The sequence below is a fragment of the Pongo pygmaeus genome, chromosome 20, assembly GCF_028885625.2.
Source record: "Pongo pygmaeus isolate AG05252 chromosome 20, NHGRI_mPonPyg2-v2.0_pri, whole genome shotgun sequence".
NCBI lineage: Eukaryota > Metazoa > Chordata > Mammalia > Primates > Hominidae > Pongo > Pongo pygmaeus.
Window position 1 is genome coordinate 36,642,904 of NC_072393.2, and position 144,179 is coordinate 36,787,082.

Here is a 144,179-nt window from a genome sequence, read left to right on the forward strand (position 1 = left end):
TATAATTTTAGGTTAAAAGACAAGGTACAAATTTACATTTACAGTATGATTAGAGCTATATCACACACACACACACGCGCACACACACGTGCACACACACACACCCCAAATTAAAACCAAAGTCCTAATAGCAAAATCAAGAAGTTTGCCAAAATTTAACAATGGCTTAGGTTGATAATTGGCCATGTAGATATTTTTTCTTTCTATTTCTATTTTCTACATACCTTCTGTCTTGTATATGGAAACACAAATATTAGAAGTGAATCTTATTCCACAAACCCAAGTGTGCAAGAAATGTCAAAATATTTTTATTAAATCAAGATAAATCTGACTTGAATTACCATCTAGCAGGGCTGTCAGCAGATTTTAGCCCATCTATTTTGTCTCTTCTGTCCCTTTTTTAAAAAATTAATTTTTTTAATTAAATTTTTTAATTTCCATAGGTTATTGGGGAACAGGTGGTGTTTGGTTACATTAGTTAAGTTGTTTAGTGGTGATTTGTGAGATTTTTGTGCGCCCATCTCCAGAGCAGTATACACTGCCCCCAATTTGTAGTCTTTTATCCCTCCCCATTCCCACCCTTTCCCCGTGAGTCCCCAAAGTCCATTGTGTCATTTTTATGCCTTTGCATCCTCATAGCTTAGCTCCCACTTATAAGTGAGAACATACGATGTTTGGTTTTCCATTCCTGAGTTACTTCACTTAGAATAATAGTCTCCAGTCTCATCCAGGTCACTGTGAATGCAATTAATTCATTCCTTTTTATGGCTGAGTAGTATTCCATTGTGTGTGTGTGTGTGTGTGTGTGTATATATATTCTTATATATATTCTTTTATATATATACATATACGAATTCATAGTTGTATATATGATATATACATATATGTATATGTACAATATATATGAATATATATACTATATATTGTATATATATTCAATACTATATATACAGAATACATTTTATATATATTCAATACAACAGATATACAATACAATAGATATACAATACAATATACAACATACAATGAATATATATACAATAAAAATATATATGTATATATACATACACTATATATATGTGTATATATTCCATCATATATATATACACATGTATATATATATTCCATCATATATATACGTGTGTATGTATATATTCCAGCATATATATACATGTATATATATATATTCCACCATGTATATATATATATACACACACACACACACCCCCCTCAGTTTCTTTATCCACTCATTGATTGATGGTCATTTGGTCTGGTTCCATGTTTTTGCAATCGTGAGTTGAACACTCTAAAATCCCAAAGGTTGAGCCAATAGTCACTAAACAGGAGCTCATAGTCTTCAGCTGATCCTGATCCCAGCCCCCAGGCCTCATCCAAACTCTCCAATCCATGAGGAATGACATTCTTCCAATCCTGACCTGCCACAGGCACGGGAGCTTTCCCAAGACTCAGAGCCCAGGTACAGGTTCAGCCTGTTTGTGCCACACTGACATTCTGCTCTGAGACCTCAGCCCCCTGTGGTCCTGATTCTGGGCTGCAAAGCCCCAACCACCACCCATTCCCATACATCATCACACCACTGCTTCTAACCTTCCTCACCCTCCACAACAAAAACACATGTGTCTCTCCTCTCTCCCAAAGAACTCAGGCCTGGGGAAAACAAAAGTCAGGAAGGGAGGTTGCCTTTAGGAAAAACCCAATGTATCTACAGAAGGAATTTAAAGATACTGATTCAAGGTTTCAGTGAGACAGGAGGAGTAGGTTTTAGTGCCACATGATGACCACAGTTAATGTTAAAATATTATTATTTCAAAATTGCTAAAAGAGTTTTAACATTCTTGCCACAAAAAAAGATAAATTGGCAAGCTGATGGATATATTACTTGACTTGATTGTTCTATAATGTACACGTAGATCAAAACATCACATTGTACCCCATAAGTATACACATTTATATTTAACTGTGAATTACATTTGTTTTATTTTATTTATCCATTTTTTATTGTAGAGATGAGGTCTCACCATGTTGCCCAGGCTGGTCTCAAACTCTCAGCCTCAAGTGATCCTCCCACCTTGGCCTCCCAAAGGTTGGGAATTACAGACATGAGCCACCATGCCCAGCCAAAAATTAATTATTTTTTATCAAATAAGAAATTTAAACATCCCTTTCCTTTAAATCAGGATCTGTGGTGTCTACTCAGCTGACCTGTGTTCTCTTCCATAACTGCCCTCTTAATAGTCAATGCTGCATTCCCACTCCCTAACATCTTGCTATGGCTTCAGTGTGTCCCCCAACATTCATGGGTTGAAAACCAAATCCCCATTCCAATAGTGTTGAGAGGCGGGACCTTTAAGAGCGGCTCGGGTCTTTAGGGCTCTGCCTTCAAACCCAATGCTCTCTCTCTCCTCTGGGTATCCTCAGATACTGTTCCCTGGCCTGGAATATTCCTCTTCCACTGAATTCTCTTTGCCTGATCACCTGCCATCGCCACCTCAAGTCTCAGCAAAAAGCCACCTTCGCCTGGAAGCCTTCCCTGTCCCCTCAGGCCTGGGTGAGTGCCATTTAGAGTACTCTTCACCTGGTGTTACACAGCCTGTTTCTGTATTTACGTCCTTCTTGAGACTGGAAGCTCCATGAGGCAGGGCCATGTCTGCAGTGCAGTGGGCACTCAGTGAATGAAAAAATCAACAGTGCTCCCCTGCTTTTGCCATCCCGTCCCGAAGCCAGCGTGCTGGTCCCTGGGCAATGTAGGGAGTGTGGGAGCTCTGCTTTGTACAGCTCATCACTCCAGTCACTTGAGGTGGGAGATTGCCATTAGCTGTTGACATACCTGACTTGCCCAGCTGATCTGTGGGCCACTTGAGGGATAGGATCATGTCTCATTTGTCTTTACTTTCTGAGTGCTCAGCTTAGTGCCTGGCATACACCACACACACATGAGTTTTTTTTTTTTTTTCAGTTCTTAAATCCAGCCCATTTCTTTGGGGCTTGCTGTGGGAGATGAAAATGGAAGTTGGCAGCTGGAATGGATCTGTAGACAGGAAACCTGGGAGATGACAACTGCCGTCCTGGGATGGGAGCAGGGTCCAGGGAAGGATCAGGGGCTCATATATTCCAGATTGCAGCTCTTAGCACTCCCGCAGGGCTCCATCTCTGACCTACTGACCTGCTCCTAGGAAGGGCTCTGACAGTTATTCCTTTTGCTTTCTTCTTGCACTTCCCACAGCCAAACCATGAGATAACAGTACCTGGACTCTGCCAGACATGCAGACATCTCCTACCCAACTGGAGAGCAGAAACCTGAATATTGCTCTTGGCCCCACTTGGAATGTCTGCCCCACAGCCTGCCTCTCCCAATACATACACATGTGCACACACATGCATATACACACATGCATACATACATGCACACACATGCATACATATGAAACACACACATACACACACACATGCATGCACACACGCAGATGCATGCGCTTGTTCACCTGCACACATCACCCATATTTACTTGCTCTTCACCTTTTAGTCTAACACAAATTACTCCAAGAGCCTTCCCTGAACTACAACTGCATCAGCCCTTCTACTGATGTATGAACCCCCAGTGTGCTGGCTGGTTTCTTATTTAGTGCTACATCCCCCAGTAGGTACAAATTCCTGAGTGCAGAGGGTGGCTGTCATGGTCCCTACCCTGCCCCTGATGCTTGGCATGGCATCTGGAACCCAGCAATGTAATGAATACCACTGAGTGTGGAATCCCTCCACGACCATCACAAGTAGGAAGCCCCAGCGGTTTTGAGTTAACTCCCAGTTCACCAAAGCCAGTGGCCACCATCCCTACTGTCTGAAGTTTCAAGCCAAGCTCCTCAAGTGAGGCTGAGTCAAAAGATGTTTTCTGCTTTGTAACCTCTCAGGCTGAAAATACTTGAGAGGTCAAGTATTGAGGAAAAAAAGGGGAGGGGTGGGGTTAAGCAGTTTGAGCTCTTCACAAACAAGATGCAAGCAAACAAAGCCCAGGCCCCAGGTGAAAGATAAACATAACATGTTCTGTAAATCACAATTACAAAATATTCATCTGTCCTGCTTAAAACACAATCCCGCATAAGCCATTCTGAAATATGTAAAATGTTGCAGTACTGTTGGGGAAATGCCTGATCTCAGATTTAAGAAGAACCATTGAACCCAGTACACCCCACTTGCCTTTATCTTTTGGTATTTCCAGAACCAGAGGCTCCAGTAACCCTCATTTTCCCTCATGCTCACTCCCTGCAAATCTGTGTCACCCCAGATAGACTGTGGGCCCAGCATTTGCCTCAGCTGCACTAGAGAGAGGTTTGCCATCAGTAGCAGTTAGGAGATTAAATGGGTACAGTAGTCTCAGACATGGGAACCACAGAAAGTTAAAGCTTCAGAAAAGTCTATGATAATAAATGTGATAGAAAGTTCAGGCAATCCCATTACTGGGCATATGCCCAAAGGAAAATAAATCATTCTATGAAAAAGACACCTGCACTCATATATTCATCACAGCACTATTCACAAAAGCAAAGACATGGTATCAACCCAGTGCCCATCAACAGTGGACTGGATAAAGAAAAGGTGGTCCATATACATCATGGAATACAATGCAGCCATAAAAAAGAGTGAAATCATGTTTTATGCAGCAACATGGGTGCAGCTGGAGGCCATTATCCTAAGTGAATTAAAGCAGGAACAGAAAACAGAGTGTCACATGTTCTCAATTATAAGTGGGAGATGAACCTTGGGTACACATGGACATAAACATGGGAGCAATAGACACTAGGAACTCCAAAAGAGGGGAAGGCAGGGAGGAGGGCAAAGCCTGAAAAACTTTCTATTGGATCCCATGCTCATTACCCAGGTGATGGGATCAATCATATCCCAAACCTCAGCATCACGCAATGTACTCTTGTAATAAACCTGCACATGGACCCTTAAATCTAAAATAAAATTAAAAGAAAAATAAAGAAAGTTCAGTCCTCATATAGATCTTAACTGAAACCTAATAATAACATTTGAATATGAGGAGGGAGAAAGCAAAAGAGATAATTATTTTGCCTTAAAACATGTGCTGGCAAACTTTCATAAGGGGACAATCAGAGAATATTTCAGACTGTGACCGCATGGCCTTTGCCAAAACTCACCTCTGCCACTATAACATGAAAGCGATCACCAACAGTGTGTAAACAAACGACTGTGGCTGGGTTCCAATACAGCTTACTTAACAAAAATAGGCAGCGGGCCAAATTTGGCCCACAACCCATAGTTTGCTAACCTCTGTCTTACAGTAGAGTGGAATAGAATGGAATGGAATAGAGTAGAATAGAATAGAATAGAATAGAATAGAATAGTTGTGTACTCTTCCCAAATCAACAAAAGTTTAACAACAGTCTAAGAATTGCATGTCTATATACACATTTACTGACAAAATGATTTTGAGTTTCAGTTGAAGAGTAAAATATGAGTAAATAAATTTTTTAAGGAAAGAGTTAGGAGAGACTTGTAGTAATAGATATTAAAATGCATTATAAAGTCATAGCACTTAAAACAATGTGGAGTGGACAGATCAGTGGATAAGAATTGATATCCCAGAAATATTCCCTAGTGTATACAAATATTTCATTTATGATAAAATCAGCATCTCATCAAAAGAAAAAGATAGATTTTTCAATTGATAATTACTAGATAATTAGGAAAAACCCATTCAAGTCTTTTTTTAATCTATCCATCCTATTCTATAGCAAGCCAATTTTAGATTAAGTAGTTAAATTTCAAAAGTTACTTGAAAATACAACAGCGATCAGGATGGGAAAGAACTTTCAAAGCATAAAATTAGGGCAACATACAAGAAGTGAATAAAACTAACTTCTTCATCTAAAAACACATCACTATCATAAACAATAACAACAAAAAACAAATGAACAGGGATTTTTAAAAACACTATAGATAACGAATTAATTTTCTTTCTACTTTTAAAACTACTTAGAAATCAATTTAAGAAAAAAGTCTATCTGCCTGAAAACAAAATCAATTAGTGATCCTTTCTGAGTTGTGCTAATACTAGCTATCTTTATTTTTATGCTTTTCTGTATTTGTCTATATTTTGCAATACAGGTGTATTACTTTTATAAGCATAATAAAGACCAACAATATTTTAAAGCAAACATTTACCGCAGTAGGAGTGGGCTGAGGGAAGAGGTTGTGAAAAACATGAGATTCTAAAGAATATTAGTGCAAATGGGTAATAAACACATAAAAATGGGCATAGTCAGAACTAATTAAAGAAATGACAAAGAAACACCAATTTTAATGTATAAAAGTGGCAGAATTTTTACAAAAACATATAAGATTCTCTGTGGGGAATGTATAAAGAAATTGTATTATTATACATGCTTGTCATCAAGTAATTGGATAAAACACTTCTGGAAGGCAATTTGGCAATATATATAAAGAACCTTAAATATGTACATACCCTTTAGTCTAGTTGCACTTCTAAAACTTCGTCCTTAAAAGTGAAATAGGCACGTGCACATAATTTATGTACAAGATGGGGCTAACACAGAAGGATAGGTGGGATATGAGTGCCCTCCTGCATTGGTCCATTCTTGCTTTGCTATAAAGTAGTACCTGAGGCTGGGTAATATATAAAGAAGAGGTTTATTCTGGCTTACAATTCTGCAGGCTGTATGGAGGCATGGCAAACAGCATCTGCCACTGGTGAGAACTCAGGAAGCCTAAAATCATGGTGGAAGGCAAAGGGGGAGAAGGCATGTCACATCCAAGAGTGAGAGCAAGAAGGGGAAGTCCAAGACTCTTAAATGATCAGCTCTTGCATAAACTACCAGAGTGAGCACTCACTCATTACCATGGGGATGGCACTGAGGCATTCATGAGGGTTCCATCAATGTGACACAATCACCTCCACCAGGCCCCACCTCCAGCATTGGGGATTACATTTCAAAATGAGATTTGGAGGAGATACACATCCAAACCATATTATTATGCCCTTGGCCCCCCAGTTGGTATGCCTTTCTCACATTGCAAAATACAATCATCTTTTCCTAACAGTCCTCCAAAGTATTAACTTGTTCTAGCGTTAAGTCCAAAGTCCTAAGTCTCATCTGAGACTCAAGTCAAGTTCCATCCACCTGTGAGCCTGTGAAATCAAAGACAAGTTATTTATTTCCAAGGTACAAAGGTGGCACGGGCATTGGATAAATTCCCATTCCAAAAGGAGAAATAGGTCAAAAGAAAGAGGCAATAGACTCCATGCAAATCTAAAATCCACCAGGGTAGACATTAAATTTTAAAGCTCCAACATAATCTCCTTTGACTCCATGTCCTACATCTTGGTGCTAGAGGTGGGCACCCAGGCCTTGGGCAGCTCCACCCTTGTGGCTTTGCAGAGTGCAGCCCACATGGATGCTCTCGCAGGTTAGAGTTGAGGGCCTATAGATTTTCCATGCTGAAATTGCAAACTGCTGGTGGTTCTACCATTCTCAGGTCTGGAGACTTCCTTCCCACAGCTCCACTCAGTAGTGCCCTGGTAAGGACTCTAACCCTACATTTCCCCTCAACACTACTGTAGAAGATGCTTTCTGTGTGCCCTAAGACTCTGAAGCAGGGCTCTGTGTGCTTTCCAATATATCCTCTGAAATCTGGGTGGAAGCTGCCAAGCCTCCTTCACCTTGCATTCTGTGTGCCTGCAGGCTTAACATCATATGGAAGCAGGCAAGGCTTTCTCCCTCCAAAGGTGTGGCCTAAGCTGTTATCTGCAGCCCTTTGAGCCAAAGCTGGAGCTGGAGCAGCCAGGGAGCAGTATCCTGAGGCTACACAGGGGCAGCAGGGCCCCAGGCCTGGCCCTGAAAGCATGCTTTCCTCCTAGACCTCTGGGCCTGTGAGGGGATGGCCTGTCTTTAAGATTTCTAAAATGATTTTAAGGCCTTTCCCCATGGTCTTGAATATTAGAACCTAGCACATTTTTAGTCATGCAAATGTCTAAGTTGTTGCTCTGTAGCCTACTTGGATTTCTCTCCTTAAAATGCCCTTTCCTTCTCTACTACATGGCTAGGGAGCAAATTTCAAAATTTTTATGCTCTACTTCCCTTTCAAATATAAGTTCCAACTTTAAGTCATCCCTTTGCTCCTATATCTGTTCATAGGTTGTTAGAAGCAGCCATGCCACATCTTGAATTCTTTGGTGCTTAGAAATTTCTTCCACCAGATACCCTAGATCATCACTCTTAAGTGCAAACTCCACAATGACCTAGGATGTGATCATGATGCAATCAAACTCTTTGCTAAGGTGTGTAACAAGAATGATCTTTGCTCCAGTTCCCAGTAAGTTCCTCATTTTCATCGGAGACCTTTCCATCCTGGCCTTCATTGTCCATACTTCTAGTGGCATTTTGGTCGCAACCACTTAACAAGTCGCTAAGAAGTTTCAAACTTTCCCTCATCTTCCTGTCTTCTTCTGAGGCCTTCAAACTCTTTCAACCTTGTATTAGTCTGTTTTCACGCTGCTGATAAAGACATAACTGAGACTGGGCAATTTTTTTAAAAAAAGAAAGAGGTTTAATGGACTTACAGTTCCACATGACTGGGGAGGCCTCACAATCATGGAGGAAGGCAAGAAGGAACAAATCACAACTTACATGGATGACGGCAGGTGAAGAGAGAGCTTGTGCAGGGAAACTCTGCTTTTTAAAACTATCAAATCTGGTGAGACTTATTCACTACCGCAAGAACAGCATGGGAAATACCTGCTCCCATGATTCAATTACCTCCCACTTGGTCCTTCCCACAACATGTGAGAATTCAAGATGAGATTTTGGTGAGGACACAGCCAAACCATATCTTTCCGCCCCTAGCCTCTCCCAAATCTCATGTCCTCACATTTCAAAACCAATCATGCCTTCTCAACAGTCCCCCAAAGTCTTAATTTGCTTCAGCATTAACTCAAATGTCCAAAGTCCAAAGTCTCATCCAAAACAAGGCAAGTCCCTTCTGCCTATGAGCCTGCAAAATCCAAAGCAAGTTAGTTACTTCCTGGATACAATGGGGGTACAGGCATTGGGTAAATACAGCCATTTCAAATGGGAGAAATTGGCCAAAACCAAGGGGCTACAGGCCCCATCCAAGTCAGAAATCCAGTGGGGCAGTCAAATCTTAAAGCTCCAAAATGATCTCCTCTGACTCCATGTCTCATACCAAGGTCATGCTGATGCAAGAGGTGAGTACTCATGCTCTTGAACAGCTCCTCCCCTGTGGCTTTGCAGGGTACAGCCTCCCTCCTGGCTGCTTTCATGGGCTGACATTGAGTGTCTGTGGCTTTTCCAGGTGCATATTGCAAGCTGTCAGTGGATCTACCATTCTGGGGTCTGGAGGATGGTAGTCCTCTTCTCACAGCTCCACTAGGTGGAGCCTGAGTAGGGACTCTGTGTAGGGGCTCTGACCCCGTATTCCCCTTCTGCACTGCCCTAGCAGACGTTCTTCATGAGGGCCCTGCCCCTGCAGCAAACTTCTGCCTGGACATCCAGGCATTTCTATACATCCTCTGAAATTTAGGTGGAGGTTCCCAAACCTCAATTCTTCACTTTTGTGCACCTGTAGTCTCAATACCACTTGGAAACTCCCAAGGCTTGGGGCTTTCACCCTCTGAAGCCATGGCCTGAGCTGTAGCTTGACCCCTTTCTGTCATAGCTGAACAGCTTGGATACAAGGCACAGTCCCCAGACTGCACACAGCAGAGGGATGTTAGGCCTGGCCCACAATACCATTTTTCCCTCCTAAACCTGTGATGAGAGGCACCACTGCAAAGGTCTCTGACATGCCTTGGAAACATTTTTCCCATTGACTTGGTGATTAACATTGCGATCCTTGTTACTTATGCAAATTTCTGCAGCTGGCTTGAATTTCTTCTCAGAAAATGGGATTTGCATTGTCAGGCCTATTGCATTGTCAGGCTGCAAATTTTCCAAACTTTCATGCTCTGATTCCTTTATGAAACTGGATTCCTTTAACAGCACTCCAGTCACCTCTTGAACGCTATACTGCTTAGAAATTTCTTCTGCCAGATAGCCTAAATCACCTCTCTCAAGTTCAAAGTTCCACAGATCTCTAGGGCAGGGGCAAAATGCTGCCAGTCTCTTTGCTAAAACGTAACAAGTGTCATCTTTGCTCCAGTTCCCAGCAAGTTCCTCATCTCCATCTGAGATCACCTCAGCCTGGATTTCATTGTCTATATCATTATCATCATTTTGGTCTTCTTCTGAACCCTCCAAACTGTTCCAACCTTTGCCTGTTACGTAGTTCCAAAGTCATGTCCATATTTTCAGGTATCTTTTCAGCAGTGCCCCACTCCCAGCACCAATTTACTGTATTAGTCAATTTTCATGCTGCTGATAAAGACATACTTGAGACTGGGCAATTTACAAAAGAAAGAGGTTTAATAGACTTACAGTTCCAAGTGGCTGGTGAAGCCTCACAATCACAGTGGAAGGCAAGGAGAAACGAATCACGTCTTACATGGATGGCAGCAGGCAGAGAGAGCTTGTGCAGGGAAACTGCCCCTTATAGAACCATAAGATCTCCTGAGACTTATTCACTATCACAAGATCAGCATGGGAAAGACCTGCCCCCATAATTCAATTACCTGCCACTGGGTCCCTCCCACAACACATGGGAATTCAAGATGGTGTTTGGGTGGGGACACAGCCAAACCATATCAAACCTCTTCCCATTACCACATTTTCAGGTGTCTTTATAGCAACACCCCACTCCTCGGTAACAATTTTCTGTATTAGTCTGTTTGCATGGCTATAAAGGAATACCTAAGGCTGGGTAATTTGTAAAGAAAAGAGGTTTATTTTGGATCACAATTCTGCAGGCTGTACAAGCATGGCACTAGCATCTGCTCCTGGTGAGGCTTCAGGAAGCATCCAATTGTGGTGGAAGGTGAAAGGGGAGCAGGTGCATCACATGGCAGCAGTTTGAGCAAGAGAGAGAGGCAGGGAGGTTCCAGATTATTTTAAACAACCAGATCTCATGTGAACTACCAGAGCAAGAATTCATTCATGACCATGGGAGGGCACCAAGCTGTTCATGAGGGAATCCACCCCCCTGACCCAAACATTTCCTACCAGGCCCCTCCTGCAACATTGGTGGTCACAACTTTTCTTTTCTTTCTTATTTCTTTTTTTTTTTTTTTTTAATTTTTCTTTTTCTTTTCTTTTCTTTCTTTTTTTTTTTTTTTTTTTGAGATAGGGTCTCATTTTATCACTTGGGCTGGCATACACATACAGTGGTGTAATCATGGCTCACTGCAGCCTTGACCTTCTCCTGGGCTCAGGTGATCCTCCCACCTCAGCCTCCCAAGTAGCTGGGACTAATGGCATGCACCACCACATGCAGCTAAATTTTTTATTTCCATTTTTGTATTTTCAGTAGAGATGGGGTTTCCCTATCTTGCCCAGGCTGGTCTCAAACTCCTGGGCTCAAGCGATCCACCCTCCTAGGCCTCCCAAAATGCTATGATTACAGGCCGGAGCCACTGCATCTGGCTGGAGGTCACATTTCAACATGAGATTTGTAGGGCACAAAACATCCAAACCATATCACCTCTCTGAGCTTACCATCAGTGGGAAGCTGATCCCGCTTCTGGCACTGCATAATTTCTTTTCCATTTGTGACAAATTATTGGTTTCAGCCTGGACCCTGACACAAAGATTGTCCTCAACTCTCAGCCTACAATTGATAAGCACCTTATGCAAGTTTCTGGAAAAGTTGCTGCTAAAGATGGGCCAGACACATCTCTGATGCCTGATTACTCTTATCCCTGAAAGGTTCTCATCTTTCTCCTTCCCTAAATGGGCTGAGTCTGGTGTCATGGGGGTGGTGTTTTGTGTCAAAAGACCTGGAGGTCTTAGCCTCTGTTCTGCAGAGCGTGATCTTGGGCAGACCACTTCTTCTGTAACTCAGCAAGCATGTACTGACCACCTGCCATGTGCTGGGCTCTGTGCCAGGGCATATGCTGGTGAACAAGACACCTGGGATGAACCTTGAACACTTGTTTTTTTTAATCTTTAAAAAATAATCAGAATGTGCTTATCCTCCACCCTTAATGTGCTTAACCCTTCCACCTTCAGCTATTGCAAGGCAAAACAAAGACAGTATATGTGAATCTGCTGCACAGTCAATGAAGTTCTACAACCCTGCAAAACATTTTCTTTAGGGTACTCCAAGTTATGCTATGAGCTCTGCAGATATCAAGGTCATGAAATCTCTTTCTCCGCTATGCCTTGACAAAGATCAGCAAAGTATCCTGGAAGGTCCTAATCATCCTAGAGCCAGACTGGATGAGGTGGGATTCTATTCTGGGTCACATAGTGGTGGATATTGATGAAGACTTTTCTGATATAGCTCAGTTGCAAAGGCAAAAATCCAAGAGTCATTCTAGGAAATTCTCTCTTGACCAAGCCTTCCCCATCACCATATTCAAACTGCCACGAAGCTCTGTTATTTCCCACTTTCCTCCAGATCATTTCAGAATGCTGTGTAAAATTATTTGAAATCTTTCTTTTGCTCTTAGGATAAAGACCCACTGTCTATAGGCAGAAATGAGCCAATCCCTCCTATTTAACATCATATCTAATACTTCTGTCTTTCAGCCTCCCTGACCTCAAATGCACCAAGGCCTCCTGCCCTGGGGCCTCTGCACAGCATGCTTTTGTTGCCTTCTTCCTCATCCCCTTTCCTTACATATTCCTTTTGTCTCCTGCCAATTTTATATGTGGCCTCTGAAACATTACTTCCTTAGCAAACTTATCCCCAAGCCCCAAATTTGGACAAGATTCTTTTCTTGACTCCCTATTACAGTTCATAAAACTTTTTTTGTTTGTTTTTGAGACAAGGGTCTCATTCTGTCCCCTAGGAGTGCAGTGTTGTGATCGTGGCTCACTGCAGCCTCAAACTCCTGGGCTCAGATGATCTGCCTACCTCAGCCTCCAGAGTAGCTAGGACTACAGGCGTGTACTACCAAGCTCAGCTAGGTTTTTTTTTTTTTTTTGGTAGAGGCTGGGTCTCACTATGTTGCCCAGACTGCACACAACTTTTCTATCCTAAGCTAAGCTTGTCCCAGTTTGTAAGATAACTTAATTACATGACCCTATTGTGAGATATTTGATTTTAGACTCCTTGTCTGTTTCTTCATTTTTTATTTTATTTTAATTTTTTTGAGACAGACTTTTTCTCTTGTTGCCCAGGCTGGAGTGCAGTGGCACAATCTCGGCTCACTGCAACCTCCGCCTCCCGGGTTCAAGCAATTCTCCTGCCTGAGCCTCCCGAGTAGCTGGGATTACAGGCATGCACCACCACACCCAGCTAATTTTTTTGTATTTTTAGTAGAGACAGTGTTTCACCATGTTGGCCAGGCTGGTCTCAAACTCCTGACCTCAGGTGATCCACCCACCTTAGCCTTCCAAAGTGCTGGGATTACTGGCATGAACCACCGCACCTGGTCTGTTTCTTCTTTCAGAGGAAAGCTCCCTGAGGGTAGATTCCTATTGAATGGATGAATGAACAAGTGGAAAGGAAAAAGCTTGACCATCTGCACTGCAGATGAAAGCTAAAGCCTGGAACATCAAACCAATGGCTACACTGAAATGAGAGCCAGGAAACAAGGCCTTCCCATGGGCCAGTGTGGGATGCCTCATGTTCTTGATCTGACCACCTCCTGCGCATGGACATAGAGCAGAGAACACCATGAGCAGCAGATTTTAAGGAGGAAGTAGAAAATAAAAGAGGACCTCAATCCCCATGCCTGTGAGACATGAGGGCTCTGTTGCCCTGTGGATTCCGTTTTATGCTTCCTTTTCTGCCTTTTCTTCTTGTCCTGTGCTTTTCCTTCTCTAGTAAAGCGCTCTATATTCTAAACGTGGTAATAAACCAAGTGGCCTTGTCTGCTCTCATCTTTAACCAGAAACATAATCTCCTCGTTAACCTTTGGGGGGAGGTTTGGCTCTGCCCCTCAAGGGTCAGAGGCCAGAATGTTTGGGCATGCCCGTGGCCTTAGCTTCCTTGGTCAGCCTGAGTTAATGGGAGATCAGCGTGTGGGGCAGAGCTCTCATTTGCTGGGGGTGGAGGGGGCACAGTCATTAATGGTTTCTATGGCAAAACACTCTGGGTCTTTTGCATTTGAGAGCATTGCTACTTATTTATTTATGTATTTATTTATGGTTTAGAGACAGAGACTCGCTCTGTTGCCCAGGCTGGAGTACAGTGGTACAATCGTAGCTCACTGAAGCCTTAAACTCCTGGGCTCAAGTGATTCTCCCACTTCAGCCTCCTGGGTAGCTGGGTTACAAGTGCACACCACCATGCCTGGATCATTCTATTTATTTTTTCTTTTGTAGAGACAAGGTCTAGGTATATTGCCAAGGCTGGTCTTGAACTCCTGACCTCTAGCAATTCCCTCACCTTGGCCTCCAGAAATTCTGGGATTGTAGGCATAAGCCACTGCACCTGGAGGGAGCATTGTTATTTAAAAGTTTGTAGATATTCTTCTGTGACTAGTGTGGAATCCTGAGGCCCCAGGAAATTCAGACTTATGTTTCATGATGGGGAGGGTCTGACTCCTTGTATTATTCCTTCTGATCGTACTCACCCAATGGGGAGAAATAAAATGAAGAGAATACCAGGTGAGCCACTCCATCTGCTATCATTTCGGCAACAAGAAATGGAAGCTGACCTTGCACAATGGCTCATGCCTGTAATCCCAGCTCTTTGGGAGGCTGAGGTGGGAGGATGCTTGAGCCCAGGAGCTGGACACCAGCTTGGGCAACATGGCTAAACCTCATCTCTTTAAAAAAGTATAAAAGTTGGGTGGATGTGGTGGTGTGCACCTATAGTCCCAGCTATTCTGGAGGCTGAGGTCGGAGGATCAATTGAGTCTGGGAGGTCAAGGCTGCAGTGAGCAATGATTGTACCACTGCACTCCAGCCTGGGTGACATAGCCAGACCCTGTCTCAGAATAAATGAATAAAAAGTAGGAGCTATTTCTGCAGCATCCACAGCAAACAGAGATGGACTTACTCCCTTAAATCTGAGCTGAGGATCAGTTGGCCAAATTCTCACTGGGTAAGTTGGTCTAATGCCAGCAACATTTCCTAGATATGAGAGATTTCAGAGCTCTTAGAAGGGGTTGGGCCAGGCATGGTGGCTCATGCCTGTAATCCCAGCACTTTGGGAGGCCGAGGTGGGCGGATCACCTGAGGTCAGGAGTTCAAGACCATCTTGGCCGACATGGTGAAACCTCATCTCTACTAAAAATACAAAAATTAGCTGGGCATGGCAGCAGGTGCCTGTAATCCCAGCTACTCAGGAGGCTGAGGCAGAAGAATCACTAGAACCTGGGAGGCAGAGACTGCAGTGAGACGAGATGGCGCCACTGTACTCCAGCTTGGGCAACAAAGCGAGACTCTGTCTCACTCTTAAAAAAAAAAAAAAAAGGCGGGTTGGGGGAGGTTGGAGCCATGGGTGTCTGACTCTCCCTGGGATGATTTACATATATTATCTCATTTAATCTTTACAGCAAGCCTTTGAGGCAGGCAGCATGAGTCAGCTGAGGCTCAAAGAGATAAAGCCACCCACCCAAGATAGGGCAGCTGGTAAGTGAGATGCCACCTACACCCTAAGTCCTACTTACTCGGAAGTCCATGTACGCTGATGTTTGCTGTTACCACACTCTGTGGTTCTGCCACTACCATCCTTGTGAAACTCGTGAAAGCTGCAGACATGCCACAGCTCAGCCTTCCCAATTATAAAAGGAGAATAAAAAATATCTCCAAGAGGATGGAGTTTTCTAGAGCTCCTTCTTCCATCTAGTTGATGGCCCTTAGAAAATGCTTAGTAAAATGAGAAAGCATTTTTAATAGGAAAAGGTCAAATGAAGAAATCTTCTAGATGACACCATAAAGCTTTAAAAACCCTCTCAACTTCTATTCTAAGCCCTTCTTCCCCGTACTCAGGCCAAGAGAATCCTGTTTTGGCACGGTTGCCTCTGAACCATTTTTGCAGAGAGTCAGGCGTTCATTCGTTCATTCCCTGAATGTTTCCTGAGCAGTTCTGACCAAAGCACAGGGGAGTCAGCCACTATACCTGCCCTCCAGTTGCTCCTTGACTTGCATCTTAGTCTTCTGGAGTGCTATAACAAAATAGCACACACGGGACGGCTTTTAAACAACAGAAACTTGTAGCTTCCACGATTGAAGGCTAGAAGTTCAAGAACAAGGTGCTGGCAGACCTGGTGTCTGGGGAGGGCCCGCTTCTTGGTTCATAGAAGGTGACTTCTGTGTCCTCAGATAGTGGAAGAAAACAGCAGTGGTTTCTTCCATCACTTATAAAGACAGGAATCCCATTCATAGCACTGCACCCTCATGACCTAATCACCTCCCCCGCCCCGCCCACTTCCTAACACCATCACATGGGGGATTAGGTTTCAACATATGAATTTTGGAGAGACACAAAAATTCAATCCCTAGCATTTAACAAATATGTCTTGCAAGTAGCTTGAGGGTATAGGAAGCAAGTGCTTTGGGAGCTCAGAGCAGTGTCCCTGGCCTGGCTTGACTGGACATGCAGCTTATCTTAGAAGACCATGCGCGATGGAAGTTCTCAGGGGTTCACTCTTGAGGTTGCACCCTAGGCTCTCTCAGATGCTTCCCCCAAGCCACTGCTCCCCAATTATCTGCAAGGGTTCACCTCTGGCCTTCAGGACACAGTGGAGACTTGGGCACCCTTGGGCAATGGGACCCCTTCAGGTGGACAGACAAGGTTTATACCCAGTCTGTGGGGCCAAGTCAGGATCCTGGCATGACTGTGGGCATCTCAGTATGCCACAGCTTCTCTCTAGCACCAGGGGACCCAGGATTGCCACTGTCAAGTGTCTGGTAGTTCAGCTCAACACACATGATATTTTAGCTTCCTGAATTTTTCTTGTTGGACCTTAGAGGCAGAGGACCTAATATATGTCTTGGTTCAAGACACTTTATTATGGAGGGTCAATTCTAGGCCCTCTGTTTTGTTTTTTTCTTTTACAGCCTTTATTTTAGAATCGCAGGGTCCATGTGCAGGTCTGTTACACAGGTATATTGCACGATGCTGAGGTTTGGGATATGCTTGATCCTGTCACTCAGGTAGTGAGCATGGTGCCCAATAGGCAGGTTTTCAGGCCTTGCCCTTCTTCCTCCCTCCCCTGCCTTATAGTCCCCAGTGTCTATTGTTCCCATCTTTATGTCCATGTGTACCCAACATTTAGCTCCCACTTATAAGTGAGAACATGCTGTATTTGGTTTTCTGTTTCTGCATTAGTTTGCTTAGAATAATGGCTTCATGCTGCATCCATGTTGCTGCAAAGGACATGATTTCACTTTTTTTTTGTGGCTGTGTAGTGTTCCATGGTGTATATATAGCACATTTCTTTATCCAATCCACAGTTGATAGGCGCCTGGGTTGATTCCATGTTTTTGCTATTGTGCACAGCGCTGTGATGAAGATATGGGTGCATTTTTGGTAGAATGATTTATTTTCCTTTGGGTCTATACCTGATAGTGTGATTGCTGGGTTGAATGGTAGTTCAATTCTGAGTTCTTTGAGAAATCTGCAAACTGCTTTTCACAGTGGTGGCACTAATTTACATTCTGTCTGATCTCTGTTGTTTTTATTTTTAACTCTTCCCCCACTTTAAATTTTACACAGTAATGTTGGAAGACATTTACAGTGATCACCTGTACACCTACCACCTAGATCCTACCTTAGCACATTATTATAGTTTAAAAAGATCATTTTTAGTAGAGATGGGGTTTCACCATGTTGGCCAGGCTGGTCTTGAACTCCTGACCTCAAGTGATTCTCCCACCTCTGCCTCCCAAAATGCTGGGATTACAGGAGTGGCAGGCGCCTGTAATCCCAGCTACTCAGGAGGCTAAGGCAGCAGAATTGCTTGAACCCACGAGGCAGATGTTGCAGTGAGCCGAGATCACGCCACTGGACTCCAGCCTGGGCAACAAGAGTGAAACTCCGTCTCAAAAAAAAAAATCATGTATCTATCCATTGATCTAAACTTGTAGATGTTGATGAATCTACTTTTCAGCTGCATTTCAAGGTAAATTGCAGATATCAGTAGACTTCCCTGCAAAGACTTGAGTATTTACTTCAATATTTGTTTTTAGAGCTTTTTCTCTTTTGTTGTAAAGTTTACACAAAAATAAATATACAAATATTAAGTGCACTAATTTTGGAGTGTTGACAATATGTACACCATTACAACCCTAACCTCTATCAAGATGTAGAACATTATCTTCTTCTAGAAAGTTCCCTGAAGCCCCTTTCTGACCCATCCTCCACCCCACTCCACAGAGGCACCCACTACTCCACATTTTTCCCTTTACAGATTAGTTCTGCTTGCTCTGAATCTTTACCTATATAGAATCATAGATCACACAATCTTTTGGGTAGGGCTTCTTTTACTCAGCATAAAGTTTTCAAGCATCATTTGTGTGCTGTAGGTATCAATAGTTTGTTCTTTTTTGTTGCTGCTAAGTGTTCCATTATACAAATATGCTAGAATTTGTTTACCCATTTTTTAGGCCATTTCCACCATTTGAATAGAACTGATGTGAGCATTTAGGTACAAGTCTTGATGTGATCCTATGTTTTCATTTCTTCCTAATTAATACTTAGGAGGGGAATTGTCATGTCACTGGCTAGGTATGCTTTTAGTTTTATAAGAAAATGCCAAGACTTTTGCCAAAATGAATGTACTATTTTATCTTCCCACCAACGATATAGGAAGGTTCTCACTGGTCCCACATCTTTGCCCATATTAGGTGTTGTTGGACTGAATACTAGGCATTCTGCCAGGTGATAAGGGGTGTTCCATTGCAGTTTTAACACGCATTTCACTATTGGCTAATGATGTTGAGTGCCGTTTCTCGTACTTGTTGGCCATCCCTTATTTTCTTTTGTGAAGTGTTTGTTTAAATATTTTGCTTTCATTTCTTTAATTTGGTTATTTGTCCTTTTATTATTGAATTGTGGGATCCTTTATGTGTCCTCCATAGTAGCACTTTGTGAGACATGTTTTACTTCTATTTTTCCCAGTCTGTATCTTGTCTTTTATTTTCATAGTGGCTTATTTTGATGAGCAGCACTTTATAATTTTGAAGAAGTGTACATTAGCATGCTTTTCTTTCTTTCTTTCTTTAGTTTGAGACGAGTTTTGCTCTTGTCACCCAGGTTGGAGTACAACGGCGTGATTTCTGCTCATTGTAACCTCCGCTTCCTGAGTTCAAGCAATTTTCTCGTCTCAGCCTCCCAAGTAGTTGGAGTTACAGGCATGCGCCGCTACGCCTCACTAATTTTTGTATTTTTGGTACAGACGGGGTTTCGCCATGTTGGCCACTTTCATGGTCACTGCGTGCTATGCCCCTATCCAAAATCTTGTGCCTACCATTAGTTCACAAGGAGAGTCTGTTTTCTTCTTAAAGCTTTATGATTTAGCTTGAATGTTTAAGTCTATTGTCCATCTTATTTTGTTGAAAAACTTTTTTTCCCTATTATACTAGTCCTCACTTATTCATGAAAAAGATGTTCCCAGACCCCCAGCAGATGCCTGAAACCACAGAGAGTTCCAAACCCTACATACCCTGTGTTTTCTCCTATACACACATATCTATGATAAAGTTTAATTTATAAATTAGGCATAATAAGAGATGAACAACAATAACTAAAAATGAAATAGGGCAGGCTGAGCAAGGTGGCTCACGCCTGTAATCCCAGCACTTTGGGAGGCCGAGGTGGGTGGATCATCTGAGGTCAGGAGTTTGAGACCAGCCTGGCCAACATGGTGAAACTCCGTCTCTACTAAAAATACAAAAATTAGCTGGGCGTGGTGGCACATGTCTGTCATCCCAGCTACTTGGAAGGCTGAGGCAGGAGGATCGCTTGAACCCAGGAGGCAGAGGTTGCAGTGAGCCGAGACTGCGAAATTGCACTTCAGCCTGGGCGACAAGAGCAAGAAAGTTATTCAAGTGCCATTTGTTGAAAAAAAAAAAAAAAAGAATGAAATAGGACAATTAGACAACACACTGCAATCACAGTCGTGCGCATGTAGTTTCGCTGTCTAAATAACTTACTGTGCTGCACTCAGCCTTCTTCTTGTGATGACATGGGATGATAAAAGGCCTATGTGATGAGATTCCACGACTGTCAATCTGATAACTGAGACAGCTACTGAGTGACTAGTGGTGGGCGGCACCTACAGCACGGATATGCAGGACAAGGGGATGACATCCATCCTCCGTGGGACAGAGCCGGTGGTGCCAGATTTCATCGCACTATGCTGAACTCCCAGCAACTTAACACTTATGGATGGTTTGTTTCTGAAACTTTTTTTTTTTTGAGACAGAGTTTTGCTCTTGTTGCTCGCACTCGAGTGCATGCAATGGCACAATCTCAGCTCACTGCAACCTCTGCCTCCCGGTTTCAAGTGATTCTCCTACCTCAGTCCCCCAAGTAGCTGGGATTACAGGCACCTGCCACCACGCCTGGCTAATTTTTTTATTTTTTAGTAGAGACGGGCTTTCACCATGTTGGCCAGGCTGGTCTCGAACTCCTACCTCAGGTGATCCACCTGCCTCGGCCTCCCAAATTGTGGGATTACAGGCGTGAGCCACCACACCTGGCCTGAAACTTTCTATGTAGAATTTTTGGACCAAGATTGACCACAGGTAATGGATACCGTGGAGAATGAAACCATGGATGAGAGGGTACAACTGTGCAGTTTTAAAAATTGAATGAATGCCTTTGTGAGTCCATTTCTTGGTTCCTTCTCTTCTTTTTAAAAAGTATGTCTTCTTTTGTCTTTTCCTTCTCCATTCCCATGTCCTGTCCTTTAAACATGAGATGCCATTTGTAATGTGTTGAAACTATTCATTTCTTTTGTAAATGTTCTTGGAAAAGACGGATTTTTGTTTTGTGTATAAGTGTCTTTATACAAATGGTGTTGCACTATACATCTTATGGTGTTAACTGTTGACCTATTAAAATAAGATATATATGATATATACATGTCTTTATCTATATCTAGCTATCGATTGATTGATCTATTGATCAGTTGATCTATCTATCTCTTTTAATGAGCCATTAACATTGCCATGAGCTAACACTTTCTTTCTCTCTTTTTTTTTTTTTTTTGAAACAGGGTCTTGTTCTATCACCCGGACTGGAGTGCAGTGGCATGATCTCAGTTCATTGCAACCCCTGTCTCCTGGGTTCAAACTATTCTCCTGTCTCAGCCTCCCAAGTGGCTGGGATTACAGGCACACACCATGATGCCCAGCTAATTTTTGTATATTTGGTAGAGATGGGGTTTCACCGTGTTGGTCAGGCTGGTCTGGAGCTCCTGGCCTCAAGTGATTAGCCTGCCTTGTCCTCCCAAAGTTCTGGGATTACAGGTGTGAGCCACCACACCAACCTGAGCTAACACTCTTGTGTCAGGGTAATGCTGTTTTGTGTATCATGTCTCAACTCTCTAATCTCTCAGTGGTGGACATCTGCTCACCTCCAACTTTCTACTACCAAAATCAATGCTGCAGTAACATGGCCAGAAATATCCTGTGGACCTGAATGAGAAACCCTTTGAGGTAGAAATCCAGGGACAGAGATCCTGGGTAATAAGATGTAGAAGACAGCATTTTCTAAAAATGGTGACCATACCTATCCCATCCTCACACACTTTCTAGAATGTGAGGTTGACACTCTTCATTGAGAGGTGAGGTTCCCATTCTCTTTTCTTGATCCTGGGTTGGAGCCAGTTGAAACGGTGCTACATAATGCTGAGGCTAGGTCATTGAAATATCACGAACCTTTTTCTTGATCTGTGGGGCCCCTCACTCTTGGGAACCAGCCGCCATGCTGAGTGGCAGCCAAGCAGCCACAAGATGACGTCACCTGGAAGAATCCCGGCCAACAGCTTCAACTAGGACACTAGCTGATGGCCAGCAAGCAAGTGCCAGGCATGGGAGTGAGTTTCTCGTGGTTCCAGCCCCCAGCTATCAAGTCATCCCCCAGCCTTTGAGCTACCCTGGCCACAAGGAGCAGAGATGAGCTTTCCCTGTTAAGCACTGCTCAATTTGAAGACTAATCAGCAGAATAATAATTGATTTTTTAAAGCCACTGAGTATAGGGTGGCTTGCTATGCAGGAAAAGAGAGATGGAACATGTGAATTCAGGGTATGAATCTCCAAGAAATATTAGAGGTGGCCCCTTTGCAGGATTTCAGAGTCTATTCTCCCATCATCAGTGCCCCAGGCCCCTCCACCCTCATGTCTCTGCTGTTTACTTAGCATTGCCTCTTACTAATTTTGCCTAATAGTTACCAAGTAACAGCTCATCCATTAAAATTGTGTTTTTCTGATTACTAATGATTTTGAACACTTCTTCGCATGTTTCTAAGTTTTTTGGGTTTTCCCTTCTGAGAACTGCCTGTTCATACATTTCCCCCATATTTATATTAGGCTGTTGTCTTTCTGTTTGTTTTGCAGGAGGTCCTTCTCTAGTCTTGATATTAGTCCCTTGTCAGTTTCAGTCGTTGTAAATATCTTTTTGCATTCAGTTACCTGCCTTTGACAGTTGTGTCCTAGCCACAGCAGACAAACAACAGAATGAGAGATTCCATGGAGAAAGAGCCCCATCTGTGTCATCATTGTCCTAAGCTCTTTAAAGCAGTTCTCAATAACATTTTCTCACATTTTTGTACAATGCCCTGCCATCTAAAAATATGTGCATATTTATGAGTTTAATTATTAAAACAACCCTGAAAGATAGATATTGCCACTCTCCCTGTATTTTGTAGCTTGGTAAAGGAAAGCCTAGTTAGCTGAAGTGACCTGCCCAAGGTCACACAATTTTTACATGTCGTCAGAAAATATTTACCATCAGCTCCATTTTTCCCACGGTCCAACAGAGCTGAGGGCTGAGGGCAGAGAAAGGACTTCCATCGGACCAGGTGATAATTCAGTCCCTTAGGAGAGGTGAAGACTGCTGAGTGGACCCAAGTGATTCAGCCTTGGAGCCAGGGATCTGGAGACAAGCCCTACCTGTATTACCAGCTCCATGTTTGGGTGAAACATTTCTCCCGTCTAGGCCTAAATTTCCCAATCCAGAAAACAGGCTCAATCGTCGTAATGACAATGACCTCCCAAATGAATCATGAAAGTTAAAAGAAGTAATATAAACTGTGAAGTATTTTTATCCAAAAAGTCTAAGGAATTAGTTCATCTGGACAAAAACCCTGGGTTGGAGTAGCTATGTCAGGGTTTCAAGCTTAGCTCAGGTCCTGAAAAGCTGTGTGGCCCTGGGAAAACTCCTTCACCTCTCTGGGCTGCAGATTGCTCATTGGTCCAAGGAGGGACCTGAATCACATCTCTACAGGCCCTTCCAGCCTAGAGATTCAAGCTGAACCTGAGCTAGGGTCAGAGGCGGTTCCCAGGGAAAGAGCAGGTATGTGTGTGTATGTGTGTGTGTGTGTGTGTATGTAAGTGTGCATGTCTGACTTGTGCACATATAAGTACACCTCTGAGTTCACATGTGCATTTGAGCCTGTGTAAGCAGGTACATATATGTGCATATGTGAGGCTATGCTTGTGTTTCGGGGCATGCGTGTGTGTGTGTGTGTGTATGTATATATTTGTATATATCTATGCATGTATGCATATATGTTTGTATGTGAAGAGAGTGTTGTATCTTGAAAAAATGTTTTTGAGAATTAATAGATGTGCATCTTTCCCTTGAATTTCCTGGATTATACCCCAAGGCCCTTTCTTCCCACACAATGAGAAAGGTGTGGTTTGCTGTTCTGGGGACTGGGCGGTGGTGACAGAAGGCAGATAGTAGGGATAGGTGTCATGGAAGTATCCAGATGGGAGTGCACTCTTGCTTCCTTGGGTTTTCAAGCCCTCCTTTCTCTGGAGATTCCCAGGTTAGGCTGGTGGAAGAGGAAGGAAACAGGAGGACAGGACAAACAGGGCTGAGAACAGAAGTGCCTGAGCATGGGGAGCCTACCTGGAGAGCCTGGCCTTCTTGGCTTCTTCCTACCCTCTGATGAGCACCAGCGCCTAGCAGCAGCCCACGACAGACAGTCACAGGTGTGTTGGGGCTGTGTGTGCCGGGGGTGGGGTCTCTGCTGCTGGACTTACGGTTGGGCAGGACTGACTTTGCTGCACCAGAAAGGGCAGGGATGAGGAGAATGGGCTCCCCCGGTCCAGCCGGATCCAGGCTCTGATGGACATGGCAGCCCTCACTCCTTCTCCTCCAGCCCTGTGGGGTGCTGCTGTTGGCCTCTTCCTGCTGCACCACTTCCAGAGCCACCTGGGCCTGGCAGTTTGTCACCACTAAAAGCCTCATATCCTGGCTCCCCCTGCACTATTAATCTCAGAAAAACGCATTGTCAAACCTAATGAAAAAGGGGAAGCCACCAAGGAGAAGGTGTCCACACCTCAGGCTGACAGTTGTCAGGCAGGTGGGCAGCAGCATCCTGCTGGTGACAGAGCTGGATGAACAGAAACAGTGGGAAGTGCCTGGGGAGATGGGCACGGGGACTCAGGACCCTGTGCACTGGGTGAGCTTGTGCTTGCCAACAGCAGAGGAGGGAGGACCAAGGACAGGAGGCCTGGGGCCTGGAGGGGACACTGTCAGGGACATGGGGCAGCACTCCCAAAGAGAAGTGCCACCTGACCAGGACTCCCAGAAAAGGAAGCCCCTGGCAGCTGCCAGCTGTGTCCCCAGCCCTGTCCTTTCCTCTGAGACCAAGCAAAGGGGGAAGGACTGAGCTCCAATCAGAGGCCATCAACGGAAGGGCCTCAGGCCTCACCTGGCCCATTAAAAGGTTTCATTTGGTCTGTTGAGTGTTGAAATTGTTTTCAATGATATAAAATTTTTAATTGGGATAGCCTATGTAAAGAGCGAGATTTGCAATTTCTCTTGAAAAATGAAAAAAAAACTGACCATTTTGGGTTTGGGGGTGTGATGAGCTGTAGCTGCAGCGTTGTGACTGGTGGGCATGGGCTTGCCGGCCGCCCTGGACGCAGCACTCCTGGCGGCTGGCCACATCCCTTGCCACTCTCTGGGGCAGCCGTGGAAGTCTTGGTTATTCATAGATGCCAAGAATCTTCAATGTCCTGCAGCTGCGTATGAATTTCTCTTTCTGCTCTCCCTCAGCCATGTGTTGGTGCTGTGGGGCAAGCCAGGGTTTTGCTAGCATAAAAATCAAAGACAGTATATTTTAACCTTCCCATCACAGCCCCTCTCCTGTCCCCTTCTCATTCCGGGACTGGTTCTCTCTCTTATTCAGCCAGCATTGCAGTTCACAGGCCTCCCTCCAAAGGCTCCTATGAACCCAGAGATCATAAGTTAATCTGCCCCTGGACCCACCACACCCTTGTAGATTGCCCAGGCTGAAGACTGATAATTTGGAGCTCTTTCAACAGGCAGTGCATTCTGTTGGCAAGTGGGTTCTGAGCATCCCCTGCCATTGTATGCCCAGATGGGGGAACAAAGGGAAAGACAGCACCTGTCACATCACAGGCCCAAGGCTGCCAGAGAGTGACCAAACTCAGAGAGGTAACATGTGTGTGACAGATGAGTGTGGAACAGGCTGGAGTCAATCAGGAGGGCTTCCTGCAGGAGGAGGAGCTTAAACTGGGCTAGTGAGTGAGTGGAACAGGGTGAAGAGCTTGCTTGCTGGAGCAGGCTAGGCCTGAGCTCCAGGATTTGATCTTTTGGGTATAACTACATGCTGTTGGGTGTGGCATTTAGGATCTCTAGACCTCAGCCTCAGTATCTGAAATGGGAATGGTTCTAGTGTCCACACCCTTTCCAGCCTCACCTACTGCAAGGCTCAGCCTCTGTCTTTCTGGAGTGGTTTGGTCATGTTTGCTGGAATGAGTCCTTCCTGAGCTTCCTCAGGGCTGGTCCTGTCTGCTCTGTGTACCAGGACTCAGGATAAGCCACATGGGAGGTGACCAAGAATCACTTTTTATTTGGCCAAAGATGGGGGAGGCATTGTAGGGATTACTGATTACTGTGGGAGCCAAGGTCACTCCCAAGTAGGTGAGACGGAGAACAAACCCACGAGGTGTTTGCTGCACATTGAAAAGTGAAATACTTGGCCAAAGTGGTTTCATAACATTCCTCCTACCTGTCTATGCCCCTCAAGCCCTTTCCTACATTTGGGAGGGATGGCTGTGGTGACTGGGGAAAAAGAACTAGAGAACTCTACCAGTTGTCTATCAGACAAGAGCCTATGATAGACTGTGGGAAGCTGGGAAGGAAATAAGCTAAGGGTCACAGTGGTCCCCCAGAGCTCAATGAGAATTGGCAAAGCTGAATTATAATTTCAAATTATGTGTATGGCATAAAATAACTGTTGGCCTCATTGTTAACCTGGAATCCTTGGCCTCTGGGAAGGAAGGTGTCTTCTTATGCCCTCTCCTTCAACTCTCAGGATGAGAAACTACAATTCTGAGTGGAGGGAAGGACGTTCCTTAGTTCATGGGGCCAGTGGGAGGCTTTCTCCCTGTGGGGCCTCTTTGGGTCTTCCCAATGATTGGAAGGGGCCCTTTATCCTTGCAGGCATAAGGGTGAGACCAAGGGAGAAGACCATTAGTGCCTGGCTAGATTTTAGGATGGCACCTACCGCAGATCACCCTCTGGAGGTCTGAGGCACCCACTGTAGATCACCTTCTGCAGATCTGGGGCGTCCACAGCAGATCACCTCTACAGATCGGGGGCACCCACCCGCAGATCACCCTCTGCAGGTCCGAGGCATTCGCTGCAGATCACCCACCGCAGATCACCCTCCAGCAGATCACTCTCTGCAGGTCCGGGACACCTACCACAGATCACCTCTACAGATCGGGGGCATCCACCCACAGATCACCCTCTGCAGGTCCGAGGCATTCGCTGCAGATCACCCACCGCAGATCACCCTCCAGCAGATCACTCTCTGCAGGTCCGGGACACCTACCACAGATCACCTCTACAGATCGGGGGCACCCACCCGCAGATCACCCTCTGCAGGTCCGAGGCATTCGCTGCAGATCACCCACCGCAGATCACCCTCCAGCAGATCACTCTCTGCAGGTCCGGGACACCTACCACAGATCACCTCTACAGATCGGGGGCACCCACCCGCAGATCACCCTCTGCAGGTCCGAGGCATTTGCTGCAGATCACCCACTGCAGATCACCCTCCAGCAGATCATTCTCTGCAGGTCTGGGGCACCTGCTGCAGATCACGCCCTGGAGGTCTGGGCAGTTCTTGAGCACAGGCACATTCATTTTCGTATCCTGAGGCGAATTCACTGGTGTCATTTCCCCAGCTTCTCCGAGTCTGCCCTTTCCACGAGTGCAGAGAAATTTTCCGTTTCAGTGACCTTCTCCACCTATATTCCACGAATGCAAAGAAATTTTCCATTTCAGTGACCTTCTCCACCTATATTTCATGACTCATGTGCCACCCACCCCTTGGAGCTCTGAGCTGAGGCCACATTTCCACCCCCGGCATCCCACCATGCCTCCACTCCAAGCTTTTTGCACCTGCCAGGTGAGACAGGGCTGATCAGAAGATGCTGTGATGAGATAAATCACTTTCCCCTCATTGCCCTGAGGACTCTCATAGCCTCCTGTTCTGTGAGATGTCTTCTAGAAAGTGAATTTTCCCAAGGCCCTGGGAGCAGGAGCACCCTGCCCCTTGGGGACCTCATTGGCCCCTCTTTAGGTGATTCTTACAAGGTGGCTTCCATGTTTGGTGCTGGTCCACACTGGAGGGCCAGGCACTATCTTATCGGTATTTGTGCCCCTCCGAGTGCCAGTTCAGAGCTGGCACAGGGGCATTCAACGACCGTTTGCAAAGAAAATGTGTGAGTTGCGGAGATTCCCTTAGACCTGTGCTACAAGCCTGTTCAGAGAATGAGCATTTGCGGGAGATAATAGGTGGGAGAAGTTGAGACTGTGACCTGCGGAGAGCTCATCAGCACTTCGGCAATCTTGGGTCTCCACATACGGCTCAGCTAGGCTGTGATTTACCTACTCATGTGCCTCAGCTACTCTACTAGGGCTGGGAGGCAGAGAGAGAAAAGGCAGGAGGAAAGGGAGGGAGGAGGAAAGGCGGCAAGGAGGAAGGGGGAAATGAAAGACTTATTTTGCATAATAGAGATGGAGACCATTGGTGGGGGGTGCTGGGTATGAAATTCATACTTTTGTAAACACACAAAAAGAGAAAAATAATAGGTGTGCAGGTAGGTTTGCTGTTCCGTTCATCACTGCCCCTCTAATGTCGACAGCCAACCCTAAAGTCCAAATGCCCCACCTGGGGTAGCCTGCAGGAATCCGTCCTGTGCTGCAATTCCTACAGGAGCCTAGGGACGGTGCACTGGTGAAAGCCATCCCGTGTGTCTCATTTTTAGCAGCAGGGGAATGTGGACACCTCTGGGTCAACCCTGGGATTCAAATCATGTAACTCAGGTCTCAAATTCTCTCTTGCTCTTCTCTTCACCTATGTGGACTGTAGAGTTACAAATCCCTCCTGGACAGTGGAGGTGGAGTGTGGCCAGTTGTCATTTTGACAGATTTTCCTTGCAGTTGTCCTCGGCTGTTCAGGTGACCCCCAGACACATGTGGCTGACTGTGTGTGGCCTGTGTAGACCAGGGCACCTTGGTGGTTTCCTTAGTAACCTGAGCCTGCAGGGAAGACATGGTTTTCATGTGGGCCAGGTAGGGGACAGCCACTTCAACTCACCAGGTAAATGGCAATGGGACAGGGCACTGGCCTGACCACACTCAGGAAAACCTCACAGAGCACAGAAGAAGAGTGATGCATACACCATCTCCATATAGCCTGAGAGACCGCATCACTCTGTGTCTGCAGCGACACAGACTGTTGGATCTTCAGTCAATTCAGAAGACATCAACCCATCAGTCTGTTACTTACCTTCTTTCTTTCTTTCTTTTTTCTTTCTTTCCTTCCTTCCTTCCTTCCTTCCTTCCTTCCTTCTTTCTTTCTTTCCTTCTTTCTTTCTTTCTTTCTTTCTTTCTTACTTTCTTTCTTTCTTTCTTTCTTTCTTTTTTCTTTCCTTCCTTCCTTCCTTCCTTCCTTCCTTCCTTCCTTCCTTCCTTCCTTCCTTCCTTCTTTCTTTCTTTCTTTCTTTCTTTCTTTCTTTCTTTCTTTCTTTCTTTCTTTCTTTCTTTCTTTCTTTCTTTCTTTCTTTCTTTCTTTCTTTCTTACTTTCTTTCTTTCTTTTTGAGACAGAATCTCACTCTGTTGCCCAGGCCGGAGTGCAGTGCCACAATCTCGGCTCACTGCATCCTCTGCTTCCCAGGTTCAAGCGATTCTACTGCCTTAGCCTCCCAAGTAGCTGGGACTACAGGTGCCCACCACCATGCCTGGCTAATATTTGCATTTTTAGTACAGACAGGGTTTCACCATGTTGGCCAGACTGCTCTCGAACTCCTGACCTCAGGTGATCCACCCACCTTCGCCTCCCAAAGTGCTGAGATTACAGGCGTGAGCCACTGTGCCAGGCTCATCTACTATCATTTAAACAACTCAAACTCATGTGCCTCCTTCTAACTCTAGGTCTGCTCAGGAGCAAAGGCCACTGGATGTAAGTTGGATCCCACTGTCCGTCTAGGGCCATGACTTCCACACTTTGGCATACCTCGGCATCACCTGGAGGGCTGTGGCCCCAGCCCTGAGGGTTCCTGTCCGAGGAGGTCTGGGGTGAGGCCTGAGAACCTGCATGTTTAACAAGATCCTAGGTGACGCCGATGCCGCTGGTCTGGGGACATCACTCACCATAGTCAGAGAACCGTGGTCCACTGGAACAGTGTGAATCCTGGGCCAGGCTGGATTTCTCCAGGATTTTACTTCTCCTCCTGCTTTTCTTCCTTTCCTAGAGTTGGGCTGGGAGGACTGTGGGCAGCTGGGACAGAAGTGTTTGTAGGTAACACATTGTATATGTTCTCCTTGTTCTCCTGCCCTGCTCACCTCCATTCCCTTCCACAGCTGTAGGCTCACTCCTCTGCTGTGGGCTTTCCTCTGTTCCTCAGTCACCCGCTGAATGAAAGTACCCTTTCAGGTGATGACACAGACACTCCATAGACATCTGCTGGCTGCCTGGTCTCCAGATGCCCTGCGGAGATGTGATTGGAAGAGTTTGGGGCAATTCCAAGGGAGTCAGTTGAGAGAATCATCCCAGTTGGTTGGAGGAGGGCAAAGAGGTAAGACTGAGAGGAGACGCTCTGTAAGATGAGCACGCAAGAGTATGCCAGGGGCAGAGCGGGCATAGGAGAGTGAGCAGGAGTGGGGAACAGGGACTTGTGTTATCCTTCCAGGCAGCTAGAGCCCAAAGCCATGCACAAAGGGAAAATCACCAAGAAGCAAAATGACCACTGAATAATCTCCCAGGATCTGCCAAGTCAATATTTTTGTCGTTGTTGTTGTTGTTTGACACAGGGTCTTGCTCTGTCACTCAAGCTGGAATGCAGTGGTGCCATCATAGCTCAATGCAACCTTCACCTTCCAGGCTCAAGTGATCCACTCATCTCAGCCTCCTGAGTAGTTGGGACTACAGACGCACACCACCATGCTTGGCAAATTTTTTGTTGTTGTTGTTGTTGTAACACAAGGTCTCACTTTATTGCTCAAGCTGGTCTCAAACTGTTGGGCTCAAGTGATACCCCCACCTCGAACTCCCAAAGTGCTGGGATTACAGGTGTGAGCCAGCGTACCCAGCCCCAAGTTAAGACTAAGGAAGCTTTCCAGTGACGCCTCCACCTCAGGCCCACTCCGAGACATAGATTCTGTCCACTGCAGTGGACCAGGGGGCAGAATCTGTGCTACTTCATTGTAATTGTAAGCTTTTGTTTGTTATTTTTAAACTTATTTTCTTTCATGTGAGTTATGTGGATGGTTGAATCCTCATGATTTCTTCTTGCACAGAATATAGCATCCCCAATTTCACCTTTGGAGCAGTGATCATATAGTTTATTGCACAAATCGGGCATTTTTTTTTCTTTTAACGAAGTTAAGATCAGAAAATGTTGTATCTTGCTTTTCACATGTTATAGGATATAAATACTTCCCATTTGACTGAAGTATCTAGTTAATCAAAAAGGCTGATGCTTGTGTAATATTCCATTTTATGAGTGTATCATAATTTATTTCATCATTTCCACATTATTGAACATTCAGTCTTTTATTCTTCTACTTGTCATTGCCGTTTTTATGTAAGGAGGACATCTTTGTGTGCACCTCTTTGTGGTCATTATGGATTGTTTCCTTAAAAGAGATTCCTGGAAAAGCATTATTAGGTGAATAAAATGGCTGTCTTTTAATCCCAAAGAGGGTAATGGTACCTCCTTCCTCAACTTACTAAAGAAGAAAAAATCAAGAAGTCGTGAAACTGGGTCCTGTCAACGTCTTACTCCAGGAGCCTCTAGCAAGAGCACAGCCATGCCCCCCAGGAAGAGGTGGAAGGCCCTGCTTCCTCTCCATCCACACAGTCTTCTCCCTGGGAGCTAGATAGAAACTGCTGATGTAATTGGCATTCAGGCCTCCAAAACAAAATTAAAAGACTGGCCAGGAAAAAAAAAGAAAAAAAATTCTGTGTCTTCAGACACCAAGGCAGCCTTCAAAAGCATTCTGAGCACAGATGGCTGAGAGGTCAGAGAACAGGAAACCCAGGGACCCCTGTGCTAATGCTGGTGCCTAGTCTTGGAAGATCTGGGTCTCCTGCCAGCTTCCCTCCTCACCTGTCCCAGAGTCAGAAGGTGAACATCTTTAAGCCTAATGGGGTGAATGCTTACTGTACTAGGAGCTCATTTGTAACATAAGGGGCCTACTACAATCCCACTCCTCATGCAAAATTGCCAATTTATGGCAATATTCCTTGTTTAGAAAACAAGGCTATCCAAACACTATAATTACAACGTGCACCAGAAGCCGAGAGTTCCCTATATTAATGCACAGGCTCCAGATACATTCGTCAAATAGAGTTTTTTTTTTTTTTTTTTCTCTTTGCCTTCTTCTCTGGGTACTTTTAAGTTCAGGGACAGAGAACATGTCTTCATTAGAAACATTAACATTCACAGGCTGTAGTAAATTTTGACAGTGAAAAGGTCTCTGTAACCTTTAGTTGTGCAGAAATTTACTTCCCAAGAAAATTACATCTGGCACTGTCTTAATTAATGCTAGCTTTCTTTTCTGAAAATTGTGGGCTTGTCAGTAAAAAAGGCAGAAAAACCTGAATTTAAAAGGCTGGACACAAAAGACGCCGAGAAATAAAGCTCTGTGAGATTTCATAATATTGCTCTGTTTTTGTTCTACAGTAAGAAGATGAAAAGATCTCATTTGATTTTGCCAAATGCAGCAACATACATGTAATGTAGAATTGATTTGCATTTTCTCTCTTTTGTCTCTGAGTTTTATCATGTAAAGTGTGCTTGGGAAGGTATTCTATTTTAAAAGCAATAGGTCAAATAAAATCCATACCTACGAGGAAAAAAAAATAATGTATGACTTCATTTTTTTAGCCTTTCTCTAACTGCTAGTATTAATCGCAGCTAACAGGAAGAACCGTGGCTGTTTTCGCATGTGAATTTTGATTATCTGACATTCTTTCTCCTGGTTTCCAGATATTTCTATTTTGCATGGCTCGGACTTCTATTCTGAAAATAAGATGCTTCGGCTTTCTTTGGGGTTTAGAGATTACCCTAGGTTTATTTTTTTCTTCTCTATTCAGCTTTGCATTTTGATGATCTAGCATTACCTTTCTCCAGTCTGAGAAAGGAGCCTCAAATACGTGGTCCTAAGTTGTTCTTTCTAACGTATGTTTTGTGTCACGTGACATGAAACTTTTTTTTTTTTAATTTACTTTAACTTCCAGGATACATGTGCAGAACGTGCAGGTTTATTACTTAGATATACATGTGCCATGGTGGTTTGCTGCACCTATCAAACCCTCATCTAGGTTTTAAGCCCTGCATGCATTAGCTATTTGTCCTAATGCTCTCCCTCTCCTTATCCCCCAGCCCTCAGACAGGCCCCGGTGTGTTTTTTTCCCCTTCCTTTGTCGACGTATTCTCATGTTCAACTCCTATTTATAAGTGAGAACACACGGTGCTTGGTTTTCTGTTCCTGTGTTAGTTTTCTGGGGATGATGGTTTCCAACTTCATCCATGTCCCTATGAAGGACACAATCGCCTTCCTTTTTTATGGCTGCATAGTATTCCACGGTGTATATGTACCACATTTTCTTTATCCAGTCTATCATTGATGGGCATTTGGGTTGGTTCCATGTCTTTGTTATTGTAAATGGTGCTGCAGTAAATATACATGTGCATGTGTCTTTATAGTAGAGTGATTTATATTCCTTTGAGTATATACCCAGTAATATGCTTTTAAAAATGTCTTAGTTTTGCTGTGTGTACAGGAAGCTGGAGAACTAGAAGGTGCGTGGTCTTGGAGAAGCTCTGTAGCCATCAAGGCCACCGTGGGGCCAGGCAGGGTGGCTCACGCCTGTAATCCCAGCACTTTGGGAGGCCGAGGCAGATGAATTACCTGAGGTCAGGAGTTCAAGATAAGCCTGGCCAACATGGTGAAACCCTGTCTCTACTAAAAATACAAAAATTAGCCAGGCTTGGCAGCAGGTGCCTGTAATCCCAGTTACTGGGGAGGCTGAGGCAGGAGAATCTCTTGAACCCGGGAGGTGGAGATCGCAGGCGAGATTGTGCCATTGCATTCCAGCCTGGGTGACACAGCGAGACTTTGTGTCAAGAAACAGACAAACAAACAAACAAACAAACCCACCCTGGATTCTGATGATGGGAGAGAGAAAGGGTGACTTGTCCAAAGTCACACTGCAGAGCTGGACTCAGCTCCCAGCCTCCTGGGTCCTGTCCTCACCACTCCACAATACCCTCTACAACAGCACACAGGAAGGAGGACTCACCTCTTCCACCTGCATTGTGAAGCCTAAGAGAACAGCGATGGGATCACTGATTTTGATTTGGGGCCAATACCTCCAAAAATGCCGGGCAGTCCTGCCTTGGAAACTCGAGGGGATTTTAATGGTATCCAGCCAGCATGGTGTCCAGCTAGGGCCTGCCTGGGCACTTTCTGTCCTCCCGAGGTCAGGCTGTCTTTGGCTCCAGCATATCTTGAATGTCTCTGTGACATTGGCTGGCCACCCCTTTTAATAGAAAGAGAAGGACTTAGGCTTCATCAAGCCTTCATATTGAGCTGAAATTTAATTACATGGTTTGTTTCCATTATAAGTTCTTTTTAATGGTTATTTCATATTTATGGTAAGTGCTATTAGTTTTCTATTCATAGTAATAATATAAAACTTCTTTTAAAAATTAAATCCATTTAAGTAAAAAAGAATGAATATAAATTAAATAAAAATATTAAGTAAAAGAGAATACCAATGGTTCCCCGGGTGTGGTCAAGAATGATGAGGGTGCTAGAGGAAGCTTAAGGTTCAAGTTGGGCAGAAGTTGCTTCAGAGGACAGAGAGAAGCAGGTGGAGGGGATGCTCTGTTCTGGACCCCCGGGTGGGATATGTCTTCCTCAATGTTCCAGGAGCTTTTTACATGAAGGTACCCATTATACATAATTTACGTGTGTTGATCAAATGATGAGTGGGTGCCTCTCGCTCATTTAATAACTCACCGTGGAGCCTGTTGGAGAGACGCCCCTTGTCTCCATGCTTAACAGACTCTCCTGCTGCTCCATGACAGCTGGATAGGAGGCAATATTTTAAGATAAAAGGATTATTAAAATAGTGCATGTGCTGTGTTCACACTCCCGTGTGCTTCCTCTTTATCTGAGTTGTTGTCGAGTGCCATGTAATTTAATAAATTGTAACATATTTATAAATAACACCTTGGATTAACGTGTCACGCATTTTTCACAACTTAGCATTGTACACAGAACGAGTGGGCAAGTTGGGGGAGAAGGGGTCTAAAATGCAAAGCGAAAGGAGGGTGCTCACAGAGCCAGGTGGGAGTGGGCTTCCCCCTAAAGACAACAGCTTTTTCAGGGTCAGTCATGTGCAGAGGGTGGCCTATAAGTCCATCGGGGGCTGAGGGATATGCTTGGGGCCTGTGGAAGAGCTTTGGAGGCTGCGGAAATATGGGGTCTGGGGTGAATCTATGGGGGGTCCGTAGGGACCACTGGGGGTCCTTGGTGGTCAGTGTGGGTCCATATGGGGAGTGGTAGGAGGGATCAGAGTCCAGATCTAGACTCTGCCTGAACCTCCTGCAAGCCTTTCACCCCTTCTCTCCCTCTCCAACCCAGGGCCTCAGTTTTCCCACAAGGAGCTTAAGCAAGAGGCTCCTGTCCTTATTCTAGGGTTCTAGTTTCCCATAGGAGACAGAACCATTAGCAGGTGGTTGCATTATGTTTAGATGTCTCAGACTTGTTGGGGGCTGTAGGAATGTGTGGGGGCAGTGGGAGTGTGTGCAGGGCTGTGGGGGTCCATGGCTTTGGGAAGGGGCTCAGGGCAGACAACGTCCAGGCAGGCTGCCTGCAGCTGAACTGACCATCTACCTCTTCATATCCTACCTGCCTGGCTTGTAACTGCTCAGGAAATTAAACAGTGTCCATTTGAAAAATTAGAGATAAAACCAGAAGAGAGAAAATCAAAAGATCTGAGATGAGCCAATTCTTCCTCATGCGAGACTTGGCTCCAAGTGTCCTGGGAGTGAAGACAGAAGAGAAACTTGAGACCACCACTCCCCACACTCTAGCACGTGTGCAGAGCACCCAGCAATCTTGTGGAAATGTGGATTGTGATTCAGGAGGCCTGGGCAGGTGTGTGAGGGTGGAACCACACTTTGAGAAGTGACTTTGGACAGTCTGGTGCTCAGAGCCTGCAAAACGAAGCCAACAAAGCCACAAGCAGAGATGAGCTTTGCACTGGAGATTAAGCAGCTCAAATCCATGCCCTGGACCACCAGGCACCCAGACCCAGAGGGCTGATTTTCACACAAGGTTGGGGCTCAGACGGTGCAAAGCCAAATGGAAAGATGCCACCCAGGAGGGATCATAGTCCAGGTCTAGACTCTGCCTGAACCTTCTGTAAGCTCTTCACCCTCTCTCTCCCTCTCTCACCCAGGGCCTCGGTTTTCCCACGAGGAGCTTAGGCAAGAGGCTCCTGTCACTATTCTAGGATTCTAGTTTCCCGTAAGAGATAGAACCATTAGCAGGTGACTGTATTATGTTTAGATGTCTCAGACTTGGTGTGAATTGGGACTCCTGTCCTAAATTACCTTCCTCGCCTCCAGCCAAGTTGCCTGAAATGCTATCATTAGTGCATCATTCCTTTGAGGACAAAGAGGCTTATCACAAAATGTCACTGCACACAGGGAGGTGGCAAGCCCAGGCTTCTCCGAGTAGACCATCTTCTCTCGCAGCCGGGTAGGGGATGAGTGAGGCTGCCTGGGGAGAGAGGGCTGGCTTCAGAGACACACAGTGACTTGTCCCCCAGGCTGTCTCCATGAGCAGAGCACACAGGAAGCCTCAGGTGAGCTCTGATGTGCAAAGATAAAGGTGTCCAGCTCTTCGTGGCCCAGAGACAGTGTTGCTTCTCTAGGCAAACCCAAGTCTGAGAGATGCCAAACCTTGGGAAGGTGGTCTCAGCTGCAGCATCCGGGAGTCCCAGAGACTGTGGGCATGCGTTTTCCAAGCAGTGTCCTCTTGTCCCTAGGCGGAGGTTGTTCTTTCTCGGCAGCTGTGCCAAGAATGCTATCCTGGAGCTTCCTAACCACTCCAGACCCTCTGTCCAGCCACCAGGTGCAGAGAGGGTACTGGGAATAGAAGACACCCACCTTGGACTCATGAGGGGCCTTGACTGGGTCCCTGGACTAGGAGAGCTCCCTTCCTTCCTGGGCATCCCCAGAGGGCTGTTGGGTCGATGTTCAAAATGGAGCAGAGAGCTCCAGAGATGCTCCCAGGAATTAGGGATCTCTGGAAGCCAGAGCCTGGAAAGCCCCCTCTAGGAAAGCACGGACCAGAGGTGTCCCTTTTTGTCTATTTTATTTTTTTTATTTTATTTTTGACTTTTGAGTTCAGGGGTACATGTGCAGGTTTGCTACATAGGTGAACTTGTCTTACAGGGGTTTGTTGTACAGATTATTTTGTCACCCAGATATTAAGCCTAGTACCCATTCGTTGTTTTTCCTGATCCTCTCCCTCCTCCCACACCCCACACTTCAATAAGCTCCAGTGTGTCTTGTTCCCCTCTATGTGTCCACGTGTTCTCATCATTTAGCTTCCACTTATAAGTGAGAACATGCAGTGTTTGGTTTTCTGTTCCTGTGTTACTTTGCTACGGATAATGGTCTCCAGTTCCATCCATGTCCCTGCAAAGGACATGATCTCATTCTTTTTATGACGGCATAGCTTTCCATGGTGTATATGTACCACATTTTCTTTACCCAGTCTACCACGGATGGGCATTTAGGTTGATTCCATCTTGTGGCTATTGGACCAAAGGTTTCTAAGTGGGAAACCCGTAGCCTCAAAGGGCTGCTGGATGAACTAGAAGGGGGATTGTGAGCCCACAACAGTGACATGAAATATGTGCACCTATGCATTTCCATCCTCGTGACATTCTCAAAAAGGCTTTTGATGCTAAAATATCAAACAACAAATAAAACAGGACAAAACACCCTTCATTTGCAGACTTGCCTAGGGTTCAAGGGGTAAGGCTCTTTGGAATGTTTTTCTCCAAACCAACTTCGCTCCTAACCCTCTTTTCTGACATGTAATGTCTCAGAAGAGAAAAGGCAAATCAGTTTCTTCTTAGGAAACTCTGGCCTCCTGAGTGAGAAATCAAATCCCTACACACTGAGCTAGCCCTCGCATTCTGGCTGCTGGGCCCTGTCCAAACCCTGGTGAAGAGGCAACCTGGGACTCTTTCTCACAGGGAGGTCTGGTCCAGCTTTCTAGGTGGCCAGCCAGGCCTCGGAATACCTTCCTTTGCTGCATAGATGCTGCTGCATCTATCCCGTGGTTCAACCGTTTCCTTGTGTTACAAGTCATAGGGCAGCCCTCTGCCCTCCATGCACCATGCTGGCATGGTCTGGATGCTTGCACACACCGTGCACATCATTTCTGCCCTGTGCTGAGCTGTGCAGAGAGCCGGAGGGGAACAATATATTACCACGTTCTTTGCCTAACAATTGGTAACACATGACACTTGTATTTGCCCCAAGATAATGTACAAATATGTTTTACAGGGTTTCCTAATGATAATCATGATATTTCATTCTTCTTGCCCTTCTAATAATGACAACAGTCTAGCATTATTATTTTTTTTAACTGTTCTCAGCGAGTGTGACATTCAGTTCAGAGAATCGAATGTCAGCAAGAAATCCATATGCACTCCCTGAAGCTGGGAGAAGCCCCTTCCATTTATTTTTAGGTTGCAGGAGAATGAAGTGATCTCACCTCATTCTTTTTTTTCCCCCCTTAGAAAGGTGTTTGGCATTCAGCGCCTCTCTGATGTTTATGAAGTCTGGTCTGAGGTGTAGGCATTCTAGGTCTTTTTGCAAGCTGTCCTAATGAGAAGGTGGGGGCTTGATCAACATTGGGTGGGGGCCACGGAGGGAGAGAATTCCTCCCTTAGAAAAAAGGTTTCATTCAAAGCGGGCTTTGTATATTGAACGAGGAATGGCTTGGGCCCCTCAGCAAAAGACCCAACTAATTAGTAGGTAAAGCAGCCACTTTAAGGCTCCTTGTAGACACTAGGTAGAAACACCTAATTTTTTTTTCCCAGCTACTTCACTGTTCTTCAGGGTGCATTTGACATGCCAATGTGTTTTTTCATCCTTGTCCTCCACCATTAGGGAGCCTTATCTTCAGGGTTAAATACCCAACAAATAGCATATATATATACACTACTATTATAATAATAGTGTGTATATACATATATATATATATACACACACACTATTATTAACCAGTAGCAGTTCTAGGCATGCTGAAAACTACATTTTAGCTGTTCACCAGAAACTGTGCATAAGAAATGAAGATTGATCAAAACCTAGAAAAAGAAAATAGAGAGCCAGCAATGATAAAATTAATATGATAGAGGCTTAAGTTAGGATAGCATTTGTTGCCTCTCTCCTCTGATTTCTTAGTTTTAAACTGATGCTTCATTGTTCAAATTATCTAAACTATTTTGACTTACTGGGTTTTTTTCCCTCTTTTTCTTTTCTTTTTTTTTTTTTTTTTTTTTGTAGTGGCCAAAGTTGACCAAAAGTGTCCTATTTTTGGCCAAGAAGTGGTGAGATTCTAGCATACACTAAGCCCTTTATAGCTGGCTGGCTGACAGCGCAGGAAATGGTGGCGGCCATAGGTAGGACACTACACTGAAGCCAGGCCTGGGATCCGATTACTTAGGTAGGCAAGTATTTTTGTTGATGAGCGAAATGAAATCCTCTGAGAGCAAAATCAATCTTCTGCAGAGACCCCAAAGCATTGATCCTGGTGCACATTGACAGGCTCAGGCTGTTTAGCTATTTGGAATGACCACAAAAAATGAGCAAGTTGTTAAGAGTTTTAGAGTTTTGGTATTTATTGGCAACCAGTGCACTCATATGATTAATCACACATTCGAAATGTGTGTGCCGTGGAAATTGACTGCAACGCAGCAGAAACAAAGTTTTCAGTTATCCTCGTATAATAAATTGAAGCTATATCCCTAAGCAGAATTGTCTTCAAGATTCCAATTTGCCTTGTTAAAAGTGTTGTTTATACAGTAGTTAGCAAAAACGCAAGTAATTATGTGCAGAATTCATTCTAAGCAATTCTTTATTTTCCCCCATTCTGTATTGGTTTTCCATCTTCATTACTCAGTATTTCGGTCTATCTCAGCAGAAACCTGACTGGTGAGATGGCAGCCAGGACGGTGGCCTTGGTGGCTTTGGCCATGCGCAGAGTGCATCTGGTCACAGGCATCAGTGTGTTGGACTCGAACAGGCGGGGCTCCGGGACTCCAGCTCCAGGACCGTGTTGACAGGGACAAGGCAGGAACGGCTTCGGTGCTATATTTCATTTCATAAAACAATATTTACTTCTGGAGAAGACGCCTCTTTATTTATTTATTTAGTTCGTTTTGAGCAGGAGCACAGTTTGGTATACACGTCGCGGTGGAGCAAGCCACATCTGTTTTGGTTGCGCAACCAGCAGGACTTCATTTCATAAATATCATCCGAGTCAAGAATACAGCTTTTGGAATGCAAATTATGTTTAAGTGAGTAAACATTGCAGCGACTGTGTACCCTCCTAAACCCCCCCGGCATAGGAGGGGATAGGGCAGCAGGCAGTGGGTGCAGGCTGTTTGCAGAGACCCCCAATCAGGGTCCCTGTGGAGGGTGGGCAGCCTGGAAGGGTTCCCGCTGGGGAGGGGAGAGAATGAGCGCAGTGCTTGGAGGGGAAGCCCACTCCGCAAAGCCCTGCTTCCCAGAGGCTCCTGCTTGCTCTCCCCGGAACAGAGACCTCATCCATATCTATCAGGAGAGGCCTAATTATAGAGCTCGGAGATTTTAATGGCACAGGGAAATTTAAATGCGGTGGAAAATATGAATATTCCTAAGCCAGCAGTCAAAATACGAAATGATTGGCTTCCGAATCAATGAATTATAATTTCACAGTGTATTCTCCAAGGTGGAGTCTCTCTCCCTTCCCAGGAAGAGTTTTGTGCAGGCAGACGTGTTTTAATGAACTGTACTTCAGTATTTTGTTCAGCAGAACCTTGCCTCCCTCCAACCCGGGATGCTGCAGCCTTCGTCAGTGCTCGGTCCCCCCAAACAGATTGCAGGGGACAACAGAAACAATCACAGCATCCTGGGGGCCACCAGGGGGCCAGTACCTGACAGGCACACTTGAGCCACAGCCCTGGCTTCCTGGGTGCCTGCAGGAAGGGTATCAGGGTGTCAAAAGTAGGGGACCAGGCTATTTGTCTAAAACAATCTGGCTCCTGCTCATGCACCCAAATCCCCCACCTCAAAGCCACAACGCCTTTGTAACTGAAGCCTTTTCCAGCTCCAGCAGCCAGTGGGTCTCCCACGCGGGACACACCCTTCTCAGCCTCAGGCACTGAGTGACTCCTTTCCTCCGTCTCCTATATCTTTACCTGTGGAGGAGATAAGGATGTGCCCCAGCTGCTGTCCACGCAACCCTCAAACTGGAGAGTCATGCCATAAATCCTGTTTTATTTTATGGACAAATAAATGCTGAGGTAAAATATTCCAGGATCGTCGCTTGAATACTTGCCATAGCAGCGGTACTGTAATAACCACCGTGACATTAATTTACTGCATTGTGCCGTGGGAAGAAGGAAGAAGGAGGGAGAGGGGCATTAAAAGAGAAAAATGACTTTCCTTCGAATTTATTGGGATTGGCCTCCCTCATTTTCAGCCATCATTAGTTGATTAGGCCCTGATGACAGTGTGGACAATCGTGCCGGAATAGTTGGCGGAGAGACGCCCTAAAGGTACTCTGTTAATTGAGATGATGTTCATCTTGTACTTACTGAACATAACTGCAGACCGTGGAATTGGTGGTTAGTGTGGTGGAACCAAGCAGGGGGGCCGGGCTGTGGCCAGAGGCCGCGGGCTGGGGTGGGAGCACCTGCTGCTCCCCGCTCCCCACCAGACCACGGCATCCACCCAGAGCCCTGGTCACTCCATCTCTATTCTGAGCACTGCCGATGAACCTGTCAAGAGAGGATAAAGCAAGCTTCCCTTTTATCCCAGGAGCGCTCCTGAGCTGCCGCTGCACAGAGACCACCAGGAAGATCCCTCCATAATCGCCGGCTTTGAGGACTGACTGCAGTCTGAAGGGTGTCATTCTGAGACCCGCAAGCCGGAGCCGAGACCAGGCTCCTCTTTTTCCCAGGCCTCCGGGGCTTGCCAGCCTCGATGCTGTAGACAGTCATTCCTAAAGGGAATACAGACAGAACTTCCATCCGCATCAATGGCTAGGGCTTGTCCACAAGGAGTTCCCAGCCGGGCAGAGTGAAAGCCTCTCCACCCTGGGATGAAGACCCAGTTTCATGTTCACAGGCTCCATTGGCAGAGGCGTTGGCCGCGTCTCCCCTGCAAGGAGGGCAGCTCCACTTCGTGATCTTTGCTTAAACATTTTCAAAGGCCCACACTCGCTGTCTGTCCCAAGGGCTAGAGAATTGCTTGCTAAAGGTATTTAGGAAAGAAAATGGAATCTGACATGTTTGAGTGATTTAGTAAGGGCCACATACCTTCCGAGGTGCTTGACATCCATTATCCCACTTAATCTCCTCCTACCCTATTTATCGTCATTTAGGGTCGGGGAACCGAAGCTCAGAGAAATGAGCCGGCCCAGTGCCCCATGGCCTGCAGGAGCCTGGAACAGGGAAGTGTGCAGGGGAGGTCTCTGCTTCCTGAGAGACAGTGGTTGCAGAAGCTCTAGGATCAGACTCCCTGAGCTGGAATCTGGCTGTGCTTCTCTCTTGCTCTGTGATCTTGGACATTGCTTCCTGTCTCTCAGCCTCTATTTAATCATTTCTAAAACAAAAATAAGTACACAGGACCATGATGTGGGCTCGGTATTTGTGAGTAATTTTGATTGCTGTAGTCGTTGTGGTTAAGGGACCATCAGCAGTTATCCTTCTTGGAATCCCGGTTCCTAGGAGGGGGAGGGAGCACAGGATTGCTCCAACCTCAGTCATGTGAAAAGGGAGTGCCTCACACACTCTCCCTACAGCCCACCACGCCTGTCATGTCTAGACAACCAGACAGATGCTCGGGCCTGAAGGGTGACAAATCCACTCACAAGATACAGCTTGCTAAGTGGCAGTGGCCTTTTATTCTCTGACATCTTTCCAGACCCTTGAAGGGATTAGAACTGGATTAGTTTGAGATGAGCCTGGCTCAGCCGTTATCACCTGTTTATAGGATAATGACATTATCTAGTTTGGCCCGTAAGGGCCTCCATACGTAGGAGCTTTATTCTCTTTGATCTGGAGGGTCGCAGACAACATATCTTTAAATCTAAACAAACTCACTGAAGCCTCAAGATAAGTGGTCAAAATACCCAGCGGGAAGAAAGGAGCCTCTCCTTTCCCTTCTTGCCCAATGCAAACAGCAATTTTAAAATCGTGTGCACTCACACGATTTTAAAACCTAAAACTCATCCTGCCACTTTGGACCCTAGCTTCCTTGTGTCTCCTTTCACGCATGCACGGAATTCTGAAGTTTGTAGAGCTTTTTCAACCCGTCTCAACTTATATGGTGAGCACAGCCGTCTGTGAGCAGAGCAGGGTGAGCTCAATACACATGATACAGGCTGGGACACAAAACACAAGGCTCAGGGAAGACAAGGAGTTTGGCAACCCTCATGTCTTTTTCAAGAGAGGAGCTGAGGTTAAACCCAGCTCATCTGGAAAAACCCAGCACTCATTTCACTGCCTGAAGCCATCTATGACCCGACCTCTCTGCCCAGACAGCTTTCCTTAAAGAGGATCCTCATTACCCTTCACAGAAAACATCTGTTTAGACAGATGTTCCAGGAGGTCCTTGGCCCAAGTCCACTTTCTTGTCCCAAGGCTTCCCTAACACCCATCATCCCTTAAAAATTATTTTTATTGAAGGATAATTTACATGCAATATAGGCAATCTGCTTTAAGTGTACCAACCATTTGTTAAGTTTTGGAAAATGTGTACCGTTGTGGAAATGATGCACGTCAGGAAAGCCGCAAAACTAGGGCTTAGCCTGGGAAGTTTCTTGGTTTTGCCCAGGAAAGAATTCAAGGGGGAGCCGGTGGTATTAGACAGCAGCTTCTATTGAAAAGGCCATGCGCAGCAGCAGAGGGACTGCTCCTTGCAAAGCAGGGCCACCCCACAGACTGTGTGCCTGGAGGAGCAACTCAGAGGCACCTCTGCAGACACATTTATACCCACTTTTAATTATATGCAAATTAAGTGGCAGATTATGCAGAAATTTCTAGGAAAAGAGTGGCAACTTCCGGATCACTGGGTCATGGCCATGGAAAGGGGCAGGGTGTTGCCATGGAGTGTTGCCATGGCAGTGGCAAACTGACATGGCACAATGATAGGTGTGTCTCAAGGAAAGTTGCTTCCACCCAACCCGTTTTGGCTAGTTCTCAGTTTGGTCCAGTGTTCAAGCCCCACCTTTGGAGTCGAGTCCCGCCTCCTACCTCAGAACCACCACCATAATCAGGATTTAGAATGTGTCACCCCAGAAAGTTTTTTCATGCCCCTGGCCCCTTGCTTTCAATCTCCTACAGCTCCTGTGAGTATTGATCTTTCAGTCGCTATAGTTTTTCTTTTTCTAGAATTTCACCTAAGTGGAATTATATAATATGTATCAGCTTCTTTCTTATGTCTGGCTTCTTTTATTTGGCATGATGTTTTTGAGAGTTAGGCATTTTGTTGTGTGTTTGATTAGTTTGATTTTATAGTGTGTTTGATTTGCTGTTTTTCTTTATATTGCAGGGCAGTATTCCACTGTATGTATACACCATAAAATGATTTATCAATGCTCCGGTTTTAGACATGCAAGTAGTTTCCAGCTTAAGGCCATTCTGAATAAAGCTGCTATGAACATTTAGGTACAAGTTTTTGTGTTAACATGTTCTCACTTATCTTGGACAAATATCTAGGAGTGAGATTTTGGCCCATATGATAAACAGATATTTACATTATAAGAAACTTTCTATTTTTTAAAGTGGCTGTATTCCTGCCAGTAATGTTTAACATTCCAATTGCTCCACATCCTCACCAACACTTGGTATTGTCAATCTTTCTAATTTTACCATTCTTGTGTATGTATAGTAGTGTCTTGTTGTGGTAGTATTTGCATTTCCTTAGAAACTAATGATGTTGAACATTTGTTCATGTCCTTAATTGATATTCATAATATTTTCTTTGATGAAAGGCCAGTTCAAATCTTTTACCCATTTAGATTGATTATCTTCTTATATTTGAGTTGTGCCAGTTCCTTATATATTCTGGGTATATCTCCTTTTTCAGATATTTCTAGCAAATATATTCTCATAGTTTGTGGCTTGTCTTTTCATTTTCTTAGCCATGTCTTTCAAAGACTAAAAGTTCTAATTTTGATAAGTCATTTATTAGTTTTTTCTTTTATGGTTTGTGTTTTTTGTGTCTTATGTAAGCAATTTTTACTTAGGCCAAGATCACAGGATTTTCTTGTCTATTTTCTTCTAGAAGTGTTAATTTTTATGTATAATGTGAGCTAAGAAATGAGTTTTATATTTTCCATGTGCATATATTGTTATTTCAGCATGTTATACCTCTCAATGTATGTAAGTCTTTTCTATTTTATCTCAGTAATAATTTGTAGTTTTCAGAATGTGTCTCTCACATTGTTTATTTTATTACTATTAATATTTTTGATACTATTATAAAAGGTATTTTAAAACTTTGCTTTATAAAAACTTGTTGTACATTTTTATTTTTATTCCTTTTTCAATTTTTAATTTTTGTGGGTACATAGTAGGTGTGTTTATTTATGGAGTATGTGAGATATTTTGATACAGGCATGTAGTTCGTAATAATCACGTCACAGAAAATGGGGTATCCATTCCCTCAAGTATTTATCCTTTGTGTTACAAACAACCCACTTATACTCTTTTAGTTATTTTTAAATTTAGAATCAAATTATTAGTTACTGTAGTCACACTGTTGTGCTATCAAATACTAGGTCTTTTTCATTGTTTCTGACTAATTTTTGTACACATTAATGATCCCCACTCGCCCATGTTGTATATTTTTATGTCTAGACCATATATTCTGTTACATTGCTAAATTGACTTATTAATTCTATCTTATTATGTAGATTTCTTGGATTTCCTCCATAGATTATCGTATTATCTGTATGTCTTTTGTTTTTCTTGACTTACTGTCCTATACGGGACCTCTACTGTAAATTTTAATCAAAGTGGTGAAGCAGACTTCTTTGCCTTTTTCCTAATCATAGGGGAAGATTTAATCTTTCATCATTAAATATGAACTTAGCTGTAGGTTTGTCATAGATACTCTTAATCTAGTTGAAGAAGTTCTCTATATTCTTAGTTTGCCAACAGTTTTTGTTCATGAATTGGTGCTCAATTTTGTTCAATGCTTTTTCAGTATCTATGATTGCAATTAGTTCCTGCTATGCTATTTAAAATCTTGCAAGAAAAACCTCAGTGCTTATGGAAAAATTGGGGTGACAGGCACCACACTAAAAAACTTTATCAGTGACACACACAAGAAAAGAAAAGATGAGAACCTAATAAAAATGGTACCACTGTTTTCCACATATTACTACATAGCTGATTTCAGCTCAGTGCAGTTTTTTGCATTCATCTAGTTTTCCTTGATAGCAAAATTGTGCATAAGCAAACACAAAATTCAAATTGTTCTTAACATGGAATTGCATTGAAACAAATTCACATTTCAAAACAAGTGTTACAGCAGAATTTATTGTAAATTTTTGTGTTTTATAGTTTATTAATAAGGTAAATTGCAATGATTAACTTTTGAATGTTAAACTAGTCTGCTGTTCCTTGGATAAGCCCATTTCGTCATGATATATTATTATATTTGTATTTTTCTGGATTTAATTTGTTAAAATTTGTTAGGGGTTTTTGGATGAATATTTATAAGGCACGTTAATGTGTAGTTCTGTTTTATAGTAATGTCTGCATGTTATTTTCATATCAGATTAAGGCTGGCTATGTAAAATGATTGAGGATATATTTCTTCTCCTATAATTTCTGGAGTGTTTGTATAGAACTGACATTGTTTATTCTATAAATAAACAGTAGAATTCATCATTCAAGTAAACTAGGCCTGAGATTTTCTTTGTCAAAAGTTTTCAAATGATGAATTCCATTTCTTTAATAGATAAAAGGCTATTCCGGTTACTTACTCCTTCTCAAGTGTGATTTGATAATTTGTATCTCTCAAGAAATTTGACAATTTCTTACAAGTTATTGAATTTACTGACACAAAGTTATTTCTCATATCTCCTTATTATCCTTTCAAGGTCTGTGCAATATGTAGTGATGTCTGTTCTGTAACTCCTAATATTGGTAATTGCTGTGTTCCTTTTTCCCCTTCTTTTTTATTAATTAGTCTTTCTAAAATTTTCTTCATTTATTGATACTTTGAAGAACCAAATTTTGTTTTCATAGATTTACTCAATTATCTGTTTTTTATTTTATTAATATCCAATCTTCATAATGTTCTTTCTTTCTGCTCACTTTGGGTTTCAGTTGCTCTTTGTTTTCTAATTTCTTCAAGTAAAAATTCAATCATTGAGTTTAGTTTTTTCTTCTTTTCTAATGTAAGCTTTAAATATAACAAATTTCCTTAATTATCACTTTATCTACAACCCACACATTTTGATTTTTTAAAATTCAGTTCATACTATTTCCAGGCCATAATGTTGTTTTATTTTTCCTGTGATTTCTTTTTTCACTCATGGATTTTTAGAAGTATGTTTTTAATTTTCAAATGTTTGTGATTTTTCCAGATACCTTTCTGTTATTGATTTCTAGGTTATTTCCACTATGGTCAGAGACTATCCTTATTTTTCAATTTTATAAAAATTTATTTAAACTTATTTTAAGACCTAGAATATGAGCTACCTTAGTGAATGACCCATACAGACTCGAAAAAATGTGCATTCTACTCTTTTAGGATTTTCTCTAAATGTCCCTAAAGGTCACTCAGTTTTGGTTAATTGACAGTGGTGTTCTGGTGAATGTTTAACTGAAATCTGGAAAGAAAAAGTCCTGATATGTAGTATTTGATAACTTCTGTGGTATATGCATTCTTATCATGGCTGATTTTAAGCTAACAATGTGCTGTCACCAAACGTGAAGTTGGGAAGAGAAGTATACAAATTGCTTTCACTAGCCAGTGCAAGCTAGTTCTAGCACACCACAGTGATTGTGGTATTCAAATCTTCTGTATCTTTGTTGCTTTTTGTCTGTATATTCTTTCAGTTACTGAGAGATGAATGTGGTAATCTCGAACAATGATCACTGATTTTTCCATTTCTCTTTTCAGTTCTTTCAGTTTTTGTTTTAATGTAATTTAAAGCTTTATGAAGTGTACATGCATTTAGCATTTAAGTGTGTTATAACTTCTTGATAAATTGATCCCTTTATCCTTATGAAATGTACTTCATTATCACTGGTAATTTTCTTTTCTTTGAAATATATTTCTCTGATACTAATATAGCTACCCCCACCTTACCTTTGATTAGTGTTTATATGGTGTAGAATTTTTCATCCTTTTACTTAAAATTTTTTGAATAGTTTTGGATTTACAGAAGAATGCAAAGATAGTACTGAGATTCTCTGCATAACTGTCACTCATCTCTCCCTAATGTTAACATCTTGAACAACTATGGCAGATTTGTCAACATTAAGAAATTAACATTCGTGCATTATTATGAACTAAAGCATATTCTTTACCTGGATTTCCCCAGGTTTGCTACTAATTTCCTTTCATGTTCCAGGAGTCTATCCAAGAGTCCACATTTGTATTCTGTTATTGTGTCACCTTAGTCTCCTCTGGTCCATGAAGATTTCTCAATCTTTTTATTGTTTGTCTTTGCCTTTATGCATCTAAATTGTACTAGCCAGGTATTTTGTAGACTGTTTCTCAATTTGGGTTTGTCTGACATATTCTCATGTTTATACTGGGATTATAGAATGTGAAGTGTCCTCATTACATCTTTTAGGGGCGGAAATGATAAAAATGACACTATTACTGATGTTAACTTTGATCATTTGGTTAAGTCTGCCAGGTCTCTTCACTGTAAAGTTACTATTTTTTTCTCTATACTGTATTCATTGAAAGTGAGTCACCAACTTCCCAGAATTAAGGAATTAAGTTATACTTCCCGGAGGGGAGAGAGTATTTATATGTAAAGTTATAGAGATATAGGTATGGGTGTGTATACACATACACATACACACACATACCTATAATTTTATATCTAAATATGCATATATAAATATACATATTATACATGTATATACACATTATAATGTTTATTGTATAAAATTATTCAAACATTTGTCCCTTTTCCCAACTCCTTGCTTATTTGTAATTTCTTTCTCTAAAACAGTGAGAAACTTGGCTTCCTTTATTTATAAATTACTAATTTTTATAGGTAAAGTAGTTTTATAATTGCTAAATATATCCCTGTGAGAAACACATTTACCACCTAAGGTACTGTGTTTATATATAGTTTTTTGTTGTTGTTTTTATTTAGGTCGGCACGTTTTTTCTTCATCCCAGTGGTGATATTTTGTCATATTTGTAATAGAGTTAGATTCATTTGTCAAGGTCTACATTCCATCCTGGGATCTTTCAATATCCTGGTTGACTTCTTAAAGAAAATTACATACTGTAAAGTTTTCTTTGTAGTGTACAGTTATGTTGATTTTGAGATAAAAAAGCAGTACCATCTATCTACCACCCAAGAACCATACAGAGTAGTTTCATCCATTCTAAACATTTTCTTCTCTGTCTCGTTATAGTCAATGCCTCCCCACTCCCTAACCCCTGGCAATCCCTTATATGTTTTCTGTACCCATAATTTTGTCTTTTCTATAATATTATATAAATAGAATCAGAAAGTAAGTAAACTTTGTGTCTGACTTCTTTCATTTAGCAAAATGCACTTAAGATTTATTCATTTTGTGTAAATCAATAGCCCATTTCTTTTTATTGCTGAGCAGGGTTATTCCATTGGATAGCTATACTGCAGTTTGTTTATTCACTTATCTGTTGAAGAACACTTCAGCATTCTTTTTCTTTTGTCCTCTCTGTGCCCTATATTTAAAGTGCATTTCTTTTAGACAAGTCTTGTTTTTATATCCAAGCTGACATTTTTTTAATCAAAATATTTAGACCATTTACATTTAGTGTAATTTTTAATATGATTAAATTTATCACTTTGCTATTTGTTTTTTAATTTTCCCATTTGTTCTTTTTTTCTGTCTTCTTTTGGATTAGTTATTTTTAACTACATTTTATTTCCACTACCATTTTGTGTTTTAGTTTTCTAAAGTTTACAACATACATTTTTTAGCTTACCAATTTACTTTCAAATAATATCATGCTACTTAACATACTTTATAAGAATCTTAGAACAGTATACTTGCATTTCTTTCCTTACTTCTTGCAATTGTTCTTATATGTTTAATTACTTCTATTATTAACTTCTAATGTGAAGTTCCAAACTAAGAAAATGGCCTCTAACCATAGAGAACAGTATCAAATCCTGGCTTTCTTACTTACTCATTATGTAATCTTATGCAAATCACTTTACATGTCTGTTCCTCAGTGTCATGGTAAAGTTGTCTGTAAAATAACAAGCTTGATATGACGAATAAGTAAAATAAGGCATGATATGCATGCCACACCATAGCTGGCACACACGAAGCAAGGGAACACAGTCTCCCTTGTAGGCCAAACACCAGAAGAAGTTTGTCGGGAGTGGAGAGCTGAAAGTAAACAGTTTCCCATCTCTGAGCACACTCATTGCTTGCTACTCATAGTCTGGCCCTCTGTGACACCAGGAAACAACAGCAGATGCCAAAATGAACCACAGCAGCAAACCAAGGGTGCCCATCTGTGTCAACACCAACAGACATAACTGATTCTTTTTCAAGAAGGAAATTAAACTAAAAATCAGTTGTACTTTATGTGAGCTCCCCAAATCACAAAGACTAGGTTACTAAAGAAACTTGCTTCTGTAAACTTCAAGTGTTGAATTTAAATGGTGAGTGGTTTTGTCTGCAGACACCAGGTAGGATGCCTGCTGGAGACTGGGGGCTTCAGAACTATCTTATTTTCTTACTTCCTGGCCCAGCTGGCTGCCTCTTCTCCTGAGCTGCTAGCTTTCTTCTGGAGGGATGGATAGGCTAATGCACTTTTGAAGTAAGCTCTGGGTTCAGACACACCTGGGTGTAAATCATGGCCCATAATTCACTAATCATAACCCTGCGGAAGTCACTTAGCCCCACCAACCCTCAGCTTCCTAATCTACAAAATGGGAATAAAAATGAAATTTAATGAGATAATGTGTTTTAGCTAAGAAGAGTAGTGGGATAATATTCTAAAATATTAACCAATCTTCCCTTCTCTTCCTTGCTTTCATTTATCCCTCAGTTCATTTTGTTTCTATCTCTTAGGCCCTGGGCAGAATATAGCAGCAGAAAGCAGGCAAAGAAAGGAGTCTTTTCTGACTGTAGATTTCCAGAAACCTAGGCCCTAGGGCAGGGGCAAGTCTCAGAGGACAGATTCAGGAGACAGAGAGATGATGAAGGACCAGGAGTGTGGGCTGTCAGACTGGAAGCTAGTCTGAGTTAAATCTGGGAGGAATGAAGGAAGGGAAACTGGAAGGGTGAGGGCTCTGATTCCAGGCCAAGTGCAAAGAGGCCCCAATCGGTTTTGTGGGATCCACCAATGGCTGTAGAAGGAAAGGGAAAGGAGACAGGGCCCGATTGCCTGGGCCAGCCTTTGAGTTACACTGGCTGGGTGGTGTGTCCATGCACACAGGCTCCAGGTCAGAGTGAAGCCCAGGATGAGGCAGGACCCACAGAGTGGCCCCTCCACACCCACGAGTTCAGAATGCCAAGCTTGATGGAGCTTGTGGGCAGGACCAAAACCTCCTTGGAGGTGACCTGCATGGACAAACCTCCAAGGACCAGATGAAGGGTGCACAATTTAGCAAAGAGATGCCACCAGAGAAGGGAGGGTGGGATGTGAAAATTTCTCTCTGCTCTTCTCCCTCTACAACTGCATTTTGCTGAATTCGTGCAGGTTAAATGAGCTTATTTCACAATCATGACACACAACCAAGGTCTCAGTTTTTGGCAGTGATTTAAGCTGTCCAGAGCTTTGTCATGATCATGAGTACATTTAATATGCCCAACAATCTGCCAGGCACCAGGGCCTCGCTATCAGGGAAAGAACTCCTGCAACTGGGAGTCTCTCTCCTTCACTCAGCATCCTCACAAGACCTCGTGGAAGGAAGAAATCCTCTTTAAAAGCAGGGATATTCATGCTTCAGCATTTACTGAGCCCCTGCTGTATACTGGGACCAGGAAGAGACCCTGCCCTCATGAGGCTGTCAGTAGACGTACATTAATCAGTTAAAGACAAAAGTACCCTCACAGTGACCAGTTTCTAATGAGCAAACAGAACTTGTGGATGGCTGGCTTCCCCCCATGACCTCTTATAAGTGTTTAAAATAAATCAATTAATCAGTCAATTCATAGCTGTTCACTGAGTCCAGGCTGGTTGTCCAGGGCTCCCCTGGCCCAAGTGGTCTCTATGGAAGGTGCAGACACATAAGTCCCCTCCAGATGCCGTAACGGATGTGAGAGCATTTGGCAAACAAGAAACTTCAATCAGACATGACAATTTCTGCTATGATGCTTATTGTTATTACTGCAGTCGTTGTTGCTATCACCGTCATTAATACAAGCAGCCCTTGTTTGGAGGAGACAGCCTGATTGGAAAACAGGACCAGGCTTGCACTCAGGATCAGGGTGTCTGCAGGGAGCAATGAGCGCAGGACGGAGCCGCAGCCTTCACTTGCTTTCTCGTCGTTCCTGGGTCTCTTCTTACCACATCCACCATGTCTCTGGGCCCTTTACTGCTCACAAATTATATTTTCATTGCATCCACTTACCTCTTTTACAGAACCAAGTGTGTTTTTTTGGTTAGTTTTTGTTCTGAGACAGGATCTTACTCTGTCGCCCAGGCTGGAGTGCAGTGGCGCCATCATAGCTCACTGCAGTCTTGAATTCCTGGGCTCAAGCGATCTTCCAGCCTCAGCCTCCCAAAGCGCTGGGATTACAGGCCTGAGGTACCATGCTGGACCTGTGTTGTTAAAAGAAACATTCTACAATTATCACGAATGGGAAGCCCCTATTATTAGACATAAATAGGAAACAACAGTTCAATAAATACAATGATTACACATTATTTGTAAATCGTAGCTAAATTCAGCCACCATGCCCCAGCTCTGAGATAGGTATCACTTAACAGAGAGCCTCAGGATGGAATGAAAAATGTAGAGTGGTAATTTTCTCATCATGGAATCTACGTCATTTGCTACTTTGTGCCTCAGCCTTAAGTCTCTGGCCATCCATTTTCTCCTGTTGTGTGCAAGTTGATCTAAAAATCCCCACCCAGTCCATCCCACATTCCTGCTTCCTGCCCTCAGGGCACCTTGCTCGGCTGCTGTTGAATCAGCCTTCTCTCCTTTCTGTTTTTTTTAATTAAAATAGAATTTATTTATTTTTATCGATATATAATAATTGTACATATTTATGAGGTACATGTGATACTCTAATACAGGCATACAATGTGTAATGATCAAATCAGGGTAATTAGCACAACCATCACCTTGAATCTTTATCATTTCTTTGTGTTAGGAACATTGCTAATCTTTTCTTCTAGCTATTTTGAAATACACAACATGTTCTTGTTAACTATAGTCACCCTACTGTGCTATCAAATGCTAGAACTTATTTCTTCTAACCGTATGTTTGTACCCATTTACCGACCTCTCTTCATTGCCCTGCCAACAGCCCCCACACCCTTCCCAGCCTCTGGTAACCATCGTTCTACCCTCTACTGCCATGCAATCAACTTTTTAGCTCCCACATATGAGTGAGAACATGTGATATTTGTCTTTCTGTACCTGGCTTATTTCACTTAACATAATGACCTCCAGTTCCATCCATGTTGCAGCAAAGGACAGAATTTCATTATTTTTACTGGCTGAGTACTATTCCTTTACCCATTCGTTCATGAGTGGACACAGGTTGATTTCATATTTTTGCAATTGTGAATAGTGCTGCAGTGAATATGGGGGTGCAGGTATCCCTTTGCCATACTCATATTCTTTCCTTTGGATAAATACCGAGTGGAATGATTTTATCTCCTTTAGTGCCTTACCCCTGTTCCATAGAGTCACCTCCCAAGTAGGCCACCTCCACATAACCCTGGGCTCCAGCTCTGCTTTCAGGAAAATGTAGGATAAAGCATGGTATCTTTCTAGCCCCTAAAACTGCCTTGTGCACCCCAAAGACATGAGTCCTATAACACCAGCTCCATTACCTGTTAACTGTGAAACCTGGAATAGGTCAGTTAGTGTTTCTGAGCCTGCTTGCTTGCATGAAATACTGGTAACTGTGCTTACCTTACAAATTAATAGGAGGACTAAATGAGCCGATGGCATACAGCAACAGTTTTAGGAAAAAGCAGTGGTTAGGCTGGGCATGGTGGTTCATGCCTATAATCCCAGCACTTTGGGAGGCTGAGGCAGGTGGATCACGTGAGGTCAGGAGTTCGAGATCAACCTGACCAACAGTGAGATCCCATCTCTACTAAAAATATGAAAATTAGCTGGTCGTGGTAATACATGCCTGAGGTTCCAGCTACGCAGGAGACTGAGGCATGAGAATTGCTTGAACTCAGGAGGCAGAGGTTGCAGTGAGCAGAGATCGCACCACTGCATGCCAGCCTGAAGGCCTGCAGGACAGCGCAAGACTCTATCTCAGAAAAAAAAAAAAAAAAAAAGCAGTGGCACACTCAAGGAGCCCACCCAGGTACGTGGATACTGGCTTCTGGCCTGCAGGTGGTGGTGAGGCAGTGCAAGTGTGACAGCTGCTGACAATGAGATACTACCTGCTTTTGCAGAACACACAGATCTATAGGCCAGTGTTAGCCGTGGGCCGGTGCTCACCTGGCGTTTGTTGTGGTGCTGGCCCAGCTGTCTGCATTGTTGGGGATGTTAGAGTGGCCCCTTCTGGGTGGAAAGTCGAGGTCCGGGAGGTCTCTAGGTAGCTGTCCTCTGTCTGATAAAGGATCCTTGGGGCTCTCTGTCTGGCCACTCAGGAAACCATGGGCCATTGCAGCTACTAGCTCAGCCGTGATGGGGAACCCCGCAGATCGGGCTTGAGTCCTTCCACTTACTCTTCTCTTTCTCTGCTTCATCTGTTACCACTCCCTGCTGGCCTCCTCTCCTACCTGCAGCCCCTCCCATGCATCTAGCTGGAGGTCTGGCCACACCAACAGCTGACCTGGTTCCCTAGACTTTCCAGCCCGTGTCTTGGACATGCAGTTCCCACCCTCTGCTTCTCTGCAAATTCATCGTCTTCCTTCTGAGACTCCTGTCCCTCAGATCTCCTGCAGAGACTTCATCTTGCCATCTGATGACTCTGGGATGCACCTGCCCCCTCAGCCTGTGGATTCCTAGAGGGAAGCACCTAGTCTGTGTCAACTGCCCCCTCAAGCCCAGATGCTGTGAACAGGAGTCAGCGTTGGCTGTGTACCTGGCTGCCTCTCTGCCCCCCTGCCCTCAACTACCTCGTCCCACTCTGCCCTGGGGGTGGCTTCAGATGAGTGAAGCTCAGCTCCGGACACACTGAACAGATTGCTGTTCCCCAACTGTGTCAGATCCGTTGCTGCCCTTTGCACATTCATTGGCTCTAATAATTACTGCAGGTCCTCACACATTTGTTGTTCAGGTCTCAGTTCACATGTTACCTCTTTAGAGAACTTCCCTGACTACCCACTGTAAGGTTCCACTCCCTCCGTCTGAAATGATCTGATGTGTTTTCTTAGCAATGCACGCTCTGCCTCCACTCTAGAGCATGAGGACAAAAATCCTGCTTATCCTGTTCCCCCTCTACCCCCAGGTTGCTGGCACAGGGCCTGGCCCATAGGAAGTATCTACATGTATTGAATGAATGAATGAATGAATGAATGAATGAATGAATGAATATATAAACCAATCAATGAAAAAACAAACCAATCCTACCAAAAGCCTCAAGACAGACAGGGGTAGGAGGACTGGGTAGGCATTACTGTCTCCAGTAACAGATGAGGCACTAGAGTCAAAGAGGGCTCACCAGCGAGAGTGACAGCCTGGAGCCAGCAACACTGCTGTTTTTCCCCTGGGCTCCTTCTCTGACCCACCTCTACCCACCAGTGAACCTCCGCTGGACATCTGGAAAGGGCATCTTCTCCATCCCTGACATCACTTTGGTCAGGACTGTGCTGGCCTCACTTTCTGATTCATAATTCAGCACCAGCAGCTCACTGCTCCAGTCAGGGGTGAAGCCTCCCATTCATTCAAGATGTTTCAGAACGTCTGCTACATCACCCCAGAGGCAGCACAGGGCTTGGTACAAAGGTGGATGCATCACAGGCCCTGCAATCCCCGGTTTTGATTTCTATACATATATCCTGCCTATTAGAGTACCAGAATTTATCAGGCAGAGACCAGGTCATTATTTCAGAATTTCTTTCTATTTCCCCCTTTCCCTAAAATCTGAGGGTGGGGTGCTTCTGGAAAAACATGCGGGATTATAGGTAGACTTTTCTATAAAATAAACATGATGGCATGAAAATACTAAAGGAACCAAGATGACATCTTCAGAATGATTATTTTTAGAAAATAATTCATTCAAGAATTGATAAATAGCCCTAGTGTGATAGAGTGTTTGGGGGTGTTTTTTGTTTGTGTTTTGGGGGGCAGTTATTATAAATTGTCTTTTATTTTAAAAAATAGTATCAAATACTATAATTAGAAATTTTTACAGTTTTATTGAAATATAATGGATACACAAAAAACAGCACATTTAAAAAATTTTTTACTTTAAGTTCTGGGATACACGTGCTGAACGTGCAGGTTTGTTACATGGGTATACACATGTGCCATGGTGGTTTGCTGCACCTATCGACCCATCATCTAGGTTTTAAGCCCCGCATGCATTAGGAAATTGTCCTAATGCTCTCCCTCCCCTTTCCCTCAACCTCCCGACAGGCCCCTGTGTGTGATGTTCTCCTCTCTGTGTCCGTGTTTAATGTGTACAATTTGATGAGTTTGAAATATGCAAACACCTGTGATACCATCCCCAAAATCAAGGTAGTAGGTACACTTAACACCTCCCGGAGTTGCCATGTTGCTTTTTTCTTTATGGTAAGAACTCTTTGCTTGTTTGTTTGTTTTGAGACAGCATCTCGCTCTGTTGCCCAGGTTGGAGCACAGTAGCATGATCTCAACTCACTGCAGCCTCTGTCTCCCTAAACTCAAGCCATCCTCTCACCCCAGCTTCCTGATTAGCTGGGACTACAGGCATGAGCCCCCATGCCCAGCTATTTATATTTTTTTTTGTAGTTTTTGTAGAGACGGTGTCTCACCAAGTTGCCCAAGCTGTTCTCAAACTCCTGGGGTCAAATGATTCACCCGCCCTGGCCTCCCACAGTGCTGGGATTACAACTTAAGCCACTGTGCCTGACCTGTGATAAGAATCCTTGACATGAGATCCACCCTCTTAACAAATTTTGAGTGAACAACATTGTTAACCGTAGGCACTATGTTGTACAGCAAATCTCCATAATGTACTCATCTAGCATAACCAAAATTTTATACCCACTGATTTTTTTAAATATGGTGAATAGACAACTATTTTCTCCTTACTCCAAATCCAGAGCTTCTAAGTTGGGGTTCTTAACCTTGGGATTGAACCTGACCTGCAATCTGTGCTGGGATCCACAAAAATGCTTTTTTGTTTGTTTGTTTGTTTTTGTTTTTTTGTTTTGTTTTGTTTTGTTTTTGTTTTGAGACAGAGTCTCACTCTATGGCCCAGGCTGGAGTATGGTGGCACGATCTCAGCTCACTGCAACCTCTGCCTCTCGGGTTCAAGTGATTCTCCCACCTCAGCTTCCAGAATAGCTGGGATTCTAGGCACGCATCACCATTCCAGGCTAATTTTTGTATTTTTAGTACAGACAGGGTTTCACCATGTTGGCCAGGCTGGTCTCGAATTCCTGACCTCAAGTGATCTGCCTGCCTAGGCCTCCCAAAGTGCTGGGATTACAAGTGAGAGCCACCGTGCCCTGTCCGAAAAATGCTCTTTCTATTGCTGCTGGAGGGGTAATAATACTGCTTTCCAAAGAGCTCTACAGTTTGTAACAAGTCCCCTCCTGGCTGTGGCATGAGAGGTACTTCCTGAGGGAGGGAGAATGCATGTGATGAGCAGATCACACTACAGTGTGTGACTTGCTCACTGATTCCAGCATTTGGTTTGGGCTAAACTGTGTTCTTTCCATTATCCTGGTTTAAAAGTATAGTTTTTATTTCATTTTTTTAAAAATCGGGATTTTATACATACCTGGAAAATTAGGAAGTGGGGCCACACTGGGCCTATAGTTCTCCAACAAGAGCTGAGCCATGCTCTCCCCAGCAGATGGGCTCCTAGATCCTGCCTGCTCTGGTCCTCACCTGGCCTGCTTTGCTCTTTAGGCCTCTTTGTCTGTGACCCTGATTTATAAGAACCATGCTTCCCAACCTTCCCCCCTAAATACCCTAGAGCACAGATCACCCCTCCACAGTCAAGCAGCTCTGGGAATAGTCAAGGTTCCTGCATAAGCACATTATTTTGAAGGCTTAGGTTTCATCTTGAAAAAAATGTGTTTTCCATTTTATTATGTAACAGGGCTATGTATATTTTAATTAAAATTTATATGTTTTTCTTCCCAATGTATGGACTAAAAGTGTCCCTCCAGGAAGATGTGCCAGGCTGTTCCGAGGCTCTGAGTGTTCCAAAGGTGTTAGCTCAGGGTGCCTTCTCTCCAGTTTGAAAAATACAGGCTCTCCCAGTATTGTTGCTCATCATGTCTTTAGTTCTTTTTTGAAATCTTCCAAGTTCTCAACTTTTGGGCACTTTTTATAATCAGAAATTAAATGCCCTTAATTTGGGGGAGTTGATCTGGCCCTCAGAGCTACAAGCCCCTTTGGGCTGGCCCCAGTGCTTGTGTGGGGAAGGGGCCAGGCCCCACGTCCACATGCGGCCTGGCTGGCTGGTGCCTGGAGCTCCTGGGCATCACACACTCAGCTTGCATAGCACTGCCCTCGGAAACTTTTGCGGGTTATGGCTTATGAAGGGTTCTGGAGAGTTCAGACGCAAATCGATAGCATGCATTACAAGAGAGCGTGAGCTAACAAAGGTGCTGGTGGGCCATGCATCTTAAAACAGCTTCTTGGGGACTTTAATTGTCAGGATGTTCAGGAGAAGAATATGACCTTCCGGGGCATTTTCCAGAATAGAACAGTCTATATATTAAAAGGCAACAAATGATTCATAACTGGTTAGCGGCGGGGCCTATGGGTCCATGTTTCCCATGTGAATTTTTTTTTCTGCATTGCAAACTCTTACATTAAATTGTGATAAATGAAGAGTGGGGGCTACTCATACAAATCAATGACTCTAGTGTGTGTGTCATTAGCCTGAGAGATGCAGGCAGCGGTCAGTCCCATAAATCATGTGATGATCTGCTGTCTGCAACACGATGCAAGCAAGCAGGCACATTAGGGAGGTTAAGGAATGAAATTAATCTGTGCATTTTCCTCTCCCCCTGCCTCCTTCCCCATCACCTGGTCATACGGAAAGAATTAAAATCACATGATCCGAACTAAACCAGCTCCAGAACAGTAAATTGGTTAAGTTTGATTTCACCTTTCAACTCCAAGTTAATTATGTATTAGGGGATTAATTTATTCACAGGCACTGGGAAGGGAAATGGAGAATGGGAGAAACCTGCCAGGGCCTCTCACCCAGGTGCCAAAGTTATTAATTGCTCTGGCTGTGCCACAGGCTACCTGGACACACCCTGGGTTGGGGGGCTATGGGATCGGCCATGGATATGGCGGGGTCTGTCCTGCTCTGAGGATCAGCCAGCTTGGGTTGCAGAAGAGGCCCCAGTCTATGCTCCACAGGGATGCTTGTGATGCTTGCTTGCTGGAGTATCTTGGAAGCCTACACTAGAAGGAGCCTTTCCCCAGGGTGTGTAGCCAGATTACACTTCAGATGGTAACTGATACCTCTTCCAAGGCCACTCACCTTGCCTGGAACTCCTCCAGTGAGAGGCAGCTCTCCATTTGCAAAATTACCCATTTTACACATGCAACTCTGATTTGCACAACTCAAGGGTCCTACTCCACCCCCTTGGGATCATATGGAATACCAGGACTACGTCTCCCCCGCACACATGATGCCCTCTGTTCACCCGAGGACGGGGAGCATGTTCTCCTCAAACGTCCTCCAGGTTGCCTCTCCAATGGCAGCCTTTGCAGGCCTCTTGCCATTGTGGTCCTCCTGGGAGGTCAGTCTTGATCTCTCTTCTGTGGTGCGGTCCCAGCCAGGTAAGAACAGCTGCAGGTGCAGCAGTACCCAGTGGGGCTCCTGGAGATGAGACCTGGAGCAGATAGGGGAGCTCCTTTCTCAGTGCCGCTACCTGGTGGTGATTGGGCATCAGATCCAGCAGGAAACCCCAGGAAACTCCTGCTTATTTAAGGGTCATGTCTGACCACACCAGAAACAGCCTCTCAAAAGAGTCCAAACGCTAGCATCGTCTGCATGGAGCCATGCAAGAGAAATTGTTAGGCATATTTGTCCATTTGTTGTTAAGACACAAGGATGCTGAATGGATTTGACACAGACCCTTTGCTTATAAAAACTTACAACAACCAACATGAATGGTAGCATTAATGCTCTGTGTGTGAACAGCACTTCACAATGTTCTGAACATGTTCCCATGTGTATGGGATACTGTTTAATCTTCCCAGCAGTCCATGAGTTGTGTCCAATGATTCCCATTTGACTCCCTAAGGAAATGGAGGCTCTGAGAGTTTAAAAGACTTGGCTGAGTTCACATGCCTGGGAAATGGCTCAGCCACCATAAGATTCAGTTGCAGGAAGGATGGGACCATCTAGGGTCTTTCTTCCTATCAAATCTACAGACGGAAAGTTCTTAGAGTCCAAGCACCCATGACCATCTCTAGAGGCTCTATGCAGCTTCCAGATCTGTGTGCTGTGCTCCAATAGGGTTACAAAAACAAGTTGAGCTAACATCTAAAAATTAAAAGCTTTCATAGAAAGAAGGGATTTTGGCTTCTCTTGAAAACTTGGAATCTGGCCATTGGGATGACATTTCACTGTGGTGATACTGGGTTCATGATGAGTGATGGCTCCACTCAAAGGGGTCTGAGCTCTCACAGGCTCAAGAGACACATTTTGGCCAGTACACACACTGAGACACTGACCCCCCAAATCCTCACTCTGCTCAATGACCTAATGGCCCTCCTCTAACCCTCCCATAACCCAGTCTTACTGCTGCCCTCACCTCCTGGGGCATCTCTGTCCTGCCTATACACTTTCTCTCTCTGTCCAAGCCCTTCTTGGCTTCAAGTCAAGCTCTGGTCATTTCACTAGCTCCTCTGCCAGCCTTCTCCTTCCTAAGCTCCAAAAGGATTTTTCAGCTGGTTGATGCAGGTGAGCACACCAGAGCCAGATGCACCCTGGAGACATCTAAATCTAACCTTCTTGTCTGTAGTAATGAAATTAAGGTGAGACAGGTTGCCTGACCTTCTATGTCACCAACCCCATTCCCAGACCCTCTCCTGGCCCTAAGAAGCCACCCTGATCATGTTGCTATCTGAATGTTCACCTTACTTGCTCTTTTGGGGAAAAAATACCAAAAACATAGAGAAAAGGGAAATATCAAAATCCGCAACATTCAGAATTAACCAAAAATCAAAATATGCCATATTTGTTGCAGAAGTTTAAAAAAAATCAAAGAATTCTGAGTCCCATCCAGGAAGCTGGCTTCATTATACTCTTAAGTTCTCCACACATCTCTTCCTGATCCCCTTCCATTCTCTTCTTCCAGAAGGAAGCATTATTGTGACTTTTCCTCCAAATCCTTCTAATCTATGTTTATACACACACACACACACATGCACACACGTTTGTAAATTACATATGTTTTTTGGTTACATGCATGTGTTTAGATCTACATATATCATTTCTGCTTTTTTCCATCACCATTGCATTTTTTAGGTTGTTATGGTTTGGCTGTGTCCCCCGACTCCAAATCTTATCTTGAATTGCAGTTCCCATAATCCCCACATGTCATGGGTGAGACCTGGTGGGAGGTAATTGAATCATGGGGGTGGGTTTTTCCTGTCCTATTCTCATGATAGTAAGTCTCACGAGATCTGATGGGACTTCCCCTGCACAGGCTCTCTTGCCTGCCACCATGTAAGATGTGCCTTTGCTTCTCCTTCACCTTCCACCATGATTGTGAGGCCTCCCCAGCCATGTGGAACTGTTAGGCCATTAAACCTCTTTCCTTTAAAAATTACCCAGCTTCAGGTATGTCTTTATTGGCAGCATGAAAACGAACTAATACAGAGGTCGACTCCCACCCTCACCTGTAAATCCAGCCTGGCCAAATCCCATCCTCTGAGGGATATAGGATTTTGTTTCCCAGATCCCCTTTATAATTACTTAATTAATATTTTTTAAACAGAGTCTCACTCTGTTGCCCAGGCTGGAGTGCAATGACATGATCTCGGCTCACTGTAACCTCCACCTCCCAGATTCAAGCGATTCTTCTGCCTCAGCCTCCCGAGGACCTGGGACTACAGGCATGCACAACCACGCCCAGCTAATCTTTGTATTTTTAGTAGAGGCAGGCTGGTCTCAAACTCCTGACCTCGTGATCCACCCGCCTTGGCCTCCCAAAGTTCTGGGATTACAGGCATGAGCCACCGTGCCCGGCCCCCTGATCCCTTTTCCATGGGCATGTGCATTGTGGATTTTTTACTATCACCAATGAAGCTGGAACAAAACTCTGCATCTTTTCTGGGGTTTGCTAATGAGATCTGCCTAGAGTTTTATTTACTCTCTAAATGTGTCATGGGTCCGTCTCCCCAGTGGGACTGAGACCTTCTGGGGGACCCTAGGGACCACATGTGAAGATACCCAGCACAGCCCCCAGTTGGTCCCTCAGTATTTTCCCTGGCATGTGTGGTCGCATCTCTCCCTTAGCTCTCCACTGAGGCTGCACGTGCTGGTCACACAGCCCTCCAGCTGGCTATGTCCCCACATGTAAGCCCCAGGGAGCCCCAGCCCACGGCCTGTGCGTCTCAGGCCCATTAAACCTCTCACTTTGTATTTCCTAATTCCTTTAAGAAATCCCAAACCTGTCTCCTTGGATAGAAATAAAATAAATGTAATATCTATTGCTATCGCTTAAACACAAATTATAGTATTTTTTATTAAATACTCTCTTGTCAAATGCTTGACATTCCTCATAATAGATAAAAAAAACAACTAAAACTAGTTATTTTCTGTTACCTTAGAGGCTTGCAACGTAGTTTGTATTGTATTTACTTGTTATGTTCTGCTTGTCGCATTTCATTATAAGCACGTGAATTATTTTCCCTATTAAATTAAAAGGCAATATCCCCGCCCCCAGCTACCCTTGAGCTTGTATAAAAGGTGAAGATCTGGAGCTATGGGCTCTGGGAAGCCACCTGGTGATCAGGGTTACAGATCCTCTGCCAGCTCACAGTCCTCCTCTGGCATAGGCTGGCCCAGCCCCCATGCTTGGTAATGGGGTCAGGGGAACCACCCCAATAAACTGTGTGGTGGGGAAAGGCTACATGTATCATTCCTCTAGCCTTACACACTTTTCTACCCACTGTTTCTTATCGTCATCATAGCATCCCTATAAGGTAGCAGGTTGGGACTACTGTACCCATTTTACAGATGAGGCAACAATCCTGAAAGGAGCTTTTGAGTTATGGTCAGGCTTAGGGCTAGAGGCCTGCAGCTTCCACGGCTTCCACCAGCACTGTTGCTACACATATGTGCCAACTGGAGGTTACCGTGCACCAGGGGCTTGGGGAATCTTTTCATGTGCAGTGCCTTCTTTGATCCTAACAGTAGTTCCTTGAGGTAGAAGTACTGTTATCTCTCTTTTATAGTGTTTATGAAGCTGCAGCTCATGGAGGACAAAGAAGTGCCTCTGGTTGTATAAGTTTCACATGCAAGAGCAGAGGTTGGAGCCACATCTGTCTGACTTTAGAGCTCAGTTCAGAAGCAGTGAGAAGAAACATCTTCAGTTCTTTGGGGTCACCATCTCTTTTAAGAATGGGATGAAATCTGTGCCCCAACCCCCTTCCCTCAGGGAGTGCCTATTTCCCACATCACTGGCATTTTACCTATCATTTTATGAGCTGCTGGGACTAGCTGGAGCTCATGTCTGGACCCACACAAGTCCTGTGATCCAGGTCAGAAACTCCCTCATGAGAGCTTGGAATCAGATGCTTTTGTTGTGTACACAGCCTAAATCAATTGCAACCTCACCAAATGCTCTGTCTCCTGCCCTGCCTTTCCTTCATAAGCTCTTTCTGGCAGCTGAGATTTTCCAGACTCAGAATTTGAAATGGGTTCCAGTGGAACTTGGGAGAGTGGAGTTTCTTACAGTGCTGGGATTTGACCTGTTCTTCTCTGAGCCCATGGGGACTTGGAGAGTAATGAGCCTGTGCACCCCTGTCAGATCCTCCCGCTCTCTCAGTGCTACCCTCCCTCCCGTCATGGCACTTCTTTGAAAGAGGAGTTGATACCTGAGTAGTAATTCATGGTGCAGATGCACCGCGTTTTCCTTACCCACTCCTCCTTTGAGGAGCAGTTAGGTTGGGTCCATATCTTTGCCATCGTGAATTGCGCTGCAATCAACATACACCTGCAGGTGTCTTATTTATATAACGGTTGCTTTTCCTTTCAGTAGACACCCAGTATGGAATGGCTGGATCAAATGGTAACTCTACTTTTAGTTCTTTGAGAAATTTCCATACTGTTTTTCCATAGAAGCTGTGCTAGTTTAATTCCCATCAGCAGTGCCTGAACGATTCCTTTTCACCACATCCACCCACACATCTTTTTTTTTTTTTTCCTTTTAAAACATGGCCATTCTGACTAGGGTAAAGTGGTATCTCATTATGGTTCTAACTTGCATTTCCCTGATGACTAGCAATGTTGAACATGTTTTCATCTTTGTTGCCATTTGTATGTCATCTTTTGAGAAATGTCTACTCATGTCGTTCACTCACTTCATAATGGGATTATTTGTTTTTCTCTTGCTGATTTGTTTGAACTCCTTGTGGATTCTAGATATTAATCCTTTGTTGGGTGTACAGTTCCTTCAGATCACCTGCAAGCCTGGCAGGTTCTCCAGCCAAGAGCCCGGACAGGCTTGGTACCTGGCAGAAAGTCATGAAAGCTCAGTTTTCACATCTGTAAAATGCAGAACCCTTTCCGGGTACTTCCATGTCAATGAGAGAACTCTGACTCCTTTGTTTCTAAGGACCATATACCTTACTATTTCTCCTCTCCCTACACATTTAGACAGTGGGCCTCTGATTTGAACTGTTCTTGCTGCTTAATCTTACAGAGAACATTCTCAGGATTCCCGCTATCTTGATGTGTCTCTCTGCACCAGCCACTCCATCACCTGAAAGCTTTGTAGTAACACAGCAGCTCTCAGCTGAGGCTCACTTCTCTAACACAAGTGCTTCCCAGCATGCACTGATAACACTCGGCCACGCAGGGAGAGAGGAGCTGATAAGGCCACATGCACATCAGAAAATGATGCCTTTTAAATGCAACAGCCACCTTACTCTGGAGCTAAATCACAGCACTGAAAAATATCTACAGGTACCTATGGAGGAGGAAGATAAAAGAAAAAATACCTTTTTTTGGATGGAAAATAAGAAGCCAAGAAGAATAAGGTTTTCATGTGTGGACTATGTGAAGGTCCCACGATTGCCATCAAGACCACCATTATGGAAGCATCTTCTTCACTGGCCAATGGACATCAGTGCAAGGACGGTTGTGCGTGGAAAAGAGGAGGCAGAAGGGCGGGAGGGACCTGGTCAGCCTTCAGAGTGAGCAGACTCTAAACTTGACTTCTGCCTGGCCCATCGGATCATACTGCTCATGCAGTCCGTTTGGGTTTTGTTTCCTTTGGGGACCTCTTTCACTCCCACAAATATCCTACAACCCTTGAGTAGTAATTCAAACTCATCAGAGATTAAAATAGTCAGAACTGGTTATGGTAAAAGGGAGCTGAAACAGTGAGAAAGGGAGGAGAAGGGAAGAAAGATTAAGGCAGACAAGGGAACCTGTGGAGAGAGTGAGAGCTAGAGACAGAAGGAGAGAAGAGGCAGGGCCGTGGAAACAGACACACCATCTCTCCAAGTCCTTCTCAAAGATACTGGAAGAGTTCTGGAAGCCGAACAGGTATGGAACACGGCAAGCAGTGGAATGGATAGCTTAGCCTGTTTTCTGGATTTTTAGGGCCCCAGGTCACACACCCTGGAATTTCTTATGTTGTCCTTTTTATCTTTATTACCCATCCCAGGCCTAGATTTTCAGCCTGCAAAGGCACTCTTGCTTTCATCAAAACCAGAATTCCCACTGTGTTTTTGTCAAGCATCTTTGCCTTCCTCCTGGGATTCTCATCTGCCTTTTGTTTCAATTCCATATCTGTCTACCCTGTCTTCTTCTTCTTCTTTTTTTTTTTTTTGTCTCACTCTGTCACATAGGCCAGAGTGCAGTGGTGTGATTTCAGCTCACTGCAACCTCCGCTTCCTGGGTTCAAACAATCCTCGTGCCTCAGCTTCCCAAGTAGCTGGGATTATAGGCATGCACCACCATGCCCAGCTAATTTTTTTATTTTTGGTAGAGATGGGGTTTCACCATGTTGGTCAGGCTGGTCTCCAACTCCTGGCCTCAAGTGATCCACCTCCCTCGGCCTCCCAAACTGCTGGGATTACAGGTGTGAGCCACTGCACCCAACCAGCTCTGTCTTCTTCTTTAGGTCAGAATTGTCTTGATGCCTTCCCAGACCACAGCTGGTCGGCTGCTTCTTCCACCACTTTGACGGAACTCAACTCAGTCCATCGTCTCCAGCCCATACAAGGAACCCCAGTTGGCCAGCAAGGTCTCCCTGACAGGGGAAGGGTTTCTCTAAGCTCAGAGGGGTTGACAAAGTGGAAACCGCCCACTCTGGAGGTGGCCTCTTCTCCCCAAGGCCAGCACAGAATTCTCCTGGGCGGTGGCATTCTCTTAGAGAGCATCTTGATGCAGATGAAGGGTGCTATATAAATCAATGGATCATAAGTCTGTTGGACAGCACTTATATAGGTAAATGCATGTATGTTATTCACTCAGTGAACCTTCTTAAAAAAGATAATATGCTCAATATCTCACCGTGCTGACATATTTCAACTCAATTGATAATGGGTCAGGATTGAGCAAAGCTTACAGAGTGAATTACCTTTTAGCCATCCCTTCCAGTTTAGGGTTGCAGTCACCAACAAAATCAATGTCGAAGGATTCTTGTTGTCTCAGGCAATACCAACAGTGACTCCTAATGAAATAAACCATTGAAGCCTTTTAATCAGACCACCTGCCTAAAAGGAGGAAGCCATCCAGAGGAGGCTGGGGCTCTAGGGACCTATTTTCCCCTTACCGGTCAACGCATGAGTGATTCTTTAATTGTAGTAATGATGTGCTTACCCTGGACCCAGACACTCGGGCAGCAAGAGGCAGCAATTCTCTGGGGCAGAGGGTTGGCGTGACCTCAGCTGGAGCTGCACAGGTCCCCGAGCAGGGCTGCATCACCAGGGGCCGTGCAAATGCCTCCAGGTTAGGGGCCTATTTGACTCCCAGACATGTGATAAATCTCTATTGAAAGAAAGCCCTGCAATAAATGAGCCCTGCTCTACATCTGAATTCTAGGGTCACTGTTAAAAAATAGGAGCTGGCTGCAAATGTGTGACTGTCAATGGGCTTCTGCCTCTACCCCTTGCTCTTCCCTCCTCTCCGACCTGCAAATTTCTGAAAAATTAGCTAACATCACCGTAAATATATTTAAGTATTAGGAAGCTGAAGGGAGTCCAAAAACACCAGAATTGACCTAGAAGCTCTCTGCAAGGCTCTCTTTTGTGTCCACTGATTCACTCTGAGGCACATTTATGGTTTCCTTCTTCTTTATGGATCATCGCTGGATTTTCTTTGGAAATTCATCTTTCCCTCATGCTCCTGTCTGAGTGTGCTCTTCTCTTAGCTCCGTGGTGGACCTAGGATTCAGGTCCATATTAGTCTGTTTTGCATTGCTATAAAGGAATATCTGAGGCTGGGTAATTTACAAAGAAAAAAGGTTTATTCGGCTCATGGTTCTGCAGGCTGTACAAGCATGGCACCATGAATTTTTTATGGAGAGGCCTCTAGAAGCTTTTACTCATGGCAGAAGGTGGAAGGGGCAGGCATGTCACATGGCAAGAGGGAGCAAGAGACATGCTCGGCTCTTTTAAACAACCAGCTCCCACGTGAACTAATAGAGTGAGGACTCACTCTTTACCATGGTGAGCTCACCAAGCCATTGATGAGGGATCCACGCCCATGACCCAGACATCTGCCATCAGGCCCCACCTCCAACACTGGGGATCACATTTCAGCATGAGATGAAGAGGGGACAAAACATTCCAATGATATCAAGGTCTAACTTGGTCAATAGTTGATTCCCTAATGAATCTCATCCTGTCAACCAGAGTGTCAACTCAGGACTTCTAATGGGGTGACTAACAGAGAAAGGCCTGGTTCTCTCTTTCCGATCAGACATGGACCTGTGGAGTGTGTTTCTGGTTGGTCATTAGCTGGTGAAAAGCCCATCTGAAAATGTGACCCACACCAAGGAAGTTGAGATAAGAGGCTAAGGCAGTGATTCCAAGCCTCAGGATTCCTACCTGAAGTTCTGACCCCCAAGCAAGATCTTGGATTATTTGGTTTGTGAGCCAAGAAGTTCCCTCTTCACTCTGGCCACTTAGGCTTGGTTTTCTCTCCCTCTTTGTCCTCTTCCTCCCTCCTCCTCCTCCTCCCTCCTCCTCCTTCTCTTTCTCCTTCATCTCTTCTTCTTCTTCCTCCTCCCTCCTCCTACTTCTGTTTCTCCTTCATCTCTTCTTCTCCTTCTCCTTCTCCTTCTTCTTCCTCCTCCTCCTTCTCCTCCTTCTTCTTCCTCTTCTTCTTCTTCTCTTTCTTTTTCTCCTACTTTTCCTCTCTCTCTCTCTCTGTTGTCACAGGCAATCAAAGAATCCTAATGGATTTCACCCACCTACGAGGAAAAACCCATGAGCATTGGGAAATAAGGCTTCTTTCCAACTGAGGAAGAAGCCCTTCCTGGGAATCCACTGAGGAAGGGCTCCCGTGCTCCTGTGACCACAGCACCAATCCATGAGGCTACTGGTTTTGAGTACTAACCAATAAATTTACAAAAAGCCTTTTAAAAAGCCCTAGGAAAGAATTTAGGGCACAGATGGGAAGGGAACTGCCTTTCTTGGAAAACAAATTAAAATAAAAGCCACTATCTGTGTAGCTGGTCATACTCAGAGGCACATGATCCCTTGAAGTCCCATTTTTCTGATTGATGATGATGGCTACAGAGAGGAGCTCCTGCTGTGGATAACTTTGTTGAATCCCCAGGGTGTCTAGAATGGCCAAGAATGAGTCTCTCAGCAGCCAGCACCCCTTAACACTCCCCGTGAAAGATCTTTCGGGTCCCTAGAAAAGATCCGTTCATACTCTGGATAGCTGGATCAGTGGAGATGACAAATAAGGTAATCAGGCATGCCAGTAAGTTGGAAGAAACCAAAGTCAAATCAACAGCGTATGAGTTCTCCTTTCCCTTGGGTCTATGTAGAAGCTTCCTAGATGTCGGAGCACCCAGACCCCAATAACTTCCTCTCACCCCCAGCCCTCTTTTGGGGCCAGTGCCATGGGACCAGTTAGTGCAATGGAGGTCCAGCATTCCGCAGGATCCTTGAGTAGGAAGCTGGTGGAGCACCCACCGCCCTTTGTCTACCACGGTGATGAGTGGTTGTTGACACGGCTAAACAAAGGTATTATTAGTAGATTACATCTGAGAGGCTGGACTCGTGCAGAAACAGGGCAACAAGAGCCCTGGGCCCTGCTCAGCCCCCAATTAGTCCACAAAAGCCTAAACCACCAGGTCAGGGATAAAAGTGAATAAATGTTTCTAAATTCTTATCTTAAACACACTTAAGCTTGAAGCTATTTAACTGGGGCTTTAAAAGCATGTGAGCTTCCTGGAGCCCAGCTACCTGCCTCATTCTCTTGCTCTTATTTTTGCTTTTATCCTTTTAGTCTTGAAGAAGCCTAATTAGAAGCTTGAACAGGGCTCTCTCTCCCTGCCCTTAAATCAGTAATTGGCTTCAGTGCAGAGACTGTCAGGAAATTAACACATCACAACATGACAGCTGTTAATTTTTTCTCCTTATTTGTCATATGAATCACCGCTGATTTGCCGGAGTGCATAACAAATTAGTGGGCTGTAATCAGCGGCCTCTCTTCTGTGAGCTGCACCTTCCCTTTTTTTTCCCTTTTTCCCCCCTCTCTCTCTTTTTCTCTCTCCCCCTACAGTCCATTACTTCACTGCCTCAGCAGAGATGACTGTTCCTAGGTGTGTCATTGTCAATAAATCAGAATAAGCAAATGCTAAAAGCGCAAGAAGCTCTTTAAACTTTGATGAAGGCTTTTAGTTACATTTTTAAACTTACACTCATAACTTGAATCTTTTTTTTTTAAATTGTCACTCCCTGGTAGTGATAGACTGTCAGGTTTCCAGTCATTTCCTCATCCAACGTGCCAGGGAAGGTGGAACTCCAAGTGTCATTTGCACAAGTTCTGGCTGACGGAGGAGGTGGAAGAGGTGTTAAGGAAGGCAGGGAAGGGAGAGATATCAGAGATTCCAACAGGGTCAGACCAAGGCACTTTCCCTTTTGAGTGAGAGATTTAGGGGAGGCCAGGTATGGTGGCTCACGCCAGTAATCCCAGCAATTTGGAGGCCGAGGTGGGTGGATCACTTGAGGTCAGGAACTCGAGACCAGCCTGACCAACATAGTGAAACCCCATCTCTATAAAAAAACACAAAAATTAGCCGGGCATGGTGGCATGCACCTGTTGTAGTGCCAGCTACTTAGGGAGGCTGAGGTGGGAGAATCACTTGAACCTGGGGGCAAAGGTTGCAGTGAGTCAAGATTGCGCCACTGCACTCCAGTCTGGGCAACAGAGTGAGACCCTGTCTCACAAAAAAAAAAAAAAAAAAGAGCGAGATTTAAGGGAGAGAGAAAAACAGGAGGAAGAACGGGAGGTGAACACACAGGGTGGGAGGAAGAGATATGGATTCTAGAATCTCATCCTCCTCAACCTTTCCAACTTGATTTATTGTCCACTATATCTGGGTCATTTGAGGAGTGTGGGCCTTTGTTTGAATGCCTTGGTAGGGACAGCCAGGACTACCAAACAGAGTCATGGGTTCTCAGACTTTATTCCTCATTCAGCCTGGCAGAAGACCTATTGGTGGGCCTTAAATTCAACACTTATCGCCTCCTGAAAGGAGGGAGCATAGGAAGGATGGTAGCACTGGAAGGCTTCACCATGTGGGTTTCCGTCCTAGACCCTAAGATTTGCCAAACAAATCTGTGTTCTCTGCATCCATACTATGGATGCAGAAGGGGAAGGCACTTCTTCCTTCTTCCTTCTCAGCCTGGACCTATTGTACTGACAAGCCCATGTCTTTCTAACCTGGGGCCAGTAGGGAGTTGGTGGTGGCTTCACATTGGGGCACCACCTCTCAGGGACCTATCAGCATGTTCTCTTGGCTATTACAGACTGATGTTAAACCTAGGGGTGAGAGTATTTCAGGGGTGAATTTCTTTTTTCCTTTCATTTACTACCCATCCATGCATCCACGCATGCACCCATCCACCAATTCATCCATTCATTAAATCACCAATTTGTCCATCAACCCATATATCCATTCATCCACCCACCTATCTATCCATCCATCCATCTACCCATCCACCCATCTATCCACTCATTCATCCATCTATTTACTCATCCATCCATCCACCCATCCATCCATCCATCCATCCATCCATCCATCCATCCATCCATCTCCATCCATTATCAGTGTACTTTGCATGCAGCAGCATGGCATGAGCCCAGTGCATGAACAGGAGGTCAGAGGAAGAGTGTGGGAAATGCTATCTATCTCAAGATAAGCCCCTCTCAAGGTACTCCAGGGTGTCCCCATGGTGGACATGGAGGAGGGTGAAAAAGCCTTGCATTCTTAAGCATAGCCATAAGCAGGTGGGTTATTCTATGTATCCATATTTGTCTTAAGTCACCCTTTTCCCAAGAGTTACACTAATGACTTTCTTGCACTGAATTCTAATTTGGCTACTTGAGAGTTGAGTTTAGTTCAGTTTATCGAGTACGTTGGCAGGACTATTATGCACTAGATACTAGTTTAGGAGAAAAAAATTCAATAAATTAGGGTCTATGCCCTTGAAAACTATACAGGTTTTAGAGAAGCTGTCATAATTTTAAAACTATGTTTTGTTTGTTTGTTTGTTTGTTTTTCAATTCTCAACACCCAGGACGTGGAATGTATGCCCTGCAGACTGGTCTTTTTCCTGAGAGCTGAGATGTCCTGTCCTAAGGTACCCAAAACAGTCTTCTAAACATCAACCATTTTAATAGATAGAGCCATGAGGTCTTGCTCATGTGAAAGCCACTGAAATCTTTTGGAAATATAATAATTGTCTTTTTTTTGCTTGTGATAATTTATGAATGTTCAATGTATTCAAATACAGTTTAATATGCTGCATCTTATAAAAATCACTGCTGAGAAGGTTTCTCTCTAATGTCATTTTTGTAAGCTCCAAGAAAGGGTTTTTGAGCAAAATACCAATTTTACAATTACTCCATTGAATCCTAATTTAAGAAAAGAATCATTTATTCATTATGTGAGGTGGAATGAATTTTCCAGGAGAGACTAAGATTGACAGTAATGAAGTAGGAGCTTTGCAGAAGAAGAGGTAGTGGGAGTTTTGAAATTCTGGGACCAGCGCCAGGCCCACCATAGGTACGGACACCTGGCTGGTTTTGAGGGCCCCCACAGGAGTGGGGCATATCAGGTTAGATGCCTCTAAAGACAATAGGGATGGATTCAATAAATGTTTCCAACACTTGGTAGAATCCAGTGGACCAATGAATCCTGCTACCTGCTGGCTGGCCCTTGAGGGCAAGGGCGCTCTTCCTCCACCCACTAGTATCTCTCCAGCACAAGATGACTTCACTGTCCTCCCATTCCTGCTGTCTTCGACCTGTAGTCATCTTCTATTCCTGTGTTATACAGAGCTTGCTTTTCTCTGAGCACATCCTTTGTACTCCTCTCCCTTCTAAATTGCTGTATGGAAGCCATGTTTTTTGATAAACAAACCTCCTTAAATACACCTTCAACGTCCATGCTACAGTGAATGCTGTGGTCTTGGTGATACACTTTAGGAAGAAACTTTCCCTGCACCCCTCGAGGGTGGCATGTCAGGATCAGGAGTTTATGTCTTCTTTGTATCCCAAGCCTTTTGAAAACTATTTCTACTTCTGCCTCTGCACCTTTTAGATTAGCACCATCTGGCTCTGCTACCCTCTACTTCTTGTGATCCCCAGTATTTACCAATCTCCTGGGCACTTTTGCCATTCACCAGGAATCATGAGAACTGGGTCAACATCCTCCTCTACCACCAAATATTGTCATTATGAAGAGTGAACTCAGCTTTAACAAGGATGATCTGTAGCCTATCACTGTTGTGTTACAGATGACTGATCCACTTGTCCATCTCAGTGACCTTACCCTACTTTAGCCAGCCAGCCAGGTGCTGGACCATCTGTGCCCCTAGGTGCACCATACCTTCTCCCCAAAACTACAACTCTCTCAAATCTTGAATGCTAGAACCATCTCATTCTTAGGTCCAATGTCTTATCCTAGCTCTCTTAAAGATTTCCTCATTTTTGTACATTCACTTCTATTTTTCTGAGACTTCTGGGTCTTGGATGCTGATATGGTTTGTATTCCCACCCAAATTTTGACCTGTCGTCCCAAGATGTCAAGGGAGGGACCTGGAGGGAGGTAATTGGATCATGTGGGAGGTTTCTCACATGCTGTTCTCATGATAGTGAGGGAGCTCTCACAAGATCTGATGGTTTTATAAGGGGCTCTTCCCCCCTTCACTTGCTTGCTCTCTGTCTTGCTGCTTTGTAAAGAAGGTGCCTTGCTTCCCCTTCACCTTCTGCCATGATTGTAAGTTTCCTGAGGCCTCCCCAGCCATATGGAACTGTGAGTCGATTAAGCCTCTTGTATTAGTCTGTTCTCATGCTGCTATAAGGACATACCCGAGACTGGGAAATTTATAAAGGAAAGAGGTTTAATTGACTCACAGTTCTGCAGGGCTTGGGGGGCCTCCGGAAACTTACAATAATGGCAGAAGGGGAAGCAAACATGTCCTTCCTCACATGGTGGCAGCAAGGAGAAGTGCAGAGTGAAGAGAGTGAAGATGGTTATAAAACCATCAGATCTCATGAGAACTCACTCACTATCATAAGAACAGCATGGAGGTAACTGCCCCCATGATTCAATTACCTCCCATTGGATCCCTCTCATGACACGTGGGGATTATGGGAACTACAGTTCAAGGTGAGATTTGGGTAGAAACACAGCCAAACCCTATCACCTCTTTCCTTTATAAATTACCCAGTCTTGAGTATTTCTTTATAGCAGTGTGAAAACAAACTAATACAGATGCCAATACTATTTTCCTTCTGAGCCGTGCCTTCTCCCTTTGTTTCTCCATCTCATCTCCGTGGTCTTTTGTTTCAACCATTCTCATGCCACTGAGTCTCCTCTATGACGCTCCTCCTTTGCTTGTTTATGCCTCACCCAGGCAAATTCTTATTCCTGAAGCAATCTCTTCATTCCCCGCCTCTATTTTCACTCTGAGTTGGCAAGGACTACTGGAGAAACATCAAGCAAACTTTGCAAAGTTTGCAAACTGGAGGCACCACAAACACAAGTTCTTTAGGTGCTGATGAGTCTTCTGCACTGATGACCACTCCTGCAAGGTTTCTCTCCAGGACAGTAAATCCTCTGAGTGGTTATTCCAAAACTCCTCAATGGTTTTCCAGTCTCTTACTGCCACCTCCCTCCCTCACCCTTCTCCTTCTCTCCCCTCTTGGTGGGAAACTTGTCCCCATGTTGAAAGTAGGTCTCCTACCCCCACCTCCCTCCCTCATCCTCCTCCTTCTCTCCCCTCTCGCAGCAGAAAGCCCATACCCTAGTGTTGGAGGTAGGGCCTCTCAATTTCCCTCTGCTCCAGTCTTCCCATTCCTGCCCCCTGAGCACCATGGCTGGGTCGATTTATTCATATATATATATATATATATATATATATACACACACACACACACACACACACACACACACACACATATTACCCAGGCTGGAGTGCAGTGGCGTGGTCTCAGCTCACTGCAAAGTCTACCTCCTGGGTTCAAGCGATTGTCCTGCCTCAGCCACCCAAGTAGCTGGGATTACAGAAATGCACCACCACACCCAGTTGATTTTTGTATTTTTAGTGGAAACGAAGTTTCACCGTGTTGCCCAGGCTGGTCTTGAACTCCTATCCTCAGATGATCCACTCATCTGGGCCTCCCAAAGTGCTGGGATTACAGGTGTGAGCCACTGTGCCCAGCTATCTTCTAGATTTTATCATCTCCCACTTTTTCTCTCTCTTTGCTTATTCCTTCCAACAATTAAGCATACTTAAACATCTCCCACCTTTATGAAGAAAGATATCTCCTACAGCCCTAAGGACCTTTTTGTCCTCACAACCAGCAAGTTTCTAAAGAGTTATCATCTCTTGCTGGACCCACTTCTCATAGCTCCATTCCCTCTTTAACATACTACTGTTTGACATTGGAGCCCTCCATCTCTCACCAAGATTGCTTAAATGCTTGCAGACAGATAACACTTTTCAATTTTTAGCTAACCTGTTTTATTTTTCTGCAAACATGAGGGCATAACTACCTCTTGAAAATTTGACTTACGAGACACCACAGCCTCTCTGGGTTCTTTCTTTGCTACCTTTCTGGCCATTCCTTTTTGGGCTCCTTCGGAGACTTACTTCTCATGATCTCCTCTCTCTTTCTCTCCCTCTCTCTCCCTCTCTCTTTCTCTCTCTCTCCCTCTCTCTTTCTCTCTCTCTCTCTCTCCATACAATATGTCATTTCCTTGGGGTTTTATTGTATTTTTTCTCTTTACCCTGCATACTCTGTAGGCAAGCTTGGCCTCTCCTTTTGGGCTTCTAATATGACTTTAAGCCTAAGCTTTCTGGGCATCTACTCTTGGATATCTCATGAGTATCTCCAAAGCGAACCTGCCATCTCTCTCCCCATCTTCAATGGACTTCGGTTATTTTCTAGGGATGAATGACAAGAGGTCATCCTGGGTTTCTTCCTCTCCAATACAGCCACTGTCTAATCAATCACCGAATTATATTGATTCCCCCATCTGTCCATTCTTGCCGTTCCCACTGCCATGACCCTGATCCACCACCACTACTTTCTGTCATTTGATTAATACAACAGCTTCCATCTTGCCAGCCTTCACTATACCCAACATATTCCACACTGCAGCCAGCATCCTTTTTCTCAATGCAATTTTATTTATTTATTTTGAAATAGAGTATTGGTCTGTTGCCCAGGCTGGAGTGCAGTAGTGCAATCATGGCTCACTGCAGGCTTGACCTCCTAAGCTCAAGCAATTCTCCCACCTCAGCCTTCTGAGTAGCTAGGACTACAGGTGTGCCCCACCATATCTAGATAATTTTTTAAATTTTTTGTAAAGACAGGGTCTTGCTATGTTGCCCAGGCTGGTCTTGAATTCCTGGGCTCAAGCGAAATTTGACCTCGTCGCTTGCACACTGAGACACTGCTGCAGACTGTCCTCATCCTTGACACGGTTTACAAAGACCTTTATGATGAGACATCAGCCTAGGGTGGGTCCTCATTTGCCCACCCACATCACAGGTTCTAATCCAGAAACACTGAATTCATTCAGTTTCCTGAAGTTCTGATTTTTCTCTCCTCTCTAGGCCTTTGTCCATGGTATTTTCTCTACCTAGAACACCGCTGTCTACCCATTTACTCCTCAGGTTTAAGCTTCACTGTTGCTTCCTCTGTGTAGCCCTCCCTAATGTCTCTCCCCACCTCCCAATCTCCCAACCCAGAGATTGGGGCCTGGGTTTCTGTTATTAGCATCACAGCCGGATGTGGCAGCTCACATCACGTGGCCTTGATGATATGTCTGTGCCACATCAGGCCCCACTCCGAGAAGACAGTACTCTGTGTCGGGGTAGAAGCTCCATTGTGTTCATTGCTGGAGCCCTGCCAAGCACCACGCCTTGCCCAAATAGTTTCCCTGGAGGTGTCAGTCGAGTTGGTCAGATGCCTTAGTCATCAGTATCCACAGGGACAGACCTGAAGGTGCCTTTTCATATCCTTGCCTGCAAGTCAGTCTGTGTCTTAGACTCTAAAGTTTGGAATTAAATTTATTATCTAAATATCTTTTGGATTTTATCTAATTTTCTAAGACAGCTGGGTCAATGAAAGTATTTCTATATCCCCAGATAAAAACTTACAAGCACTTAGATTCTGCACGAATCTAAGTAGCTGATGATTTCAATCTCCTAGCAGATGCTTGGCCCTGCAATAGGCCCAGCTGGGCTGTGCTGTAGGGCTACTGCCCCTCTCACATGTTGGAACCCACCCCTGGTATTCTGGAGAAGCCCTCTCAGATAGAATTATTTTCAGTTCAGCAGTTCCCGAAACCCTAGAGCCTGTAGAGGGAAAAACAGAAATGATTTCCAGTCCAGGGCAAAGTGAGGCTGGATGGAAAAAGAGAGAAAGTCAGTTGTTGGACGGCATCAAAAGTCAGCCTGTTCTATTAGGCAAAAATAAACAGAGGCAAGCAGAAACCAAACAAGACAAAAATGCTCATTAGCTGCTCCAACCCAGGCCACCCACTTCGTTGAACTGACCACATTACTTCAAGATTCCCTACACATGGCCCCACCCTTCCCTGCTCTCCCCAGGGGTAGACACGGCATCAGAGTGGAAAGGAAGAGACCAGCTCAAACCAGAGTAACCTCCATACCCCACTTCCAAAGCTGCCCAGAGATGGGCTTTGGCAGCAAATCCAACAAGACATCAGTCGTGGGGGAGTTCCCTGCCTGGCCACCTCAGTTTCTCCTTGATAGTACAGACTCATTGTTATCTGTTTACGGAAATGAGCCTAAAACAGGGGTCAGAACAGATCAGTATCTGTGGGGAAGGGCAGCATTCTTTGGAGAGGCATATTCAGGATTCATTATCTCTTTATAATTAAAAACAAACTATTTTTCCCCATTAAACTTTACAGAAAGTTAAGTCCAATTAAAGCATCTGGCCTCCTTAGGGAGTGCAGAGATAGCGTCCTCATTAGCTCTTGCAGTGACTCTTGGGGTTGGGGGAGGAAGGGCATGAAGATTTTACTTTGTTCACTGAGTTTTTTCCTCACTCCACCGGCATGTGAAGGTGGGGACCTGCACATTTTGCTCACCACTGTATTCTTGACTCCTAGAACAGAGCCTGGCACGTGTCGGACAACTGTGGAGGGAACTGATGAGTGAAAGAGAGAATGGAGAAATGAATGAATCAGCATAAGCCCCACAGGGACGAAGACTGTAACTGGAGCACCCTTTCATCCCCACTGCTGGACACAGGGTGGGGAACACTAAATGTGCACTATGCATTGTTTATCGAAACAGGCTCTACATCAAAATAAAAAACAAAACAAAAAAACAGGAAGCTTTTCTAGATCAAGGCTAGCGTTTTACAGTTGAGATACAGAAGCCCAGGGAAGAAGGGAGATTTGAGATTTGCTTGTAGCCTCTGAGCTGGTCAGCTGGGAGGCTCTGGACAAGGTGGGGTTGTTGAGCCCCAGGTAAAAGCCCCACCCAGCCCCTCTTCTTGCTGTCTGCAACAGGGCAGCCACACTCTGTGCTCACCAGGGAGTCTTATCTGGAGTTCGAGTCCCAAGACCGGACCTTCGGGTCCTCCCAATAGAAAGGCAGAGATCTTTCCTCACGAATACGTTGGGCCCTTGCGGCTCCCTCAACTCTCAGCAGCCGCCACAGATCCATTCTCCTCTCTGGCCCCAAGAGCACACCTGCTTGCAGGTTTCTGGATAGGGCTAAAATGAAACCAGGACAGGTATCAGGTGAAGGGCCGAGGTCTAGGCATAAGGGGTGCTGCTTTGCCCAGAGAGGCCCAGATGAGCCAGCCTTGATTTGCAGCACTTGGAAGAGCCCCTGCGGTTTTTGGCAACACAGGACAATAGGTGAACTCCCAGGAAAGTCACTCTCCTTCCAGGCCCAGCCCAAATGCTACCTCCTCCAGAAGGCTCTGCTGCCTCCAGCACTGGTGTGATGTACCCCTGCTTGGTGGGAGTCCCCTCCTCTGGGTCTCCAGTCACTTCTCAGTGGCCTCCCTCAGCTTGTTCATCTGTCTCTGCATAGGACTGTGTGCGTCAACACCAGGACAATGTTTCTGGTCTTCTTTGAAACTTCTGTGTCCAGCACAGTGCCTGACTCCAAGCAGGTACTCGGGAAATACTTCTGACAAGTAGACAAGGCTTCTCTGCATCTTTAGGACCAGAGAAGCCAAAAGAAACTGAAAAGATGCTCTATAAGAGGCTCAGGGGTTACAGGGGGAAAGGCTGTGAAGGAAAAGGACGCGGCCCTGGCCAACAAGCTGAGATCTCTGGCTGTCCTGTCGCCTTCCTGGGCCTCAGGGCCACAAGGCTGCCGGATGCAGTGGGACTGACCCCTGGTGTCCACCCTGGGACAGTCAGATCACATGATCCACATTAGATAAGAAGAGCAGATATACACCTTTGTTTAAGATGCCACATGCCTGATCAAAGTAAAGGCTGTTTACTCAACCACTTGTTAAACTCAGGAATAGCAGACTTGCTCATCTGAACCAAGCTTGCAGACAGCACTGGAGAGCAGAACTCATGCCCGAGGACTTTCCCCGGAGCAAAGTCAGGGCTGGAATGCTTGCCAGGATGGCTTGGGAGGAGGAAGGAAGTGGCAGTGCTCGTCCTCAGTTGTGTGTATGTGCTTCTTCTCACCTCTCTTCCCTTCCCCAGTCTCTCCTCTCTTTGCAGGCCATTTTTGGGGCACATACGCTGGGTTTCCTGGGAAGTAGACTCTTGGGAAGGAGATTAGTGTGCAGGAGCTTGCTAATGAGTGCTCCTGAGATCCCATGTATGGCAAGGAAGGAAAAGGAAGGAAACAGGATTGAGCAGAGGAGGAAGTCAGGCTGCCATGAAGTCTCGGCCGAACGCTGCAGCCAGTCCTGCAGAGAGTCCTGAAGATGAGATGCGCCTTCAGAGCTGCCCAGCTCAAGGGAGAGAGTGCCCACTGGGCATCTACATACCCTGTCCCCATCAATCAACACTGGGCGCCATTGACTGCGACAGCAGTAGAGCTTGGGCAAGGCAGTGGTCTTCAGCCAAGGCAATCCCGAAAGGGGCTGGCTGCTGCGGGCTGTCTGTCAGGGACTCTCTCGGCAGAGAGGAGAATGAGTCCCAAAAGGAGGTCTATGCAGCCCCTCTCAGTGGCCACTGCATAGGGGTTGACAGTGAAGGTGATCGGAGTGGCATCAGCCATGGTAGCCAGAGAGCTGTTCAGCTTGATGGGGAAAGGGAGTAAGGAATGAAGACCACAACCCATGTGAATTCTTCTAGTCATGCCTTCTCTAACCCCCAGCACATTAATTTTGCCTGGCTTAGGAGGGAGTCAAGTGTCAAATTTAAGGCTATTCTACTTTTTTTTCTTTTAATTCTATTTCCATAGGTTATTGGGGAACAGGTGGTGTTTGGTTACCTCAGTAAGTTCTTTATTAGTGATCTGTGCACCCATCACCCAAGCAGTATACACTGCACCCAATTTGTAGTCTTTTATCCTTCACCCCCATCCCACCCTTCCCCCTGAGTCCCCGAAGTCCATTGTGTCATTTTTATGCCTTTGCATCCTTATATCTTAGCTTCCACTTATGAGTGAGAACATACGATGTTGGTTTTCCATTCCTGAGTTACTTTACTTAGAATACTAGTCTCCAATCTCATCCAGGTTCCTGCAAATGCCATTAGTTTGTTCCTTTTATGGCTGAGTAGTATTCCATTATACATATATACCACAGTTTAGTTTCTTCATCCACAAGTTGATTGTTGGGCATTTGGGTTGGTTCTGCATTTTGCAACTGAGAATTGTGCTGGTATAAACAAACATGTGTGTGCAAGTATCTTTTTCATATAGTGACTTCTTTTCCTCTGGGATTGCTGGATCAAATGGTAGTTCTACTTTTAGTTCTTTAAGGAATCTCCACGCTGTTTTCCATAGTGGCTCTACTAGTTTCCATTCCCACCAGCAGTGTAGAAGTGTTCCCTGTTCATCACATCCACACCAACATCTATTATTTCTTGGTTTTTTGTTATGGCCATTCTTTCAGGAGTAAGGTGATATCACATTGTGGTTTTGATTTACATTTCCCTGATCATTAGTGAGTTCAGTGAAGTTAGCTTTCTTTATTTTTTGTTTGGCCATTTGTATATATTCTACTTGAACGACCCGCATTCTACAAACTCAGACATCCAACCCGGAAGCCCTTCCTCTTCATTGATCAGAAGGGGAGGAGAGACCTGGAGAGGGGAAAGGAATGGCTCAGGGCCATGCAGCATATGGAGCCAGGAGTAGAGCCACTGATGCTGTCTCCCAGTCTAGGGTTGAGCTGAGAGCACCTTTTTGGCCTATGCCTTGCAGGTGACTATCTTTCTCTCCCATCAACACTGCACTGTAGATCCAACCTGGTGAAATTTTTGCACTTTCACAAAACCCAATTCAAATCAAAAGGATTTTGTGAGTTCTTATTGACTGCTCAGTAGTGTCCTCAGGCTACAAGAAGGCAAGAAATAGAGGAGTCAAGGTGCTGCCTTTGGTATAGAAGACAAGAACCATGGCCAGAGAGTGACCAGTTGTGGTGGCTCACGCCTGTAATCCCAGCACTTTGGGAGGCCTAGGCAGGCGAATCACTTGAGGTCAGGAGTTTCAGACCAGCCTGGCTAACATGATGAAACCCCATCTCTACTAAAAACACAAAAATTAGCCAGGTGGGGTGGTGCGTGCCTGTAATCCCAGATACTCGGGAGGCTGAGGCAGGAGAATTGCTTGAACCTAGGAGGCAGAGGTTGCAATGAGCTGAGATCGCACCACTGCACTCCAGTCTGGGCAACAGAGTGAGAGCTGGTCCAAAACAAAACAAAAGGCATGGCCAGAGAGTAAAAGGAAAGCATGGCCAGGCAGGCCAGAAGCAAACACCCTGCGAGCATATTCCGACCCGAGGGGCAGGTCTACACTGCTCAGGGTGGGCCAGGAGAGAGGCTGTGGAAGAGGCTTGGGAATGACTTTCTGTCCTGGCAGTAGTGTAAGGATGTCAAGAAAGATGTACAGGAGGACAAAGGCATTGGCTAGGGCAGGTGGTCCAGACAGGGCACCCCTACACCTCTTAGCAGAACTTGAGGTGAGCCAGGAAATCACATTGCAGAAGGACAGAATTGTGTCTGATGTTCACTGTGGAGGGCCCCTGTCCTGCCTGGGAAAAGACCACTCTCTTTGGAGTTCAGTCAATGAGTGGTCACAGTGGAGAACAGCGATCCTTGATGCTCTGGTGGCATCCAGAGTTCTGCAGAGGACCTGCCATGGTCAGAGGGTTGTAATTCATAAGGAGGCCACTCGCTGCAGGCAGGCCAAGGCTGCAGAAGGAGACACCAGGGAAACAGAGGGAAGACCACCAGCAGCGGGGACATCCACACGGTAAAGATCACAGCAGCTACAGCCCTGCAGGAATTAAAGCCATTAGAGATTAGAGTCAATGACAGCAAAGGAGAATTTTGGGGGCCTCACTGGGACATTGGGCCATCCCAGGCTTTTCCATGAAGGTGGGGACATCTGGTGCTTTTATGGTGAGGGCCACCCAAGCCAGGCAAGTGTCTTTCCCAGGCTGCTGCAGAGGTGGGTGGCATTGGGTGCTCACAGGCATGGAGTTGGCCAGCAGCAGCCCAGGGGTCATTGTACTTTGCAACATTGCACTTGCACTCCCAAAAAGCTGCATTCCTAGAGCTTCTTCCCAGTTATTTTGGAAAAGGTCAGAGCAACAACTGCAATATCTAGTACCACATCAGCAATCAAACTCCATGCCTGGATTGGCCTTGTTGAGGGGATGATGTTTCTAAGTGGTTGAATGGTGGAACACAGGCCCATTAATGCTGGGGTGACAGGGACTATTGCTGGGTCCCTAGGCTCTCCTTCTACCAACACGTGCCCTATGTAATAGTCATTAGTGCCAGCAACAAGTATTTCTGAAGAAAGGCAAGCAAGCATTAATAGCTAGCTTTGTCAATGAAATGGGACAGACGTTACCTGTGTTGCTGTTGCTCCCAGGGTGGACACCTTTGAAAGAGTGCCTGATTTGCGATCTGCCCTTCTTCATGTTATGGGGACCAACAACATTCCAGGAGGCAGATTGTCTGTCAATCTGAGATTTCTGATGAAACCACAAGGAACAGATTTCCAACCCCATCCAACCCTGCCCTGCCAAGATGGAGAAATTTTTCTAAGTTCGTGAATTCGTAAAGTTGTTTGTTACTGCAGCACAACTTCTCCTATCCTGACTAATACAGCACATCTCTGCTTAAACTCTTCAATGGTTTCCCTGGAAACCACGGTATAATCCCAAATCCCCATCACAGCCTATAAGGCTTTATTTTTCTGCCTCTCTTCCAACTTCATCTTCCACTGGTCCTGCCTTGCTCACTTGGTTTCAGTCACAGTGAACTTTCTGTTTCTCAAATATGCCATGCTTATTCCAGTCCCAGAGTCCTGGCACTTGCTGTTATCTCTGCCTGGGATAATCTTCCTGACCCTCAGCTCTGACTGGATTCAGATCCTCTTAGATACCACCACCTTGAGCAGGCATTTATTTCCCTTACCACTCTGTCTAAAGTAGCCCAGTCACTGTCTATCATAGTAACCTCTTTTAAATTTTCTTTTGAGCATTCATTATTCTCTGAAGTTACTTAGGATTGTAAGTAAAATGCTTCTCTTTTCCCCTGGAATGTGAGACAGGAATCTTATCTCTTGACAGCACCTAGAATAAGGCCTGGTACACAATGAGAGTTCAGTGAACATTTCATGAGTGAATGAATGGATGTGTTATCCATGGAATTCATTGCCTCATAGACAACACACAAAGGAGAGACTAGATGAATGGTTCCATTTTTACAAACAGACAACTCAATGCATCCCAGAAATCCAGCACTGCTGGCCCTACCTAGTTCCTGGCAGGGAACTCAGCTCTGATTTGGAGCACTGACCATTTTCTCCCAGATTCAGGCATGAGATTCACTGTGATAAATGGCCTGAGCTCGTCTTTGCATTTAATGGCAAACCCTGATCCAAGTGGAACTGCAGCCAGGTGGCCCATGGGAGCCCTGGAATATGACTTCCAGGGAGACCACAAAACCTGGACAGGCGGATGCCATTCCAGATACATTAACTCATAATCCCCAGGAAGCGAGCACTTCTGATGAAGGAAGAGGAGGCTTCCCCTCTCACAAACACTAATAGCCGTGGTTAATCCTCATCCCAGGAAAAGGTTCTTGCCCAAGCGTCTGGAGAAGCTTCATCAACGTCAGCACAAGGGCCCAAAGCAGGGACAGATAATGGTTCCAGAAGGTGTCTGCTCAGTGGCCTTCTAGGATTATGGATTGTGTGGGGCCACTGCTGGGGTGGTCCCTGAACAGCAGGGAGACTGGTGCAACCCCAAGCAGCTGCCTGGCTGAACTCACCTGCTTGTTCTTGGTGTCCAGAGGTGGCTGTGGCTGTTTCTGGAATTTCGGATGTGTGCTTTTATGCTCAGTAGGGATGCGGGAGCCTGTGTCTGGGCTCCTAAAGTGAAAAGGGTGGGGCTCCAGTGATTTTGAATCAAGTTGGACGTCCGAGATGCCCATGGAGCCAACCAGGCTGCCTCAGCCCTCCAAATGCATCTCGCTTGAGCTCCTCCTGCTGCCCTGCGACCCTGACATTCACCCCTTCCCCTTTGTCCCCTGCTCTTTTTCTTCTAGCCTTGGCTGAGAACATCCTCCAGGTCTTAAAACCCAGCCTCCTGATTTTTGTTTCTCTCCCCCAGGCTGCGTGGTGCTGGGGGGATCCTGTGTCCTCCCAAATTTCCCATCTTCCCTCTCATGACTACTGCCAAACTCCACCCTAGGTCTTTTCCCCCCAGTTTCTTCTTGCGAGCCAGAACAGAGGCTCTCAAACAGCAGTTCACGCACCTGTGTCATTTGTGTTAAATGAAATAAAAAGAAAGGCCAAGAAGTAAGTTTTTTTAAAAAAAATAATTTTTGAAACAGGTTTTTTTTTCTTTCTTTTTGGAGATGGGATTTTGCTCTGTCATCCAGGGTGGGATACAGTGGTGCAATCATAGTTCACTGAAACCTCAACCTCCTGGGCTCAAGCAACCCTCCCACCTCAGCCTCCCGAGTAGCTGAGACTATAGGCACATGCCACCGCACCCAGCTAATTTTTTCCTTTTTTTTTTTTTTTGTTTTGTAGATATGGGGTTTTGCCATGTTGCCCAGGCCAGTCTTGAATGCCTGTCCTCAAGCAATATGCCCACCTCAGTCTCCCAAAGTGCTGGGATTACAGGCGTGAGCCACCATGCCCAGCCTTCCAAGGAGTTAAGTTTTTCATAAAAAGCTAAATGTATTTTCTTTAAAGGATTATCTGTTATTTGGGGAGCATTTTCATTCCGAGATAACATAGAGATGGTAGCTATTTATGCTCACATTTTTATCATGTGGACTGCACCTGGTATCCCGAAGCCTGAGCACATCCAGGACATGGGACATTTCCTGTTGCTACCTGGAGTGTGTTAGGCTGAGACCTCATCATCCGCCTTTCTGGGTCCTGTGTCCCACAGGGAAGTCTCTGGGCTCGTCTGTCCTCTAACCTCTTGACCCAGGGATGTCCTGCAGGAACCATCATGAGCTCACCCCTCATTCAGTGGATCACATTCATTAGTTCTTTTTCCTCCACTTCTTTGGGCTCCTCCTCCATCTCTCCATGCCACTGCCACTCCCGAAATTCAGAGACCTGTCATCTCCCTCTTACATTGCAGCATAGCCTCCAACTATTCCCAAGCCAGTGCATTTTCAGCTCACCCTCATCCGCCAAGCAAAGGCCAGTGTGGCCATCTAGTTTAAACATGGCTTTAGTCTAGAAGTCACACACTGGAGGCCTTGGGGCTGTGCCCAATAAGGAGACATAGTAGCTACCCAGGGATGGTTTCTTCTTCTTCTCCTTTTCTTTTTGGTCAACATGTGTATGTCGAAATATCAGAAGGCCCTGGCAAGGCTGGGTTTGCATTCTCGCATGTCAGTAATTACCTGGGGCTAAGCTTCCCCTTTTAGGCAGCTGGCCCTGTCCAGTTTGCCCAGATCCTGCCACTGCATGTTGTCTCTCACATGGTGCACTCCATTCACGAAGGTCACCTACCCATCATCTGAAGGCCCTGGTGGCTGCAACCCCTACGTGGTTTCCATCATCTGAAGGCCCTGGTGGCTGCAACCCCTACGTGGTTTCCATCACCCTTCTTTCCAAGAAAAGTAAACCCATAGATTCTGCGCAGAACTGAAAGAAAACTATTCAGTTAGGAGGCTGCTGTTAAGTTCCTTCCATGGTTTGGTGAGCCAGCAATAGCTTTCTGCCTTGACTTCTCTTTCTGTGAAATGGGGACGCAATCAATCTTCATGTCTGGAATACAAAGAGACGCCATGAAGAAGCACATTTACTTTGAATGCTCTGAGCTCGTTGGAGAGCAGGTAACATAAAAATCCAAGGTGTTATTATTAGATAGTAAGAAATTTTGTTCCATGCTAATTAAACTCACACCTTACCACTTCCACACGGGGAAGAGGCAGCATGACAGCCTGACATGTTAGGAGCGGGAAGAGTTCTGCATGCGAGCACAAGACAGGCTGCCTCCTCCTCACCGTGCCTGGCCGTGATGTGTGTGTAAATCTGCCTTCCAGCTCCTTCCTCTCATCCAACCGGGACTCCGACATTTGCAGAGAGGCTGATGGAGCTCTCAGCTCTGCACAGAGCATTGACTGTTCTCCGCGCGTGTTAAGAAGTTGTCAGGCTGGGGTCAGGCAGGTGAAGATTTAGTGAAGCAGCCAACAAAGTTACCCCGCCATTGGGTTGCCACCACTTATGGAAACGCCTGCAGAACGCAAGCGAGAAAACAGATATTTCTCCTGCGATGGCTTTAGCACTCCTTTGGGGATGGGGACATTAAGTCTTCCTCCACCACCAGGAGGCTGCTGACAGGGCTGCCTCCCGAAGACTTGGTAGGGGGCCCCTTGAAGGAGAGTGGACGCCAGCTCTATCGATCCGATTGCCCTATTGCAAGGGACAATTGCATGAGAAAACAGCGGGTTTTTTTTCTCCTCCTTATTCCAGGGCCAAAGAAAAGACTATCCATGGAAGGTAATGTAGCTGTCACCAAGGAGAGAGAAGTGGAAATTCACGGTTCTCTTGTGAGGCAAAGACATCTGTGTTATTGCACCCTAAGCCAATAGTTTTTAAAACAAAGTCATAAAACAAGCTACTGTATATAAAAGAGGTGGAAGCTATGCAGGGCTCCCCCCTACTCTGTGCAGGGATTTGAAAAGAAGCAAACCTTAAAAGAAAAAAAGCAGAATGAGGATGACTGACTACAGGAAGCCTGAGGGATACGGGTGGAGCTAAGAGGTGGTGGGGTGGCTTCCCTCCAACAGGAAGGACGCCTGCTTGCACTCAGGAGGGAGGGTTTGGGGGCACATGAAGAGTGAGGAGCTGGACAGAGGTGACACCCAGGCCTCCTTCAGCTCCAGCCTGGGAGGGGGTCAGGGCAGGTGCAGTCCCAGAGCTCTGTCACTGTCATGTACACACTCACCTGTGCTAAACACCCATGGGCATATTCAGCTTCCACAAACATCTACCCATGTGATTTCCAAAACCACCTGGGAGACAGGCCAGATGGAATCACCGTCCCCATTTTTTTTTTTTTTTTAGATGAAAGAACAGCAGCTTGGAGAGATCCTCCTAGTTGGCCAATGCCATGGTGCAGGTCTTCTGACCTAAAATCCAGTGCCCTATTTTTTTTTTTTAAATAAAACCTTCTTTCTTCTTCTCTGTCAAGGTAGGTCCATCATCCTGAGTCTAAAACCCACTTCACTCCAGTGGATGGTGACATGCACCAGGTTGTTCTTGCCAATCCTATAGAAAGTCATGTGTTTGGCCCTCATGGCCATTGTAGATCACCGGGACCTGCTAGAATCCTAGCTACAACCTGTTGGCAGACTGTTTCTTGGATGGCTGGACTGGAAAGACTTCACCAAATGGGCCAATTATCTAAATGGTGAGTTGTTGTTCTGTTTATTTCTAAGGGATACAGTTTGGGCCCTAGAATTACAGAATTCAGAATGGGAGGGGGCCTTCAGTCAACCTCCCATCAGCATAAGAATCTTCTCCCAAAGTTCTTGACCAGTGATGCTCTGGTCTCCCTGCACTACAGGGGGCATGGAGCCTGTCCTATGCACAGACCTGGTGAAAGGCACCGGCCACCCTTTTGTACCAGATACTCCCACCCTGTGTCCTGGCCATGCCCTTCATTGCACTGGGATGATGCCCATGTGTACCAATCCCTATACTGGCCGGTGACCTCTGACCCAGCAGCAAAAGATAAGCTGAACCACTGTCCTTCCAGGAATGGGAGCTAAGATCAGTGTCAGAGGGCAGGGGACTTCCAGGTTGTGGGTCAGTTTCAGGTAGACAGATCCAGTTAAAACCAGAGCCACATTGGCAAGCCAACAACCAATAAGAGCTGGGGTTTTGAGGAATGGAAACTGTGAGAAGGAAACAAGGCTAGTGGGATGCAGGGAAGGATGCAGTAGACCCATGCCACGTGGCCGGCCTATGCTAGCATTGATCATCCAGATCACCACCGGGGTCTGACCCTAGCTCAGGTCAGTATGAACAGGGGCAGACCTGCGGTATATGGCTGCACAAGCTGTACACTGCACAAATTATGACCTCTCCTGGTTGGCAACATTATGGGAGCATTTGCCTGGCTTCCAGAACCCAGGCTAGAGGTCACACACTGGAGGGTTGAGTTTGAGCTCAGCTCTGCCTCTGACTGGGTGGCTTCAGTGGAACCCTGCCTCTCTCAGGGCTCAGTGCTGGCTGCCTGTGAAATAGAATAGCAATGCCAGTCCCACCTGCCTCAATGTGCTCAGGAAATGAGAAGATTGTGATGAGAAGGGGCTTTTAACATAAAAGCCCCATGCAAATATAGAAGTTATATTTCTTTACAAAATGTTCTGTGATGTGAAGAGTGGACATGGATTCAGCAGTGGAAACAGGAAATGGGTGGATGGGTCAGCTGGGCCCGGGTGGACACAGTTCATAGGGGAAACACTTGCTCTCCGGCATTGGGAAAAAGAGTGTGGATGGCTCTTGGCAGCCAGTGCCCTCCTCCTCCAAGTGCAGCAAGTGTGGCCACAGCTCATAGGTGCCTTTTCTCTGGATAACCGCCTCTGCCATGGGAGCTGCCATGCCTGGGAAGCTATGTTCCTGTCACCCCCTCCTAGGGCAGCCGCAACCAGTGACCGGCTGAGATGAAAGGCCAGGCCCTTCCCGCCAGTTGCAGGCTGTGCTCCAGAACCCTCTCCCAGTGGAGCCAAGGTGAGGCTTTCCCTGAGACCATGTCCTGATGGGGTGTTTCTCAAGCCCTATCCTGCACCCTCTATCTCTTTTTTTATTTTTATTTTTTTAGCGACAAAGTCTAGTTCTGTTGCCCAGGCTGGAGTGCAGTAGCAGGATCATAGCTCACTGCAGCCTTGAACTCCTGGGCTCAAGTGATCCTCCCGCTTCAGTTTCCCAAAGTCCTGGGACTACAGGTACATACCACCTGTAGTGCCTGGCTCTCCCTCCATCTCTTAATAGGCCTTGCACAAAGATACTCCTTCAGAGGTCATCTCATAAAAATCCCTGGGGAAGGCCCTACTTCACCAGAGCCCAATGTACAGCGGCAGCCAGCAGAGAAGTGAGCACGGGAGCACTTGATTGAATCTTCACGTAGCCAGGCCCTCCACATGCCTGAGCCACTGTACTGGGACATAGGGTAGGGGAGCCTGGAAGCAAACTGCATCCTAGATTCACATGCAGACATGTCCTTAGGAGGGGTCCCTGAACCCAAATGTCCATCAGTGATAGACTGGATACAGAAAATGTGGCACATATGCACCATGGAATACTATGCAGCCATAAAAAAGAATGAGTTCATGTCCTTTGCAGGGACATGGATGAAGCTGGAAACCATCATCCTCAGCAAACTAATACAGGAACAGAAAACTAAACACCACATGTTCTCACTCATAAGTGGGAGCTGAACAATGAGAACACATGGACACAGGCATGGGGGGCCTGCTGGGAGGAAAGGGGAGGGAGAGCATTAGGACAAATACCTAATGCCTGTGGAGCTTAAAACCTAGATGACAGGTTGACAGGTGCAGCAAACCGTGGCACATGTATACCTATGTAACAAACCTGCACTTTCAGCACATGTATCCCAAAACTTAAAGTAAAATTAAAAAAAGAAAAAAGAGGGAAGGAGGAAAGTACTGAGCAGAGGGAGAAGGTGAACCGGGATGCAGGCACATGTGAGGCCTTGGCCAGTCCCACAGGAAGCTCTGAACTGAATGTCTATGTCCTCTGCAAATTCTGTGTTGAAATCCTAACCCCCAATATGATGGTACCAGGAGCTGGGGCCTTTAGGAGTGAATAGAACATGAGGATGGAGTCCTCATGAGTGGGATTAGTGCCCTTATAAGAGGCCCCATGGCCAGGCACAGTGGCTCATGCCTGTACTCCCAGTACTTTGGGAGGCTGAGGAAGGAAGATCACTTGAGCCGAAGAGTCTGAGACCAGCCCGGGCAACATAGCAAGGCCTTGTCTCCACTAAAAATAAAAATATCAGCTGGGCATGGTGGTGAATGCCTGTTGTCCCAACTACTCAGGAGGCTGAGTTGGGAGAATCTCCTGAGCAGGGGAGATGGAGGTTGCAGTGAGCTATGACGGTGCCACTGCACTCCAGCCTGGGGGACAGAGCAAGATCCTGTCTCAAAAGAATAAATAAAATACAATAAGATACATAAGTAAAAGAGGCGTGGGAGAGCTCCCTCATCCCTTCTGCCATGAGAGGATTCGGAGAAGATGGTGGTCTATAAACCAGGAAAACTGTTCTTACTAGACACGGAATCTGTAAGAACCTTGGTGTTGGACTTCCCAGCCTTCAGAACTGTGAGAAATAAATTTCTGTTGTTTATCATCCACTCAGTTTAAACTATTTTTTTTTAACAGCAGCTAAAATGGACTAAGACCTTTGGAAGGGCCCCATCTCTGCATCCTGTCTCAACCAGTAATTGGGTGTAGGCTGCCCCCAGGGCGTGGTGTGACCTTGGGGAGCCAGCTTTCTCTAGCAGAGGTCAATTCTTAGAAGGAATTCGGCTGAAAGCTGTCAGGGACCAGCCTTCTCAGGAGCCGGAGAATGCATCTATTGTTCCTAAAGGGGTCATCTGCATGGTGTAGCTATTATGTCCTTCCATCGTGGGGCAAGCAGAGCTTTCCCTGAGTCAGCTTATCTCAAGCATAAAGGATTCAGTTTTTCCAACGGAATTTCCAAAGCATTGCTGGGTGCCTAGCGCTGTACAAGTGAATCCATCAGGTACATGGCATCTGCCTGTGAAGAGACCGCTTTGTGGGAGGAGAGGCAGGCAAGGCACAGCTTATACCTTGGCCACAGTGACTGCATGTCCGCCCAGGCCATTCCTCCCCATTCCGACCCCAAGCTCCGTGGACCTACCTGCCTTTATAGGTTGTGAACCCAGAAAATCTGAGATAGGTCTCGGTTAATTTAGAAAGCTTATTTGGCCAAGGTTGAGGACGTGCCCGTGACAGAGCCTCAGGAAGTCCTGATGACATGTTGCCCAAGGTGGTCGGGGTGCAGCTTGGTTTTATACATTTTAGGGAGACATGTGGTTCAGTCTGGAAAGGTGGGACAACTTGAAGCAAAGGCAGGAAGACTGGAAGTGGGGAGCGAGCTTCCAGGTCACAGGTGAAACACAAACCCTTACATTCTTTTGAGTTTCTGATTAGCCTCTCCAAAGGAAGCAAATCAGATATGCATCTATCCCACAGAGCAGAGGGGTGACTTTGAATAGAATGAGAAGCAGGTTTGCCCCAAGCAGTTTCCAGCTTGAGTTTTCCTTAGCGATTTTGGGGGCCCAGGATATTTTCTTTTTCAAGGTGCTAAAGGGATCCCAAGAAGCGAGTGACTGATTTTTTTTTCTCAGCCCCATTGCAATGGAATTTTTCATTGTTTTCCTCATGTTCTACCTGCAGGAATGTCCCCTGCACCCTTTCATGCAGGACATTCTGAAGAGTGTGAGAAGCAAAAAAAGAATCTTTGCAATGTATATTAGTAACATTTAATTAGCCTTGGATTACTTATTAAGTGACAATTATCCCTATTATGTCTGTCACAGATGAGCGACTACATACTGTCTATGGTTTATGGGCCTAAAGTTCTCCATGGAGTGTCACAAATTCCCATTATGTCCCCAGCGCTGGGCTTTGCATTTGGAATGTGAGCAGAGGTGAATCGTCCCCTTTGCACAGCCAGATGTATCCCTGTTGACTAGGCAATGAGGCGGGGTTGGGCCAGCCTTCCTTCTGGTAAATGCAGAAAATTCATTAGCAGACACACTGTTGATGGGGTGCCCTGGCTGGCGGAAGGGGATTGAGCCACTGGAACTGGACAGGTCTCCTCCCCAGGCATCGTCCTAAATTCTAGTCTCACAGATGTCACACTGGAGGGCCCCTGGAGATCACATCTTCAAACCTTTGAATTTGTTGCTGGGATATCAGAGTTGCAGAGAGCATGTATGGTGTATCTCTGGGCCACAGCTGCATCCCTGAACCTTCCCACTATGCCAGAGGCATGGCCTAGACACAGAAGCCTGGACACCTCGCTACAGAAAGGTCCTTTTTGGCCAAATGTCCAAATGTCCCATAAGCCACGTTCCCTCTCTGTGACCTCTTTCTGACAACTCCCTTTCCATAGAAGCTGGAGATCTCAGGAATATGTAGACAGCTAATGACCTCCCCCATCATCACCACCCCAAAAGTCAGTGTGATACATGGAGAGATGGGCGCCATATTCCTCAAGTTCTATGGTGCATGAAATCCTGCCTTTAGACTTTTTATGTGGAATATGTCATACTCTTTTTTTTATATTTTTTTATTTTACTGTAAGTTCAGGGTACATGTGCACAACATGCAGGTTTGTTAAATGCTCATCATCACTGGCCATCAGAGAAATGCAAATCAAAACCACAGTGAGATATAATCTCACACCAGTTAGAATGGCGATCATTAAAAAGTCAGGAAACAACAGGTGCTAAAGAGGATCTGGAGAAATAGGAACCCTTGTACACTGTTGGTGGGACTGTAAACTAGTTTAACTATTGTGGAAGACAGTGTGGCGATTCCTCAGGGATCTAGAACTAGAAATACCATTTGACCCAGCCATCCCATTACTGGGTATATACCCAAAGGAATATAAATCATGCTGCTATAAAGACACATGCACACGTATGTTTATTGCGGCACTACTCACAATAGCAAAGACTTGGAACCAACCCAAATGTCCAACAATGATAGACTGGATTAAGAAAACATGGCACATATACACCATGGAATACTATGCAGCCATAAAAAATGATGAGTTCATGTCCTTTGTAGGGACATGGAATATGTCATACTCTTTAAAGAATGTATACTGTCTCCAACACAAGCCATCAACTCTTCAGCATAAACGAGCTTTCGAATTTCCTCTGTAAAGTGCATTTTAAAACACCAAGGTCTAAGAAAAGTCAGACATGGGGCCAGATATTGTGGCTCACGCCTGTAATCCAGCACTTTGGGAGGCTGAAGCGAGTGTATCGCTTGAGCTCAGGAGTTAGAGACCAGCCTAGGCAACATGGCGAAACCCCATCTCTACTAAAAATACAAAAATTAGCCGGGCACGGTGGTGCATGCCTGTAGTCCAGCTACTTGGGGGGCCAAAGTGGGAGGATCGCTTGAGTCTCAGAGGCAGAGGTTGCAGCAGTGAGCCTGGATTATCTCTCTTGGATCTGTGAGCCAAGATCACACCACTACACTCCAGCCAGGGCAACAGAGCAAGACCCTGCCTTCAAAAAAAAAAAAAAAAAAGCCACACTTGGAGAGGGGACCCAAAGGTAAATCAGGGGCAGTCACACCCTGCGGGAGAAACTGACCAAGATGGGGAGTTTCTTGCAGGCTTCCAAAGGAGTGAAGCAGGTGGGCAAAACAAGGATGGAGAATGAGCAGCCTTAGAGGCCAAATGCCCCTGGCGGGAGGTGGGGGAGAAAAATATAAGCTGGGGAAGCATCCTGGTAGTTTCTTACCATCTGACCATTTTACACAACTGAAACTCAGAGCTTTTGTACAAGGGCAGCCAAAACAGATTTGCAAGTTAAATGTAAGCAAAACCACAAAACTATTACATTTAAATAGAAAGTATTACAAAACAATGGAATTTAAATCAGCAATATTAATTCAGCACAACGAATTTGTCCTGTTCTGATGTAAACGGCTGTTCACAATATGTGAGTGGCCATCAAGGCCACCCAGTGCACTGTGTCCTGTTTGGCCAGCCCGCCTTGGCGTGGGCTATGGGCTGATTCCCTCACTTAACACAGTGAAACCTTCACACATCCAGTCACTGTGTGCCAGGCGGCCTATCCTTGGACAGAACACATCACCTATTCATAGCAAGTCTCTCTCGGCAATTCTCATTAGTCTGCAACAACTGGGACTGTACTACTTTGCCAAACTGATCAAACCATAAAATCAAACACCAACTCTGACATCACATGGTGGCATTCAGGCTGGGCTTCCATAATCCTTGTAAACATAACATTATACAATTCACAAATAGTAAGAGCTTATGATCTACCAGTTAAAAGCTGAGACATAGAGATCAGGCTGAAACTCTCTTTCATCACTGCCATGAATTTCATACCATCTAAGTACAACCTTGTCCAAGGCAGAGGCAGATGTTGCAGGATTTTTGGGATGGAGTCTAGGGCCCAGAGGCCTGGGGTGGAGTCATCATTCTGCCGCTTTGTGCTGTGTGATCTTGGACAAGTGACTTCACCTCTCTGTGCTTCAACTCCCCATTCTGTAAAATAAAACTCAGATGGTAACTGCCCCCATAAAATTGCTGCGAGCATCACAGGCATGTTAATGTATGTGAAATATTTAGAACAGTGCCTGGCACTATGTTAGCACATGTAATGTAAACAGGCATTACTCTCAGGTTGATGTGGCTCTTTCTAGATCATTTGTACACATTTACTAATGTGCAAATATATTCAATATGTTTTGATGTTTTAAAAAATGTTTAAAGATGCAACCATACTTCCTGAATCATTCTGCAACTAGCCTTTGCTCTAAATAATCCATGAGCTTCAATATTTCCTCCCCAACACATCACTACACACGTGCCAAGCAGATCTGAAGCAGCATTTGAATGGGTGCGGCAGCCCACACCTGTAATGTCAGCACTTTGGGAGGCTAAGCTTGGAGGACTGCTTGAGTCCAGGAGTTTGAGTCCAGCCTGGGCAACATAGTGAGACTCTGTCTCTACCAAAAGATACAAAAATTAGCTGGCGTAGTGGCACGTGCCTGCAATCTCAGCACTTTGGGAGGCTGAGGCAGGGGGATTGCTTGAGACCAGAAGTTCAAGACTAGCATGGCAACATAGCAAGACCCTTTCTCTATAAAAAAATAAAAAATAAAATTATCCGGCCCTGATGGTGTGCACATGTGGTCCTATCTACTAAGGAGGCAGAGGCAGTAAGATTGCTTGAGCCCAGGAGTTCAAGGCTTCAGTGAGCCATGATTACACCACTGCACTCCAGCCCGGGTGATAGAATGAGATCCTGTCTGTAGTCCGATCAGCCAACCAAACCAACAAACAAAAGCAGACAAATAGAGCCGAGACTAAGGGTGGTGCTGGCTCATCCTCTGCCTGCTCCACTGGTCCTCTCTGGCCTAGCCTTTCAGAGCACAGCACTGCAGTAGATCTCTCTGCTGATTCTGCTGATTCTGCTGGGGCCTCCAAGTGCCTTTTACAGCACATTAGGGATCTGGCATCATAAGCACTGAACTTTCCTAAACTGAAATTCATTTTAAATGCACTAAGGCAAAGAACAATTCAGAGGAAACTTAGCCCATCTGTGTGTGTGCACGCATGTGTGCATGCATGCAAGTGTGCAAAGAGTCCCCTGGGAATTGCTCTAGCTCATGCATTAGGGCACATGTGGACTGTGTATTGTGAGAGCAGAGCTACATACAGTGGCAGCCACTGTATTTTTCAATATTAAAAAACACTCCTGGTTACTGGCAAACAGCCACCTTCTCTGCTGTGGAAAGCCTCATGCCCTGGGCTCCTCACCTTACCTAATGACAAGATATGCCCATAGGCAACATGTTTGGAGGATGGCAGGGGCTGAAGGGATTATGGCTAGAGCACCCGGCCAGCAGCCCAGCTCTCCTCCACAGAAGACAGAGCAGAAAGCATGGCGGCAGGCATTTAACTCTGCACTTAGCCGCTGCTCATTAACGAGCTCTCTGGTGGAAGTCTTTGCAGCTACTCTCTGGCACTGGAGGCTTCGTCATCCCACCCACGACAACCTCTGTTAGTCAATAATAACAGCTTATTTAAAAATAGCAGCATCAACTGTTTGCACTGGTTATTATCTGTGCCTGGCTTCTAGCCCCAGAAGACTTGGGAAAGGTGTGCGACCTGCTTTTCCGGAGCTTCTCTTGCTGAACCTGTTTCCAGATCTGGGGAAAAGACAGGCACATCTTTAGCAAACACTCACAATGTAATTGCCAGGCAGTTATGGGCTGCGACAGTAAAATACAGCAGTTGGCGGCACGGTAGGTTCATTAGTCAGTAAAGCATTGCCACGCGTTTTATTGAATTGTAACCCTATTTTGCCCTGATGCGGACCTTGTGGAGCCTCCACCTCCATATAAATCTGAGTGATTCATTTAGCATTCAAAGTCGAGTAAAAGGAGGATTTGGTCCAATTCCAAAGCAACCCTGCTCCATTAGCTATCTCTATTATTATCTGCCTTTGCCTCCTCCGTCAGTGGGGACATTTTGATAAAGGCTCACATCGGAAATAAACCGAGGAGTGAATGGCAGGACATGAACAAAATAGCTTTCTATAGGCCACTCTGTTCCTGGAATGCCCAGGAATGGCTCAGGGCTGGTAAGGAGACCAAGTGGATGATTCCCCTGGCATCCCTGCATCCAGCCATCCAACCCACTCAAGACGCCGCTGGTAAATATATACAACGCTCCCATTTTTCTAGCATCTGACTTGAAATACCTTTGACATGGTCTACTTAATGTTAGATGGCTGAAAAATGTTTTATTATTTACATTGTTTATTTCGGGATAGAGATTTAGCTCTATCACTAAAATGTCCACCCACAAAGTCAGCAGGATTCTAAAACCAGAAAATAATAATAGGGTACCAGTCAATGTTATTCATTCCATATCTGCGAGAAGTACCCCAAATAATTTGCTAATTTTAAAAAATCCTATCTGTTTGCAAGCAATATTCTCACATGGCTGGGGGGATCTGGGATAATCAGAGAATGAAGGTGGACTTACAAATTGTAGGGAGTGGAAAATAGAAAAAAGATTTATAAAATAATATGAAAATATGGGTGCTGATGAAAAACACCATTTTTACTTTTAGGAAATGGTATTTTTAAAGTGTAAGAAATGCAAAATTGATTACTGAGATCTAGGGTCAACGACCAGCTTTTTTTTTTAAAAACTGGCCAAAAAAAAAAAATAGGAGGAAAATACTAAAAATTAAGGCAAATTCAAGAGAATAAGATAGGAAGACAGGAACTTCAATGACCCAACATCAAGTCCGTACTCTGACCTGCCTGGCCCACTAGAAGGAAAATGAGCATATCTTTTTATCCATTCCTTGTCTGAGAACCCCAAAGTGTCCAGTTATTTCTGAGACTTAAGACCGTGCCCCATAATCCCGTGGTGGGGTGCTGCTTGGCTTTTTAATTACGTTAATTACATGTTTGCTTCCTTGGAGTTTGAGGCCAGTGGTCCTGTTCGGCGTTGCACCTTATACAGAACCAGTAACAGAAGCATCGGGGGAGGAAGCATCAGTTAAGGGAACCACAGGTGTGCTGTTTGTTTCCGATGGCCTTCCTCTTCTCCTGATAGCTGACAGTTCAGCAAAGGGAATTAGTAGCAAATGAGGGCAAAGAACCGAAGGGACTCTTTTTCCCTATTCGATGAGCGCCATATGAAAGGTTGTTTCCGTAGCAGCTCAGAGCCCTCCTTGCTATCTCCTAAAAAGAAGCCTGCCAAGTCAGGGCTGTGGGTTTTAAGAGGTACAAACAAAGCTGGCATGGTAGGGCAGACCAGAGGTGTGGGGACTCAATGCAGACTTCCCCATGGTTTCAGGGTGTCAATTTCCAAAATGTGGTCCCTGCTGCCCTTCCCGCCAGACTCTGAGAAGCAAACCTTGCTGGCAGGAAACCTAGGCAAGAGTTGCTCCCTTCCCTGGCCTCTTCTTTTTTTCTGCCACGTGCAGCCCTGATGCCCATAACTAAAAATCAAGTTTATAATTTAATTTGGGGGGATCGGTTGCCAAATGCTCATTAAACAATTGGGTCTTTGAAAATGCTATCTTTAGATTTTTTTTAATTGACCTATTATTTTCTGGCTATAGCTGCCAGATCCCCCACCGCAAACAAGGAGAAGCTTGCTACCTGGACTTTCCTTGATGAATAGTTTTAATTAAAAAATTCTGTACCATAAGTATTTTAATGTTACAAACATACCAAAGGTATGTAGTCATAAATTTACAAACACATTTAAATTAATCTATAAATATGCTGCAAAATCGACAGGGCATATTTAAGCCGAGGGATGTGCCATAGATGTGCTAATAATGACAATTAAGAATCGTGTAAAATAAATGAAAATCAATACTCAGAACAGGTTGACAAAAAGGAAAAAAGAGAGGAACTAAAACAACATGTAGGTTGACTATTAGGGGAAAAAATTAGTAGCTGCTTGTAGTTTTGAAATGTCTACTATCGTGAAGGAAGGGCTCCCGGTGGCATTTTTTTTTCTCATTTTCGTGGATCATAAAAACCCCCCTGCTGGGGTGACAAGACGGACCTACTTGGGTTAGGTGATCTGGAAGGAGGAGGGCTCTGCTTCAATTCTCTAAACAAAATATACACCTGCCAGTTACAGATCCGAAAGGAAACCATCCAAGGTAAGCTATGTGCCTAGATGCTGACACATGGACGCATTTTTTTTTGCACATGATGGTCTGTTTTCTGCTTTTTAAGCACCGGGACAAGTTGTGGGGGTCTCTGTGCTCCAGGAGGCAGGAGTATTTTGGGGCCAAGACAGGTAACTACCTGTGCTATAGGCACCACGGGTCATCCACTCACAGGAGCAAGAGGTGCTCAGGAGCTCCTTTGTGTCTCCCCGCAAAAAGCACCAACTGCAAAGAAACGTGAGTGTGCCGCTCCCACTAATTCACAGAGTGCCTTGCTATGCCGAACCAGGAAACACACGCTAACCTTCATGGCTACATTCATATTAAAAGACAACTTTGCGTCTTTCAATCATGTATTTCCCTCTAATTAAGGCATATTCACTTTTTTCCCCTAATTAGGTATTCTTTGTTGCATAATGTTTGCTCTAATCTTTCGGAATCTTTCTCAATATCCAGTCATTACAGGCTCCCCTCGAATTCAACCAAAGCATGTTATTTTTTCTGCTAATTACATCCTCATTTACAGATTGGCGCCTCCTCTGATTGGCTCTGCGCACCAGTTGCTATGACTTCATTAGTCGTGTGTCCTGACCCTGTTATTTCTTGTGACAGGACTTGCTCCTCGTGTCCTGTGGCTCCAGATCCCTGGGTCACTTCTCGCTAGGGTTGAAATCGTGTCAAACACACGAGAGTTTAGGGTGTGGGAATCAGTGCTGCAGACTAATTACTACACACAGTAATGGTACAAATTACTGCTGCTGGCTGGGCCTTTATTTCCTCCTCTTTTTTTAAATTAATGTTTTAAAGGTGTCATTAACAGGTTAGTTTCATTTTAAAAATGTGCCTGATTTAAAAAAAAAAAAAAAGCGAAATGTGTCTCCCTGCCAGGGCTCTTTCACATACAGAACCCCAAAACCTTTAGTTTTGTAGGGGGCTGCCGCCTAGTGAGCACGGAAGTTCAGCTTTGGCTCAGTTACCATCAATCTCAAAAATGTTGAATTTTAAAATCTCGAAGGTGGTGCTAATAGAATTTTCTAACCCAAGGCATTCACACATTAAAAAAAAGAAAACAAGCAAAATTTTTAAAACTATATAAAATTTCAACACACGAGCATAAATTGTATTTATTAAATAACAAGATGAAGCTCTCTAGGTAACCACATTAAAAAAAAAAGAATGTAGCTGATTAGATGAGTTATGTATATTAAGGGATAATTAAAATGAATGAATTACATTTGAGTACCAACGCTATCTTTTTAACAAGCAGAATGGGGTAACAGGACCTTAACATTTGGGGGGTGCCCAGGGCAGAGAGTGTGTGTGATCCTCACTTTCGGATTGTAGGCCATCGGAATATCCCATTTTCCTGGAATCAAAGGTCCAGGAAGAATCAAGCCTGCAGAGTTGAAATGCAAGTTAGTTAATATGAAAAATGCTGTATCTAGTTGTTTGCAAAATTACTTTTGTTGATTAAAAGGCTCTTCAGAACTTCCGGCTGGTGAAAGGGTTTTAAATTGTCTAATGCTGATTGTGATTGCTATGCAGAAAAAAGGCAGTGCAAAGCAAACCATTATATCACTGAATCTTTGTTAAGCAGGCCTTGAAAGTGTCTGACAGCATAATTAATCTTGTGATATTAACAAAGAAACCAACTCAATAGTATTGAAGATGCTTATTAAAAATACTAAATACCTTTTTCCACTTAAAAAACCTTTTGAAACAGTGTGGGAAATGGCATTACCTTTTTGTTTTTGCAGCATTTTCAACTAAAATTGATACTAGGGTCTACAGCGCAGCAGCAAAATTGTGAAGTGGACAACAATAAGAATTAGTTTAAAAAATCATAATTCCCAGCCAAGAACACCGGCTGGGCTCATCATCCTGGCAGCCGCAGGCTCCAACACCCTTTGCAGCAAACCCACTTGCCGAAGTTTAGGCAGAATGAATGGTTGGTAACAAAAATCTGCCAAATATGCGCCTTCTACACATTGTTTTTTTCACTTGGGGATCTCAAGTGAAAAGAACAAAGTGCATACAACCATTTACGTTTCCAAACAGTTTGAGAGGCATGGGACATATGTGGATTATTCAGAGTTCTTTTTTGTGAAGGCAGGGTTTGAGGGCCAGCTATTTAGGGCTTCCTGGACCCCCTGGGGAACTGAACCATGTCCATATCTTGGGAAAATAACTGGGGCCCCAACAAACCTCAGCACTGTATCTCACTTGTTCTGGCAGTGTGTGAGTATGACAATGGTGTCCTGTAAGCTGGGTGAGACAATGGGGGTATGGGCATGGGCCTTGGTGAGCAGGGGTAGAGGAGAGGGTTCCCCTTTGATATAGTTTGGCTCTGTGTCCCCACCCAAATCTCATCTTGAATTGTACTCTCATAGTTCCCATGTGTTGTGGGAGGGACCCGGTGGGAAATAGTTTGAATCATGGGGGCAGTGTCCCCCATACTGTCCCCCTGGTGGTGAGTGAGTATCACGAGATCTTATGGTTTTGTTGGGGGGTTCTGCTTTTGTATCTTCCTTATTTTCTCTTGCCACCGCCACGTAAAAAGTGCTTTTCACTTCCTGCCATGATTCTGGGGCCTCCCCAGCCATGTGGAACTGTGGATCCATTTGAATCTCTTTTTCTTCCCAGTCTCGGGTATGTCTTTATCAGCAGCATGAAAACTGACAAATACCTACTGGCAGAATTTTTACCTTGGATGGTGACTAAAGAGAGCATTAATATGTGACACATTTGCAATTGGCAATTGCTGTGTAACTAAACTAGTAACCACATAATGCAATCACTTTAATGCCTAGAGCAACAGCATTTATCCAGATCACATGTCTGTGGGATGACCTGAAGATTGGCAGGTCTTAGCTGGGCAGTTCCCTGATTTTGGTTGGGCTGGCTCGTTCCTGCATCTGCAAGTCAGCTAGACTAGCCTGGTGGACCAGGCTGGGGCAGTTCAGCGCCATGGGTCTCTCATGCTCACTGTCCCCAGCATGGCCTCCTCATAGTCATGGCAGAAGCACAAGAAAGCAAGTGGAAACCCAGGAGGCTGCCTAAGGCTGAGGGTCCTAACTGGGAGTAAATGTCACATTGAGTGGCCAGGACAGAGTTAATGGAACAGAAACACTTTCGGAGGAAGTCACGAATAGGACTGAAAGGCATATGTTAACACATTTGGATTTATCCTGCTTCCATTGTGCACTTTTCTTAAAGAAAGTTTTAACACCTAATTATAACTGAAGTCTTCTGCAAAGTAAAAATACGAGGTAATTTATTTACTTTGGTATTAAGGAAAAAAATATTAGAATGAAGTAGGGGTTTTCCACGATGTCAGCAGTTAAAAGAGAGCCAGTTAGAAGAGAATGGGTTGGACAATGTTTTAAGCCATCATCATTTTCAGATGACTTGATCATCGACCAAGCAAGCACACAAACGGAAAAATCCAACTCAACAGAAAAATTCTTGTAATGAACAATAAAGTTATTTTATTTGTCAATTATCTCTCAATAAATATGGGAAAATTAAATTCAGCAGAAGTGTGGGATAGAACATCAAACTACAAAATTCAGTGGTATTTCTTTTTATCAACTATAACCAATTAGGAAATATAATTTTAAAATATAATACCACTTACAATAGCAACAAAATACAAAGGATACAGAAATAATACTTCAATAATCCTGACAGATAACAATATAAGCAGATCAACTCTCGTATACTAAATCTATATCTTTAATTCAATCTAAATGAATATTCCAGTTGGGATTTGAAAAAAATAGATGTTTATTATAAAACGTACATTGATTTTAAGATCACTCTAAAATTTGGTAAGCATACAAAATAGCTAATTAAACAATAAAGAAAATCAAAGAGGGAAAAATTGCTGTATCAAATATAAAGTCATGTTACAAAGTCAACACAATATAAACAGTGTGGTATTGGCAAAGAAAAAAATAAACTAATAAACAAATAATGGTGCTGATCTAGGGCAAGCTAGACCACTCTATAGAGAATATAAAACAAGATCTCTACTTCACGTCACAGTCAAGTGAGCTCAAAATTGATTAAATGTGAAAACGTGAAGTGTAAATTTGAAAGGTAAAAAAAATGTAATTATTAGAAAAGAATACAGTGTCTTTATGACTTTTTAAACAGAACTTCAAAAATAAAAACAATAGACCAAAAAACTTTAAAAGATTTGATCACATGAAAATTAAGGCTTTGGTTCAATGAAGGACAAGATAAAGTTAATAAACCAATGACAGAAGGGGAGATGATTTTGCAGTATTTTCAGCTGAAAAGAGATTAATACCTAGACAGTAACCCCAAAAAGAAAATACCAAATAAGATGTTCAGACAACTTATTTCTTTATTTTAATTATTGTTATATATTTTTTTGAGATGGAATCTCGCTTTGTTGCCCAGGCTGGAGTGCAGTGGCGTGATCTCAGCTCACTGCAACCTCTGCCCCCCAGGTTCAAGCAATTCTCCTTTCTCAGCCTCCCAAGTAGCTGGCACTACAGGCGTGAGCCACCACTTCCAGCTAATTTTTGTATTTTTAGTAGAGATGAGGTTTCACCATATTGGTAAGGCTGGTCTTGCACTCCTGACCTCAGGTGATCCCCCCTTCTCGGCCTCTCAAAGTGTTGGCATTACAGGCATGAGCCACCACACCCATTCTGTTCAGACAATTTATAAGTATAAAAAGAGAGACCAAAAATCATTAATAGTCAGAGAAATGCAAGTTGAAACAAAATGATACTACTTTATACCTAAAACGTTTGTTAAAAAAATAAGCTGGACTACTAGAAAATCCCAAGTGTTCACAGGGATGAGGGAAGGTAGGACATTTCTGTGGGGCTTGTGGAGTGCTGGCTGTATCCCATATCCACCCTGGAAGGCAGCCATGACTGCTTTCAGTGCACACACTATCTGCGACTCAGGTTGGTTGCAGAGTATGCAGTGCATGCGGGAAATTTCCCAGGGAGCATGTTCAGAATCAGCGTTCAAGGGAGTGAAATCGGTAGAAGTTGAACTGAAATGCATTCACCACAGAGGCCTCAGCTATTCCATTATCTGTTTTTGTTTTTGTTTTTTGTTTTTTGTTGTTTTTTTTTAGGTGAGATCTCGCTCTGTCACCAGTGGCATGATCTTTGGCTCACTGCAACCTCCGCCTCCTGGGTTCAAGCGATTCTCCTGCCTCAGCCTCCCAAGCAGCTGGGACTACAGGTGCACGCCTGCATGCCCAGCTAATTTTTGTATTTTTAGTAGAGACGGGCTTTCATCATACTGGGCAGGCTGATCTCGAACTCCTGACCTTGTGATCCACCCACCTCAGCCTCCCAAAGTGCTAGGATTGCAGGCATGAGCCACTGCACCCAGCCCAGCTATCCTGTTATCTTACAGGGAGATGTGGAGCTGGGATGGCCCTTTAGAGCTGTCTACCATTCCCCACCACATACAAAGGGGCAAGTTCCAGGACCTAGGGCCAGGACCTCTCTGAGTCCCCTGGAGAAAGACTCAGTTGAGAGCCATCAGCAGCAGCTGAGGCTCCCTTGGTCCTGAACTGGGTGGCTTGGTGGCCCAAAATTGTAACCACCATACTCTATGATCCAGGAATTCTACCACTTGAAACGTCTCTCCGGGAAGCTCTCACAGAGGACCTCAAGAGGCACAGTATGGATGTTGGTCACAATATTAATTGTTGGGGGCAGGAATTGGAAGCCTGTATGGGGAAGGTAAGTAAAATGTGAAAAGGTATAGTGATTCAAAGTAATGGATTATATGTTCACATAGCAATAGGGAACTTATCATTTATATCAATTAAAATACATGCACACTAACAATATATGCCGGTCAAGAACACATACAAGGCTGGATGTGATGGCTCATTCCTGTAATCCTAGCACTTTGGGAGGCTGAGCTGGGAGGATCGCTTAAGCCCAGGAGTTGGAGACCGGCCTGGGCAAAAGAGTAAGAACCTGTCTCTACAAATAATAATAACAGCCAGGTGTGGTGGTGTGTGCCTGTAGTTGCAGCTACTCAGGAGGCAGAGGCAGGAGGATTGTTTGAGCCCGGGAGGCTGAGGCTGGGCGGCAAAACAAGACCTATCTCAAAGGAAGTAACACATACTAAAGAACAGATAAGCATTAAACACACTGCAATGATTGTCTACAGAGGGAAGGGAATTGGGTTAAAAGAGAATAAATAAATAGACAAGTCAAAACCAAGGAATCTGTCTGGGCATGATGGCTCACACCTTTAATCCCAGCACTTTGGATTTTGGTGAGCAGATCACCTGAGGTCAGCAGTTCAAGACCACCCTGGCTAACGTGGTGAAACCCTGTCTGTACTTAAAAAAAAAAAAAAAAACAGTTAGCTGCATGTGGTGGCTTATGCCTGTATTCCCAGCACTTTGGGAAGCTGAGGTGGATGGATCACCTGACGTCAAGGGTTCAAGACCAGCCTGGTCAACATGGTGAAACTCAGTCCCTACTGAAAATACAGAAAAATTGGCTGGGTGTGGTGGCACATGCCTGGAGTCCCAGCTACTTGGGAGGCTGAGGTGGGAGGATTGTTTGAATCTGGGAGGTGAAGGTTGCAGTGAGCCAAGATTGTGCCACTGCACTCCAGCCTGGGCAACAGAGTAAAACTCTGTCTCAAATAAATAAACAAATAAATAAATAAAACTATAGGATCTTGCATAGATCAATGATGACAATGTGTTATAAATTGAGGATTACAATGAACTCAAACCTCTGCTCCTGAGTCCCAGGGGGAAGAATCATAGCAGTGTCAGAAATTTCTATCCATTATTTAGGTTAACCTCAGATTATTCCACATACCTTTTTTTTCCACATCTAACCTGCAGTAGGTCTCCTGGAGCTGTGGTCCAGCTGATATATCTATTTTTTAGGGAATCAGGGATGATTTTCCAGATGTTTTGGATAGATGTTTTCATATTTGAATCTAATCAAGTGTTTGGAAAAAAAAAAAAAAAACTTGTAGAAAAAGGTTTACATTCTTTCTTCACACTTTGGATTTGGTTTGAAGAGAACGAATCCAAGCACGGGGTTTGAAAAGATGTTGCCAATGGAAGTTGAGCATGGAGGAAATCAGGAGTTAGGAGAAGGGGGAAGAGAGCACTGCATTGCTCCAGCCGGGTGGAAGGTGTTCCTAGAGGAAACACAAGTGAAAAGTGAAGTTTTACAATGAGGAGGAGAAACAAAGTTAAAGAGATCCTCAAGTATTTTTAAACTGTGAAACTGCCAAAGAGAATTTGAGGCAGAATGTACACAGTCCACATGGGGAAATGTTTTTTATAGAAAAATCCAGTTTCTAGGATATTCTTATCACAGGGCTGGGAGGCAGAGAACAGATTCAGAACAATAGCTTTGTCGAACTCTTAAAGCCAAGAGAGTCCAGCTCCTTGTCTGAAAGTCTGGACTCCTGAAAGTAAGAAAATATATACAGGAAGATGCATTAAGAGGCAGCCCAGGTTCCAGTACCAGCAGTCACAGCCCTCCTCTGTTCCTTCCGCAAGCCTCATTCTTCTTTGAGCCTCAGCTTGACCATCTGTAAAAGGAAAAGGTCAACTTTTTTTTTTCTGAACTTTTAGGAACTGATGCAAAAGAGTGATGTAAGAAAGTGTTGATAAAATCTCTGCCCCAGCTGTCAGGAAGCAACAGAGAAACAGCTGAGTCCCATCATGTAAGCAACAAACTGATGGTATTCTTTGGGAGGAGGAGAAGGCTGAGAAGGAGGGGGAGGAGAGAGAGCAGGAGGAGGGTCTGGGTGGTGGTGGGAGAGGAGAAAGAAGAGGGGAAAAAAAAATAATATTTTAAGTGGAGTGGCTGGTAATATTTGTCATTCTCTCAGTTGGTTGTAGTGTGAGCATCTTACCACTCTTGTGTGAGTGTAGGGTTTTAAAATAAACAAACATATACACATAGATTTTCTATTATATGACTTCAATGCAAGTCAGCTACATCATCTGCCGCTCAGTGGAAGTAGCAACAATTTATTCCAACTCTGGAGAAAAAGTAGCCCTGTTGGATTTATTGAAAATTGACATATCTGTACACGGACAGAAAACTGGATGATTTAAGGATTTTTAGGGCAATTTTGATCAGATGTGATTTCATTTTTAATTTACACACATTATTAGACATGTGCTATTACAATTGTCCCAGCATCAGATCACACCTCTTTATGAGGCAAAGTCCACCTGCCTTTATAGAGATCAACATTTTCAAATATTTTTCTATCTTTTCTTGAAAAGAGGGAATAGAGACATGAGTCTTTAAATGAAACCTTAATGAAGCATTAAAGTGGGGACTTCAAGGAATCCATTCTGCAGAGTGCAGTGGCAGCAAACTGTCCACACCTTACTTCCTGAGGCACCAATAGCATAATGAGAACACCAGTGATAGGTGTGTGGTGTCTGTGGTGTTGGCAGTATAGGCCGTGTGTCTGGACTCAGTTGTGTGACTATGGCACCTCTCTGGAGTTAAGTGGGGTGTCCTTCTCAGTCCACAATGGCCATGCCTGACTCTTCAAGCCTTCTGGATAGAAAGGTTACTCAAAATCTTTTTACTATTTTTTTTTAATCCTAAATTAGTCTGATTTTATTTCTGATGCTTGGAACTAAGAATCTATTCAGACTTTGGAATTCAACTCTCATGCAAGATGTAAAAATACTTCTTTAATGTTTGGTTTATTCACCAAGGAATCCATCTGGATTTGCAGTTTTCATTGTGATGAGTTGTTTAATTACTTTGTTGTTGTTGTTGATAATATATAGGGCTATTTAAATTTTGTGTCTATTCTTGTGTCTTTGGTAATGTATAACTTTTCATGTCTTTTATTTCTTCTAAGTTGTTCAAATTATATTAACTTTCTCACACTATTCCTTTATTATCTTTTAAATGTTGATAGAAGATCAACATTGAAAAGGGGATGTACCCTCTTTCATTACTTTTACTCTCCATCTGTGTCTTCTCTTTTATTTTGTTCAGCATATCTAGAAGTTTGTTGATTTTATTAATCTAGTCAATCAACTTTGGTTTCATTGATTTTTTTCTATAGTTTGTATATATTTTATTAATTTCTGCTTATTATTTTTCTTCTTATTTGGCTTTAATTTTCCTGAATTTTCTAGTTTCTTAAGGTATAAGCCTATATCTTTTATTTTAGACCTGTTTTTTCTAATGTTAGCATTTAAGGCTATAGATTTTCCTCTAAAGAACTGCTTTAGCTGCATCTGATGAATACGTATGTTGTGTTTTATATTCACTCAGTTCAAACTGTTTTAGATTTTCTCTTGTGACTTCTTTTTTGATCCATGAGATTCCCAGAATATTTTCTCCAAATAGGGGATTTTTAGATCTCTTTGTTTATTGCTAATTTTTATTATATTGGAAATATATCCTGTATGATTTCAATCCTTTTAAATGTATGGACACTTTTTCTAATGGCTTAGGATGTTGCTTATCTTGGCAAATGTACTATGTGCCATTGAAAAGAAAAGCATTTTGCTGCTGTTGGGTGAAGTGGTGAAGTGTTCAATAGATGTCATGTCAATTAAATCCCACTGATTGGCAGTTTTGTCCAGGATTTCTGTATCCTTATAGATTTTACATTCCTTTTATTAATTTACATTCCCTCTATTAATTACAAATCTGTAAGAATTTCTGTGTTCCTATAGATTTACATTCCTTCTATTAATTACTAAGAGAAGTGTTGAAATCTTCAACTGTATTTTGTATTTGTCTTTTTTTCCCTTTTAATTCGGCCATGTTTGCTTTATGTACTTTGAGGATTTTTCTGGTGCATACATGTTTAAGTTTGTTATAAGCACATATATATTATATTTATATTGAGATTTGAGCATTGTGTCCTTATGAAATGTCTTTTTTATCTCTGGTAATAGTTATTGTACTGAAGTCTACCTTGTCTGATATTAATATAGTAATCCAGTCTCATAATTAGTTTCTGCATCACATATTTTCTCCTATCATTTTCTTTTAAACCATTCATATATTTATTTTTAAGGTAAGTTTTCTGTAGATATATATTAATCTTTGGTATTCAGAAACAAAAAATAGAATTCCAAGGAAATCTTGAGAATTCCTTAAATTACATTAGTCTGTATTTTTCATAACACTTTTTTGCTAAAGTACCCATTTGTAGGTAGATTTTTTTTTCAGTAATATAAAAGTAATCTCTACCTGACATAGACATTTGAGAATAGAAAATATTTTAAAGGTGAATATTAACACAAAATAAATGCCATGCAAAAATCATTTAAAATTTTGAAAAATAATACCACAAAATTTAATACCCCAAAGGTATCATTAAAAAATGGAAATACACAAAGCATTAATTGTCCTATGCACTAGTCTTTTCTCTTTTTTCATGACAAATCTTACAAATGTGGAAAATTTTCATTCATTTTTGCATTGATGTTGGTTGAATGGCCAAGAATGTACCTGAAAGCATTTGTAAATTGGGCTTTAGGGCACATGTTTCTTCATATCAGATTATATCATTTTTTAACAATAAAAATATTTTGTGTGCTTGCCTTGATTTTGATTTTTGCTAATGAAATTGATATTCTTTTTGTGATTCAGGTTTTAGATCAGTTTCTAATCTTATTTCAGAGTATTCCACAAACATGTGTTTACAGCCTGGCAACACCTATGACTGAGACTAACCGAAGAGGTTATGGTTACTCTTCTGCCTGCTCCTTCCCTGGTTTCTGTAAATGTTTATCTTAACCTTAGACTCTGCACATTAGTGGTTCCTGTTCATGCTTTTGAGTTGACATCAGTGGATTCCTCAAAACTACTAGGTTGGTGCAAAAGTAATTGCGGTTTTTGCCTTTGAAAGTAATTAAAAGAAATGTCTATATTTATCGTTAACCTTGAATTCGCACCCAAGATTTATACTTTTTTCATTTTCCCAGTTTCTTGACTGAAATATAAAAATCTCCCAAAATGCAGAGCACGAATTTTCACATGAAAACATTAAGCATGTATTTGGTCTTGTTTCTTCATCAAGTCTGATCATCTCTGGCTCTTAATTGGTGTGTTAGACTATTTATATTTATTATAATTATTAATGTGGTAGGGTTTCAGTCTACCATTTCAGTATTTATTTTCTATTTCTCCCATCTGTTCTTTGCTTCTTTTCCTACCATCTTTTGAATCAATTGTGCATTTTTTAGTATTCCATTTTATTTTTACCTTAGGCTTATCAGGTATATATTTTTCTTCCATTTTTCAGCAATTGCTTATGGCTTGCCACGTGTACCTTTACTTCTTTAAAGGCTGCTTTGAAATACTATTATGTTACCTGAGGTTTAACATAAGAACCTTAAAATAGTATCTTCCACTTTCTCCTTCCCATTCTCCCATCCATTGTGCTATTGTGCCCAGACATTTTAATTCTGCAGATACTTTGGACTACACTACTATCTATGTCTATATCTTTTTAAAGTTATCCTATCTAAAAAAAAATTGAAACCTATTTCATGATTACTCACTTATTAGCCATTTCTGGCAGTGTGTTTACTGGAGTTGTTGATGCGCAGTATGCTTACTGGAGTTGTGCGCATGCTCGCCTGAGGCATTCTTCCCTTACCAGTCCGAAAGTTATACCATTTAAACTCTGCCATTTTGCCTCTTAGTGGTCATGCTTAAGCCCGCTTGCCCAATTCTTGATCTTATCAAGAATCGACAGAATCTTATCAAGAATCTTATAAGATCCCAGTTCTTGAGATCTTATCAGGAAGCTGCTGATCATCAGTTTCAGATGTTTCTGTCCATCAGGAGACTGCCTTTCCCTGGCACTTACCCCTTTTTATAAATCTGTTTCAATTTGGTGTCATTTCCCCTCTACCCAAAAAGCTTTCTTTAATATTTTTGTAGCCTTTGCATATGACATTGCTTCTGCTTGAAAAATGCTCTTCCCCCATTACCTGCATGGTCAGTTCCCTCAATCCTTTATGCATTTTGCTCGAATGTCGCAGTCTATGTGGGGTCCTTTAACCACCTTTCAATACTGCAATGCTCTGTCCCCATTCTCTCTGTAACCCCGCCTTACTTTATTTTTCTTACAACACTTAACATCTGACCTGTTTGGTAGTTTGGTTTTTGTCTGTCTCCCTGTCATTAGAATGTAAGCTCCATGAGGATGGAATTTTACACATACTTTTTTCCACCCATGTGCCTATACACCCCTTCCTAGTTATGTTACCAGCTGAATGTACCCAAGTCACACAGCACCAAAGTACGTAAGCGGCAGCGAATCCATACGGGTCTGCAGCAACCTCAATTCTTGTCTCCTCAGAAGAAAGAATCCAAACGAAAAGCACAGTGAGGGACCGAGGCAAGTTTAGAGAAGGAGTGAAAGTTTATTAAAAACTTGTCCCCTGATTCTTCCCTTGCGGTAGGCTGTGCCCATGTACAGTGGCCCAGTAGCACTTGGGAGGGGCTGCATGGGTGGTGCATTTACTGGAGTTGTACGCATGCTCACATGAGGCATTCTTCCTTTACAAGTCCCAATGTTATACCGGTTAAACTCCGCCATTTTGCCTCTTAGTGCTCGTGCTTGAGCCCGCTTGCCCAACTCCTGAGATCTCATCGGGAAGCTGCTGATCAGCAATTACAAGTGTTTCTGTGTGTTGGGAGATTGCCTTTCCCTGGCATTGGCTGTGACCAATTATTATTTTAGAGAGATACTTAACAACTACCTTGATGGTTGATGGTTGCCTAACATTCCTGATTGGTGAGGGAGAGGGGGAGGGAGTCAGGGGGCTCTCCTGCCCTGTTCCTGTCTGACTAGCTACCTGCTGTAACAATTATACTAGTACTAGTGATAAACCTATCACTTGTGCCTATGACAGGGCCTTGCACAAGGTAGATTACCAATGATTATGGTTGACTTAATAAACAAGGCCTCCCTTATGCCTCTAAAAATGCAGAGATGCTCTTCTTACCTCTCATTCGGAATCTACTCTCAATTATATATAAGACGGTAAGATTAGTCAACTCACTCTCATCAGGTGGTTAACGTGCTAGTGGTTAATCCAATCCAATTACTTGTTCAAATAATTAGACCCATGCTGGATGTGTTCTTTCAGCTCAGCCCCGCCTTCTCTGAAACTATCTCAGAACCAGTGGCTTTGGTTGGGCACTGGAAGTACATAAAGAAGAAGACATACATGCTGTCTCAGGGTGCTCGTGGGTCTCTAGCCAGGAGTCAGATGACATCACCACCATCACAAGCTGGTGATGCCAGAGAGGTATGAATGGGGAATAGAGTTGAAATTCATGTGGAAGTGACCAGTGGAGTTGTCGGGGAAGTTTTAAAAAGCAAATAACAAGTAAACTGCATTTTGACAAAAAATAAAATAGGGATTTCTTTTCTGCATGTGAGTACATATCTAAAGTAGAAAAGTATAACAGTTAAAAAAAAATACACAATTACCTGGTTCAGGTTAATGCCCATAGGCCAGAAGAAGGCTCAGAGCCTTCTCTGTGAGTGTAAAGTTTATCCAAGCCATCTTGGACACCATCACATTCTCTGCTTAAGCAAAGCTGCTTGTCAGAGGAGTTTCTGCATATTCTGAATATTCAGGGACTCTCCTGGCCCTACAGGTGGCTCAGAAAACCCTAGAGAGGAAACGCATCCTCATTGGTGAAAGGATCTCACCTGGCTTTTGCCGAGGGTGAGCAGTGTAGAGGGAGCATAACAAACTCTCTTAGACAACATCTGATTTCCAACAGCTGTCCCACTTCTGAGGCTTCGTGCTCTCAGCGCCGCCACCGCCAATGCAATATCCTCCGGTTTAAGGTTAGGTACCAGAAATATTTCTGCCAGAAGTTCTTGATGTAATCAAAACGGGATTTTCATGGACTTGCATAATTTTAGGATCTGGGAGAAGAAGCCTTACCCAGCCCCGCTTTGAGGCTGGCCCTCAGTCTGTCTCACAGTGAAATAGCCCAACATCTGACTTTGAAGCCAGGTTGTTGGGTCAGTTCCTACCTTTGTGTGTGTACCAAAGAACTCCTCCAAACACTTCCTTTCCCCACCCATCTGTCCCCACAGACATGTACCCCAATGCCCTTAACTTGTTCCTAAATGAGTAAACAAAGCTTCAGTAACATATAAACATGATTTATGAAAACAAATCTCTCCCCAAATCTGCTTAGAGAAGCAGTGTCACATAACTGTAAGCAAAGATGAAAAACCACGATTAACAGGGTCCACATCTGTTCGGGGGAGGACGCAGCTTGAGTCTCTGCCAGCCTCTATCTCAAAGAATGTGTGCGCTAGGTCAATAATGAAACTCATGGCCCATCTGTCCTTCCGGTGTGCCCTGCACTGTGCTAAGAACTTCCCATCCACTGGATCTCATGGAGGTTCACAGTTATCTGAAGAGGGGGTCCTGTGTTCACCTGCATCTTGCAGGTGAGTGGACAGAGGTGTGGAAAGCATGAGAGCTAGTGCAGAGAAGAGCTGGGGCACCAGCAGTAGGACTGGAGGCAGGACATTGTCTTGGGTTACTACCTGGATGGACAAACTACATAGATGAAGATTAAAAAACAAACAAACAAACAAACCTGGGCCTGATTTATCAAATTGGGATGTCTCCATTGATCCAGTTGCTTGCATCATGGTTAATTCTCTTCTGTTCTCTTTCTCATGTAAGCACCACCTGTCTTCCACATTATGATGCGAAGCTGAAGATCCACCCCACTAGGTCAATGAGGACACTAACTGGGGAATATTTGAGGTGCGGAGAGGAGGTAGATGCTACATCCTGTGAACCCCAGTAAGGGAGATGCCTCTGTGTGTAGGGATGTCAAGGCCCTGGCCACGTGTCATCCCCAGACAAGCCCCGTATCACCCTGGGAGCTCTGTAAGGACAGAATCCATGTGACATTTTGGGAACTTCTAAGATGCTAATCAGAAGCCTTCTCCTCTGAGTTCTCAAACAAATGAGAAGTGGACCCAAGGGTCAAGGGTTGATGAAAATAGCATGGTTGTTTGCAGAGCTGGATTGGATCTGCAGACAGCCCAAGCCTCCCTGTCTTCCTCTGTCTAGTCTCCGGCCACTGACAGAGTCCAGGCAGAGACAGAACCAGGCCATAGACTTGCTGTGGGGAGGGATATCTGCCACATGGGAACAGAAGCCAAGAGCATCTTTCCCCTGTGGTCCCTAAAGGAAAAATTGAGGCAGACCACAGGGAATAGCAAATCTTTCATAGCTTAAGACACCCATAGACATCAGACTCTTCTCACCCTTCCCAGCAGCTGTCCTTCAGGAAAGCGGGAATGGAGTGGGAATTTTTCCCCCAATACTTTCAGGGAAGAAGTCATCATTTGCTATTATCTGAATGTTTGTGCTTTTTCCCCAAATTCCTATATTGAAATTCACCCCTCAGGTGATTGCCTTAGAAGGTGGGGCTTTGGAAGGTGATTAAGTCATGGAGATGGAGTCCTAATGCATAGGATTAGTGGTTTTATAAAAGAGGCCCAAGAGAGATCTCTTTTCTTTTCCACCATGTGAGAACACAGCAAGCAGTCACCGTCTATGAACTAGAAAGCTGATTCACCAGACACTGAATCTGCCAGCACCTTGGTCTTGGACTTCCCAGCCTCCAGAACTGTAAGAAATAAATATCTGTCATTTGTGGGCCACCCGGTCTATAGTATTTGGTTATAGCAGCCTTAATGGACCAAAATACCATTCCTGTGCCCATCAGCAGCATGAAGAATAGGAAATGATATCTTCCCACTGTAGGTGTCACTGTTGACCTCCATCACACCTTCTTGCATCCACACCCTTGCTGTGGCCTCATCACAGGTTGCATATGCTTCCTTAACTCTGAGCTCTGAGGTTGGCTATGTGATTTACTTTTAGCCAATGGAATGTAGACGGAGACAGGAGGGTGCCAATTTTGAGATGAGTCATTTAGAAGCCCTTGATTTCAGTAGACCCTCTTGTGCCTCTGGTATCACCATGGGGAGAACATGCCCCAGTTACCTCTCTGATCCAAAAAGTGCGAGAGACAGGTGGAAAGAGACATTAGACACCCTAGCAATCCCAGATGGAGAGCTGCTTAGTCAAGCCCATTCTAGATCATCCAAGCCCCAGCCAACTCATAGACACCTGGGTGGTAATGCAGGATTGCTGCTTAAATCCACAAGTTTTGGGCTGTCTGTTATGCAGCAACAGTGAACTCATAACACTTACCTTTCATATTTATTTTGGAATCCCCCAGGCCTAGCAAAACTCCCAGAATAGTGTAGGTGCCCAAAAAGTATTCGTTGTTTGAATGAATGAATTAAATCTCCTTTTTGTAAACCAACTCATCATAATGTCTCACTAATGGCTGGTATACATTGCAGTATTTCTCTATGTGATTTTAGAGGAATAATTTTAAAAAACAATAACCAAGGCAAGACAGTAACCTCTCTTGATATGAGCTGCTAAGCATTTAAAGTCCTAGGAGTCAGAGATCACCTGGCTATCTTCAACATCACCTGCAGGCAGCTGGTGCATCACATGCCATGGTGTGATGAAGCCAGCCTCCTTCACCCCCGTCTAAACTCTGATGGGGAGAAATGAGCCAACATGGCCATGCATTTATCTGGAGTCAATGCTGATTCTGACTGCATGGCCACCTTTACCCTCAGGCATGTGAGTCCCATCAGAGAGGTTGCCAGTATGACATCAGATCCACTTTTCCTCCTATTTTTCAGAGGAAATGTTTCAACACATCTGAGGAAACACATGCCTTCCCAAACTGGCCTGATGCTGTTTCCCAGGAGCTGCATTCTGGAAGGTGGACCATCAGGTGGAAGAAGTATTCTTCAGAGAGCTGCCTTCCCAAGGGAATGGTGACAGCTTGCGCTTGCCGGGGAGTCCTGCTGCCTTCCGAGGTGTGAAGGGAAGGCATGCACTGTGCATATGCTGTACCATACAGTTTTGCCTACAACTGCTTGTAGCTTCATTGTAGCTGTGAATGCTCTGTTCCTCTCCTTTTCACCCCTGAAGATTCGCGAACATGCAGGATTGAGCTGTGTGAGGCATAGCATTCCCCACATGGTAGGCGAAGGAGGATGTGGGTCTGATGGCTCTACCGCCGTCCACCCGGGCGGATGGACATGTGTTCCGGGATATCAGAGCTTGCGGCTGACCAGCCCACATGTCCACGCAGCCCTCCCACTGGCTGTGTCGACATTTTGGGTGTCACTGAAGGATTTTACTGGTGCAGACTTTACAAAGGCAAAATTGTTTCTCAAGGAAGTGGACATGAAAGATCTAAAATCACGGCTGCTTAAAATGAGAGGCTATCAGTTGCAGAAAAGCAAGCACAGATTAATGACCTATCTACATCCTACACAGTTTTAAGATTGCGCCTAGATGGGCTTAAAGACCCTAGCCTAAAAACTGTCAATGTGCTTCCATCTTCGCCCTGTAGGACAAGAAAGCCTCACAGACTTGCTTCTAACTGTGAGAGGAGGAGAGGCCAGGGACGGAGAGGGAGAAGAGGAAGATAACAGGAGACGAGAAGGACGGGAGAGTGAGGAGAGGAGGAGAGAGTCTTGTCAAAATCTTTTTAGTGCACAAAACTAATTTTGTTCATCTTGGATTTGGTGAGCTGGATAATATTCTGTGCACAGCTCCTAAATGAATTATTAAATGTCAACTCAAGATGGCTTAACTAAAATACTCAATTTAATAACGAAAAGTATCTAAGGTAACAACAACAATTTTGCAGGTGATTGTAGAGTTGTCAAGTCAAACCATTATAGACAAGCATTTGGGGTTTTCACATAATCTTTTTCCACATCTCATCTTCTGTCACTAAATACCCACTCTGGTGAGCATATTCCATTTCAATAAAGATCATCCCTTTGGTGCCAGCTTCTTTTTATTCAGATCGAGCCAGAAAGCCTTTTTTTTTTTCTAAAATATAAAGCTAAACAAGATCTCAGTCACAACCACCAAATCTTTATTAATGTATTCCTTGTGCTACTTCTGAATATTAATAAAAATTAATAATTAATTTTGCCTTTGGCATTGCAAGATATACTAGTTTTAATTAGTGTACTGTACTCTTATACAATTAAAAAATAATTGATGTCCACGCTTATTGGCGGTGTCTGTGATCTTCCTTTCTGTTGTTGTCAACAAATGCCTTAAAAAACAAGTTCAAGAATGTTGTGCTGTCCACTTGATTTACACACCCAAAGTAACAGACAAATCTTTTATGATGAAACAGAACAGTCTTCTGTTTAAATTATACACAAGTATATTAACTAGAAAGAGAAAATTAAAAGCTGATGGCTACAAGGAATAATGGAAAGTCTATAAAAATGTTTTATCAATCAACAAATTTGCCTGGAAAATATCAATGGTTGGCACCATCTCTCTGCTGAAACATGGGGAGGCCATCTTGGATCTATTATGTCAATTCCATCAAGTATTTAATTCTGATGTCCTCCTTAATCAGCTTCAGTTATTTAAATTCAGCATATCATGTTACTGTTCTACTACATCACTTTAATTGTGCCATGAACTACTTTATTATAGAATGCTAAAGTATTTCCCTGTGCCTCCTTCTTCCTCTGTCTGAACAATGCCAGCTGTAGAGAGACAGCCCATGGTGAAAGGAGGGAAATCGCTTTCTTTGAAAATATTTGTGTCAAGAATCTTGCATAGAGAGAGGGTGGTGGTTGTTTCAGCAAGAAATAATTCAAATCCCACAGCACATGGTTCTTAGTTTTCTTTCTTTGAACCAGGATTTTTATTTTTTATGAAATCTCCATTGAACAACTACAAATGTATCTGTAATACCAAGAGGTAATAAGCTAAGAGGAAAGAGACTTACGAAAACACACGGCAAGGAAGAAAGAGTCAATGTGAGATGCGGATTTCACACTTTACCCTGGACTCATTGGTTAATAAGGATGTTTATGGCAGAAAAATCACAAATTGATGCAAATTTTTATCATATTCATGAGCTTAATAGCAATTTTATTTTTTAAAAAATCTACTCTACCAAAGTATCGGTCCTAAAAACGTAATCTTTGGTTTATTTTTCATAAGAGAATTGGCTTCAGAGAACCTATCACAATCTAGAATCATCTTGGCCATGTGTCTGTTTACTTGTTAATAATCTGCATCTCCTCCTAGGTCCAACTGCATGAGCCCCAGTGCCTGACTGTCCTCTTCACAGCTGCACTCACAGTGCTGAGCACAAGCTCCAGCAGAGAACTATTTCGCAAAACATCCGTGGAGTGAATGTATTAATTCTGACTCAAAATATGTTTTTTTCCCTCCCCCTTTCTAGAGTCTTCTAAATTTTCTTTTTCCATGTCCATCAAAATGTGAATGGCTTAACTAGCTGTGGTCTAACTGTAGAACGTCTATTACTCAATGATAAAAAATAAGCCACAAATACACACAATACCACATATGAGTCTCAAAACAATGGGTTCAGCCATATAAGCCAGCTTCCAAAGAGTATGCTGTAGGATCTAATGCATATGGAGTTGCAGAGCAGGGAAGGCTAAGCTATGGTGAGAGAAATCAGAACAGAGCATGCTTGCTTCTGGAGAGAATCTCCCCAAAAAGAGACATGAGGGAACACTCCGGGGTCATGGAAAAGTCATAGAGCTTGATCAGGCTGATGTTTGCATGGATGTTATGCATGAAACTATACACCTGAGAGCTGTGCATGCATCCTATGTTAATTATGTCTTAATTTTTAAAATCTTAGTAACACTTTTTTTTTCTAGTTCATTGGCAATGGAAGGAGGAAACTCAGAATATGAATACAGTTGAGAGGCCCTGGAATTCCTGTTTCCATATCAGTACCTCCTGCCACAGATTCAGGGAACAGTGCTCCTAAGCAGCAGGGTTGACAGATGTTCTCACAACTCCCCTCTGCCCTGATGCATTTTCTTACGTGGCTTCACCCTGCCCCCGGGGGCTGTAACAGGTCTCTCTCATGCACAGGTGATGAAGGCAGGGGTTCCTTCATTGCAAGCATGCCGTCTTGGATGCAGGGAAGTACCCAGCTCCTCTGCCAGAAGCTGTGAATAACACTCTTAACAGTCCATGCAAATGCTGTGGTCTATGTCTGCATGCCCAGCTGGTCTGCTGATCAATTTTTACTTCTCAAATTGGGTCAGTGAAAAAGGACAGCGCTTTCTGTTCCTGCGATCTAAATTCTCAATGTGATCTAAATTCTATTAACACTGGGAACCTGAAAATTCCAAAGCAAGCCTTTAGCCTCACTGGGACCACCTTTCAGAAAGGCCCATTGACCTATTTTCTTTTTAAACTTTCCTTTCTTTTAATTAAAATGCCCAAATTTCCTGGATGTTAATCAAAGATTAGCTTGACAATGAAAATGCTGTGCATCACTCAGAAAAAGAACCAAGTCGAATGGTGAACAACACTCCTCTCCTAATCAGTCCTGAACCACCTCGGAAGGACCTTCTATGCAACTCCCGTGTGTCTGTGAGAGGAACCAAGACAGTTGGGAAGGCTTCCTGCTATGGTGCTCTGGTGGGAAGATGAGCTGTGGATCTCGGGCAGCCTTTGGGGATTCTCTGTTGGCTTCCTGTAAGAATTGGATCTTCTCCTCTGACTGCACCTGAGAAGTCCTGATTTCCTCATCCTGACTTTTCTTCTCTTTTCCTTCACTCATGGGTGATGGGTCCATATTCGACCAAAGGGTCTAGGCATCGCAGCTGGCCTTGAGCTTCCTGGTCCACCGTTTTTGATTGGCTACTGGTGTGCATTGGAGACCTGCAGGTGTCTGAACTGCCAAAGTGAGTCCTACACCTGGCACAAACGCTCTTGGTCTGTCCAGAGCTGTCCCTTCCACAAATCTGTGTCTCTTGTTGTCCCTCAGGTTCACCTAGGACAGCCTAGGTCATGTCTCAAGGATGTTGAATGGCAAACAACACAGCCCCCCCAGGCAGTGCAGGCCTCTGAGAACGACTTTCATTGCGTGCAATGTAGGGACATTATCAGGGAAGAAATGAGATGCTGCCTCCAGCCAGAGGCAGAGGATGTCAGGGACAGTGTGTCCCGCAAGAGTGAAAGTCAGGCTGCATCCTCAAGGGAGGGATAGTTTCAGGTGGAGGAGGATATTCTGGGCTCCGCAGGCAAAGGAATATTGTCTGATGAAAGAATAAGAGCTGTTTTCTGAAGAGCAGTTCTTCCCTGAAATTCAGACATTCCCATGCTGGCTTCACGTGTGTTGCCATCTCGCATCCCCTCTGAGCACACATGGCCTCCCCACAGCTTGCTGCAGTCGGGGCAGACAGGAGGGACACGCGGAGAGCTGTGGGCGGCACCAGCCACCATGCAGATCAGGGAAGAGCGTCAGGCGGTTCCACTACACGTCTCTGGTCTGCCCACTGCTCCCTGTCTCTGTGCCCCATCTGTGAATGGGGCCTGTGGGGTTGGACTCAGAAAGTTGTTGTGAAGGCTAATGAGGCCCATTGCGCCCTGTCCCTTGACATGTTGTAAAGGCTGAATGCATGATAACTATCATTAATCGTTTTCTAGGTTAGAATCAAAGGATAAGAATATTTGTCTTAAAAAGCCACCAAAGGGTGACTTTTAAAGAACAAGAAACAAGCACTTTGGGAGGCTGAGACGGGTGGATCACTTGAGGTCAGGAGATCGAGACCAGGCTGAGCAACATGGTGAAACCCTGTCTCTAATAAAAATACAAAAAAAAAAAATTAGCTGAGCGTGGTGGTGCACACCTATGATCTCAGTTACTGGGGAGGCTGAGGCAGGAGAATCACTTGAACCTGGGAGGCGGAGGTTGCAGTGAGCCAAGATCATGCCATTGCACTGCAGCCTTGGCAACGAGAGCAAAACTCCATCTCAATAAATAAATAATAATAATTATAATAAAAAATAAGAAACAAAAAAAAGTCACAGAATCGTATAACCAGGCCACTCCAGTCCCTGTTTTCTTTTCCGTCACCCAGCCCTGTCCTCAGTCAGCTCTGCCTTATCCCGACCACTGAGTCTTACCTGCCCTCTCTCAGAGTGCAGTGTCCTCTGCTGAGCTCGTTTCAGTCAAAGTCACCTTTAAAGAAGTTTGTGTTTTAAAATGGACCCGAGATCAATGCCCCAACAGCAATACTGTTCCCACCACAGTGTAGTTTAGTGCATGCCCCTCGGAGACCTCAGCTTTCACTGCTCCCCTGCTCCCATGTCACCAGGAGCGAGGTTGGCCTTCTGGAGTCTGCAGCTCTGTGAGTCCCCAACAGGGTGGGGCTTATTTAGTGATGGCGTCAGGCTGCAATGTAGGCTGAAACACACCTACCACACACTGCGTGTGCAGAATGCTTTCACACGCATTAATTAGTATGCGAGCTCTCCTCTGCCCTGGAGATGAAGGTTTTTTTTTAGGAATGTATCTCATTTTGCTTTATTAGGTTATAAATTCTTTAAGACTGGGGACTTGGTCTTATCCTTATGATCCCTCACAATACCTAAGTGTCCCTCGTGCATTTTAGATAGTCAATCTGTCAATATATATTTTATTTTATTGATTGATTGATTGATTGAGATGGAGTCTCACTCTGTCGCCCAGGCTGGAGTGCAGTGACACAATTTCGGCTTACTACAGCCTCTGCCTCCTGGGTTTAAGCAGTTCTCCTGCCTCAGCCTCCCAAGTAGCTGGGGCTACAGGTGCGGGCTGCCATGCCCAGCTAATTTTTATATTTTTAGTAGAGATGGGGTTTCACCATGTTGGCCAGGATGCTTTTGATCTCCTCACCTCGTGATCTGCCTGCCTCGGTGTTCCAAAGTGCTGGGATTATAGGCGTGGGCCACCGCACCCAGCCTTATTTATTTTACTTTATTTTCCCATAAGTTACTGGGGTACAGGTGGTATTTGGTTACATGAGTAAGTTCTTTAATGGTGATTTGTGAGATTCTGGTGCACCCATCACCCGAGCAGTATACACTGCACCGTATCTGTTGTCTTTTATCCCTCGCCCCCTTCCCGCTCTTCCTCCCAAGTCCCAAAGTCCATTGTGTCATCCTTAAACCTTTACAGCCTCATAGCTTAGCTCCCACATATCAGTGAGAACATATGATGTTTGGTTTTCTATTCCTAAGTTACTTCACTTAGAATATTAGTGGAGACAAAGTTATCTGTGTGACATTTTGTTTCACTGCTCATCCTCCTCCCCTCAATTAGACTGTAGGTTCTGGGAGGTCAGGGATTGCATGGGCCTCAGTTCTTACCACATCTTTGACCCTGGCATAGTGCCCGGCATACAGCTAGTGATCAAGAAGTAGTAAATGGAAAAATAAATAGTCACATTCAATAGATATGAATATCTGGTCTTCTCTTGAGTCCAAAAATCAAGTGGAGCTTTCATGCCCCAGGGTGTTGACACCTCGCTGATTCCTGCCCTTGCAAGTCTCCCAGGAAAGCTAAGGTTCCCGCTGCTCTGTGTCCATAAGTTGTCTTGTACTTGTCTCTGCTATCACACTGGATACTGGAACTGTCTCCCATACTAGGCCCAGGGCTGCTGGGGGACAGGGGCTTTGTCTGCATGTCACCTGAGCCATACAGTGGGTGACACTAGCAGTGCCATACAGTGGGTGACACTAGCAGTTATCAATAAACACTTGTTTCAAAATTACGGCTGGGCGCGATGGCTCACACCTGCAATCCCAGCACTTTGGGAGGTGGAGGCAGGCAGATCACTTGAGGTCAGGAGTTTGAGACCAGCCTGGCCAACATGGCGAAACCCCATCTCTACTAAAAATGCAAGAATTAGCCAGGCATGGTGGCACATGCCTGTAATCCTCACTACTCTGGAGGCTGAGGCAGGAGATTCGGTAGAACCCAGGAGGTGGAGGTTGCAGTGAGCCAAGATTGCGCCACTGCACTCCAGCCTGCACAACAGAGTAAGACTCTATCTCAAAGCAACAACAAAAAAAATTAGTCTCATCCTGGTCATGGTGGCTCATGTCTGTAATCCCAGCAGTTTAGGAGGTGGAGGCAGGAGGATATCTTGAGGCCAGGAGTTTGAGACCAGCCTGAGCAACATAGTGAGACCCTGTTTCTACAAAAAATAAAAAATAATAAATTAGCCAGGTGTGGTGATGTGAGCCTGTGCAGCTACTCTGGAGGCTGAGGTGGGAGGATCACTGGAGCCCAGGAGGTCGAGGCTGCAGTGAGCTAGGATCAAGTCACTGCACTCCAGCCTCAAAGACAGAGCAAGACTCTGTCTCCAAAACAACAAAAACAGTTCGTCTCATCTTTTTCCCAACCCACCCTGCTAACATTGTGGACCTGGAAATGGGCTTAAATCCTGATCTGCCATCAAGGTCACAAAGGACCTGAATTATGTTTGCCAGCCTTCCTCACTGCTGCCTTTAGAGAAGGCATCCAGGCATCCTTCATTCTAGGGGACTTCACGCCATCAGCACTGTGGGAACACCCTCAGGAGAGGGGAGCACAGGCCTCAAGGGGCTTTTTCTGCTCTGTCATTCCTCTGCTGTCGGATGGAGCTCGTTTCCAGCCTAGTCCACTCTAGGCCTCTCCTTGGACTACACAGAGAGACATCAAGATGAGAGCTGGCCCCAAATGGGGTTGAATGTTGCGTGTGCTTAACTTTTTGTGTAACTGGCCAACATGACGTGTCTAACTATACAAATGGAAATTTTATGATGATAAGATCAGTAGTTACTGAGATATTTATGTGACAAGCAGACAGAAATAAAACTACAAAGCTTGCTTTTATGCCTCCCATCTTTTCAGAGGAAAAATATAAATACTGAGATGATGGGTCACTTTGAGGAGAATTTATGATCTAAATTACCTAATACCTGGTGAACTTCTAATATGCATGATGAAGTCTGTCTATGGCATTAAAAAGATAAACTTCATTTCCCAAGACTGCAGCAAATAAATTCATCCTGAAGAGGGATTCAAGTATCTCATCTTCTCCTATCCCAGATAAAAACCCGAAAACCCTGCCCTGAAGGAAGGGACTTTCACCAGGTTGCATTGCACAAGCGTCTTCCCAGCCTGGGTCAGGATGGCCTCACGTGGTCATCAAACATTAATCCATTCTTTGGAGAGAAATCTAGGTCCTGAAATAATTGTGTGTTGATAAAATACAGCAATAAAATACAACATTCCCTTGCCACTGCAGAGTGAACGTCAACCAAGCAAAACAGCAGAGGAAGCTGTGGGACACATTGTGGGCACTGCCGCTGTGGCTGCTGCCAGATCTGTCCTTCAGTCCAGGTGGCAATTGGCAATGCAACACCTCACCTGCGCACCTGGGGTCAGCCTTCTCTCCATGCCTGGCTGCTGCCACTTTTCCTGCTCCGATGGGCATGTGAGTTGCCAGGCTGACACTGGTGGAGTCTGGGATAAGACCTTGGCAGCTGGACAACCTGAGCTTTCTTGTTGCCTCGGTGCCCCTTGTTACCCACTTCTAAGGAGTGCAGCCAAGCCCCAGTGCCATGAGTGTACCTCTGTGCCAAGCCATGACCGGGCACTCTGCAAGCCTAACTTCCTTTCACACTCACAGGTGCTTTGCAAGCGGAGGCACCACTCATCATCCTCATCACCAGACAATAACGAGAGCCTGGGAGGAAGGTGAGGGAGCCCTGCGCTCTGCCCCGTCGGTGGTTGGGAAGGCTGAATGAAGCATCACGCTTTGAGTCACTAAATGTCACCTTCTCATGCCACTTACACAAGATTGCACAGTCCTGATGGGGCTGGTGTTTAAAACCCAGTCTCCCTATGTTCAAAACCTCAAACCCTGGCTGTCTGGGGAACAGGAATAGATTAGAGGTGGATGAGACAGCAAGTTTCTCTCTTCTTTTGTAGTTACTCCTTTACAATAGTGTCTCTTCCAGGGAATCATGGAGTGTCAGAGCTGAGTAGGCTCATTGCTAGACAGAGACATGGAACTCCAGAGAAGAGGGGGGCTTCCCCGAGGCCACGCAGCAAGATGGTCTGCAAGGGAGGCCAAAAGCCCAGCTCCCTTCAGACCCTAGACCAACTTTCCACTGTGCCTCCTCCTGCCTTCTTTCAATTTCATATTTCACTTCGTTAATGCCCTGCCTCTGCCCAGCGCGTTGTCATGGTTTGACTATTTTAGGGGTGTTTGCAGGGCACTAACCTTTCCCCTCAGTGTGTTTGTGAATTCATTGTGTAAGCCTGTGTGTGTGTGAGTGTGAGCTGCGTATCAAACCCAAATTAAACTCTTTTACTGTATTTTATCCTATCGATCTTCTGTGTACTCCTCAGCACCGTCTCATTTAAATAAAACTTCCATTTGTAACAATCCTATAAATAGAAAGTCTTATTGATCAGGGCCCCACCGGCAGGCTGCACTTTGGTTATCACTGAAGCCTGACCTGTTAATGCGAGGGCTACAATTTATTATGCAGCAAGACACAAGGCAAGGCCACGCCATTTAGATCTCTAAACAGAAGCGTGCTCAGCTCCAGCAAGCAGATCCAATGGGGCTGTCCTTGGGATTACAATTTGCTCTTCGTTCGCCATTTCCCAACCCCCGATGCTCAACGGGCTTGGCCCTGTTGGAGACACACTTGCCCCAGCTTGCATGGCAGAAGTCAGTTATTCACCACGGCAATGAAGATGTTAGTTCAGGAACATTACAAAAGCTAGGTTCTGGCCTCATGTGGTGGCTTATGCTTGTAATCTCAGCACTTTGGGAGGCCAAGGTGGGAGGATAGCTTGAGCTCAGGAGTTCAAGACCAGCATGGGCAATATGGTAAAGCACCATTTCTACAAACACATACAAAAATTGGCCAGGCATGGTGGTACACCCCTGTAATCCCAGCTATCCAAGAGGCCAAGGTAGGAGGATCACTTGAGCCCAGGAGGCAGAGGTTGCAGTGAGCCAAGATCGTGCCACCGCACTCCAGCCTGGACAACAGAGCAAAACCCTGTCAAAAAAAAAAAAAAAGCTGCATTATTCTCCACTTGGAAGTCATGCTGGGGAGATGTGAGTGGGCTTGTGGTCAACCAGAAATGTTAAACTAACCACATTGAAGTGTCAAGATTCTCAGCAGTACTAAATGCTCACTATGAGCAGGGCATGGTTACCTAGGAGTGGAATTTCTTTCTGTTGGAAGCTGTAGACTTAGATCATACAGCTATTGCTTTGCTGAATAAGCCACTAACCATTGTTGTCATCATTCTGCTGGGCCTTTCTTAGAAATTGCCAATAACTCCAACCAGTGTTCCCAAAAGGTTTGCAATCAAACGGCTTCCCCCAAATCCGTGAAAGTCAGGCATAAGTGGAATGCTGGGCTACTCATGGAAATAAGGTCACATTTATGCTACAAGTGGAGAAATTTGGCCCAAACCCCTTGCCTGCTCCCAGGGGCCCTGCTCCCCAGCCAGGCTGAGACTTCCTGCTGGGGATTGCCTGTGTCTGAGGCTCCATGCTGGGTCTGCTGACGGATGGACCCATGGATACTGAACACCATAGCCAACAACCTGAATGCTGGATATGCTGGAAACTCACTTCCACCAGAATGTTGCAGACACCCATCAGAGAAGCTGGTCTCTCATTCCAGACCCCAGAGCCTCCAGGACTGCTGGTTTCCTGCGCCCCATCTGCCAGTATTGGATAGGGAGCCACCCTTCAAGTGCACACAGCACAGCAGGAGCTAGAGTATAACGTTCCTTGGTTTTGTCTTTGGTCTTGTGGATCTCTCCTTTTGTCCTCAGCTGTCTGTCCCTATTTACAGCAAAGAGAAGGTGATGATGTTAAGGAGCCAGTCCAGTGTCCCCTGCCACTGGGCACTTATGTTTTCCATTAGATCTCTCCTCTGAACAGAATGGTTGACAGGTATCTCCGGACACACTAGGGTGAGGGCTTGTTAACTTGCTACATGGCTTCAGGGCAACTGGGAAAAGACCTGCAATCAGACATGGGGGCCCTGACATGCCAGTATCAACAGGAAACATCCCTGGGCCATTGGTGTCACACAGTAGCCCAGGTTCACACACACACACACACACACACACACACAAACACACACACACACACAGCTATAAGCAAGAGTATCTCTTTCTGTGCACAGTGCTGTCTACTGCTAGATCAGAAAAAATAAGCACAAGGATACCTCTCTCCAAAGCATCAACACGGCCTACAGAAACTAAGTAGTCTGAACACCCAGCCTAAAACATCTGTTTCCGCGGGTTTATCCAGGAACAAAAGTTAGAACTTGCATGGGTACTTGTTCTATATTCGAGTAACTAACATGTTCATTCAGAGAGGTGTCCCAGGAAAGAGAATATATGTATCAATGAAGTAATCGCATCTCCTTTGTAACTAGTTGAAGGCAAAAATAATGGTTTTTCCAGTTACTTCTGGGTCTGTGGAAGTTAAAAAATCACTGGGCCCAAGTTCCTGTGGGGACATTCATCTTCCAAAGTGATCTCTAAACTCTCATTTATGGTCCTCTCTCATTAGGCCAGATGCTGAACTTGCTTATCTGTTACATTGCAATCCAGATCTTCATAAGGTCCTTTTTACTGTTAAATTTTAATAACTTGTGTTATAGGTAGGATAGAAACAATATCTTAGTGGCATTTAAAAGCAAATCTATTAAATTTGAGGGTAACGGCATTACATGGCTAGAAATATTATCATTTCAATCCTGTGGGGGGAAATGGCTACCATACAAGCGAAAGAAAATTGTGTACTTTGGAAAACACAATCCAAGTCTAATATCATATGTGAGAAGAAATTATTTGCTCATTACCAGGGAGATTATTTTTATCTTACCTAGAACTAAAGTTATTAAAGTTTGAGAACTGTAAAATGCTTAATGAGAAACTGCAGAATAAATTAGAGCAACCAGGACCTGCGCTGGTATTTGCCGATGATAAACTTCAAATCTCGATTGTGAGATAGTGCCTTGGCTTACCCAGAGCCCCCCTTGTGAGTGCACAATGACTAAGTGGTTAAACTGAGCAGTAAAATATTAAGTAGGTAACCACGGAAACCATGATGCTGTCCAGTGTTGGGACAGAGCGGGGAGCATTTCCTGTTGGATTCAAGGGAGGCATTGATATTCCAGCCAAAAGCCAGGGCAGCTTGACCTATCTTCTGGACTTGCTTCAATATCCTGCCCCTGTATATGCCCTGCATGCGATGAAAAGGGGAATGTTCTGGCAGGCACAGAAAGAGACGCAGCAGCTTGCACATGAGACAAGCAAAGAGAGGCACAAACGACTAGCTGCAAAATATTGCCACCTGCCAGGAGTGTCCACCGGGCCCCCCAAACCACACAGCTGAGGAGGTTCAATTGCAGCTCTGGGCGTCTGCAAACTCTAACAAAAGTGCCAATATGATTAGCCAAGGAGACGCTGGCTCTCTGCTTCTTTAGGGGAGGGGAGGTGGAATTGTTCACTAATCTCCTCTGCACTGGGCCCAAGGACTGTTCCATGTGGTGTTCGCTCCTTGGGACCGTGAACTGTGTGGTCTACTTGCCACTGCACATGATAGGTTACCTTCTACTAAAATGTCCCTTGTCCTCCTGGAGTCCTACTTTAAAGCACCTCCTGAACACTGCTGTAGATCAGTGGTTAGACCAACCTGAAGAGCGTTTAAAAAAATATTCATGGCCAAGGGCCATACTGGGAGACTCCCATTTTATTAGTTTGGAGAGAAGATGGATATCCATGTGTTTTAAAGGCTCCTTGGCACAAGCCAAGGGCTCTGGCTGAGAACCATGAACTCTGACCAGTTGTTTACAATCTTGACTGCACACGGGGCTCACCTGGGGAGCTTTAAAACTACTGATGTGATGCATGAGTCCCACCCCCAGGAATGCTGCTATGATTGTTCTAGGGTGCGCAATCGGGACTGAGACCCATTCCTGCCTTGGAGGGTGGGCCCTGAGCCAGTCTCAGCATTCAGGGAAGAAAGAACAGAGAGTGCCTCAGTGTCTCTGGGTAAAGTGCAGGGTGTTGCAATTGCAGAGAGGGGATGCTGGTTGGTTGCAAATGGGCACTTGGACCTGTGAAGTTTCCTCAGGGCTCTTGCAGACTCTTGGAGTGGTTTGCATGCACTTGGTAAGAGTATAAAAGTACCAACGGGTCTTATAGATTCCTACCCATGTTTCCCAAAGTCCCAGAGTAGAGAAAAGGAGTTACTGACTGCTTTCTGCACTTTCTGTGGGCACAGAAGCAGAGAGGGGCTGGAGTCCTGGTGGCGGATGGATGAGTGTTAAGGTTGGAAAGGTGTTTGAGGATCAGGAGTGAAGAACCTTGAATGTCAGGGTAGAGGGATCTGGCTCTTATTCTATAGGCAATGGTGCATCTTGGAAGGGTTTGGGGCACATCAGTTTGGGACATAGGGAGGGGAATGTGCTCGGAGCTGAATTTAGGAAAATTAATTTGCAGTAATAGGACTTGAGGAAGACACTGGAACAAAGAGATGTTGACTAGAAGCAGTTATAACAGGTCAAGAAAGGGGTGATGTTTGTCATCCTTTCCTTAGGAAGACCAAGAACATACACTTGGTGTTGTTCAGGGTCTATGATCCCTCCCAGATCTCACTTGGTATGAAGGATGGAATTCTGTTCACACAAAGGACTTGTTCAGGCCAAAGAGCCAAACTGGTCCCACAGGCGTGTGAATCAGGCTGTTTGAGAAGGACTTTCTGAATGGTGTCTCCTATGGAAAACTGGAAAACATACTTGCCAGCAGGTATTCCAATTCAAAAATACTAAATTCTGAGTCAGCCTGATACCTCCCCCTGGGTGCATTTGAGCTCCAATTTAGAGATAGGCACTGCATTGGGTGACTCCAGTTCTCTTGCTACCCCCTCCTACTCCTTGATGGAAGGTGATATGGTTTGGATCTGCCTCCCAACCCAAATCTCATGTAGAATTGTAATACTCAGTGTTGGAGTTGGGGCCTGGTGGGAGGTGAGTGGCTCATGGGGGCAGCTTCTCATGAATGGTTTAGAACCACCTCCCCACCTTCTTGGTACTGCATAGTGAGTAAGTTATCCCAAGATCTGGTTGATTTTTTTTTTTTTTTGAGATGAAGTCTCACGCTATCGCCCAGGCGGGAGTGCAGTGGCATGACCTTGGCTCACTGCAACCTCTGCCTCCCGGGTTCAAGCCAATTCTCCTGCCTCAGCCTCCTGAGTAGCTGGGACTACAGGCACGCATCACCAAGCCTGGCTAATTTTTGTATATTTTTTAGTAGAGACGGGGTTTCACCATATTAGCCAGGCTGGTCTCGAACTCTTGACCTCATGATCTACCTGCCTCGGCCTCCCAAAGTGCTGGGATTATAGGCGTAAGCCAATGCACCTGGTCAATCTGGTTGTTTAAAAGCATGTAACACCCCCCACCACCTCTCTTCCTCTGGCTCCCACTATGTGAAATACCTCTCTCCCTTTTGCCTTCTGCCATGACTGTAAGCTCCCTGAGGCCCCTTGATGGGTGCTGCCATGCTTCCTGTACAGACTGCAGGACCATGAGCCTATTAAACCTCTTTTCTTATAAATTACACAGTGTTGGGTATTTCTTTATAGCAATGTGAGAATAGACTAACACAGGAGACATCTTCCTCCTAGTATTTGGTGTCCTTCATCTTGTTCTCTCCACATACAGAGTGGTGTGGGGGAAACCCGCACAAGGTAATGATGGGTGGAAGAGAAGGTGCCAGGAGAGGCTTCAGATCTCTTGGCCACTCAACCAACTCTGTCCACTGATGGCTGTGGATGAGCTGGGCTCTAGCAAGCTCGGGACCAGCCCAAGGAGACTTCCCTGCACCCCTCCCTCCACCAGGCAGAAAGTGTAGGCCCTCACCTTCCACCCCCGACAACCCCTTATGTCCCCTTTCTGCTTACAAGCATGCAATTACTCACAACTCAAAGCCAAAGAGGGGGTTAGGGAGGGGAACAGATCTACTTGCAAATTACTGAAGATTGATTTGCATCACTTTCCTTTAATTATGTAAGAATGTGTTAGAAATTATTAGGTAAAAATCTGATGTAACTCTTCTTTCAATTAAACACAGTGATGGAGGCAAAGTCTCTATTAGTGTGCAAATTCCCTGGGAGAGCATCTTCTCCGCACAGCAGAATGTCTATTAGCTTTCTGCCAAAATAAAGGTCACCAGACAGGAGCCTTCCCCATCACACTCTTACTTCCTTGGACATGCAGTGTAATCAGGCAAGATGTGTCACACTCAGGAAACCAATGGTGCAATTACATTGAATATACCCAGTGCATTGCAACCTGGTCCCCTGTTCCCTAAAGGTGCTCAGAATCTCATAGAGCCTGGAGACTGGCTTAAGAGAGGGGAGGACAGATGTTTAGTTCCAAGAGCTGGAGTTTATCCTTCCTATTGTCCTGATTTAAGGAAGAGGCAAATAATCCCAGTGCCTCTTGAACCACCCCAAGTACAAGAAGCTCACTGTGGGTGAAGTAAGCTGCAAAGAACATTTAGAGGGAGAGAGAGAGAGAGCCTCAATCCACAAACTCAGCATGCAAAAATGCAACCTTCTTCATTTTTCTGCAAAAACTTAATGCTTACTTTGAGTCTTCATTCTGTTGTGTGACAAATTATTATCAGATTGTTTGCAGTTCTTGCCCAGGATTGGTGTAAGTTTCAGAAATTTATTATGCACAGCTAAGTGGCTGACAGAAGGAGGAAGGGTTCAGGGCTTGGTTTTCAGTCCATGCTGGAATCCACCAAAAAGTGCATGGTTCTGCCTGATTTTTGGTTATTCATTTCAGCAGGCCACAGCTTACAGCATCTCACTTATCAGAACAGAAAATAGGATCTGAGACATATTTGCAAATGGGTATTTCTAAGATAAAAAAAAAACACATACACACAACCGTGGGTACAAGACATCTTTGAACTCAGCTAGCCCAGCATCTATTATCCTTAATTCTAGTAAGATCACACTGATTTCCTTTTGGGAGACTAGCCCTTCTCAACTCTCAGTCTAGATGATTTAAGTGAAGTTGACTCTCTATCTTAGATCTAGAAGAGGAGACGTGACTTAGCCAACCAGCCCGTTTTGTCACCCTAGAACCTTCAGGATTGTCCACGGAGGGTCTGCCCATGGAACTTGGCTAGAATGGCTTGGGAAGAAGCACTGTTTCCTGGGGAGATCACTAAACTGGAAGGCTCAAGCTGGGAATAGCTGGGGGCAATCTGCCACAGGCTGGAGAGAACTTGCCAGAGAAAGAAAGCAATGTGGAAGAATACAGAGCTGAGAGATGGAAAGAGATGCGGTTCTCACAGCATTGTTGAAGCCATCCGTACCCAAACACTTTTCAGTTACTTGAATTGGTAATTTCCCTTCTCTGTTCAGGCTAGTTTGAGCTGGGCTTCTGTTGCATGTAACCAGAATAAATATAAGTAGAACACTATGAATCTAAAAGTGAAAATCATTCCAGCTCAAGAATGACTTACGGGCAGGATAGATCCAGGTATAGAGGGGCCGGGCCTGAAACTTATCCAATTTTAAGAAAAATAATACAACATTAAAAATACGAAAACAGGCACAGAGCCTGGGAAGGGGCACATGCAAATGGGAATTTAACCTCCTTTAGCTTCATTGTAATTGGGAGGCCTGGGTACTTTTCTCCATTTCCCCGAAAAGGCTTTGATAAAATCACTTCATCTCTTAAAGTCTCCATCTCACCATTGAGAGCAAGATGGTTGATCTCAGTTAAATTTCATCCAGCTCGAAAAACACCATGTCTCTACAATCTTTGTTGAGGAAATGACATTGCTTAAAATTAGATTTTTTTGATATTTGCTTGAATAAAATTCTCTTTGTCTGTCCAGGACCTGCCTGGGTGTTCTGATGCTCGGAACCTCTGCGTCTTTCTTCCATGTCTCCTACCTGCGGGCCACTCTACTGGGCCAGTGAATTCGGGACAGCTGTTCATTTCTGCCATCTTGGTAAGCATAGGGCCAACCAGGAAAGGAAGGCAGATCTTGAAAGAATAATACCAAGCTATTGTACTCTCTTAGGAAGTGTTTCTTCCTCAGCTGTTGGGGCAGAGAAGCTTTCTTAAAGAATGTTTTCATACAAAATTTCTAAAATGCTGAAAATACAATAAGATTAACGGCCCCTGGAGGCTATGGCTTAAATATTTTATCTTCTTAGATATCAGTTACACTGCACTTTCCTCCAAGGATCTAAAGTCTTTTAAATATAGCATCTAATTAATCCTCCTGTCATCTCTGGATGGAATAGCATCATTACCCCGATTTCACAGGTGAGGACACAGAAGCTATGGGAGGGGTGTCCACAGGCAGAGGCAGCCTGATTCCAATCAGTAGAGACCTCGGCCACAGCACTGGTGACTGACCCAACAGGGACACCATCAGGAAAAGCCCATTCAGAAGATGACACTCCCGCCCTACACCACAGAACTTATAGATTACAGCCAGCAGTCAAGAAAATGGTACCATAGGAGGCTGGGGGACATCTCTGCCCCCCATACACAGACAAGGCCTCAGAGAGAGAGTGACTCACCTCACCAAAAGGTGACAGATTCATGATCCTGATGACCACATGGCCAATGAATTACACAATCATTGCGTCTTCACAAACAGAAACAACCACTTTATTAATACAGTTGTTTGATTAAAATGGTGTTTTTTTGGCCAGGCACGGGGGCCCACGCCTGTAATCCCAGCACTTTGGGAGGTTGAGGTGGGCGGATCACGAGGTCAGGAGATCGAGACCATCCTGGCTAACACAGTGAAAATCCGTCTCTACTAAAAATACAAAAAAAAAAATTAGCCAGGTGTTGTGGCAGGCACCTGCAGTCCCAGCGACTCGGGAGGCTGAGGCAGGAGAATGGCGTGAACCCAGAAGACGGAGCTTGCAATGAGCTGAGGTTGTGCCACTGCACTTCAGCCTGGGCGACAGAGCGAAACTCCTTCTCAAAAAAAAAAAAAAAAAAAAAAGGTGTTTTTTTTCTCCCCAAATAACCAGATAACCATGCAGATTGTCATTTGCTTCCATTCACCTCACACCTGCCATGTGTATCAGACATATTGGCCATGCACGACCTCTGTTTCCCAGCCCTGAAATGTACCTGCTGCTACCCTCATTCAGAGAGGCAGGAGACAGCTTAAACAAGCTTATCAAATTGGTTCCAGCAAGGGAACTAGTGGACAACAGGGCCAGGATTCCCTCCACAACTGCTTTCTGGCTGCCCTGTTTCCTTTTTTAAACCATTTTTATTGTTTAGATCCAGTGTTCAGCAATGTGGCCCATCACTGCTGGTGAATTCTACTGGATAACACAGCAGACAGAAGCTCCAGAAAGAGACGCTTCCACTGATTTTAACCACGTCACCATAGTCACCACCACTGCCACTGCTTATGGGAGGTCAGGTGCAGGGTTTTAAGAAGGAGGAGTTGAAACTCAAAAATCACCCAAAGGCTGTCTCAAAGAAAGGCAGTTTTCTCATTGTCAAAACTCAAAATTGCTCACTCTTAAATGCTTTTCCTGCCTCCTTTTTGAATCCAAAGCATCAACTACATAGGGAAAGTGAGGCTGCTTTCCAAGCATCAAAGCCAAAAGAGTCTCACTTTTGGCAAAGGTAACAGGGTTTAAAAGAGAAAGAGAGATAGAACCAGGGAGAGAGAGAAACCAGGGAGAGAGGAGGCTGACAGTGGAAGAAAAGGAAAGAGAGGGAGGGGAGAGAGAGAGAGGAGAGGGAAAGGAGAGAGACAAGAGAGAGAGAAAATAAAAGAGAGACAAAAAGAGGGAGAGAGAAAGAGTGAGAGGAGAGAGAAGAAAAGAGAGACAAAGGGAGAGGAGAGAGAGGAGGGGGAAAGGAGAGAGAGGAGAGAGAGATAAAAAAGAGAGAAAGAGGGAGAGGAGAGAGGAAGGGGAGAGATGAAGAGAAGAGAGAAAAAGTGAGAGGAGCGAGAGAAGAAAAGAGAGAAAGGGAGAGGAAGAGGAGAGAAAAAGAGAGAGGAGAGAAAGAAAAGGAGGGAAGAGAGAGAGAAGAGAGGAAAAGCGAGAGAGAAAGAGCAAGAGGGGAGAAAAGAAAAAAGGAAGAAGAGAGAAAAAAGAGGAAGAGAAAAGATGGAGATATAAAAAGAGAGCAGAGAGAGAGTATGAACATCAATGAATCTATGTCACTGCGACAGCAACAACAAAGGAAGGAAGGAAGGAAAGAAAAGACATGTAGCCGTGGAAGATGAAATAGAAAGAGAGAGGAAAATGTGGAAAGAGGTGGAGAAGAGAAAGGAAAAAGAAGAAGCTGCTGGAGAAACCCCAGCCTTGAGACGGGAGCCTCTGACCCACGTTGTAAAATGACAAGGATTGAGTGAGCGGTTTTTAATACAGATAATATTGTCCGTGTAGTCTATAAATATAAAATTAAATGCTGACCTCTCTGGTCCATGTCAAAAGTCCAAGCCAGTGTCAGCACATATTGTTTTTATTTGTTTCAAGAGAAAATAGATCAACAACATTAACCTCCCAATGAACAGAGAATTGAATGAATTAAAAAGCAGAGCCATAAATCGCACTGGTTTTATTGGCACCATGATAAACATGCCTGAGGCCTCGCAGGGAGTGGGGTCTAGGATATTCTCAATACCCTGCAGCCTCTTTACCACCAAGAAAGGAAGAGAGATACTAAGAACTAAGAACGGGGCGCTGTTCTCCCACTTCCACCACCTCTATCCATCACCATCTGACAAAGGCTCCAGCACACGCTTCGAGAAAAATATTGAGAAGAAAAAGAACCTGGAAACAAGGCAATTTGGAGAGGCCTTCGGGGAGCCAGGGGTGCCCAAGCGGCCCACTCGCCAGCTGCAATGAACAAGAGGACTTGTCAGGGAAGAGGGAGAAGCTGGGCGTGGGATTTCCAGGACACAACTCACAGGCCTTCAGCCCGAGAGAGCAACCTGCAGGCTGCTGGCTGGTCCCCTGCCCTCTCCCGGCTCCAGCCCTCCGCAGACCAGTGGGTTATGCACGCGGACAGCTGCTTGCCAACGAAGAAAACGCACTTTATTTCCAGCTTAAGAATTCACACCATCACTTTGGCAGTTGCTAAATAAAGCACCATTTCCTTTACCCATTTCGTGTGGACCTTTTAGCACTTACTTTATAATGATTCAGAACCATTTTTAATTATGAAGACTTAGCTGAACACATTCATTTACAAAGAAGAGATATTCACAGACAGTTGTGCTTTCTGCTTTGCCAGCCTGGCCTCACGAAGCCACGCAGAAGAAAATTCCCGGGAATTTAGAGTGTTCATTCCTCCTGTTCACACCCCTTCTTGCCTTCATTCACTTCCTCTTTTATGGCTGGAAGTCTGGAGCTAGGGTGACGAGCAGAGTGGAGATGGAAGACATTCTTTAAAGTCCCCGGTTGACTTTCTGGTAACTTCCTTAGCAACCACCAGCAGAGAAGAGGCGGACTCAGTGATTTGGGGAAAAGAATCTTACATGAGAGAAGTACGTAAAAGGCGACATAAATCGTACTGAAAACAACTTCTGTTTATAAACAAAAGAAAATGTTATATATTTATAAACCAATGGCAGACCAACTGGCTAGACCTCTAAAACTCAAAATTAATTACCCTTTGGAACAAATGTACAAAGCAAAAGATTCTTCAGCTATTAAACTATTTTCGATGTCATTATTTTATGACGCTATTATTTGCTCTACCATCTCTACTGATTTAGTTACAGATATTTTAAGTCTGTGTCTGCCTGTGACAAAACTCGGTCAGGGTAACCACCCAGTTAGCTGGGCTCATGGACATGGTATTCTTTTAACCAGTTAAGGTTACATTTACTTAATTAGATCTGAGAAGTGTTCTCTCTGGCTGTGGGAGTATGTGCAGGTGTGAGCTTGGCACATTGTCCACAATCTTTCCAATTAGGACTTCCTTTTTTTAAATAATAAAAATAAAAATAATAAAATAACAATTTTTATTTTTATATAAATTATATAAATTATTTTTATTATAAAAATAAAAATAATAAAAATAACAAATTTTAAATAATAAAAATATTATTATTAAATATGTATTAATTAATAATAATATTTTTAATTAAATAATATTATTTTTAAATAATAAAAATAAAAATTATTTTTTTAAAATAATTTTTTAAAAAATAACAATAATTGTGGCCAGCACACACAGGACTCATGGTGTGTCATGTATTGCTCTAAGGGCTTAGCCCAGATAAACACATTTCATTCCCACCACTCCCCTGCCAGGCAAAGCATTGGCTGTGTGTCCAGAAAACAGAGGCACAGACAGGTTACATTGTTAGCCCAAGGTTACCCAATAAATGGCAGAAGTAGGATTCCAGCCCCGGCCGTCTGGCACTGGAGTCTCTGCTCTAGGTCACCATGCTGTACTCTTCTTCCTTTCCTGAGCCCTGTCTGGCAGCTCCCTGAGTCTCTCATCATGTCATTTTAAAGGCCACATTTGTCTTTTCCAGTCTGTGTACAGTGTAGGTTGCCAAGGTCCACCCTTCCCAAGGCTGCAGTGTGGCTTAGAAGAGGAATAGCTGGAACTTGGCTGGCATTGACCCCAATCTGGTCACCCAGGACTCCCATCCCCTGACACTCTCTCCAGTGTCTCTGGGTGTCCCCTCTAGTGGGCTCTCTGGGAGTCACAATAATGTCAGATGGTGGAGGTTGGCCCAGAGCTATTTGTGCTGAAGCATTTCTCAGTGCTCCTCATGGAAACAGCTCCTTGAGCTTTAAACTGCAGCATCCCGGTCATGGGGCATGGGGCGGGGAAGAGGGATGCCCCTCTGTCCTGCAGGATCCTCTTCTCTCAGTCGCCGGCATCCATCTTCAGCCCAAACAAAAGAATATTCATGTAAACTGACTCAAGCACATTGCAGTGGGGCTGGATTTCAGTTTGCCAGACTCTCCCAAGCACTTTTAGACTGCAGTTTGCATGAGGGATGACATCCACTGTTGGAACACGAAGCAGGTATACCCAAGTCAGTCAACAGTATTTCCATTTTAATATCAACACACACATAAACAACTCAAACCTGTGGCTTCAATGAACTGATTTCTCTCTCTCCAGCAGCCCAGTTACCTGAGACATGTTGGACAGCTTGGCTCTGGTCAGAATATATCACCCACCATGGCCTGGGGCTTCAGAGACTACCTGCCGATTCCTCTACAATAGACATTTGTTGCTGTGAGACCTGGGAAAAGTTGCTCAGCTACTCTGAGCCTGTTACCTCCTCTATAAAAATGGGAATTTCTAAAGTATCAACCTCATAGGGCTTTCAAATGCTTTTGTAGAGCACCTGGCAGAGTTCCTGGGGCATAGTAGGTGTTCAATAAAAGTGAGCTTGTATATGTGGCTGATCTTCCTAGTAATGAAAAATGAGACACGTCACCCATGGGTGACAGGCAGCTCCCACTGCCCCACATCCCAGGGGACCAAAAAGAAAGTAGCTGCTGATAAACATCTCATCGCTCTCAAATGCACCTATTTTGCAGAATTCTTGGGTTTTATCCAGAGGCTTGATGTCATATGATTTCAGCTTAATATTTTCTTTTTTATTATATTAAGCTTTAAGTTCTAGGGTACATGTGCACAATGCACAGGTTTGTTACATAAGTATGCATGTGCCATGTTGGTGTGCTGCACCCATTAACTCGTCATTTACATTAGGTATATCTCCTAATGCTATCCCTCCCCTCTCCCCCAACCCTATGACAGGCCCCGGTGTGTGATGTTCCCCACCCTGTGTCCAAGTGTTCTCATTGCTCAGTTCCCACCTATGAGTGAGAACATGCATGTTTGGTTTTCTGTCCTTGCAATAGTTTGCTCAGAATGACGGTTTCCAGCTTCATCCATGTCCCTACAAAGGACATGAACTCATCCCTTTTTATGGCTGCATAGTATTCCATAGTGTATATGTGCCACATTTTCTTAATCCCCAGTGATCCCATTACTGGGTATATACCCAAAGGATTATAAATCATGCTGCTATATAGACACATGCACACATTATGTTTCTTGCGGCTTTATTCACGATAGCAAAGAGTTGGAACCAACCCAAATGTCCATCAATGATAGACTAGATCAGTCTAATATTTTCAAGCCTGTTGGTAAAACGTTTCTAACCCATTTCCAAGACAGCCTTGGGAGGTAGGTGGTCTGCCCTTAGAGAAACATCTCTGAGAAGTGGGTCTGGCCCAGATGATGTAGAATGTGGTGCCTCTGGGACTGTCCTAGAGGTTTCTGTCCCCACTAACACCCAGTAACCACACTTCCTTCCCAAGACATGGCTAGGAAGTAGCAAATCTCTACAGGGTGAACGTCCTTTCCCAAGCCTGAGCATAGATGGATGATCAGAGTTCCAAGCTGTGGAAATTCGCTCTGATCTGCTTCAGGCCTAAACGTCATACCTCATCTCCCCTCCTTGAAGGAGACCTTTCCATAAGGGCTTAGAGACGTCCAAAAGAAAGAATAGAAGGAAGACCTGCAAATCAAACACAAACATACACTATGCTGGACCCCAAGCCAAATGCGTTCCATCTCAGCTAATGGAGCCAGAAATAATTTCTGTTAATTTCTCTGCCTCTTAGAAAGAGACATTTTCCATTCAGGTAAGATATTGCTGAGCTAAATGCCAAGATCTTAGTCTCAGACCATCAAGATCCAGATTGGTTTGTCAGAGAAATGCGAGTCATTTTCTGGGGTGAATGTTGAAAAGAATGTCAGGAAAGTGGCTGTACCGGCACAAACCTATTCACCTTTCCAACTAGTCAATGCCCCTGCATTTGTTTCTACAGATGATTTTCTATTTAGGAAGCAGAGGTCTTGTTTATGATGATACAAGGTGATAAGTGAGTCCATAGTGATGAGGTTAATTAATTGAAGAGGTGTAGATACTCCAACTGGGTAATTCAAGATAAAAATATGGAGTTCGGCATGTGTAAGAAATAAAAGTCTTAATCTCCTTTATCACTCTGTTTTATATAGAACTTTTATTAACATGTGCTAGGGAAAGAGGGCAGAGGATAAAACATCCACATGTCAGCCATTTTCTCCGAGAGACTGGCAGGGGGCTGGCCCGTAGATCTTCAGAGAATGATGTTGAGTTATTACCCACCATTAGGAGGGAGTGTTCATTTCTCATTTGTCTGGGATAGAAAAGCTTCTTCCATAATACTGAGAGCTAATAGCTCTACAAAGAGTAGAGTTTGGGTTCCTAAATTACCAGGACTGGCTAGGTACCAAGTCTAAACTCGCCCAGCTTTCCACATCTCACTTTCCATTTAAGTACCAGAGATACCAACCCCAGATCAGACATCCCAGGGGACCAAGGAGAAAGTAGCCAGGCATCAGGCTGTTGATAAATATTACGTCGTTCTCAAATGGATCTATTAGGCAGAATTCTAAGGTTTTATCCAGAAGCTTGACATCATGTGAATCCAGCCTCATCTTTTCATCCCTGTTGCTAACATGTTTCTAAGTTACTTTCAACCCAACTGAAGACTGTGTGCCCACAAAATGAAGGGCTCACTTAAAAACCAATGATTTTCCTTCTGCTCTGAAGGGGGTGCAGGCAGGTGCATCTCTGCTGCCCTGTCATTATCAGGCCTCTTGTTGGCCCTGCAGGCAACTGAGAATCCCCCACGAGGGGAGAGGAGGTGCCAAAGGCAGGCAGGAGGTGATTGGTTCAGGTATTGATCAATTCTTACTCACACATGACCTTTCACCTCCCTCAGAGCATGGCAGCCACAGCTAACTTCTGATATTCACATGTGTAATTAAACTAGAATATTAAAAATATGCATCCATGACAACCTGGGCCATGATCTCATTTGATCCCCCAAGCCCAGCAGAGAGCAGCTCCCAGTGAGCTGGAGAGACAGTGCACCAGGGACGCAGCAGCCACACAGCCTGCTGGGCAATCTAGGGGATAGGAGGCTCCATTGCCTTTGCCCAATCGCACTGCACTGCCAATCTTCACTACTTGGGACTGGCTGGAAGAATCTGGATGCGTCTATGTCAATGAAGGAGGGAAACTGAGCCTATAGCAATGAGCATTCACTAAGCATGCTGCATGCCCAAGAACCATGTTATGGGCCCTGCAAGTATCTCCTCACTCGGATCTCACTCAGATGAGGACAGGCCCAGGGACCCATGACCAATGGCTCGGTGATGGTAACCAGAGCTCCATGCTGAAGGAGAGCGCTTTATACCCCACAAAGCACCTCCTAATTCAGTGCTACAACTTCTCCACACAGCAGCCTCTAAGACATTGGTAGGGAAGGATCATAACTATTGGCGATAACAGACTGGAGGCTCAGAAGTTATGTCTGCCATTTAAGCCCTCTACAAGACACTCATAGTTTTTAAAACTTTGCATATAACCAAAAGACAATGAAGTAGCAAGACAAGGTTTAGAAATAATGGTATATTTTATTTTTTATTTTTATTTATTTATTCTTTGGAGATAGAGTCTCATGCTGTTGCCCAGGCTGGAGCGCAGTGGCATGATCTCGGCTCCCTGCAACCTCCACGTTCCGAGTTCAAGTGATTCTCCTGCCTCAACCTCCCGAGTAGCTGGGACTACAGGCGCACACCACCATGCCCAGCTAATTTTTGTATTTTTAATAGAGACGGAGTTTCACCATGTTGGCCAGGCTGGTCTCAAATTCCTGACCTCAACTCATCCACCTGCCTCAGCCTCTCAAACTGCTGAGATTACAGGTGTGAGCCACTGCACCCAACCTAGAAATTATGGTACATGTTAAATATTTACTTTTTACAAATTAATATCTTTAACACATAAATGTAATGTAATATTTTTGTGACAACTGGAATATTTATTAAACCTGTAATACATAAGTACATTACAGATAGTGTGGGCTGGTGATGGGTCTCTTGCTTAAAATCAGCGTGACAAAACCATCTGCATCCGTGTGTAACTGCTCAGACTCAAGTGGAAGCGGAGCCAGACCTTTGTGTGTGGCAAGCTCTGGTTCAAAGTAGCAACAGGTCTGAGGTCCCGTAACCCCCAGGTCTCTGAGTTTTCTGCCATTCCAGGGCCATCAAGTGAACGAATGTTCAGGTGGACAATTGTATGCCTGACAGTGACCATGGGGAGGGGACGTTTCTCTGTCTATGCACACAGCCTGGCCATCCTGTATAGTTAAACAGCTCTTGCCTTCTTCCCAAAGATGCAAGAGTTGATTGCTGGAGATTTGACTGACAGTTTATAAGGCATTCTTGGATGCATCAAGACCAAAGGCATCTATAAACATAATTCAATCACATCAATTTCCATTACTCTATGCGAAGGAGCACTCTTGGGGAAGGATGTGCTCCAAACTAGGTCATTGCTCTTCACACTCTGGAAGGTGACCCACAGGCGGCAGTGTTTAGATCATTCATGACAGTCTTGGCAGGAGACCCTCAAGAAGCCTCTAAGGACATGAGCAAGAGGCAGACCAAGGACTCTTGCCTGGGAAGCTTTGCAAAAGACATCTCTAAAACTTACTGGAGACCAGGCACTTTGGCTCACTTCTGCAGTGCCAGCACTTTGGGAGGCCAAGGCAGGAGGATTGCTTGAGCCCAGGAGTTTGAGACCAGCCTGGGCAACATGGCAAAACCTTGTCTCTATAGAAAATACAAACATTGGGCTGGGTGTGGTGGCTCACGCCTGTAATCCCAGCACTTTGGGAGGCTGATGTGGGTGGATCACGAGGTCAGGAGATCAAGACCATCCTGGCTAACACGGTGAAACCCCGTCTCTATTAAAAATGCAAAAAATTAGCTGGGCGTGGTGGTGGGCACCTGTAATCCCAGCTACTCAGGAGGCTGAGGCAGAGAATAGTGTGAACCTGGGAGGCAGAGTTTGCAGTGAGCCGAGATTGCACCACTGCACTCCAGCCTGGGCAATAGAGCCAGACTCCATCTCAAAAAGTAAAAGAAAAAGAAAAAGAAAATATAAACATTAGCCAGATGTTGTGGTGCGCACCTGTAGTCCTAGCTACTTGAGTGGCTGAGGTGGATCACCTGAACCTGGGAGGTTGAGGCTGCAGTGAGCTGAGATTGTGCCACTGCACTCCAGCCTGGGCAACAAAGTAAGACCCTCTCTCTCAAACAACTACCACAACAACAAACTTACTGGGCGGGGAGCAAGAGAAGATGACAGGGGTAGAAAAACGTGTTGTCTGGGCTGTGCAACACTCATTTTCCCCTTCCATGGTCACTCAACACGTATATAGTCCTTGGGGAAGCACCTCTCCCTTTCTCTTGGTCCTCATCTTTTGTATGGGCTGTGTCTACTCTAGGCTTGGAGGGGGCCATTCAGAGCATTAACATGCCCACTACATCACAGATGCACGAGTGTTCCCATCTCCAAGAACTTTTCCTCTAGCGCCTTGTTCCC

The 144,179-nt window shown here is 44.5% G+C and overlaps 1 protein-coding gene across 1 annotated transcript; it reads left to right on the top strand.

The window, feature by feature from the left end:
* Window positions 1–44,032: 44,032 nt before the first annotated feature.
* Window positions 44,033–78,880, top strand: LOC129020655 (uncharacterized). The gene is made up of 3 exons (XM_063657499.1): window positions 44,033–44,452; window positions 72,590–72,652; window positions 78,667–78,880. Exons 1-3 carry the CDS (start codon window positions 44,249–44,251, stop codon window positions 78,706–78,708), a joined length of 309 nt encoding a protein of 102 aa, XP_063513569.1. The 5' UTR covers window positions 44,033–44,248; the 3' UTR covers window positions 78,709–78,880.
* Window positions 78,881–144,179: the final 65,299 nt, after the last annotated feature.

Bases quoted from the DNA above. Each gene is read 5' to 3' on its own strand.
- LOC129020655 (XM_063657499.1), top strand. From the start codon at position 44,249: ATGATAGGTGTGTCTCAAGGAAAGTTGCTTCCACCCAACCCGTTTTGG. The intron at 44,453-72,589 runs GTGAGTATTGAT...CTCAACACCCAG, and splicing joins TTCAATCTCCTACAGCTCCT to GACGTGGAATGTATGCCCTG. The intron at 72,653-78,666 runs GTACCCAAAACA...CTTGACTCCTAG, and splicing joins CTGAGATGTCCTGTCCTAAG to AACAGAGCCTGGCACGTGTC.